The sequence below is a fragment of the Agelaius tricolor genome, unplaced genomic scaffold (genome assembly GCF_023055355.1).
Source record: "Agelaius tricolor isolate 1412-34295 unplaced genomic scaffold, bAgeTri1.0.p SCAF_13, whole genome shotgun sequence".
In the NCBI taxonomy this organism is placed as follows: domain Eukaryota; kingdom Metazoa; phylum Chordata; class Aves; order Passeriformes; family Icteridae; genus Agelaius; species Agelaius tricolor.
In genome coordinates this window covers 12,728,548-12,872,726 of record NW_027269273.1, presented here as the reverse complement: position 1 = coordinate 12,872,726, position 144,179 = coordinate 12,728,548, and the positions used below count along the sequence as shown (strand labels likewise).

Below are 144,179 nucleotides of genomic sequence, written 5' to 3'. Positions count from 1 at the left end.
TTACCTGAATGCTAAGTGTTTATTATGATAATTCATTTATCATTCTAAATATTTAATTGTAAGACAGTCCTTGAGGGTTTATACTTCCTGTTGCTATCAGGTCAAACCATTTCTGCCAGGTTCATTTAAAACAGGCAGTTTGACTTTTGTCTAAACATTTTTCATTGTCTTCTGTTTTACATGGGATTTTTTGTATCAGAGTATCTTCCACTATCTTGCATAGAATAATTGTAAACAATTATTGGTCTCAACTAAGTTTGAAACTGTAAACATGGCTTCCTACGAAGTCTCCAGGTCGACCATGAAAATGACAGATTATCCTCTGCCCATTGTCCCTGGCTGCGAAAAATAGTAGTCTAAAGACTTCATATTTGCTGCTTTAATTATATTTTATTTGTTCAAAATAGTTAAATACTCAAATATTGTTGAAACTGAGACTGTTGCAATATCTTTCTTTAGTTCATTCAGCTGAAACCCCTTTGAGGTGCTTTTCAGAACAGCAAACTAACCCACTCTATTTGGTCTAGTAAAAATAAATTGTATCTGCAAGTGCTCTGCAGTTGTGAGAACTGACTTTGGGGACACTGGCTGTAGTTATGGAAAAAGGACTGTATTATTCAGAAGGTTTGCTGCGAAATGTGGGTGTTTTGATGATGGTTAAAGGCTTTTCTCAGTATGCAGGTGTTTGCTAACCTCTATGTATTAGCTGGTAGGCAAGAAGCACAAGGTTCAAACTGTGTAACCAGCCAGCCTAGCACTCATTTCTGGGAAACCTTGGCACTTCAGGTGGAGAAGTCAGTGCTTGAATGAGCTGGTGAAACTAAATTACTTCTGCACTAGAGTTAAACTTTCTAGGTCAAGTTCAAAGAATGTTAGTATATCTAAATGACTTGCTTGTTTCTTGGAAAAAGAAAACACAGTTTGTCATAGTTGCCTAAATTTTACTATTTATTATTGGACAGTTCTAGTCACTCAGCTATTTTCTTTGTTTGGCATTTCAGGTAATGAATGCTGACTACAATGAAAGTAAATAAATTTTCATCTCAGGGTACAAAGTAATTAGAAGGTAAAATGTAGTGAAATTTTGCTTTCATAGAAATGGTTGTATTGACAAACACACAAGTTCTAGAGAAAGAGGTTATGAAAGTCAGTACTGGTAAAGACAGGAGTCAGAGCTTTTTCTCTCAACTATTTTCTTTTGACAATTTAGGACAGTATCAGTAGATTTCTTTCATTTTCTTTCTAGCTTTTTTTTGGCAGATGAAAGCTGGTACTTTTTCATGTTGTATGTAAAGGAAACATAAAGGAATACAAAAATCTAAAATGTAAGATTCAAAAGGCAATATTAATTTGCTCAAAGTATATATTTCTATGTATATGTAACAGTTATCTGCTATGGAAGAAGGATCAGAAGAATTCAGTAGAGACTGATGTTAGCTGTAATCAATTCATGTTTAGTTTTTTATTTTTAATTTTATCAGGTGCAATTTTGCTTTTGCTTATTTTCCTTAAAACATTCCTTATATTTAAAGTACCTTCTTTCATTTTACTCAACCGGTCCCAGTTTAAATGATGTCAGCTAAGCCAGAGAACCTGAATGTCTGTCCTTTATGATGTCCTGTATTTTGGCCTTGATTAGTGGTGTTGCTTATGCTGTCAATTATTAGTAGATACTGCTGGTGCTCTGCTCTTTGATCCTTTCAGCCTTTCATTCTGCCATGTCTGGTGAATAATGATGATGGGGAGAGCAAGGTCTGCTTTGTTCGAGGATTGCAGGCCACTTGACATGCATTACTTCTTCAGCAGTGCTTTCTGATATTTACAGAGGTAAAGCCTGATTCCAAAGTAGCATAATGTCCAAGGAATACAAATCCAGAAAGTACAATGGTGCTTGGAGCAGGCCTTTGTATTGTGCTCTCCAAAGCAAAAATAACAGTGTGTAACTTTCAACTGTGTACAATGATACTTTTAGTGCTGCAAGACTGGAAGCAAAGAATGGTCTTCCAGCTTTACTCACCGGCCTACTGACTTCTTTCAGTGAGCCATGAAGATGACTATTGGTCAATAGACTGTGTCAAAAGAAGGAAGAAACCCAGAGTTAGGTCTTAATTACTATTGGATTTAGGGTTAAGTGTTAGAATTATTTTTCTGGCCCCAGCTTTGCTCTTCAGATATTTGTCTGAGATAATTCTTGTGAGTATGTTCCTGTTTAAAATGGGGGGTGGTAGTCACTGGTACATTAATAACCAACAAGCAATGAGCTTACTTATCCTAAGAGGGAGAAATTTGGCCTGTGTCTGTCCTACAAGTTTGAGCTCTTGCTGACTGCCAGCTTGCCTTGCTTCTGAGGGTGCAGCTATAGGATGGCCAGCATTCAGCCTTGGGCTGAGCTCTCCCAGAGACAGGGCAAGAAATGGGGCTCTACAGATCTGTTGAACAAATATGGTAAACGTGGCCTTGGTGTTCCAGTGCTGATTTTCACTATTTCATCATGCACATGTAATTTGGTAAGCAAACAATCCTGTCCATTAAATGTAACAATAATGGCACATTTTCTCCCACATTCAGTTAAAGATTGAACTGAAAACTTTAAATATATTATATTACTGTATGAATTTTGCCACCACATATGTGGACATCGCTAGGTAATATGTGATCAGATTCTGAGGCATTTTCACCTATCATTAATACTGGTCTATTCTAAATTTGCCTAAGCCTGATCCAAATTGGCTCTAGCTACTGCTGTAATAATTTGTCCTTTGAATTGACATCATGGCTTTAAACCAGAGCTTATTAATTGTAAAAAGTTGATATATGTGTGTGAGAGAGTGCAGGAAGTGCAGAAGGTAAGTTGATATTTAAATGTGTGTTCATGAAGTACAGAAGGTAAAAGAACTGGAAACTGATCAGATGCTTGCATATGCTTACTGTATCCTCTCTAGAAGCATAAATGCTTCTAACTAGCAAGAAAGTTAATGTTAGCTAAATGTAAATTAGTGGGACACAAACACATTCTAAAGTACTGAAAGTAGTGAAATCTCTATGAGATGGAAGAGTGAAGAAAAAGGAAAGTATATATTGAGGCAATGGTGGTGTCAGAAAGAGACCTTAAATAATCTTCCATTTAATCCTCCTCATTTTAAGTCTGTATTTCATTTGTACAGGTGACCAAACTACGTATTTCATAACATCTTCTTTTGCCATTGTTTCAGATTTCAAATGCAAATTCTTTCTTGTTTTGACTTAATGCAAGCAATGTGCTTTTTTTTTCTTTCTCATTTTGAGAACTGACTAGAACTGCAGAGCCTTTTGACCCTGAAAGTGTTTTAGGTAGAGTCAAGTTGGTTTTCATTGCAGGTGAAGGAAACCATTGTGTTTCTCATTGTTGTGCCTATTCATAACCCTTTTGTAGGTAATCACAGTGATGCTTTTGCTTTCATTACTTCCATAGTCCTATATACAATATGAAATTGCTATGTAATACTGGAAGTCTACTGGGAAATAAGGGAAAGATTTGGAAAACAGCCATAGAAAGAGCCATACTGGAAAATACTGACGGTCAAGTATCCTGTTTGCAGCATTAAAACAAACAAACAAAAAAATCCCACAGCCAGCCTGTAATGGACCTGGCCTGTAAAGCAAAGATCCTCTCCCTTTCCAGCTGGGTTAAATTTATTCCAAATTTTTGTCTATTGGTCTTCTGTGTGGCTATTACTGAGGAACAATAAATGCATTCAGTTTTTGCTGTGTTTTTTTGCCCCTCGTACTTTGTCTTGACTCTCACCAGATATATGAGGAGAAAAATATAAAAAAGCAAGGTATCTATTGTTCTCTTTAGAAGATATTAATGAAACCGCTGAAGAAAAATTGCTCCTCAAATTAAACACATTTTTGTTTGCTGCTTCAAAATGATCTATCTCAGCCTGGGCCCAAATGATATCAGGAACTAGGCACTTAAATATTGTGATAGAATGTGATTTGAATGAATATTCGGGAAGAACATACCAAAATACAGAAATCTAATCCCATGAGAACTTGACTTGCAGTGGTGGATCAGTTCTAAAGGATTTTCCATTAAGCCCGTGTTTGTGTGCTGGATTTTTAGCCCCTGCCAAGACTTGCATATATGCTTAATACAGTGATAATAGTTGTTTTGAGTGCTTATAAAGTGTACACACATACAGCATGCTACAGGTATTTGTATTCCAGTTGTGTCAGCAACACCTGGAAAGCTCAGAAGGACTAAAGACTGAAATCCTAGCAGGCAATTGCGATCTATGTCATCCACTGGAAGGGCCGTTGTAATTTAATTATTGCTATAAAATGGGAGGAAGTTGAGTATTTGTTAGATTTAAAGCAGAATTGAGAAACCAGAATTCTGATAGAGCAGCTGTGGATTTTTTTCCTTTTTTTCTTGCCAAACATCAATTTTTGCTTGAGGAACAAATAATATTATTTGGGGTAAAAATAGCCTACAAGCCACCTGCTTACCTTCCCCCTTGTATGGGAATCTCAGCATTAAATAATGTAATGTAATTTCAGGGACAGCAGAGAAAAAAATCTAGCATTATATCAGATTTATGGGATCTGTATGTTTAAAGCTTGGCTGACTGACAGAGAGTTAAGAAAATGGCTAATAACTTTTTGTGAAGGATAAATATAAAAAATGAAGAATAATTTATCTTCTTGCAGAAGAAGGGCTTATAACATGGAATAGTGTATTGCTGTTGAGAAAAGAGGAATTTAGGCTGAACATCATGAAAAATTTCCTGACAGGAAGTTTTATTAGACAGTGGAACTGAATCTCAAGGGAAAACATAGGAACCCACTAGGTTCAGACATTTAAAACAGTGAGAGAAATGTCAGAAAAATGGTAAGTCTATGCAGGTATTGCACAGTTCATTATTAACCTGATATGCCTCTTTCATTTTCACCTTTCGTAATTCCACGGTTCATTAGCCAGCAATCTCTTCTGCCCTCTGGTACATCCAGGACAACTTCCAGGCAATTTGTAAAAACACACTTATTAAAAAACCACATTTCTTAAAAAACATGTATAGCTTTTGTTCTGTGGCAGAATACTCACCAGCAACCCTTCTTATGAGGTCACTTGTCTACGCAGACTTCTGCTGTTTCTGCTTTTTTTATTTTAAAAGGCTCTGGCAATGATGCAGTTACTTTCAGTCTGTGAACACTGTTTGGAAATATTTTTTTATTTATCAAAACAGGAAAATTCAACCCTAATTAAAATAATCCTAAAATGAGTTGGAGCTTTTTGAAGAAAAATATGTGCGTTCATTCTGCTTTCAGGCATTTTAAGTGCTAAGCTGTTTAGCAGATGACTTATTTCATGAGAATGGGAAACAAAAGACCTGTAACCTCTGCTGAAAAATTCAGAAAAAGGACACAAACTGTTAGAAAAGCTGTTTTACAAATGTTCTTGAGACCTTTACTTGAAGATGGGTTGCCAGCCAGCAGAAACTCATAAGCTCAAAGCCTATTCAACTTTACGAGACTCTTGTTCATTCATTTTATAAGGACAGTTAATTTTCAGCCTTGTCTGAGGTGTCAGGGCTGTCAGCTGTGAAGAGGAGGATTAGCAAGCAAGTCAGAAAAAACCTTCTCCCCAGTGTATCTCGTGTGTTGTCAGTGGCCTTTCAGCAGAGCTCCCTTCTGTACAGCTGCTGGGTGTGACATCATGGTGTGCTACAAATCCCTGCACGCCACTGCTGGGTCATTTGCTGGGAAAGTTTTCAGTCCAGCCTCGTTTCAGCACTGCACTTTTAACTATTTTGTAGCTTTAAAGACCAGCAAATTTTTAGAAATATGAAATATTGATTTCATATTTCTGTGATGAGGAAGAAACCTCTGATGAATGTAACATTTTTCCAAGCTGCTTTACCAGTGTGATAATCCCCAAGATACTCCAGGCCGTATTTCATGTCAACCTGAGTTACTGGTTAGTAGCAAACCACTGCTTCAATGAGAAGTTGAAGGAAACGTGGAACTGCAAGAACACAGTTCTTACTAGATGTGGCTTTTTTTGTTTTCTGCTGTTCTGGAAGGTGTATGTTTGATAATACAAGGCTTGCTACCTACAAAGAGGTCAGCTTAAGGATTATTCACCTCTTCTTTCAGTCAGCTATTTAATATGCTTACAGGTTACCCTGTAATTGTCTGAGGACTGAGGCTAACTTTGTGGCTTTTTCCCTGTGCCTGTAGAGGTTGCTTGGTTCATTATATCTAAGTATTCCTTTGTTGATCAGTATCTGTGACAACCAACAAATAGGAAGCCATAGTGTCTATGTTGTAGAAAATCAATTAAAAACCAACAAGTTCAACAAATTCCTTTATCCCCTAATCAATATTGAGATTAAAGTGTCTGATAAAATCCTTTGGGTAGTTTGTTGTACCTGAAAAAGAAAAACACATAAGAATATTTTTTACTTTAAGGGTTTTCTCACAGCTTTTTACTGCTACACAGTTAGGAGAAACAAGTCACTTACCAGAAATTAAACATCATTACTGGCAAACTAAATTACCTTCTATATAAACTGTACATGGTAGTGCTTTGACTTACAGAGCATCTCAGGAATTTGAATGCTCTGAGGACTGAGCATGTAAAAGGTTTCTACATTTTTAGTGAAAAAATAAGCTGTAATTCTTTTTTTTTTTGAGGCAAATTGATAATTCTGATTGTGTGCTATATCTAATCATTATCCATAGTAGAATGGTAAATAGTTACTTTGTAATATGAACATTGAAGTGGGAAAACTATCGTGTTGCTCGAATGAAAGGACAATTTTTTTTTTTCTCCCTGCACTTACTGTTAATTTGCACCACTGAAATAAGAGTCAATCTGACTGAGGTTTTGGAACCTGGAGGAGAGTTTTAAGGTCTCTTTTAGATTTTGATTGTAATGTTGAAGCTGCAAACTGCTGTAATGATGTGATGCAAACACCCTGCCTTTGTACTTTAACTCGAAGGGGGAGATGTGAAAGTTGTCCCTGCAGGTAGTGAGCATGCAGAGGGGACACATTTCTTGGGAAATACAAGAACAAAAAAGAGCAGCTCACAAAATCTGGTGACAGATGACTATTGAGAAAAAGATGCAGGTAGTGACTATATAGTTATTCAAAATGCTTCATGGAGCTTCAGAAAGTTCTGCTACTGGGGAGCTATCTTGGGATAACAAGGAGCATCTTCCTGCTCCTTGTTATCCCAAGAAACTCGGCACAGCTTTTAAAAGATTGTCAACTCCTAATTCCCGTAGATGTGTCTCCAAATAGTTTAGGTTGCTCCCTGATTTGTTGGTAAATTTGAGAGTGCAAAGCTTTCAAATTCTTGTGCCAGAGTGTATAAGTTAATTTAGTGATTGGTGAGAGGTAAATCTTTATATTTATTCATATTTAAACCAAAATACAGTCACTTTTGCTATAGTAGAAATTAATTAGTCTTTGACCAAAAATACAGCTCTCATCTTGGCTGTGAGACGTATTTTAACTATGGCATCCATCTGGAAACACAGGAGTCTGACTCTTCCCTGATGTCCTCCTCCCACATTTTTCATGATTCCTGTTTTATGAGAAAGATAAGACAATCCAGACCTTTGGCCCCATGCTTTACAATACACCTGAGACATTCATTAATGGTCCAGAAATTATTTGTGTGACAAGTCTTATTGGTTAAATATCACTTACTTATTTATGGCTTTATGCTACTTCCCAGTGCTTTAGACATTTACACTAACCAGCAAGGGAAAGCTTAGTTTAAGATTATTTGGACAAATCAACTTTAAAGCAAGGTTTTCCAGAGATTTCTCTAGTGGCAGTCCCTCTACTCCCTACAACTCTTTTTCTTCTTTGGTGTTATATCTTCAGCCAAGTGGATTAATTCTTTAGAACTTATTTTAAATAAATGTTTTCTCTCATTGATAAGTGTTGAAGGACCTGCCAGTGTTGTCAATATTTTTATGTTTTCCTCCTCCCTCTGTGGAAGAACATTTCTATTTTGTAAGCTGAGACTGGAGCACGATAGTTTAATGGGAAACAGTGTAGCAGAGGCTCAGTACTGCTCAGGCTGAGCTGTTATTGGGAGATGAACATGAAGCACCATTTGCCCTCTGCAGCTTACTGATAAGGGACCAGAGACAGACATTTAAAACTAACTTTACACCCTACTGCATTGTTCATAACCATTAGTAGTACAGCACTAATTTTAGTAGAGGACATAAGGAAGAATGCTCCTGTTTTGGAGTGGACATGATTGATTCATGTGTATCTGCTGCATTTGGAAAAAGAGAGTCTGATCAGAGTCCCTAAACTGCATACTATGGCAGCATTAGGACAGAGATATGCCATAATTTTTTTGAGAATTTTAAATTAATTTATTGAGAAATCTGTTTCTTCTAATGCTTTTATTAAACATTACACTCGTGCAGTAACACTTTTTGGGACAATGCAGTTGTAAGTTATGCAGAGGTGTTTGTCCACACTCTGAATAGTTCATACTTTGAATTCCAGTAGAAGGGTGGTTTTTACTTTGTTTTCAATGAAAACATTTCAGAACTTTCAGTATAGCTCTACCAAGGAGATGAATTGGCTCCAAAGTGCTGTCTCTTGTTTTGCCCATCTCTTTCATTGGAGAAAGCAAAATAACTTCTCCTAAAACCTGTGAATAGGAAAACTGTTTTCCTACCTTCAGAGTATAAAAGCCTGGAGTGTTGCAGTTTCACTTTTTAAAGAAATGTTTATTTCAGCTTTTTGTTCCTAATCATGTTTGTTTATTCAAGTAGCTTCCTCTTGGATTGTGTTACTTTTCATGGTAAATATTTAAATTATTCATGTATCTTTATCATTCTGAACTGTTTCTGCAACACTAGTTTTGATTTAACTTACTCCTTGCTAATGATTTGGCCAATTGGTTTAAAGTTTTAATTGCATAACACTGAATTTTAAATTAATTTAATTACATTTTACAAACTAATACTAATATGATTTCAAATTATTTTGTGGCTCTAGTTTTGAGAAAGGATTCCCTGTTCCAATATATTTTAATATTCCCTTGTTTAGTCACAGTTGATTAAAAAAAACCCAAATGTATTTGGTTATATATATGAGCACTATAGTGTTGAGTGAGATTTTACATTAGTTCAGTCACTGTTACTGATTTTGCTGTTCCAGTAGGAAGAACAGCTGATTGTCTACTCTCTTCACAGCATTTTTGTAACCCAATAGATGATTTGTTTTGAAATTTGTTATTGACATCAACATATGTGTAAAGCATTAGCCAAGAGGGGTAGTTAGAATTTCCACTTAAATTGAAGCAGCAGTTTATGCCTCTGCCTTGTTTCCCTTGGACAGTGCTCAGCCTCATGGTGAGTGACTAAATAATAAATCTATTAAGCTTTCTCCTAAAGTAATTTTACTGTGTACTTATTTTATTTCGGACTGGTTTTCAACTTGCTAGTCAGTGCGACTGGCTCTGGTTTCCATTCCATCTGCGCCAGATAGATTTACAAGGTCTCTTTTCAGAGTTTTAGGAAGGTATTGGGTCCTCTGTTAAAACCTCTGTCATCTGAAGCCTTTGAGTCATCATGAACTTTGAGTCTGTACATGTTACGTATTTGTTCACATTTTTTCTCACTGTGGTCTTTTTGTGTCTGATCGCTATTTTTGTGGAAACATTGCATGTTCTCTTTTTACTGGTGCAAGGAAGAAATATCAGTCATTTACACTGCAAGCACACAGTATTGGAAAAGATAAAATCGGAAAACCTACCCTGTGTTTGGGGCGCTGTGAAACAACCTCCCTGGAAAAGCACAAATCTTCTAAAGACTCAGAAGCAGGAGCCATGTCCCTGTCATTTAAGTTACTTCTCAGATTTCTGAGCTGAGCCTGCTCCTGCCCTGCTTGCTGAGTTTTAATCAGCTTCTGGCCACTAGTCCTTCACCTGTTCTGCAGTTTAGAGCAAGTCTTTACATCCTTCCAATTGATTCTCAACCAACATATTCACCTTGAAGATGGAGAACGGTCAATGCCCTCACTAGAAATTGAATGTTTTCCTTCAGTGTTACATGGAGGACACATAGAAACTGTAGAGCAATGGAAAAACAAACCTAGAGAGGATTAAACCGGTCTCCTCTTGCTGCCCATTGCTGTGGATTTGATTTTGTAGTGATTTTCCCTTTATAATATCAATGAGACAAAAATTATCATGAGCTGTAAATGGAAAATCTGTTACCTAATATCTGCAGAAAAGAGCCCGCAGGAGAAAGTTTTGTACTGTTTAAAACAAAGCTGTGTCTTGCTTTCATTTTCTTGGAAGGATCAGTTTTGGTATATACAGATTTTGCCCTCCTGAATCAAATTATCAGAATGTTTGTTGGCAGTGTGTGAGAATGTGTGCTTTAAAGGGGTCAGGAGAATTAATCTGTAATCAATCTCTCAAAGATATTGCAAAGCTTAGAATACATTCAAGAAAATTATCATTTGTGTTAAAAAACAACCTTTCTAAACACCTGGTCTTGTAGTTGTATGTGTGGGGATGTTACATAGCTGAATAAAAAGCCTTTGGTTATTATTGAAGGAGACTTTCAGGTGTTTGCCCAAATCTTGTGTTTTCATGCCCATATTCTGACTGTGACAGTGTAAACTCCTTAATACACAAATGCGATTTGCACACTTTTGATCTAATAATTCCACACACACCTTGATTTAGTAGTTGTTCAGAATTAGAGAAGGAAAGGGGAAATGTTGCTTTTCAGGTTGGCATTAATTTCGTGCCTTGGCATTTTTGTAGGCACTTTGCAGGTGAAAAACAGAGGCATCATTTTGAAGTCCCAGTTGAGCGTCAGTGGTGGAATATCAGCTACCATGTGCTGAACCTCACTGTTTTCCTCTTTTTCTTCTGGTGCCTTTTTCTAGGAGATGGGGAGAGGAGGTGAAAGCAGGCTGAAAACTGTCATTCAGCACACTTGTACTAAAAAGCCTATTAAACAGTGCCTAACAGCTGTATTGATTCCTGCTACAGTTTCACAGAGTGCCAAAAGACTCCTAGTGCCTGGTGATTTGGAGTTTGGCTTTCAGGGGAGCCCACTACAGAGTGACAAAGTGGTGCACGTGCTCCAAGTGTCAGAGTGACAAACTGGTGGGAGTGACAAGAGCCAGGGCACTGCATGCTGCACAGAGGTGAGTGATACTGTAGTTCTGCCTGGTTGGCTCTAATGTAAGTTTTTCCAGAAATTTACATCCTGTTATTAATGTTTTGCATTGCTAACAGATAAGAAGGAAAAAAAACCCTGAACTTTTCAAATTATGCATGTTATCTGTCAGTGTGGCACTGAATTATATTCTGCTTGAAGTCACAAACACTCAAGCTCCCATATATGTGTATAAAAAACCTTTCAACATAAACTTTAGCATACTGACATTCTCACCACATCTGAGACTATCCAAACAGCAATTCAGAAATGAAAGCCCTGGGCCAAAACTACATTAATACTGAATGACTACCATACAGGCAGTTGGCAGCTCAGATGAGTAAAAATTAGCTGAGTACCACAACATTTCATTCAGTAATGTTCCAAAAACAACCAAAGATTACTCTAATCATCTCTTCTATAAAGCCTGAGAGTACTGAAATGCTTTAAAGCTCTATATTGGTCCTTCTGTTTCCATCCTCTTCTGTTTACACTAAACACACTGGCTGGGTGACTCTTCTTCTGCTTAGAGTTTCCCCAGTTTATAGCAGGGCTGGTTTTGTGATTGGATTCCCAGATTCTTGGTAACTCAGATAGGCATCTATTAAAATGGTCATATTTTTTAACATTGAAATTAGATATTATATTCTGCATCAGTCATCCTCATTTCAATATGCTTCAATTTTGCAGGCCATTTTCTTTAAATTTCTATAGAATTTATGAGATTAATTCTCTTCTTGTTGAAGGTCCATAATAATTTCTATCTCAGTAAAAATTTCCTGATGGAATATCCTATTGCTGCATTTTTCATTTGGTAAGAATAGAATCTTCTCAAATGTGATATTCTGTCTTTTCTCTGAATAAAAATAACAACAGTTCTTTATTCTTTTGAATCAACATTGCAAAAAATCTGATGTAGTTGGAAGCATTTCAGAAAAGCTTAATTTTTGAGTTCATTAACAAGTGAAGTAGAACATTTCTGGTGTATTAAAATATCTTCCTAAGGAGACAGCTATAAATTTGTTTGTGAAATTCCCTCCACCTCTCCTCTGATCTTGTTGCCTAAAATGTCCTTTTTTGTCTGCAAGTTTGTGTTCTCGAGAATTTTAGACAATATGAGTAGAAATTAAGGAATATATTCATATAGGTTTTATTTTATTTTAAAACTTATATAAATTATTTACATTAATATTTGTACTTGGTGAATTTTCAGTAGTACTGGCAAATTTTAATGCTTTCTTTATTGATTAATATTCTGAGATAATAATATCTTAAGATAAATTTGAGTTCATTTTTTGCCAAACACTATTTTCTGTAATTTTTTGTTTTGCAGAAATCTTGACTAATTCCCATGTCCATATTGTCCAATGACAGCTTCAAGTTGAGCTCATTAAATCTCAGAAGTCTTCTTAAAAAATCAGTTGGTGACAGGGTGTTGATTAAATTTGTTAAATGTAGAAGTAAATTGACTCAGTTTTGGATTATGCAACGTGCAACTGAGCTTAGAGAGCTCACTTTCATTCCATTTCACTTTGTAGGAAATGATTTTCTCTCTGTTTCCTGCTTCACAGTAGATGTGGTTACCACATGTTCAGGATAGTGTCTCAAGTAGTCAAAAGGTGAATGTCTCTATTTATACATATACATGTGTAAGAATATATTTTTTCTTGTGCACAGCTGCACTTTTTTTTAAATATGGCTTTTTTTTTGGTCTATGTTTTCCCTGGCTTGTAAGTGGAAGAGGGAGAAGAAACACTATATGCCATGGGAAATGGATATCACCTGCTTGTATTAGCAAATAGAAGGCAATTTTTATCACTGCCTTCTAAATAGCTCTTTTATTGCTTCTCAGAATTCTGTTCTGTCTACTGTGCCTTCTTATGTACTGTCAGTCTTTGATAATACCAACTATTTCAGTACTGAGAGTGCTCTGACCAATAAATTTTTTGTTACATGGAAAATCCAAATAACCTGCAGAATTGGTTTATGCTGCAAAATGATAGGTGGTGTGTAACTGTCACAGGCAAATTGTAAAATCCTATAATTTGTGTAGATAAGCGGGCTTAATGCTGTAATTCCAACCAAAAAAAAGCACAAGTAAGAATGAGTTTAATACTTCAGTGTGCTTGTATTTTTCTTTATCACATTTAAAATGTAGTAAAGGCTTCTATTTTTATTCTTGTGGATGAAATTCTTCATGAATTGTACCAGAGGAAAGATTACCACCTACCAAGTGACTGAAATCACCTTGCTCTTAAGGTATAAAATTTTCAGTGTTCACATTAAAAGCCAAGGCTTGAACTTGACATATCTGGTGAAACTTAAGCAATGAAAAAGCCTGACAAATTGAGTAACTGAAGAAGCCATCACCAATTCCAGTGTAGCAGTTCATTTGAAACTCCACATCTTTTCTTACAAATGCACAGATCTCTCCAAAGCTTGAGGCATAGAATAGAAGTCTGGGGGAATTGTCCTCCATTCTGAACTCTGCTGTGATCATAAAATATGGGAGTTTTTCTTGGTTTCTCTCAGTGACTCTGGGACGATGCTCAGTAATGCTTATTTCAGTTGCAGTGTCCAAGAAAGCCACTGGTCACCAGACATCTGTGGTCCCTAATCTGTTTATGTCAATCTGTTTATATTTAGGGTGCATCTGAAAGAAGGAAGCTTCTATTAAATTCTTAGAATTTTGGAAAAAAACATGGAAAACCTGACAGTAGTGAGGTATTAAATTTTTATATTAACAGCATTTTTCTTGTTAGGAGCACAGTGCAAGCAGTACAGTGCAAATTAAGCTCTCAACTCTCTCTGTGTATCTGTAGAAAATATGTCTCTTGGTGCTCTTGTGTGCAGAACCTTTCAATCCAAAACTGCATAACATGACAAAAACATGTACTAGCAACCAGGACGAGGCTGCCAAAACTTGTGTTTTTCCAGGGCCCAAGCCTCCAAAAAGGATATATGTTTTTAATTAGTTGTGTGATGACAAGATTAAGAAGGCAGGCACTTCTTTTTACTTACCATAGTCCCACAGCTCTTTTGGGCAAAAGTATAAAGCTGGGGTTTTTGGGAGGGGAAAAAAGGAGGGTAATACTTAGAATTGAATTCCTTTAGTTACAGCTAAATGGTATATAAGGATACTCAAGGCACGTTATTTGTGGGAATAAATTGATATAGATCCATTAAGTTAATTGAAGTTTAGGTAATTTAAACCTGCTGAGAATGTAACTCCTATGGTGAAAAACACGAGGGAAGGCAAACAGGATTTTGTGTGATTCATTTCTCTGGGGAGGGAGCAATACCTTGGGGTCTTTGATAGGCAATGGGGCCGATCTGTGGCTATTTCCATGACTATAAAGTGCTCTAAGTTCCATTTAGGAGTGGACTAACATTATGGAATAGTCCTTTTACTTTCTTTGGAGAAATCATCTTCGTTTGCAACAGTTATACATAATATGTAAAGAACTTGGGGATCACTGAATGAAAAGTGATATGTAAAGGCAGATGATTTCACTTTCATATAAATATTGATATCACATCAATTGCTGTTCTTACATGTCAGACTTTAGAAACTGAATATCCTCTGCCTTTAAACTATGTAACAGGTCTAGCTCTATTTCCCCCAGATAACTTGGGGTGGGTCTTTGAAACACCCATTCAAATATCTCATTATTTGCTGACTACCCTGAAGTTCAGTTTCTACATCCTAGTGCTCTGCTCCTTTTTACTTTCTCTGTGCTGGGAAACTGTTGTAAATTATTTTCTTTGGCTGGGTCAGGAAGTATTTTTCCATTTGGCTACTCTTTATTCCTGCTTTTCATTTGCAGAGTAATTTCATAGTTAGACACTAGGCAGCTGGTCTTCTAATGTGTGGACTGGCTTAGCAAATAATTTTATTATGTCTACAGTGCACCAGGTTGCATTATAAAGTTTCAGACAAGGCTATCTCCTTCCTTTCTCATTCATAGCTTTTAGCCTATGCAATTAAATGAGGTAGCTGACTCTCTGCACATCTTGAGAGATTCAAAGAGGAATAGCCTCTTTGGGTTCTAAGGGTGTTGTTTCAAGATTAGTTTAAGCCAATCTAATTGCAGGCAGCTCCTGTTGACTCTCATTGTCCCTGCTTCTCTTCCTCCCCAGCAACATTTTCAGCTGAATCAGGTTCTTGGCATGGTGATGTGTGTGTGCCAGTGACAGCAAATGGGAAAAGTAGGAGGGAGGAGGAAATGACTGGCATAGTCAGGAGCCAGTCACACCAAGCCAGAGCCAGAATGGTGCCCCCAGCAGTGCAGACTCACCAGGGTGATCAGTGGAATTTTGCTGTCATTTGTGCAGGTCACCTTCAGCAGAGCTTTTATCTCCCATCCTCCAGTAGTGCACTGTACATTAATGGCAGTGTTTGGTCGACCTGTTCAGATTTGGAATCCTGTAAGATTCTGCAAGATTTGAAAGGAGTGCTAAGGCAAAGGACATGAGTAGAGGTTTTAATGATTTCCATGTTTATGCTGAAGACAGATTAAAGTGTTCAGTTTAAGATACAGAAGGTAATTTTTATCAAGTAGTATAGCAAGGACATTTGTGATACTATTTTTATTTTTGCAAATAGTATAGATTTTGGACACCAGGATACAAAGACAAGGCAAAGTAGTCATTATTATATTTCATGGCAAACTTTGCCTTGAGTTTAGAAAGGCCAGCTTCAGCATGTGCTTTTCTCAGTGGCAGTGCTATTTCAACAAGATAGTCATTTAGATTAAATAAATAAGCTTTAATTCTGTTAAACAGACCTCAATCTCCAAGGCATGCAGATACACCCATCAGATGTAAAGAAGCCAAATCCAATCTCCTCAGCATCAAAAGAAAACATTTTAGGCACATGTTCAGAGAAATCCTGCTCCTAGACTTAGAGCCAATAGGAAACACTTGTCAATGACATTTTGATTTGTTTTCCACTTTATTAATGCCTCCTGATGACCCACTTGAAAGGATCCTTGCTAAGTATTTTTTGGGCAATGCTGGAGGCTAAACTGAAATTTTGCTTTTCTATCTTTGTCTTCAGTATGACTCCCAAAGCTGCACATATTTCTGAGTTGTCTATTAGTATAGGATTTGGGCAATATCTATACAATTTTACAAGAATGACCATTTCTGGCATATGTATTCTCAGCAAATTAAAATTTCCACTAATAAGAGCAAGAAAACAATTATAATAGCAGTGTGTTTAAAAGCTGAGACTCTCCATATCAAAGAGACGAATTGTGACTTTGTGAGGCTGATAATAGTGGAAAAAGTTTGGCTATAGTGTAAGACAGGAGATTATGAGGAGCTGTTGCCATTTAGAAAACTATTTCCTTTCTGCTCTTTACGTGAAGAGCTGTAAGTTATCAGTATCTATAAAAATGGGCTTTCCTGTAGTTCTTTGCCAAGGTGGTTCACTTGCATTGCTGTTGTACCTGCTCATTGTAGGTCTGTGGATACCCTTTCTGTAGCACCATTAGCAAAACATGCTTAACCCAATTAATTTAATCTATTTCCATCTGGAAAGTAAGTAGATAGTGTGTGTTGGGTATGAACTTCTATCAAGGCATAATTGAGAAATGCCTAGCCATTTCCTCTCTCTATAATTCTATCACAAATTTGAAAAGACTGGTTTTGCCTTTTGTGCTAATAGAGACAGAAGTAGTTGTCCCTGTGGGTTTGAGAAGTGCTTTAGGATATACAGTTGATGCATGCATGTTGGAGCATGTTCTGTTTGCCAGGACCTGTTTCAGAGTGCTGTTTGTCTGGTTGCACCTCGGGGAAGACCAGGTGCCCAGGCTGAGCTTACACAGCCAGCTCCATCTGGTGTAGCCCCACACTCTGGGCACAGTCTCTGTCACTGCCAGCTGCTCATCCTGCTCCTCCTGTGCCCTGGGTAAGTGTCTGGGTCATCATGTCCTGACTGTAGAACAAGGGACCTCATCCAGCCTGAGAACTAATCCTTCTTACCTGGCCAGTTTGTGGTTGAATCAGGCTCCTGATCCAGCCATATAATGGTGGTGTGGCCATCAGTGACAGCCCAAGGTAGGAGCAAACTGGTAACAGGTGCTAAGGCCACATTCTGCCTGGCAGCTTACAATGGTGTTTGATTAAGATAACTTTATAATCCTAATGATTACTTTTACACTTTCCTTAAGTACTAACCAGAGTACTCTGTCATTTTACTTCCATCTCACAAAGCCTTTTATTATCTTTGTGTTAATGTGCATTTAATTAAAAATAATGATGCAGGTGATTGCTATGGAAGTCCCCAGTGAGAGTGGATATGATCTGTTTCACTGGAATCACGTTTCCTTCATGCTCTTTCTTGCACTAGTGAGATTTGATTTCTTCTGATTCTTAAATTCACATATTCAGATGGGTCTACTGCTTCCCCCCTGCTGTTTTTCTTTTTTTTTTTTTTTAATTCCACTGAGACTGTTTATGTGTTTATTCAGTGGTTATATCTGAAGTTAGTGAATTTTTCCTTTGTGAGTTCCAGTGCTCTGTTGTGAATCCCAGAAAGGAAGCAGGGATGGGCTGCCTCTATTCGGAACAAGCTGATTGTTTTTAATATATTTTTCCCAGAGTGCCTTCCCTGTGATTCTATATAGAACTCTCCAGCATTCAGCAGCAAAACATTTTCATATTTCCTTGCATTTCTCTGCCAGCACTACCCTGGACTCTGACTAATGCTAACCAGTGTAATTATCTGTGACTTTCCTCCGCAGCTTTCCATTTCCACTCAGGCCACAAAACGGTGTTCTTCAATCCACAGCAATTATGAGCATGATATATGAGACAGCTGGAAGAGGGTATTGAGGATAAAAAATGAGATGGTAAACAACAACCACTGCTAAGCCAAATGCATAGCAAGTCTCAACTTACACTCTCTTCAAAACTGCTACCAAAATCATTGAGGATTCTGCCTGCATGTCCAATGCTTTGATCTTTATTTTTTAGTTATTAATTCTGTGTTTGAACTTGGCCCACTCTGCTAAGATATTTGAAACACATAGTTCTGAGTTGTCTTTGCTCTTTTGCACGTGACAACCAGGGCCAGCCTGGGTTTTTCCCCAACAGATGGAAACGAGGTCCATGTTTATATAGAGATATGTGGAGAACCATGGGAAGGTTTTGTGTGAATATGTCCTGAAATAACATCCACATTTGATAATTAAGGATATAAGATACAAGGGGTGGTGGATTTCTGCCGAGGCCCCAGGAAAACATGGTTTTGCACTTCTTAAAGAAGGGGGTCAAGAGTCTGGGTAGTTGAATGTCTCATGATTCCGTGTTTGCTGGACGCCAAAGTCATTTGAGAGCATCTCCTGCAGGTCCCCTTCAGCTCAAACTGTTTCTAGCAAAGGATACACAGATCCCAGAGGATTAATTACCAATCTCACATAGTCTGTACTCCTTTTTGCTTCCATTTGTGCTGAATTTTGCAGTTTTGTTTATCCATTTTTCCATTTAATAGAAATATGTACGAGTTTTCTCAGTTTGTTTTGTTGGTCTCTGACCTTTGCTCTGGCTGTTACCTTTTCATGAGGAGTCCACAGGTGGAAGGCAACACAACTGAGGTAAACAGGCATATTTTCTGAAGAGACTGTGCATATAATGTATGTGCTAAACAGATGGGGTATAGAATTTGCTGATTTCATAGAAATACTGGAATTATAAGGTGTACATATGGAAAGATAGTAGCAAATTATGGCAAAACAAGTAATGCAAAGGCCACTGTATTGAAATAAACATGATTTGCATTATTATTTGGATATTTGTGTTGTTGTGGGAAATACAAGAAAAGAAATGGGGGAAAAGTTGGATATTGAACAGTAAAGTGTGAGGTGTTCTGTTTTTTCTTAATTTCTCATGCAAAGCTTTACATTTTGATCTTATTTTTGGTTTCTTTTACTTTTTTTATTGTATTGACATAGAGAGGGTTGCAGTCATTTAATTGTACTAATCCCTTAATTAAGCAACCTCATGCTCAATTTAGGTGCGTATCTTCTTGGTCCAGGAGTACAAATATGCCCCTGAAAAATAAGTTCTCTGTATTTTTTGGCATGATTTTCAGAATTGTTAGGTATGCTCTGCTATTATCATAAAAAAACCTTAGAAGGAAAAAATGCAATAAAAAGAGTAAACCTACAAACTCCTTCTTGTTAAGAAATAGAACTTTAAAAAAACCCAAATCCTAAAATATTTTTACCATAATTTGTGGAAAGAACTCAAGCTGGTTGAAATATTCTGAATAAATATGAGTGGTGTCCCAAAATTATTAAAAGCATGCCATCTGTTTTGCAGTACATTTTGGAGTTTTGGTTTTGCCATTTAAATTCCAAAAATAAATGGCATCTAGTATCAATGGCATTATTTTATATAATGTTCCAAAACATTAATATATATGTGAGAGAAATTATCTTTTTGTATTTCTATTCTTGATTCCATTTGAAACAAGTTAAAAAAAATTTAGACTTCTTAGATTTTTATGCAAAATACAGGTTCTGTTTTTTCCATGCTTTTAATTTAAATCTTATTATTCACCCTAAGTCTGCAAGTAATATCTGCTACAACAGTGCCTGCCAGTTTGGATTACCTTCTAAGCTCTGCTGCAACAGAATCAAGTTTTTGGGAAGCATTTAGGGAAATAATGAGTGGTTTCCATGGGCTTGAACTGTGACTCATTGTGATCATCAACTTAAATAGCTCCTTTTTTAGCGTCTTAGTGACATTGGTCACCTTTGTGATTCGAAGGAGATTTGAGGATGTTTGTAGCGAGGTCAAGAGATACAGGATACAAAAAATATTGATACTTTAAGCTCTTCAGCCCAGCCCCCTGTGTGCACACACAAGTGAGTATTTCACCTCTAATTCTGTACATGTGCCCCCAGTCTCAGTGGAGCAAGATGTGACTGGAGAGCTGGTGATGGAGTGAGCACAAATGAGCTGCTGAATGAGGCTCCTCTCGAGTTGCAGGCTACCTATTCCCAGTTTTCCAGGAGGCTACTGATTTTGTTTGCCTGCAGAAACAGGAAGACTGCACAATATTTAATCATGTTCTGAAAGTTGTTTTGCAAATGTTAAACCTAGGAACCAAAATTCTGCTGCCTGGTTTGTTGTGTAAGGAATTAAGTGTTAGTGAGCTGCAAAAACATCTACTGCTCAGAGACAGTATGAGAGTGTAACAGCAATAAAATTGAATTCTGTGTTTAATAGTTTTGGAGAGACAAAGGACCTACTGTGTTACAGTCCTAGTTTAGACCTATGCTTAAGTTCCACTTTTTAGCACCCTGTGAGTTAGAATAATGTTGTCAGTTCCACTGAAGCTGAAATTAGCTTTTGTGGGTTTTACATGGAATTAATAGGGCACACAGAAAGTCAGCATATGCAAGATTCTGCTCTTCATTTTATTCTATTATTAAATAAGAGTTTTTGCAAAGAAATAAGAAAATAAAATGAATCTTACAGCACTTTATTCAGTTACCTCAGGTTTTCTTGTGTGAAGAAAAAAAGCATACTTTTATGCCAATTATCAATTAGTTAACCCTTACTTTTTCTTGAATCATGTCTGTGAATGTCTGATTTAGACTTCTGATTTTATTTATTTATTTATTTCCAGGCTGAGAAGGTTATCCTGTTGCATTGTAAACAACCACTGAACCTTCAGAAGAGATTTCTCATCTGGGCTGTTTTGCTGGTGAGTTGCTTGAAGCCTGATGCTATAAAGATAATAGAATTAGGAGACCTAGCAGGCCTCATTATTTTTAATTACTATTGCTGCTGCTCACACACTAGATGTAATTCAGTAAAGCTGGAGTGGAGTGAGGGGGGAACACAACAACTCTGCATTTCAAAATGAGCCATCAGAAGCAGCAGTTGTCAAATCTTTCTGTGAATTACATGTTTTTCAGATGTATTATTCTAATAATATCTTGAAAAAATCTCAGAAATTCAGTAAAGAAAAGAAGAAAAGGGAATGTGGGCCTTAAATAGGTCAAAATCTAAGTACCTTCAGCTCGCTTTTTGGTTCATTTATCAAACCAAATCAATTGTTATTATTAGCCTATTATCATCCTCCTTTCAGTGAGCTGGTTTCATTTCAATCAATATTTCTAATTAAATTACATCAAATGTGGTTTTAAATTGTAGCAACTTAGCTTCATGTAGGCTAAATTTATATGCATATCTTTATCCATTATTTTCATTCTCTCTTTATTAATTTAAGGTATTTCTTTGCAAATAAGCAATAAGCAGCTGTGTTGAGGCAGCTATACATCAGAGTTGATAGTGGACCACCTGCTATGCTGAAATGCTATTTGTCTTTTATTGGTATGGACTATATGCTTTAAATAGCTCTGAAACTGCCATTGAATTTTCCAGTCACAACCCAGAGAGACTGAGGACCACTGCTCTGGGCCATGGTTTTCACAGGGTCCTTTTGGCTTGTAGACTCACCATTTATGGATACAAATGGCACAAATACAACTCCTTGGTAGTTTTTTTTCATCCTGCAAGTATCTGCTCTGCTCCTTCAGCTACCCAGCTGTGTGTGCCTCAGTGCTCTGATTCCCCTTGGTTTGGTACTGCTGCTTTGTGAATGCAGTGCTAAAAGCAAAAGTGGAGTTAGTCTTGCTGTTGTATCTTGCAGAGTCCAGAGCAGGAATCTTACAGCTTTTGAGAGAGCAACAAAAATGCACTTGCTTAATTTGTTGGGGCATTTTTTATTATGGCTTCCCATTAGAAGGATCTGTGGATTGTCCTTTTCTTCCTTCCCATTAATACAAATACAGTAAGTGTTGAGAATAATTGTTTTGCTTCCCTGCAGGGATTTAGGCACTAGTAAATCATGCAATAGCAGTTTCCATAAGATGTACTTTCCAGGATGATAATGTGGCTCTAGTTGAAGCATGCATGCCTTGGAAGTATTCAATATCTGTGTGTCTGTGCTAGTTTGAGGCAGCAAGGCAAGTCTTACCTTCATTATGTTTTTCATAAACACATGTGTGTGTGGATGGGTGTTTGCACACTTGTTTATGCATGTGAGTGTTTGTATATCAAAATCAGAAGTCTTTCTTTGGTGGCCAATGAAGAGATTACTGGGAGAATCTTAATCCTGTTGCCAGTGTATGGAAGTCAGTCTGAACAGTGAGGTCCACAAGAGCACACTCAGTACTACATTTACAACTATTTACTCACTGAGCAATTTTTTTTTTTTGTGAGTATTGTGGCTGTGCAAGATAAATACTTGATTTTTAAAAAACATAATTTTTGGTATAAAGATCTTAAAGCACATTCAGAAGAAGAGTTAATATAACTTTTCCTGACTGATGTACTTACAAAGAGGTCATGGCACTGGGCAGACGTGGCAATGAAGACAGCAATATAAGGACCTTTGAAGTATAGGTTTGGCATAGGACAGAGGACATATGGTGAATCAATCTTTGTCCAGTAAACCATGTGGTGAAACTGGTGGCCTGTTGATGTACTTGTCACAGTATTCAAGACTAGATATGTCATTTGCTGTCTTGCACTTCACAGTGCACAGACATGCTCCTGTGAGCACTGCTGAAATCCTGCATTTGTAAGGAAGGCTGGTGATATGGATTATGGACTGAAGTTCAGTTATGTGGTAAAGGGAGGTGTAGAGAGAGTCATTACAATTTTAGTATTTCATGTGATGCATTTTTCTGGGAAAATAGCCACACAGTGACTTGTGCAGCATTCCCATTCATATCACAGCTGAATAAAATCATGGCAAAGTGAAGTTTTATAAAATTTTATTCTGTATTGTAATCAGAATAAAATACTAGAAAATAGTAGAGACAAAAATGAATATTAATCAGAGAAAGGATGTTCAGTACATTATGATTTTCCCATTCCTTTGCTTCTGCATTTTTTCCTTCCAGGCTTTCAGATGCTGGGGTGATTTTAGGTGCATCTTTATTTCAGAAGCAATTTAAATACAGATTTGCATGTTTATTTGTGGCTCGGGTTAATTAAAGGTCAATATTTTGGGAGGGATTAAGGGGTACGTGCAGTTTCCATGGGATGAACCTCAAAAAGATACCAGTGATTTATCTATCCATATGTGTGTGTGTGTGTGCATATAAGGTATGGTACTTAAACATCTATTACAGAAAACAGCACCCTGGGGACTTGGGTAATAGATCATTTTAATGTATGAATAGGTTACATCCCTAACTACTAGTTGGGAAGGGTTACTTCTTATGGGAAGGGGGCTAAAGTAATTGGCCAAGAAAATTTATAGTGTTGCAATTCAACAAAAATATTGATTGGAAGATGAGGAACTCCATTTTTATAAACTTAATCAACACTGATTGTTTGATTTCAGTTAGTAGTCTGTCAGGGAGAAATAAGAGCTTGGAGCTTGGAGTGGTGCAGGGGGGGAAAGGAGCTGGCAATATTCTAGGGAAAAAAAAGTTCTAAAAAGCCTAAATCCAAAAGCACTAATGTAACTTTCCAGAAGATTCAAAGACTAAATATTTAAAAGGGAATAGAAACTGCCTAGGTTTTGTTTTGTTTGCACGGCCATATATTTCCCTGACTGGAAATTATATTTCAACAAGCAACTGCTGTATTTATTGGCTTATATTTTATTTTGCTAATATTCTGCTAGTGTCCTGTATTTCCATAGTAATCATGTAATAATCTGTTCCACAAAATAGTAGGTTGCCAAGAGCCATTTGGAGCCGTGAGTGCTGTGGCCAAAGGTCAGTGCTGGGGGAGCTCTGCTGCTCAGTGTGCAGGTGCCACTTGCATCACAGCCATTAAGCAGGAAACTAAAATCAATTTCACTGCATCTTTGCAAGCTGGCAAATGTAGGAGTCACCTCAGCAGAAAAAAACCCCGACCTAACTGGCATACATGCCTGGTGTGCCTTTATGAAGAGCTGGAGAGGACCTGAAAGATGTTTTGAAGAGCCTGTAACTCTGGTAGTGTTTCCAAAACCAGCTGTTGTATTGTCTCTGCTGCCACCATTCAGGTCTTCTCTGTTGCATTTTTATACTGTGTTTCAAGTGACTTGCCCACAACAGTTTGATTAATGCAGTGAGGTTTACAGTGGTACCAAAAATGTCTCAGAGTGGGGGCTTCTAATCCTGGATTTAAAATTACAACATGTGGCTCCTCCTCAGTAAGTGATCCACTATGACTGTATGCTTTCATGGCCATGCTAGAGGTTCTGCACTACCTCCTTGTTGAAAAATTGACTTTCCTTCACTGGTGTCAGAGAGAAGACAAACTTTTAAGAAGCTTTTCCTCCTGAACTTGAGATGATTTATTAGGAAGATGACAATGCCTTTCAGGTAATTTAGTGAAAGGGCACCCAATTAATCGATATCAATTTTGAAAAATCAGTTGAATACCAATCATTTCCCATTACAGTTGTGGTTACTTTAAAGTCAAAGTCTAATTCTTGGTGAATTTAACAATAGGGAATAAAACTCCTAAACCTGTTTGGCCCACGGGTACAGTTTAAGTTACTGTTTAAGATTGTGTTTGGTTCTTTATATGAATTAGTTTGGGGTTTTTTTTAAGAAAATGGTATTCTTATTGCTTCCATTCATCAGTGATTAATGAGCACAGTGTATAAGGTTATGAAGTACCTGTGAATGGCTCAACCTTCCAAGATTCTGTCATACATGCCATAAGTACTCATCTTTTACCTGAAAGCCTCATCTGCTTTGAGGGCCCCAGCCTGAAGGAGGCTTCCTGCCTTGGCACAGCAATGTGGAGCAAGAGGGAAGCTGGAATTTTGCCTGGAGGTCCTCTCTCTTTAAAATAGTCCTTGGCCTGGGGATTGATCCATGGCTCCAAAGAGCAGTGAGCAGCTGCTGCTGAGGAGCACCCTGTAGGACAGGGGCACTCTAGTATGGCTCTCACCCACCCTGGCTGCCAGGAAAGCTTCTCCTTGCTCTCATGGGCTTTCTTGGTTGTGGGGTCACTGCTAGATCACTTCAGTTTCTTTTTCCTTCAGACTTGTCTTGGGCAGGATGACCACTACCAAGTGCTTTTACTTTGACATTTTCTTTAGAAGCTATCGACATCCCTGGGAATAACATCTGTCAGGGAGGTGGCAAGCTGGGAATTGGGTGCCTGCCCAGCCATAGCATAACAAGGCCACAGGGCACAATTGACTGCAGTGAACAAGGAGATTTCTGAGCCATTGATCCACAAGCCCATATAATGTGTGAAATTGGAAATGTAGCCTGTCAGAAGAAGCTAGCCATATATTTTACATTATCTTTAAAAAACAGTACCCTTAACCATTGCTTGGTAGAAAAGAGTCTTTGTTACTTTTTTCTGAAGACTGTTTTGAGGGGAGTTTTGGTTGGTTTTTGTTTGGGGGGGAATGTTTGTTTTGGTGGGGTTTTTTTTGTTGGTTGTTTTGGTTTTTAAAATTATTTTCTTCTGGTAAGGATTGTAGGATTTTCTTTCAAAATCATTTTAGTAGACCAGCTTCTCTTTCATATCACATAGCTTTGTGTGAGCACATATACATGCATAATTGTTAACATAAGTGGTTTTCAGAGGCCAGCACTAAGAAGCATTTTGCATTATATTTCTGGATGGTAGAACTAAAGACCTGGCAGGACAAGAAGGAGTGCTGAGACCAAACGTGCAATGTCACCAAGACAAATGAATGTGTATCTGCATCCTTAGGAGAAGTCTAATCTCTTCCTACTTACTTTCTTACCTATGCTTGAAAGTATCTATTGGCTTCAGTGAAATTTTTTCTGATTAGCATCTATGTGAAACCATCCTAAAGGCTATCATATCTTCCTTGTTTGTCAGTTTCCCCTCTTTTTGAAGGGTTATTACTGTTCTGTAATTCCTAAAAGAGTTTTCCTAGTAGCTGAGAAAAGTTTGCTGGAATCTGCAGCGTGCCTGCTTGAAGTAGTTTCTCATTCTGTGAATGGATTTTTCTGTCTCATTTGCCAAAAGAATATATGAAATAAGGTGGCCAGGCTGGGACAGCACCTTTCAGCACAGCTACCCCCTTGATTAGTCCATTCACTCCTACTGAGCAGTAGCAATTACCTCTTTCATGAAACTTTTTGTCTTATGAGGTATGATGAGAACATTAGCTATTCAGAAAATGGAATACTGCCACCTCTACCTGTGGAGGAAGAGAAGTGAATGTTGTTTGGGCATTGACTGCATTTTAATGTTTGCAAACCTCTTCAAGTTTGGGAGATTATCTTCTGTGCTATGTGCCAGTCTTCTGCCAAAGCCCTTCAGCGTACAAAATTCAGCAATTTGATTTTTCTCAGCTTAAAATCAAGGTGATGAACACTACCTATAATTTTCTTTTTAAAGCTCTACACAATTTGACAAGTGTTTCTTTATGATGGGTATAAAACAAATGTGAAGCAATGTTTCAGAAATTACTCTTTAGTAGCATCTCTCTCTTAAGGAAAAAACTCCATCACCTTTACTACTTGTTTAGTGTCAGTAATGGCAATTGCACAGGAGTTTTAAAATGGAAGATTTTCCATGACTCTCACTAAAGAGTAAGCAGATCATTCCTGTAGGGCCCATTAACTTTTACACAGATTTGACAACAAAGTGCAGTTAAAGACCTTCCATTTGTCTCTGAGATGAGAAATAAATTAGAGTTCTAAGTCACCTAGTAGCTTAAAGAGTTGGCCAATGTAAAATGAAACTAATGAACTGTGCTGCTATTTTTGTAAGAATTAAAAAGTGAACCAGAACATAAGTGTATATAGATTTTTCTTACCATCTCTTATGAGTTTCCCTAATTTTGGTTGCTGAGGGAAAATGTTTTTTAACTGGTAGTCCTGTAAATATTCTGTATTCTTGACAGCAAACTAATTAACTAGAAAAGTATAGAAAGTTATCACCTAATGTCCCACTTTACTGCTTATCCAAAGCACATTAAAACCAGTTTCACAAGAATTAGACCAATCTAATTTGTGTCTAAAGTTTGCTCTGAAGAGCAAATATTACTGTTTAATTCGAGTTAGTAAATTTATTAAAAAAGGAGAAGAAAAATGTCAATGAGATAGCCTCTAAATGCACTTATTCATTCAAATAGGAAACTTCTAATATATATTAAATCTAGGATAAATAATAGGAGAAAGAACCTTTGGTGAGAAAAGTTTTGACACACTTTCCTTCATTTCCTTCATCCTTCATACACAATTTCCTTCATTGTGTACCAGCAGTACTCATACTCCTTAGCACAGGGACGGAGAAAAGCTGTACTTCCAAACATAAAGATATTTACTGCAATTATAATCTAGATAGAAAATCAACAAGACACCAATGGAGTTCCTTGTAATTTTATTTAAACTTTATCTTCTAACTTTTTAAATTTATGCAGCCAAGCTGAAGCTTATTTGTGCACATCTCTACCCCACAGCCTTTAGTACTGCTATAAATATTAATTTTAATACTATCTCAGTGTTTCCAGTATTGCTGGTTCGCGTAGCAAATTATGTTCTTCATAAATCACATCATTTTTGTTATTAGCCTCATATAAATAAGTAGATTTTCCTGGATTTTAAGATGTTCAGTTTTGCTTGAGAAATTAAGCAATAATACTAATTTCTATTATTTATCCCTTTTCCAATAACATATCAGGCATTTTGCAGATGCAGAGCAAAACTGCTCCTTTCCTCAAATACTTTATAATTTAGGCTCCATTATTTTCAATTTTAAGCTTCTCAGAAAATATTGAAGTAATTTTTCCAAAATAAAACATTTCCAACTTGTTTCACAAATTCAGCTAAAGACTTTCTTAGAGCTAGCTGATTTCTGATAGTAAGATTATTTCTAGCATGAGTTCAAACACAAATGGTGATGCATAGGGCCATATGCAGTTTTTGCTGGGTTTTCTTGTTATCATATTATCCTATCCATTGGCATAGCACTTTTATTCAGGTGGTCAACAGGGTGTGTTGAGCCTTTTTGATGCTTTTATCTATATATATTTATTGTTTCATCCTTACAATCCATAAGTTTCCTCTTTGAAGGACAGAGTGTCAAATTCCAACAGCCTTACAGGAAGACCATCTAATAATATATGTCAGATAGAAGAGAGAGGTATGTGGACCCTGGCTAAGATATTAATTTATTGTTGTTACAATGATTCATCATTCTGTCTGATCTTGGTCTCTTAGAGTCCATGTCATTAATGAACATTGGCATGACACAAAATCAAAACTAATTTCATTTTGTAAGGGACACCCACAGCTGTGACTCTTGCTGTAAATATGATCATGTTGTTTTTCTGTCACAATGATGAGTAGATGTATGTAATGTTAATAAGATAGCCTTTCTAGCAGTGGTAGGGGAGAAAGAGTTCAAACTAAATTGTGTCAAGCTTGGAGTTTATATGAATGGGCCAAGAGAGAGATTTCTTGCTATTCATCATATTAAGTTAGTTCACAAATCAGGTGGAGTGTTCTTTGCTTAATTTGAAACTGTTAGATTAGATATTTAAAAACCTAAAATCAATATTTTGAATCATGAAGGAAGCCTACTATAAGGCTTTTCTACACCAGAGTAGGAGGACAGCTCTGGAATCAGTTTGGGGCTGAAATGAACAGTTGGAAGCAATTGCTTGTGTTCTCTAATTACAGCAGTTCCATTCTTTCTTTCTGTTGTACCTCAACCTAAGGCTGGATTTCAAAACTTTTGTAACTACTATCAAAAATGAAAGGGCATCATTTTGACAGGTCAGAATTAACTATTTCAGTCCCAACCCCTTCTTGTTTTCAGGTTATTACTGCAAACAAAAACTAGCATTAGTCTCGACCCTCCATAGAAAAGAAAAAAATTCTAGGAAGGAAAATTTTCATTTACTTTGTTTTTTTCTGGAACTCAAAGTTCAGAATTCTCTGATAGAAGCAACCATCAAGACATTTTATCTAGGCCATGAAAAAGGTGTTCTTGTTAAGCAATTTCATTTTCTCTTCAATGTACAATGGTTTCGTCAAACAAGCTGTTGATTACCACAATTAAGACAAACAAAATAACTCTTTAGCTTCTAATATAAACAGTAATTACCTAGTAAGTCAGAGATCCCAAAATTGATACTAAAGAAAATGTTCTTTACCTGTGGTTTGTAGTTCTGGGGTTGTAATGAGAGTATTTAAAGTCATTCTTGATCTTTAAGTATTTAAGGACTGGTTTTCTAGGTTTAAGCTTTCAAATATGCTTAATAACTGAGTAGGAAGACAGAATGGTGATCCAAGTGGCATAATGGTCTGCAAAGCCCTGAAACTTTCAGTATAAACTTCAAGAGTATGATACAAGAGGAAATGTGAAGGTAGAGTAACACGATGTAACTTGTTCAGTTCTGTACTGGTCCTGTTCTATTAGACTGGCTTCTGGAAACCCTTAAATTTTCAGCCTGATTCTGATCATAGGAGTTCACCTCAGGACAGATGCATTACCTCCCTTTGCAGGCTTCTGTTTGTGTGAACACTGACTGCAGGCTGGGAAACTGGGAAGCACTCTGTAGTCCCTCTGCCCAGGCACCTCAGTGGGGAAAGAAGCACCCATCTACTTCTTCCCCTGCAGCTTAAGCTGTGCCCATGCCCATCAGCACCAGCAAGCAGTGCTCTCAGTTAAACAGGGAGTTTTCTCTGCCTTTAATAGTTACTGTTTGGGCAGATGCTCATGAGGATGTTTAATATATTAACCACTGTTAATCCTCATTTCTAAGGCCAGCTTTGAGTGAGAAGGGGAGATTAATCCCAATCTTCTAGTGGTAGTAGCCCAATCTTCTAGTAGCCTGTACTCCACAGGAATTGTTCCCATTTTTGGAGCATGGTACATAGGCATTTTTCAGATTCCCTTGTCTTCCTCTCCCATCTGATTCATGTTTTCAAGATTACCTTTGCTATTCATGAAAGTGTCATACAATTTTGAGAGAGAATAAAAAAAAAATGAAAAAGCAAACCAACAAAACAACATAAACTCAAATTCAGCAGTATGGAAAGATTTTTACTGTGTTTAGTATGCTTTTGGGTGAGACTCTAAGTCACTGCAAGGGAATCCTATTTGATTCTTCAGCCTTGCTGGCCCCTGCCAGGATAGGGAATGACACTCTTGCTTGTTTCCTTTGATGAGGAAAGTCCATCACTCTGCACTGTCTCTTTTTAACCTGAGAACCTGACAATGAAAATAAAGACCAAGAGCTGCATAGCACCCTCCTGTTTTCCCATGTCAATGTGTTATAACACAGAGAATAAAGGCCAAAGTCTGGCAGTTTGCAGCAAGCAGCTCCCCAGGCACTAAATCCACTTGCATGGGCCCATGGCTGAGGTGGTCAGCCTGCTCTGGGAGCTCCACCTTACACACAGCTATAAATTGTTCCTAAAGCAATTGCTAAGTCACGTTTGTTTTCATTTGGGACATATTGACTATTTGAAAATATTTTTATTTCATATTTTCCCTTCCTCCTTGATCCCTTTGAAAGGTGTAAAGGTGAATTAAGAATATAAAGCTCTACCCAGCCAAAAGCATGTTGTTTTCTGTTTGAGGCACTGCTTGTCATGAGAAAAATTCAGATTGCTTGTTAGTACTGAAGCTTGAACTTCAGAGGAAACAATTACCCTTGTTAAAAGAACTCTGTTTAATGTACAGTGCATAATGAGAGGACAACAGGGAGGATCATTTCACTACTTAATGGACTACAATTAAACTTAAAGCAAACTTTTGTCCTCATTTTCACCAGTGTAACAGGCCAGAATTCTCCTCCTATGACTGAACAAAATATGAAAGGTATAGTTCTGCAGCTGCTTTGTTTCTGTGGAAAGTTTCCTCACAGTGATGTACTGTGAAAGAAGCAGCTGCAGAATCAGGCCCTTTGTACACATGCACTTGTAGTAATCTTTAAAGAAATAGAATGGGACCAGCTATATGGCACTTGAGCTCAAAGAAAAATCCAACGTCTTCCATCTGCTCCCTGATCTTGCAGCTGCATTGAATTATGATGTGCTGTCACATTTATAGGGTGATTTCATCAACTGATTTATTTAATTAATTTAGATTTAACATTGTGCAAGGGGTATGTGATAAAGTGGTGTAACTCTTTCCTCAGCCACCACAGCAGCCAAGATTTATTTTGAATATCCTCTGCCTCACTGTGTCCTCCTTTGTGCTTTTCAAGCTGCAGCCAAGGGAGAGTTCAAAATAGCTGGTTGAACCTAAAGCTGCTTAACTAACAGTGCTCCATGGAGCAGAAATGGCAATTTGAATCTTGTGCTGTGATGTTAGAGTTAAAACATCCATATATAAATATCCATATATAAAACATCTCCACCAAAAAATATCACCCTGGTGTATCCCCAGTGACTCCTGAATGTGCACAGTGATTTCATGTAGAAGAAGAGAGGCACCTGGGGCCAGGTGGATCCTTGGGATCTTAAAAATTTCAGGATGTGCTTGTTTAATACCCTTCTTGGATATAATCTTGAAATGGTTTAGCCTGCACTCTTTTACTTTGTTTCTGTAGAATAATGAAATCTATAGGTGCTAATAGATAAAATCAGTAGCATTATAAATCCACAGTTGTGATTTGGTGCCATACTGGTTGCAAAAATAAGGGACTCTTTCTTGGGATGGTTTCAATAGTCCTAGTGCATTTATAGAATGCTCCTATATAATGCAGATATGGGGAAATCAGGGCACAGGTTTTGGCAACAGCTGTATGCAGACTCTGCAAGTCATGATCTCTGTGCTGAAAAACTTCGTAGCAAAACGGTGAGACAATAGAATAGAGGTATTCCTAATTGAATATACTCTGGTATACATTTATATCTGTGTGTGTGTGCAGGAGAGTGACAAACAGGTGTTTAATTACTCTTCTTGGCTGGGTGGACAAGTCTGAGAAACCAGAGGAAGTCACAGTTTCAAATTTTTTTGTCTTAATATTTCTCCAGTGCTCACTTTGAATGAGGGTAAGGGCTATGCTGAGTAAAACCCAGAAAAATAGCAAGAGTGGTTTAACTGAGTCAATGCAAAATATCTACATTTCTAGCACTTATTTTGTAGTATTGATCATGCTGCAGTTATGAGCCATAAAAATTCAATTATTCTCATATATAAGAAAAAAAAAATCAATTATTTTTGGTGGAAGATAGAGTGAAAACAATCAAAAAGGGACTGGATATTTATTACAATGTGTACAGAGAAGTGGTCTGGGCATCTTTTTTGTACCCCTGCTTTATGAAGCCAGAGACTATGGAATTATCTTCTGTGTTTCATTTTCATTTGTCTTGCTTTGTTTTTCATAGTCCTGAAAAATATTCAACCTTTTGCACTGTATTTTGCTGGTTTATTTTCCTATAAATGAAGATTTGCTAAGAACATAGATTATTTCTATGGAACGAAACCACAGAAATAAAATGGTTTTTCACTAGTAGCAAAACTGTAAAATAAAAGCTCAGTTTAAATGCATGTGCTTCATCTGAAAAGCTTTGAAGTTCTGTTGGCTGTTCTAATTTCACAATATTGGATAAAATCAGTACAAAGAGAAAAGGATTATTACAGAAACTAGGCTTTGTTTCCACAATGCTAGAATTAGGATCGTGACCCTAGAACTTTAAGCAGCATTCTGCAAATAAAATTGAGGGACACCCCAATAGTTTCTTGTGTTCGTTCATCATAAAAGGAGTCATCATGTGGTAGTTTGAAAAAAAATGAGTCAAAACAGTGTAGGAACTATATCTTAATTTCAGAAATGATCAGAGTAATTGGCAGTTGAGAATGTCATTGAGGTAACGACTCAGACTTTTTGCAAGTTTATTAATCAAAAGGTGGAGATGAGAGGGAGAAAACAGCATAGCATGTTCAGTAGTACAGAATCACGAGCTACAAATAAATGACACAGAAGATCTATTTTTGTAATAATACCCATTTCTAATTATTTTTTACCCTGTGTCTACAGCTAAAAGTGGATGTTTGTGTCACAATCAAATCAGATTTGCTTTCTCTGTCAGTATAGTTTATCTGAGTTAATAAAATTCTACTTCCCCCTTCCCCCACCAAGAGTTTGTGTAATTCTCATGTTGCAACAGACCCACGTGTAAAATCAGAGTTGGTTTTCTGTCGCTACTGCACAGATTAACTGCTGTTCTTATTGAGCAATTCACCTTTTGGTTCTCCAATCAATACAAACGGCTTGGCATGGATGCTGCTGCCTCCCTCCACTGCTCTTTCTTTTCTGTGATTTCTACAGTAGATATTGCTTGTCATGGACCCATGTCCTGGTTCCTCTCACTGAGGGGATTATTTAGGCTGCCCTGGCTGAATACATGTAAAATTAAGGATTCTTCCTTGTAGAAGACATCCCTGCTAAGTGCTTTCAAATCTGAAGCAGGGTCATGTGAGTTGGTAGTTATGGGGAAATATAGTAGAAAATACAATGTTCAGCCAGAAATTTTATCTATTATTTTTGAATGAGGTGTTGATTTTTATGAACGTATCATGTTTGGCAGATTCCTCCAGGGCTGTGTTTAAAATTTTTGTCAGTTTTACTTTTTCCTTTTCTTCTTCCTGTTAATGTTCAGCTTGAAAACTATCACCACTTGCACCACTTCCAGACCGAGCTGTGGTTTGTCTAGGAAGTGAAAATGAAATGCTTCTCAATCAGAAGTCTGATCTCCATATGGTTTCTCTCAACATTAATAAGAAGCTAACAAAAAATCATCCCCTTTTGTCAAATGCAGAATGTTTGACTTTCATATCCACTTTTTAATTAGAGAAACATGTCTGAACCTGGGAGATCAAGCAGTTCACAGACAGCAAGTTAATCCATCACAAGTCTAACAAATCTGCATTTAAAAATAGTCTCAATGCTATCCCTTGGTCAGTAACAAGCATTATGTTGTTATTACTTTATTATCAATGTTCTTCTCCCAGTAGTAGTCATCTGAGATGTCTTCATCAAACTGGACATGATCTGGTAAATGATGGGAAGTGTAATATTGGCCCTGGCCAGCAGAAAAGAGAAGTAGCCAAGAAAAGTTTTATTTATCTTTGCTTACATGAGACAAAATAATGTTGAGACGTTTTGTGAACAAATCAAAATGTTCTCTGTTACATTGAGTCACATTTAAGTCACATTTAAGTTTTTTTTACCCTAAACCACTAGAGAAACTTATAGAGAAAAAAACTTGTTCAAAGATTTCTTTATTGAGTTCGTTCCTTGCTGTTTGATTGGAAAGAAATAATAAATTGCTCCCTTGTCAAAAAAGAGTATTAGTCTGCTGGGATAGTCTTCTGCTATCCCAACAGAAGACTAGATCATAGCTAAGAAAAGTTTCTAGAATCAGTGCAATAAATATTAGTGAGAAAAATAATTAGTGAGAAGCAGAAAATATTTGAAATCACTGCTCATTGATGAGGGTTAGCATCTCATTAGGTAGCAGATTAAGACCTTGGTCACAGTAATAACTTCCAAGATGAAGTAAATGATAGAATGTGTGCTTACTGTGCATCTTCTTGCCAGACTCCTCTGAAGAGAAGCTCAGATCACTATTTGAGCTCTCTAGTGTGCCTTTTCTAGCAGCACTTTTCTCTTTCCAGACACCATTTTTGAGCATCCTCACCACCCAGGTAGACTCCTTTTTCCACTCCTTGAATTTTCCTCTCGTGCTCTTTATGGCTGTCTTCTGACTCCTCCTGCATTTTATGCCCTATATCCTTTTTCTTCAGTGTTTGCCTCTGCACTGTGTGATCACATTTTTGTTCTGCCTTCAAAAATCTCATCTCCTGTTGTCAGGCTTTTTAATTCCCTAGGTGGTTATGTATCAGTGGTGAAGGGGCCATCATCTTTCCTGAGAAAAGTACACCTTTCATGGTCTGTAGCCATGTGAAATGGTAAAATCCTTCTGTGTGCTTGCCTAGGCTGTAAGCATGCTGCACCTAAGCAAAAGGACTCCAGGCATCACATCAATAACAAGAAGAATGCAGTGAGTGTTTTGGTCATTTGAAACAGATGAACAGATTGTGAGCAAAAACACTCTCTAACCAAAATCAAGAGTAAATGTTGTGAAAATTGTGAACTACAGAATGTTGGCAACTCTTAAATATTACAGTTTTGTGAATCTTTCTCCTTGTTTGTCAAAAAGACCATCACTGTCTCCAGAGATTAATGTCATCTCTTGTCTCTTTTTACTCTTACTGGCTTTTCTTTGGCTTTCATATTTGAACCTTTGCAAGAGTACATAATAAAATTCATCCCAAATTGCTAAGATTTGCTTGGTTTCACATGAAATGATACAAAACCTCTGCGTTCAGCATAATTTCAACCTGAAATCGTAAATCTGCTCACAGTCACTCAGCCTAGGATCATGGAGAAAATTTTAAAGGGCCCAAATGGAGGTTTCATAATTAACCTGTCAGCAGGTTTGGGTTTCATTACAAACAATTTGAATAGTTCTTTTACAAAAGCATGCATGAGAAACTGGCCAAAAGACCAATCACAACTGAGTTGTGCAATCACCAGAAGGAGGATATGAATTTTGTATACTGATAATGGAACAAAATGCTACTAATATTCACCACTGGTCTTCTTTTTTGGGCAGAACAAGTCATTTAGTGGTACTCAAGATTAGGATTTTGGCAACTAGACGAAAAACTTGCAGAAAGTTAACCAAAGTTAACAGCACAGATCCTACACTGTATAAAGGCCCATGAGAAGTTAATAAATGCACCATAAGCTATCAAACCATGAGCATCTGTCTGTGAACCTAAAGAAGACAGCAGGTTAATGTCATGTGTTGAGATCTGCCTCCTACAGAATTAGCAGAAGCCATAAAGGCTGGAGCTTCTCTGTCCAAGCATTCATGGCTTTTTGATCTGTATTGAGAGGAGCATTAAGCAAAGAATAATTCTAAAGACTTCTCTCTGTTAAGAGCTAGGCTGCCATTTTTTAAAATTAACTTTTTAAGAAAATGACAGGACTGTGAAGACCAAAATAGCTGATATCGTTTAAAAATGGGGAGATTATTAAAGCCATGAATAGAATTTGAGAAATTGTCATGAAACTGCAGCATTCTTGCAGACATATTGTCCATGCTCAAGATATATGACAGGACTCTGGGCACCTATGTGTAATATATCTTAAATGACTTCCTAGAAAGGTCTTGCTAAAAATACTGCTGTCTATCTTCATAATTGAATGGCTCTAATATGTGCCTTTTAAAATGCTTATGCCCAGAAATTGTACTAAGGCTACTATAGTTCTAGAAGTTCCTTACATGTGAAAAAAAATCAACTATTTTAATGTGATATTGATTATAACATGATAGATTAATTCACAGTGTCCTTCTGAATTTTTATTTCTTTAATGAATAAAGGGAATTTAAGATATTTCTTACATACTTTACATGAAGCACAAGGAAATATGTTTCTTGATTGAGAATTAACTATTCTTAAGACTTGATGAGTTTCTTTGAAATATCCGTGTACTATTTTCCAGTCCTTTACACTAGGTATTTAAGTAAAATATTGGAAGAAGGCATGATGGTTTTAAAGGAGGAGGAAAAATCAATAGGCAGCTACTTAGAGTATTGCAGTATGCAGATAAGCAGCTTTGCTAAGTCTGAACTTTGCACAGCAACATCAATACAACTTGTAGAACAATGAACTTCAATACAAATGCTGTGGAGGGAGAGTGGGGAAATGCCTCTTATAAACAGAGCTGTAAATGGTGTTAATGCATGTTGACAAGAGCCTGCTTGAGTAATTTACTGTGTTCAAATACTTTGCAAACCAATTCTTAGCAATAACTGCTTCAGAAAAAAGGCATGCAACTGATGTGGCCTATTTGTGTGAAATGCAGCCTTCTACCACTACATAACTGACATGTGTAGAAGGGCTTCATTTCCACAAGGTGTATTAAGAGAATTGGGATTTTTTTTTAATTGTGTAGAATTTAAGTGTCTGTATTAAAAAAAAAAAATTCACACGTTGTAAATATTTCAGTATAAAAGATTTGAAGTATTTTGTGAATCATAGCTTCTTAAGTGTATGCTACAAGGATTATATTGGCATGTGTCCTGGATAACTGCATTACACTTATGAGTGGTGAAGGCATGACTAAGTTATTGGTTACACTAAGGAAAGGATGTGGTCAGTGTAAGCGTTTTAAGTTCCTACTCCTTATGCCTCAAAAAGTAATTCATTGCATACCTGTAGGGGGATAGAATATAAGAAAAAGATAGTGTAGAAAGTAATCTCACCCCTAAGGAGTTGCAGCTGGGCCAATTATCAAAGATCAGGAGCAGGCCTGACTTTAACAGGCCACAGCTGTAAGCAATGAGAAGAAGATGCTATAAAAGAGTGGGGTGGCTGGGTGAGAGGGGAGCTGGGGTCAGTTGGCTGCTTTGTGAAGAAGAGCGAGTCAGTGCTCTGAGGAGCTGCCCATGAGAAACACCAAGAAGGTATGGAACTTTTGTGATAAAGAGACAACAGTATGGAACTCTGCAATAAGATGGCAACACATACCTGGCTATTCATTCAGCTTTCTAAAATGCAGTAGTGACAATGATCTAGCCTTCAGACTTTCCAAGCACTGAGTGAGGCTGAAGTAGTAATTACAGATGTAAAAGACAAATACTTCTGTCAAATTTCTAGGTTTTTTGGGAAGGCTGGCTTCTAGGAAGTTCTTGGGCAACCCTTTGGAGAACTACAAGTGATCATTTGTCTTCACACCTGTGTCTGGAAGGTATAATTAATGCTTTTCAGATTCCTGGTTTCTTATTTCTGAGGAGCATCTCATAGCTGTCTTACTGAGTTTTCCCTGTCTTTTAGAATGTACATAGAGGATTAATACAATCCTGGTGATGGCTGGTTTGAGTTGGTCAAACAAATTGTTAAAGTAATCACTGGTCTCTGAACTAGTAGCTAGAAATTGACTTCAGAAAGCTCTTAGAGTCCTCATAGCTGCTGCCCCCTTCTCTGTAACTTGGAGTGCGTGTCTGTTGTTGGGTGGCAATTGGGTGTGCAATTGTTTTTCCCTGCCTTTTTTTGTTACTCCTCAAGTCCACTGGCAAAATCAGATGACAAATCGACCTCCGGTTAATAATATGAAAAATTAATTTTCTATGAAGGAAATCCTGGATGTTCTGGTAATGTAAATATTTAGATTTAAAATGCATAGCTAGAAAATCTATGGGAAAATATTATAATTAGGGTTAAAAACCAAACACTATGAGTATGGGAAACAGTGGTCTCAAGAGTATGCACCTTGTTTTGATTCCTAGAGAAGTACAGCCCAGCAGAACCTTCTGACTGTTAACTAGATGATTATAAGTGGAAAGAGTAAATATGTTCACTTCTATGAAAATGGAACTGGTAAATGTTTTTGCTCTTTTCCTGTTTCTACACTTTATAACCATGAATATCACAGTAGTGGGAAAAAGTGGAATTGAATGTCATTTTAATTAAAAACATAATGAAAATTGACACTTCATTGCAACATAAGTGATTTCAGCTACTCTCATTTAAATGTTCAGATCCGTTTTAGTATCTCATTTTTAGATTATTGTAACTTTTTAAAGATTGCATGATTTCATACATTGATCTTGACCCAGAAAAAAAAACCCAAAAATTTTAGCAAGCAGCCTTCAGTGTACAAAGGAAAAAAAAAAAGGCTATGGTGATGTAAGATGCCTGAGATCAGATCCAGGAACACACCTTGGTATCTTTTTCAATCCTTGCAGGTCATTTATTGCATCATCACCTTGGAGGCACTAAAGATTACAGTTTTTCTGGCCCAATGTCTCCCAAATGTCATTCAAAAGTTCTTCTGTGTCCAGAGCACTTTTATTATGCAAGCCCCAATTCAAAATGCTGGAGGTTTTAGGTTAGTTTTTGTTTATTTGTTGGGGTGGCTTGTTGTTTCTGTTTAGTTTTGGGTTTTTTTTAAATTTGCTGTTCAGAAAAATTTATCATAAGACCTTTCAGCTAAGATGATGGTATTACAAAATGGCCAGCTACAATTTCAGCTCTGTCTTTCCAATACCGAGATGCCTCTGAGTCAAACACATTAATCCTAGATGACAGGAAGAATCAAACTGTTCTTGTTTCCCTTCTGTCTTTCCTGGATACTTAAAAGTCTATCCAAAGTTTAATGCACTGAAATCTTTACTGTTATATTTCTTTTATTGTAAGTGTTTTTAAAATAATGGACTTAGCAAGAGCTGAAAGAGCTGGTATGGTTGAGATATGCACTAAAACAGGCAAGATGCTTTCTGCAATGTTTGGTGCCCTTTATATCACTTTCTTTTGGGGATCTGAATTACATAATTTAAGAGAATTTAAAAATATTTTAGTACTACTGCTTCTAGTAAAGTTATATGAATATTTTTACTCATGGTGTCTCTGTTAACCTGAAAAATATCTAACTTCTCTTGCCTCAACATAGTTTTTTCAGCTAGCTGCCTATGAGTTTCGGTTTTGCCTCACTGGTCTTTGTTACTGGCACAAGTTAAAGCTGACTGTATAATTTTTCCCTAAGGGTGAAGCCTTCAGCTCCAAGGAAAATTTCTAAGCCAGTGGGAAAGCCACACAACTCTATTTGCCCAACTGCAGCAATGCTGTGGTACATCTGCTCAAAAATCCACTCCCATGCATTTTGCAGGTCTTTTCAATGACAATGAACCAAGATATTGCTACTGTGCACTTTGATTGTTTCCTGCACTTTTCTCTCCTGTAGTGGGAGGTGTAAATCTAAATGCGACTTTCAACATTCTCCCCTCTGTCTGATGGGGATTTTTTATTTGTCACATCTCTGCCCTCTGTGACTACAGTGATTTGTTTCTTTTCTGTCCTTCTGAGAGTAATGCTATGTGATGTTGATTTGAAGAACTGGCAGAGAGGCCAGTTGTCCATTTATCTCAGGGAGGACATTGGAACTAAATCATTACTCAGCTGCTGAAGTAAAGGAATTGTGCAGGAGCTGCTCAGCAGGGAGAACTGCAAGCTTGTTCCCAAAACAGTCTGTCTTACTGAAAAGTAACTGCTGTGTCAATGAGGCCCTGTTCATCATCCAAATAAGTGAAAAGACTGTTCTCTGACGTATGTTAAGTGCTTACTAACATGAACCACTCAGAAAATAGGGTGTATGTTTCCAAGGGAAATCAGGGATCATTTCTGATCATCATTTTTGTTTAATTCACAATCTCTGGACACATTTGGAAAAGCTCTACCTCATGGATGTCGTTTTGCAGTTTATGAAGCTGTGATGCCAAATGTAGTGTTTCTGCAGTAGGTCATAATTCAACATTCTGAGTACACAGCAGTGTGCTGTTGATGCTCAGCCCCAAGAGGGGGGGTGGGCAAAATATCTGAATCTGATTTCCAGGACTGACTTTAGCAAAGTAAAATGTAAATAAACTGTGAGCTTTTATATCTTTCACAACAAGGGTTGCTTTCCTCTTTATTCCTCTTCTCCTGTATGGAAATAGGGTTTTTTCTGCATATTGCTGCATGCCATCCTTTAATGTTTCCACTTCTAAAGACTTTTTCTTCCAGATTTTTCATCTATTAGGTTTGCATATGCAGTATTATTTAATCCCAAGAAAGAGAACAGTGTTTGATTTTCATAGTTTTAAGATCTGAATGTTGTCATTTTGGGGCATCTACTTACCTTTTGAGTAGGAAATGAAGTTTGCAAAGTTTACATGTTCAGTTCTTCTTTCCAAACCTACTGGGTACATCTATCTCAGATGTAGTTATATTTTGAAAAACTACTTCTTCATATGGAGGAGAATAAACAGCAAATAGCCAATGATTTATTTTGCCTCTTGAGCTTCAGTGTTTGAAGATATTTGTTACCTGGGAACAATGGCTCAGGTAGTGTAACTGGAATTATTAATGAGTAATGGATGATTTTAAGCTTCTTTTATTCTGTATTAGTAAGAAAAAAAATGACCAATGAGACCTTTAACAAAGCCTAAGTTTAATTGCCTGAACTTCATGAGGAGCAGTCATTCACAATTAACATATGACAAATATTGAAATTGGGGGTTCCAATGTCAGAAGATTAAAAATAATGCTTCATAATATAGCATAATATCTCCTCAGCAATTTGGAAAATGGATGTGTAAATATGCTAAACATATTTAAAAGATGTGATGCCAAAGGGTTATGATGAAATGCAAACCCAATGCACAGGCTTGGTTCACCAGCATTGGCTTTTGTGTGCATCAGCAAGCTGAGTCAGAATTTGGAGATATTTAACTTTATGCTTATTGTCTTGAGGTTTTGAGGGTTGGTTTTGGGAAAAGAGTGACAATATTCTTTTTAAATGTGGTCCCAGTACTTAAATTTTGTAGGACATAGGACAAGTAATTTTAATTTTACCATCCACGTTGTTCTCAGTAGTGTTTTCCATACTGCATTTGCTAAGCAAATTCTACCTTTGATAAATGTAAGCGGTGAGGGATGGAAAAATACTCAGAATTTGAAACTTGTTCTGCAATGATTTCTCACCTAATCATCATTATGTTTTTTGAGAACTGTCCCTGAAATAGAACTCTCTATAGAGGCAGTCACTTATATGCGTTACTAACTCATGTTACTTGATTTTTGTGATTTTTCCCAAGATAAGAAATTGGGGAGGAACATTGCTGCTTAAATTTTATTCAAACTAATCAATCAGAACAGAAAATGAAGACATTATTAACATTCAAACTGCATTTTCACATCCCAGAGACATGTTTTTTATTAGTATGATTAACTGTGTCAGCAGTCAGACTAGACATAGACTCATTGCCAATTAATAGAAAAATTCCTTTCTTTGATTTACTAGGAGAAATTGAAGGGACAGAATGGTTTTATTTTAGTTCATGCATTTCCTTTCCCCAGGCTTCACCTGATTGAGGTATTTGCTCTCTGTGGGTCAGTGTATTTTAAAGTTATTAATTACTTCACTTCAATCTATGATAATTAATTAAAGCTTTAAACAAAAATAAATTGGTTATGTTTGGTGAAAACGTTGTCAGTCAGATGGGATTTTAGTACCACGATAGAGCCGATGTATTTGTTTTGTTTATAGCGATACTGAATGACCTTGAAGTGTTCATCTGGCCAATGTGGACTCTTTAAGATAAGAACCTAATTTCTTTTCTTCTCTTTACCTGGGTTAGGATTAACAGTCTGCATTATCAAAAGGATATTAGTACATGACAAGCCTACAGATATTTCTTCCTTTACTTTGGTTGCTGTCACTTAGAGCCAGCATGAAGGCACTGTCAGCAGAACTCATGTATCTGATTGCAGCTCTGGCTGAACAGAGAAGATGGTTGCTTTAATATTTACCCTCCAAGATCTGTTATTGCATTTCTTAGTTTCGTTGTGTGACTGACCAAACAATGCTGTTGTTCTGTTGCTCTGAGAGGTAGAATTCTGAAATGAAAAAGTTATTAGATTGAAACAGACATTTCCCTGCATCTTTAGAACAGAGAGCAACCAGATTAAGAGTTAGGTATTAAGCTCTTCCAACCCTCTCTCCTTTGCTGGAATGATTAAAGTCCAGAGGACTTTGTAGCTGGTATCATTTAAAACCAGCTGGGCAAGTAAAGCATTTTCAACATGCCACAAAATATTCTGCCCTTTTCTAGACATCAGTGATAGCTACTCTGCTATTTCTATGCTTTTCAGTTGCCAGCCAAGACTAGGAACACATGTTCTTTCTGTAATAAAAATAGAAACATTTCAGTAAATAACTCTATTATAAACTACATTTTTATCCCAAATTCCACATTTAGGCAACATACCATGATGTCCTAGTTTTCATCCAGCTGTTTCTCTAAGGTTAATTCCCTGTGAACAGAACTTACTTTTGATATCCTAGAGGGACTTTTATGCCTTTTGAATAACACAGATGCTCTGTTTTCTTTGGAATAACTACTATGGTCTTGTGAGGTGCTTCCTCCCATCTTCCTCCCTTCTGTAGTACAAATGCACTCCTTTAAAGGCAGCATATGAGCCAAAGTTTTCTCCTGCTTATATAAAACCAAATGTTAAAAATGAATTTTAAAAAGGTCATTGTTTGGGCTATGAGTGCCAATCTGATATAGATGTTACTCAAAACTGAACACAGGCAAATGCCCTTTTGGCCAAGATCAAATTTAGTTCTGGTTTAATATCTGATTTATCTTACATTTAGCATTTTCTAGGTTAAAGCTTTAAAAACATGGTATGTAATTTTCAGTAATTTTTTTTGTGCTGTGTACTCTTGAAGTTCTGGGCACCAGCTTTTGAGATGTATTCATGTGTATGTATTCACTGTAAGTTGAAAACTCTTACACCACCAAACAACCCCAACACTCACTAGTCTGTAAACAGTTGCGAGGTATCACAGCTTGCTATCCTGCTGATCCTGAAAGACAAACCTTCTCCTTATACCCTGATATTTTCTATGTGTGTATGATCTTCACACTCTGAGCACTCTGGAGGTTCAGATTGTCAATATGTACCTTGCTGTTGGAAAATGCTGTCTCTGGGCTCCCGGGACTGTTAATGCTCAGGAAGCAGGCAGAGCTGAAGCACTCACAGGCACAAAGGAAATACAAGGCAAGGAGCTGAAAGAGGAAATGGAGAGACAGAAAATGCATGAAAATATTACCCTCCAAGTCATAGATTTGTGTCAGGTAGAGCCTTTTCTGCACAGATTTGGCAGGCCCTTTAGTGGAACCTATAGCTCTCTGGCAAGAGGAGAGGCATAATATCAATTTGTCTGAGTCAAAGGGCCAGTTCAGTGAAGCATGAATTTGCAGTGTACCTGAAAGCGTAGGCATGGATATACAAGCAGAATTTCTTGTTTATATTCCCATTGTGTAAGAGAGATTTTCATAGAGATTTTATTGCATTCAGCAGAGATTCCTAACACAGGAAAGTCTTGCACAAGGTGTGCAAGTCCATGGCTTCATTGTATACCTGGCTGAGTTACTGAATATTAAATCTTGTGTGTACATGGAAGCACTGAGAAAAGATGCACAGAGACACGTAAACCTTGGTATGTTTTTTTTGCATTTGCAAATTTTATTTTGGTGTTGAGAATATAGTCTGCTTTATTTTTTCAGAAAATATAGGAAGTTGGAAAATAATAGAAGCACCATATACGAAGGAAAAGCAGACAGTGTGCAGCCAGTCCAGAAAAATTGAACTCCTGACTATGAGAACTTCTAAAAATTGTGAGATATTTGTAGTGGTTCAGCCTGTGCAAAACAGATCAATAAATTGAAAAGATGTGGCTCAGCAAAAGCTTGATCAGTTCAGGTTTGCAATTATCTTTGACTCAGTAATTACATCACTCTGGATCCTTTCTACCTTTCACGTCCCCTGACAATTACTTTATATCCCTTAGTGTCACAACATCGTATCTTAAATTATTTGATAATGACTTTGCTAGGGTCATATCTTGCATTTTATAACCTGTTTCCTATTTTGCTTCTCTAGGGCGGGCCTTATGATACTGTGTAATGTTAATAAATTCCCTTCAATTTTAGAATCTCTACCTGTTTGATTCATAACAGTGGCATTTGGGTGTTTATGAACGTCATGACCCAAGTGACATGTAACAGGGAAACATACTGAGGCTGTAAAAAATTTGGTTTCATTAAATATCTTCGGTATCACTGGGACTTTTTATTATTTGATGCAAGACCTTCAGATGGTCTCATTTAAAATTTACATAGGTTAATTTTCTTAGTCATATTCATTTTCCCCATGTCTATGCAGTCAGTGCTTTACTTTTCCATGACTCTCAAACCAGGGAAGCAGTGATCAGCTTGTGAAGAATAATATCCTCAGCATATCTGAGAGAGTCACAGGCAGAGGGCTTCAGTTATTTTAAGCCCATACTTTTTCCCTAGAAGTAGTGGACCTGCTGTGAGGAAGTTGATTATTATGGGAAGTGGATGCCAGTGGACAGTAATGTGGGTAAAGGTGTTAGCAGAGCAGCATGGCCAGGTATTTTCTCCATTCCCAGGGCGGAGGAGCAGCACTGCTGCTGGCCAAAGGCTCTGCTGGCCAAAGGCTCAGATGAGCACTCTGGTGTTAGCCATGTTCTGGTTGCTGGCTTTACAAATCCCACTGCGTTGACAGAGTGGTCAGTCCTCTGAAGGTGCTGACATATGATAGGGGATGCTGACATTACCAGGGCTCCCCTAACAGAAGGCAATATGTGGGTGTGAAGTGGGCTTAGAGAACATAAGCTCTGTACAAACACCGTGCTCTTTCTGCAGGTTAATCAGGTCTTTAATAAAAGACCATGAAAATGTCAGCAGTCTGAACAAATAAACCAGAATTGTAACTGAGTGTTCATTCAAACAAAGAAATAGAAACCCTTTTTTTATTAATGTTCTTCACACAGGGAGAAAATGGGTGAGAATTCTTCTTAGAAAATATATATTTTAGAAATATTAGCTATAAATTTTGTAACAAAACTGAATATACATTACACATTAATCTTAAAGAGATGATCACACTTTAGGCCTGCAGTACTCATTTTTAATGAAAAATTTTTCTTGGTAAACAGATTAAATAAATAGAAGAATTAACTAATTAAGCAACCCTCAGAATAGGATCAATTGAGAGATGATAATGACAGGCGAGAAAATATTATAATTTTTTGTATAAAGCGAAAGGCCAATCATTTATACTTCTGGTCAGAAATATAAAATGCTCTTTAGCCAACCTTTTCTTGCAGGTAGTGGTGAAATACAGTTATCCAAAATAAATTTTTCTGAATACTGGATGATGAGACTGAATGGTGAGTGGTCTTAAAAGATCCTACTATTGTATCCTGAATTCTCTATTAGATATAACTAATTATCTTTCCAGTTAGTATAATTCCCATGATACTGAGGGGCTGGGGGAGGTTTATGTGAGTTGGTTTTTTGTGAAGGTTATTTTTTAAATCGTATGAAAACCAGCTGACAAGCCAGTTTGTTTTCTTGCTCTTCTTATAACACTTCTCTCACTATTTTTTAAATACTGTAGTAAATTTTCTTTGGGCTTGCTTACCTGTAAAATAAGGTTACTATACTGACATATCTCCTAAGTACTGGAAAGTAGATTGAAAGACAGGAAAGCTATACACTTTGTACACTGCAGATACGTGGAAATACAGTTGGTAAAGTAAGATGGATTAAATTGCACTGAGGAAAATTTACATTTAGTATAAGGAAAAAGTACACTCTTTAATATGGAGGAGATGAAGCACTGGAACAGAAAGCCTAGCCAGACCTTGTAATTTTTATTTTTTTCAAGAACTGGTAAGACAAATATTAGGAATGACAGTCATGTCTGATCTTTCTCTGGAACTGGGGATCGACTGTGTAACCTTTGTAGAAGAATGAGTGTGGAAGGAATCATGCATCACCTATCTAAAAAGACTGATGAGAAAGTCAGTATGCACTTCATCTTTTTCACTGTGTGAAATGGTTTCTGCCTTGTTTTTTTTCTTTCTTTTCATTGTTTCCAGATGAAATGGAACAGGGTTTCCTAGATGCTATAGTTCTGTGGATGTTGTCAAAGTTGATCATACCTGCAGAACCGTGACCATATCTTCTGGATCCTCCCTGTGTTCTCAGATTTGCCTCTATTTGAATTGTCCAGCTGGAGATAAGGTTAAAAAGAAGATTTATACTTAGTAATGCAAGGTTAAGTCTAACTGACATCTTGTTTTGGCAAGGCTTCTCCTCTTTTCTATACTGAGCTCTAAGCTCTGGTTTTTCTGGTGTTTTTTGACACAGGTGTGGTGTAGTGCCATCGTGTGGATTCAGGATGGGTGGAGGCAGAAAATTGGCTTGAAAGACAAAAGCAGGTGAGGGGTGAGTGTGCAGGTAGTTTCAATTACCACAACCAAAGAAATGGCAGTGTTATTCTAGATTATCAGGTTCTGAATAGCCAGTCCTCCAAAATTTCTTGAATAGTGCGCATCATTCAATTTAGTAAACTGTAGAAGTAATAACAATATATAATTTTAATCCAGAATTTGTCACAAGCAAAACTATAGATTAAGAAGAATTCTTTGTAAGTGCTCTTCTCCTTTCCTAAATGCCTTCTTTTATTGCATATCTATCATGCTTATTGCAAGATCAGTGTAGGTTGGCATACTTGCAAAAAAGTTGTGTCCTTTGCATGATAGGCTCCTAACTAAGCTCAGTAGCTTTAATAGTATGGAATATGCCAGGACAGTGGAGTCCAGATTGGGACAGAAAAATGAGATACTCTGAACAGTTATAATGGAGACTATCAGCTGCTTTTTACATGGAAGCAACTAAGTCTGGAATGGGGCTTTGCAAGTAGTCCCCTAAACTGGACCATATTTTGCAGAATCTGTTAAAAGAAAAAGACATAGAAGAGATCACCAAGTGGAATGTGCATTAACATATAATGTGATACATTGTGTTGTAATTGCCCATGGAAGATAATTGCTTTTTTTTTTGCCATGTAGAAAATAGCAATGCATATTTTGAAACTTTGTAATGAGTTGAAATAACAGTCTGGAATTCATGCAACAGCAGCTTAAACCCTTTAATGCCTACATGCTTAGATGGGTAAACTGCTGTTGGGTAGCTGATTGAGCTTGCTGAGTTTGGACCAAAGCATAAGAAAGTTTTCATCATCATTAGCCTTTGCAGAAGGGTGTTTGAGTGTCTAACAGAGTTCCTGTTGGGTACTGTCGCTGTCATTGAACATATTATCCAGACATTAATGTTGATAGCTTTGCCAGTGTGTTTATGAGAAAGGCCAAAATCTGAAGAGGCACAGACTAAACTAAGTCCTTCCTTCCTTCCTTGTTATGGCCTTGACACTGTACGTGAATAGGAAACCTATTATTACCTCTGCAGTGCCTGTCTTATGGATTAATAGCAGAATTTAGCCTCCCTGCATGTTAACATGCACTACTCTCTCAGCAGCAATAAATTCACACAAGCGTACCAGCAGTTCACCAAAAACATTGAGTCCTGTGCTCTTTTGTTTCACCTCAGGTGCACTATGCCTGAGATTTCATATGAGTGAGTCTGCTTGATGACTACTGCAAGATGACTACCACATTACTGCTTTAATTACTTATAATGAAGGATCACGGGATGGTGATGTCATCATTTTAAGGCTGGCTATGTCTAAGTGCACTGCCAGGAAGAGGAAAGTTGAATGATGATTTATGTACCTTGGACAAAATTCAGGGAAAAACCACTTCAAAAATGTTAATTATTTGAGGTCATTTTCTATTATATAGGATCTGTTCTTTAGAATTTCTTCCAGGTTAATAGTGTTGAGCCTGGGCTGGTTTCACAAGAAAAAGCATCAACTGTGTGGGGGGAGGGAAGAGAAAGAGACAAAGGGTGTGATTTATTGATGTGCACTTTGCTATTTGTGACTAACAAAGAGATGGTTCACAAATGTCTGACTCAAAGCTGTGATCTGTCAGAACTGCTGAGCTGGGGAAATACTACCACTAAGTAAAAATAGATTGGTCAGCAGTTGCAGACTTATGTGTAAGCAGGTCATCCCATACTATCTGCATGTGCAGCAGGCAGACCATTTTGCTGGGTTAGGAGTAAGGTAACTTTGTTGCTGTGTTGTGCTTATCAATTAATGGTTTTAATTAGTTACATCATTGACTAATAAAAACTCTCCCTGATTAATTGATTTTTTTTCCTGATCTGGCCTACACTTGCTTTATTACAAGGTGATTTTTTATTTGAAGTAAATACTTTATTATCAAAGTGCAGAAGGTTTTTGTCACTTCTGAGGGAGTGGAGGAGTAAAAGTGTGCAGAGGTGAAGGAATACTGACATCTGTCTGGAAAAAAGATATTAAAGGTACTACTGATCAGTGCTAGTCTGATAAAAAATATTTGAAGGCTCTTTGAAATAGTTGTGAGGGTCCCCATGTTTTTTTGAAGTCTACTGCCACTTGCAGAAAAGCAACCTTTTTCAATGATGAAAGGGATTTGGTTTAATATTATGAATATTTTAACACTTCTCATATGCTTTATGATAATGTTGATTGCATAATTTGTAAATACTTTTATATTTACTAAACAATAAATCTAATGCTTATTTCATTTTCTTAACACTTTAACTCCAATACAGATTTTTATATATAGGTGTGTGTGTATATATATAAACATCATAGAATCAGACACTATTCTTAATTGGAAGGAACCCACTCTTAGCCCTACATGGGACCATCCCTAAGAGTCACACCATGTTCCTGAGAGCATCAACCAAATGCTACTTGAACTCTTGAAAAAGCAAACTGTTATCATGGGTAGTTATGTGCATATAAATTTGTTCATCATAAGCCTGAGGCAAGCTTTGCTGTGCTTAGCAGATCCCATCACAGTAAACAAGCAGTGGCATTGACTTGGCTCATGAGATCCTAATCCATACATGTATGTCATTATAGCTATAGTTATAGTATCTTTGGAGTGGTAAATACACTGTATGTGTCACAGCAATGAGCTTGTAGAATGTCTGGAAACACTGGAAGAGCATCTTGAGTAAGTTGACCAAGACTTGCAGGGAAAATGGACTGAGTTGTATAGTACATGCTGGGTTGTAGGACTTTGGAATGCTAGGCTGGAAAGTCTGAGCCTTGAATAAGAGTCTAAGCAAAGGAATTTCTCCTGGCATATGGACCAGGATCTAGATTTGTTTTTCTTCATCTCAGTGGCTTTATATTGTTCTAGCATTGAATAACTTTATGTTCCAGTGTCTATCATTGACCATGTTGGCCATTTCCCTTGATTGAGAAAATGTTCCTGCTTGCTTCTCTTGAGAAAAAAAAATTATTAGACTAGTGACCCAGAGCACCAACACAGTAAAGTGACTGCAGTTCTCCAGTGACTATTGTGGGTACATCTGCAGGCCTAGAAGTCTGACTAACACCTGCAGGATCAGAGTGAATTACACATTTATGGTTTTCAGAGAATAGAGATTTAATGAGAAAACATCAAACTGACTTAAGATGTAGCAGCCTGGTAATTGATGGTGAACCAGGTCATGCAGTGGGTGTTTAGTGGTGACTGTACATTGCAGGGCATGAGGAATGTACACAGCTAAGTACATTGCAGGGAATGAGGAATGTACACAGCTAAGCTTACCTGGGGCTCCCTGCCAACTTCCAGCAGACAGGTAAAACTTTGCTTTGTCTCCTCCTGCCTGTTAAATATGTGGTCCTGGTGTGTATGTACTGACTCTGAACTCTGCTCCCAGCTAGTGACTCTGGACAGCTCGCTTTGTATCACAGACCACCTTGGGGTCTCTAATTGCAAATGTGCTTTTCAATTACTCCCTTTTGAGATTAATAATGATGATGATAATGGAGAGCATGTGGTTAATGTTCATGCAACACTAAGAGAAACAGACATGAGTTATTTCCATGAACAACTCTGTATTTCTATTACAGAAATATAAATCACAAGCTTATTTTGCACTGGAGCAACAAAAGCAAACTATGTTCTTGTAATACTTGCAGTGAACTTTTTTCCTGGCATCTAGTTAAAAAGTAGTTGAAGTGCTTTTGCTGCAGTAACTCTGCAAATGAGAAATACTCCATGCCTGCTAAGATATCATAGCTCTGCTTTTTGGTACATGATGGTTTAAATGCCTATTGTTAGCCAAAGGTTCTTGAGCCAGTAGCTAATGAATTGCTTTCTGCAAAGGGAGAGCATTACAGTAATTCTAATACGTGTGCAATATTTCCAGCTTGGAGTCTTTGCTAAGCTTTAGATCACCCTTATGCAAAAGCAGTGAAGCAGGTGATGTGTGAAAGGGAAAACTGTCACTGCCAGACCCTGTGCTTCAGAGCATGTCCACTCACACACTGGAGACACTGAGCAGCTGCCTCAGCCAGGCTCTGAGTTAAACTGGCTGGTGACAAAATCACTGGGTTTATTCACTGGAGCCCTGTGGAGCTGATGAAACCCTCTCCTACTAGCTGTGGAGTCAGCACTTTTACACTATGCAAGAGGGGAAAAACGTTGAACTGGAGGCACATTCTATTTGGGGAAAAAAATTTACTCTGTTGCCTTTGCCTTTAAACTCAGTCAAGAGTCCTGTCCCAAATGTTGCAAGCTCTGACACCTGGGACTGGCTTTAGATGCTGACTAAGGAGATTGCAGGCTGAGCCATATGTGAGCTGCTTGCTGATTTGTACTGGGTCATGGATGGCAGCAAAGCAACTTTCCCAAGTTCATTGCCCAGCTTGGAGCAATAAGGTCACTCCTGTGGGCTCTATCAACAGCAGCTCTGGGCCACTCTGCTCTGTGACTTGTGGCCAGTCTGTAGCAATCAGTACCAAAGGCTAGAAATAATGTGGGCCTGGGACCCTAATTTCCTCAGGAAGCAGATCCTGGTGAGCCCTATGCAAGTAAGATATCTTAAGTCGATCCTGACATTTCACTCAACATTTGTGCTGGAAAGGTGGCTGTTGGACAGGGCACTGACAAGGACTGAGCTTGTCCTGCCCTGAGGGTGTCCTCCTGAGGAGCATTCACTGCTCCCATGCAGTGATGCATGTCCTTAGTCCAGGTCCCTTCTCTGTGCCTTTATGCAAGCTCTTGTGCTTTTATGTCTGTATTACACAGTCTGCAGGGAAGCACTTGAACACTTGGTTGCAAAAGGCTCACACGCAGACAGAGAAATTACACAGAGAAGTACAACAAGATGTAGACAAGAAGAACGTGAACCTCAGAGTTCAGGGAGGAAGTTGGAAGTACAAACAAAAAAAAGTTCAGAGGACAAATCTTTAGTGTGATCTCATAGTGGAGTTGTTTTGAATTCCAACTCATGTAGGATTGTGTAGTGACATTAAGTCACCCTGCTTAAGTTCTGAGTCATCTTTATGAAGTCACTGCAGGTTTCTTATGGCAATGATCAATAAAAACTTCTTTACAGTCTTATTTCAAACATTTTCTGGAGGGAAAAGTATTTTCAGGAGCTCTCTCTCATGGGTAATGACAGGAAGTTTGAAGAGGGATAGGTGTATTGCTGACACAGGTACAATGGCATTTCAGGATGTATTTAAAAAGACTGGATTAGATTCACAATGAGTGCACAGAGCAAATTAACTTTGTCTGAAAACATCCAACAAAAATAGTTTGATTAATATTGTAGAGCAAGACTCCTACGCTAACAGCCACAAATTTGGGATCTGTGGGACACTTAGGTAAGGTTAAATCTTTGACATCCAAAATGGAAGATGTTGAAGGCAGTAGGTGCTTTAGGATTACTTCTGGGTTGTGATTTGAGGTTTTTTGTTTAATAGCTTAGAAGAAGCTATTACTCTTAACTTCACGCTCTGATAATGTGGTTCCAGTTGGTTTGTGCTAGAGCCTCCTGTCATTTTCTGTCTATTTAAACTTCAAGTTCCCAGTGACTTGGAAATGAGTTCTGACAGAGCAGGCATTCTTGTTTCCAGTCTTCTACAGAACAAGATGTCAGCAGGTGACAACCAGTGTTTCCTTAATATGGTTAACAAGGTTCAAAGGACTTAATCCATGGCCCTTTCTTGTGAATGTCTTACTATTCTGACACTGTTGCCCACTAGCACCTTAGGCAGTGGGTATTGAGGACTGTCAGCTTAATGTCTGACGTTGTACTTCAATGGAGACTGCTTAATTTCATGTCCTCTAATCTGTGGATTCTTGTTAAGAATTATTGTGTTAGGCATGCAAAATGAAGTGCAACACTCGCTTAGCTCCTTGGAAGACTCTGTTGAGCCAGTCTCAAGTACTTTTAACCTGTGCTTTTCTCTTGTTTCCTGGCCAGTGGCATAGAAAGCTATGCATGCTTTGTTTCACACAGGCAATTTTTTGTTTAATTTGATTTGATATTAAGCATCTTTTCCATGTAGATATACAGCAGCCTCTGAAAAAAGAGCACACAACACCTCTACAATAGATCCCAACAGAGCTGGGATTGTGGTCAGTAAAGATAAATTCCCTACAAAATAATGTGTAAGTAGTTACTATTACATAAGGGGGGCAAACTGTATTATACATTATCCCTTATCACTTTAGGCTGTTTCTGTGATACTCCCACAAGTTGTGTGGGCACCTTCAGGAGACCCAGCCTGCCAGTGTGGCTGGGGACTGCACTGGCTGCACGTGGCAACACCTTGTATGTCCACACCCCTACAACTCTACTCTAGGACCTTACTTCTTACTGATTGTTAGTTAGAGGCATTGCTGCTCTTTAATGTACCAAACATCCCTTTCATTCAGAGATGCCTTATGCAAAGCATTTGCTGCGGAATCAGTAAAAAAAACTTAAGACAAAACCACCTTCCCCACGGGAGCACTTCCTCAGTACATGTTGATGAAATATGTCAAGACTCTCTAAATTGACTTCCTAGGTTCACTGAACGGTTTCTCTTTCAATCACAATCTTTTGTCCTGTCTGTGCTTTAGTTTTATATATTTTGTTACTCCTTCAATGGTTGATTTATTGGTGGAGAGACCAGCTGTGCCTGGTTTACATGAGCTGTGATATAGGAGGCCTGGAAAGGTCTGGTTTAACTTAGAAATATTGGAGCTGTAAAATTGGTGATTGGAGGTTGATAGAGCACTGATGTACCTGAGTTCTGTTTACCTGCCTCAGTCAAAACAGTTTGTCCCAGGTGTTGACTGACCAGTGTAGAAAGTGTAATGGTAAAAAGGCTATTTCAAGTTGCATCTCATGAATTTTGTTTATCAGAATCTAAGGGATAAAGGCAAATATTTCCAAGTTTTCTCTTCCAATTATTGAGTGGTAAGCCTGCTCCACAACTATTGTCCTGCATCAAACACCACTTTGTGTGGCCTTGCTTGTACTCATTGAGCTCTTAGTTTTGGTTAAATGCTGCTGTGTATGTGCTAACAAAACTGAAACAGCTGTGTTGAATTGCTCTGCGTTACCGTGGTTAGAAACAATAACTGTTTCCATCATATATGGAGAAACTCCAGAGAAACTCCAAGAAAGACAAGTATCTCTGAACTAAAATACAGGATGCTCCATAGCCCAAACAAACAGAAACAGACTCTGAGTAGCTGAACTGCCCATGATGACTTAAAAAAGAAACTGCCTAGCTGTTGATAATAGGAGACACACATGACTGCCAGTTCATCTCACAATACGCATAAATTAAAAATATGCTGGTAACCTACTTTTGCTTAGCTGCTTTAGGTACTTAAAGTTTCTCTTGTCTTTCTCCCCTGGGCTCTGATTCCTGCTCTTTAAGTTCATGGAAGTCAAGGCACAAAGGAATAGTAGAATGAGCTTCTAAGGGTTTATATTATTTCTATGTATGTGTGTAAAGGTAAGCATAATTTCACCAAAACAGAAATCTATCATTCCTTCTATCTGAAAATGAGAAAATTAAATATGAAATTGTCCTCGGTGATTTGATTGCAGCACTAAACCAAAAAAACCCTCATTACTTTTTTAACCTTTTAAACACATATTTTACACTGGATTACTGTTTCTGTGTACTGTTATCTCGTACTGTTGTTGCTGTTTTTGCTAGGGAAAGTGCAAGTCAGAGCCTTGTGCCATGTAATGGGTAACTGGGCAGAGACCCTGTCTCTTCTCCTTAAATAAACCTTATGTTAGATTTTGCACTTTCATATAGGTAAGTGTATCTTGTAGAAAAGAAATGGTGTCAGTGTATACTATGGAAAGCTGTCATGACCTGGCATTTTGAACAGGGCCCTTAGGGAAGAGAGGTTTGTTCCCATTTCCTTGAAAAATCAATCCACATCTGCCTGTGCATTAAGCCTCTAACTAAAAGAACTTGCACCCTCAGCACTTTCTGAAGACTTTCTGCCAAATCTCCAGAGTGGTCCGTTTGACCAACATGTTCTCCCCTGTACAGAGCCTTAGGGCCATGCAGGATGTTAGAGGGTCAGGGACCTGGTGCTACAGGGTGAATCCCTACTGGGCTGGCCAAGACTTAGCACCCGTCATTTTGCTTTTTAATTGCAAATGCCATGATGATTTTGAGAAATTTCTAGTTCTTTTAAAGTTTAAATAATGATCAAATTCCAAAGTTAAAGAACAGATATGAGTTATGGCATTTTTTTTGCTGTGTGTCATTCTTGTTTTGGGGCTTGTGTTCTCTTTTTTGCTTTTTTAGGAAAACCAGGTTGTACTAATGTGCTTGGCATTGTGGTCATAGTTACCTATTGTAATGAGTACAAAAGATTCTTTTCCTTTTAAATAGTTGCTTTCAGCCATTAAAAATCTTGTTGTAACTTATGCAGCACTCAGTGTGACTCCATGTGGTATAGTTCTGAAATTTTAATTTGAAAAAGTTTTAGGAAATTACATACTGGAAAAGCCTACATTAAAGAACAGTATCATAGTATTAGGCACTCAAAACATAAATAAGGTTTACCTTTTCAATCTGAATTCACCCCCTTTGTTCAGAGTGTTTGTACATGTAATTATATATTCTTGCATTTACTGGACTCTGGGCTTACTCAATGCACAGGAAAAACAAGAATTCTTCATGAGTCTCGGGTATGCTATTTTGAGGTTATGTCTTTGGGTTGAATCCTAGGAATTTACAAGTTCCAGCACTAGTTCTGACACATTTGTAGCTGCTCCTGAATGAGACTTGTAAGGCATATCAGTGAGCAAATAAAAAATGCATGGGGCAATCTCAGTCTGAACATTTCTTCACAGGCAAGCTCTTGATTTCATTTTTAATGTAATGCTCTTTAAATGTAGAGACCATGTGTATGTGTAATAGAAAAACACATCCTGTGAGATCAATGGAACACAGGGGCAAATGTGCCTCTATAAACCATGGTGCAAATGAAGATATGTGACCTGACTACCTGAGTGCTCTCTTTATGGCCATGATACCATATATTTAAAGTTACAGTACAGTGGGAATCCAGATCTCTGGAATTACCCTAGGATCATATTTCCTGGTTTCTAGTGATTACGATTTAGTAACATATGGTGCTGAAAGTAAATCAGATTATGTAGATCATTTAACCCAATACAGGTTAACTTCGAGGTGAAGTCCCTTGTAAGTCCTGATTCTGATATTTTTATACTAATTCCTATAATGACAAAATTAATTGTTATTCCATTGATTGTGATCTTCTCTTCATTAACTTTGGTGTGCCTTCATGCTTGTAACTGAATAATGGTCATGATTTTGTCGGTTCTTCCCTGACAGAAAAACCTTGATGATTTTGGAGACTGAAAACTCTCAGGTCACCATTTCCCCTGATGGCATTGGGGCTAACCCACCAGTAACATGAGTTGTAGTGCCTCTATTCTGAACCTATGAAAGTTGGAAAGAAGTGAGGCCCTCTCGTTGTCACTATGGCATGTACTGAACCTTGCTGTGGGTGACAGGAAGAGTAGCACTGCTGGGAAGTCTCTCTTGACTTCCTCATGCAAATCTGGCCGTGCCTCTTCTAAGGAGCACTGAGACAAAGTTGTACCTGAGAAGATTTTGGAGCTTAGTTGTTGAACTTCATGCATAGGAGATTTGATACTGCTCAAGAAAGACATACTTTCTTCAGTCCAATTTAACTGCTTTTCATACTGAAACCCAAATATTTATCTATTTTGAGTTAGTTTCTCTACCTAATTAGTTATTTATAGAATTATGATATTTGAAATGTCTTTTCTACATTTGCAAACTACATTTACTTTTCAGGTTTGAAACTTCTAGGGTATAGTGTGGTTATGTTTTCAAGTTCTCTGCAGCCAAGAGTAATAAGGAATGAGAAAATTAAGTGTAAGCTCAGCTTCACAAATATTTACTGGTCATTTAGGATGTCTCACAGCTTTATCTGGCTGTTACTATTTTTAATTAAGTTGGTAATGGAGTGTTTTTTAAGGTCACCTGCAAACTTCAGAAATAGTTGTAGTGGGTAAGTCTGACTGTACCTTGGACAGAATCACTCTCCAACACATTCACTTCCCCCAGGTCACTGTAGGGGTACTGCAGCTGGCAGGGAGCAGGAAGCTTGCCTTGGTCATAACCCAGGCTGGAACTTCATGAACTTTATGAACAAGTAGGGAATTGAGGTTACACATCTCTCATGTGGGCTGTTATATTTGACACCAAATTTTAAGAAACTAGGATGAAAATAATATTTTATTGTTATGATCACAGTAGTGTATTATCTGCTGGAAATGGACCTGGAGAAGAGTCAACAAAGGATGTTTTCTATTTTGTTAGCTGGTTTTAATTTATCAGCTGCCAGTTTCAATGTATTTCTCTAACTTTTGTTGGAAAAGTATCTACCCCCTACCATTCAGATTCTGATGGGGGATGTGTGAATATCCTTGTGCGTGATCATAACATTTCCAGGCAGATCCCAAATGTTTGTTTAAAAGCTAGAAAAATCCAGCCTTCAAAGTTCAGAAGAACTTGACTGCTCATACTGATGCAAAGAGATTTATTGTGCCAATATCTGTTCATATCTCGGGGAAATTAATGCCTCTTGAGTAATGGGATAAATGTTGAGCCTCAATGCCAAGGTGCCTGTGGGTTACAACTGTTGGGTTTATGTTATAGCATGGTTCCAGGCAAAAAGGACTGTCTTTGCAGATGAGATAAGCATGAGTCATGAGCCCTGCTGCTGTCCCTGATGCTAGCTGGGGACATTCCCGCGGCGCTGGAACGGCAGCTGCTGTCCCTGCTCTGCTGGATGCCCTGCTACAGGCACACCAGGGCTGCAGGCTCTCTCACACCAGGCAGTACTCATCACCACAGCAAGACGTTCACATCCTCATGCGCTCACACTCCTGGAATCCTGCTGCTCCATGAGAGTACAGAGATCAGAACTTTGGATTTCACTGAGTTTGCAACTTACACACTGTTGTACTTTCAGTAATGTATCACAGTGGCCTTCACTCCAGATGCCTTTTTCTGACATAATAGCTGCATCCATGGCACCTCCAGGACAATCCTTAGAACAATGACATGAAAACTGAGCTTTTATTTCCTGTCAGTTTTAGAAGGCTTCTGTAACAAGATAGATGCAAGATGACATGAGATTCTGAATAGAATTGACACAAAAGCACCTGTTGTTTGCAAATATTGGGAGAATTTGTTTCCTCTCTGCATGGAAATGCTCCAGCATAGTCATCCTGTCCTTCATGGAAACCTGCAGCAACAAAGGCAAGCATTTGAAAATTTCAGATAAACAGTTAGAGACCTATTTTGGTACTGACTTCTGATGGCACCAGACATTGTGATTTATGATTTTATGATGGTTTTGATAGTTAAGTTTAGGCTTTCAGTGAAACCATCTGATGGCCAGGAATCAGGCAATTTTTGTGGATGAATGTATTTTCAAAAAGGCTTTATATTACATTTACAGTGGCACAAACTACTGTTGTTGGAGGAACTTGGCATTCTGTCACCAAGAAGCAGCAGAGAGGTCAGATGAGGGCTTTCCTGATGCAGCCAGCTCCCAGGAGGGACAGCTTTGTCAGGTCACCAAGGGACATTGGTTCTTCCTGGTCATGGCCCTGGGCCAGGCTCATGGTCTGTTCTGCTTTCTCTCATACAGCATCTTGACTTATGCCAGTCCCTTGTCACTGTTTTCACAAGAATCCTGGTTTTGCCTTGAAATCTATTTATTGGACAATCCAAAGCTCTTGCTTAAATTTGTTGTTATCAGGACAGTCTGTAGCACTTTCTCCACAAGAATGACTTCTTTCCTCCTGACTTGAAAGAAACAGCTTCTTGGTTCCCTCCTCTAGGTGCCAAGAAGGAGACATCTCCTAGCACAGGTTTGCTGCTTCTCCATGGTAGTCAGTGTTTCTGACAAATTCATAGCACTTTTGGATGAGTATTTTGGGAAAACACACTGCTTTTAGCTCTTTCAATGCTCTTAAGAGAACAAAAGTTAAGTAGATAATGTGGATACTGTGCAGTTTGTATGTTAGCAACATCTAACAAATAGAAAAGGAAGAAATTTACAGAAGGATAGGAAAATAAAGCCCAGGGATTGTGGAAAAACATGTATATAAGAACTTGAATTAAGTATGACATGCAGATAAATTCTTTGTCATTGTCAGGATCAAAATTTGTTCTGTCCTTTTACTATGTACCTCAGGAAAAATATCTATTCAGTGCCACCTTAGTTGTAACTGTATGAAAGACTTGACAGTTTGATCAGAAAATAGCATTGCGTGTTAATAACCTCTTTTTGTAGTTTTAAAATATTTTTTTTTCTACACGATCAATAGCAGCCCCTCAGACTGAGTTTTTACAGTAGCCAACCTCATAGCATAGGGGGAAAAAGTATTTAAGAACTGAACTGATCAAGAATTGGATTTTAAATACAATATTCTAGGATGAGTTTTACCTGAAAATATTTCAGTGTTCATGCCTGAGTGTTTGGAAAACATGGAAAGGCAGAACAGTCCTCAAGTGTCCTGCCCTGATGCTAAATGAACATGATCTAAGACTTGTGATGAAACCAAGAAACAGTTATCAATCAGCATCAGTTTCAGGAAGCATTATTGTATCGAGACATCTCAGGGTGCCTTTATAAAAGAAAAACCTACAATAATTTAATAGCTCAGCCTGCTGTGCCAAATAAATGAGTCAAAGTTGGGGGGGGGGGTGGGGAAGAGAAGGAGTATGAGCCACAGTTTCACAATTGCACTAGCCTGCAGGAAAGTGTTGATTTACATCCAAAGTATTTCTGCTAGGAGAATGATGGGAGATGTCACTGCAAAGCTTGAGCTTTTCTGGGAAATTAAGGACACCTCGCTTTTTTATTCCCCATTTACAAGCCGTGTTTTTCATTCAGTTTTCAAGAGGCCTTCAGACAAAGAAACCAAGTGAATGACGTGAAAGTGTATTTTATGCATAGTGGAGCAGAAGTTAGCTGTTGGAAGGAGATGGTTGCTATAGGCTTGTATGGCTCATGTAAACTCAAGGGCAGATGGTTCACAGCCTGTGTTGGGACTCTTCAGGGTTGTGGAAACCAGGCTGGGCAGGAAGGGTTTAAGTTTTTTCTCCTGAAGTTTGAATTTCAAGTGGAAAATTTAAAATGCCTCCATTTTGATAGGCTTTTGCAGGGTTTGAGAGATGCTGCAGTTATGTTATTTTTGTCTTCTCTGTGGTAGGCTATGTTTCCTGGATGAACTATGTTTCCTCAATATACCACTGCTGACCATAAAGGACAACAGCTTCAGGAAGAATGGTGACTACATTAATATGAGAGACATGACCACAGTAGGTGGAACACAGAAGACACCTGTATTTGGTCCTGTTTTCATCCAAGTTGTCCAGTTTTTTCCAGCTGTGTTGTGTGTCAGTGTCCTGGGTTGACAGTTAGCTACAGTCCTCTAAAAACACATAAAACTGCTTAGCTTAAAAGCCTGGAAATCAAATGAAAAAATTATTCTGGTGACCTTAATTCTGTTCCTTGCATGACGAACATGATGGCATCTAAAACCAGTTTTAGTGTGCTGGAGCAGAGCCTGAAGCTGGCAGAAGAGTACAGCTTTGGCTTCAGTCGCTGAGATGCCAGAAGAGATTGTAAGTCCTTGAAATTCTTCCAAGAAGTCACTTTGTCCTGGATGAAAACTGGCATTTATCAGTGCAGATGATAGTGGTGTATTTTAGATGGCATCAATATTGATTTGTATACTGCACGAGCTTTTAAATATGATTTAAGATAAAGCTTAGCTTAACGTAAGACATTTCTCCACAAAGCATTGATTTAATGTTAATGTTTTATGTGTTGCTTTCTTTGCTATAGACTTTCCTTTGGTTCACAGAGACTTTCCAAGTAACCTTCTCAGTTCCCTCTTTCAGGCACTTGCAAAAGCCCCACAAACATTGGACACGTAAGTACTTGAAAGTTTAATTTATACTATCTGACAGGAAGCTTCAAAAGCAATTAATTAATGGTGGTCATTATTGTTCATCTCAAATTCATTATTACCCTTCTAGTTGCTTCAACTTGGCTTATTTTTTTCCCAAGCCTTATGAAGACCATGGAAGAAGATCTAACTTGATGAACATCTGACAGAAAAGTTAAAATAGGTTAGTTTTTTTACCATTCCTATAGGGTAATTTCTCATACTTTGCCTCCTGAAGTGCTAGGTATTGTAAACAAGAGTCCTTACTAATCTAGAGAGAGAATTTCCTATTTGACTGCTATTTAAATAATCTATAGCAAATCTTGCTGGGTACAACGGCTCTGAGTATCAATCTACTCTGCGTGTCTACTTGACCTTGCTTGGGCGTTTCAGAGTGTGAAGGCTGGGGAAGCCGAACGCTGTAGCTGCTGATCTGTGTCTGAATCCTGACGACCAGATCTGTGGAGCAGCGCGGCTGTGAGGAAGCAGCACCAGCTTTCGGGAGAGGAGTGGAAAACATCTCCTCGACAGGTTGGAGATGCCCTGACAGGAGAGGCGCTGGGAGAGGGGCAGGGTTTGTACCAGCTGGCAGTCGCTGTGGCCCCTCCAGAGCCTGCGCGGGCGCGGTGCCCGCGGGTGCCGGGGGGCTGTGCCCGCGCCATCCCGGGGCTGCCCGCGGGCCTGGTGCGGCTGCGGCAGCCGGGGCAGGGCGCGGGCGGGCCGGGTGCTGCGGCGGGGCCGCCGGGCGGAGGCAGCGCCGGCAGCGGCGCAGCGGGGGCTCTGGGCGGTGTTTGTGAGCGGCGGCTTTTTCGGAGCGCTTTTCTCGGCGAGCCCGACCTGTTAAAGCGTATTTCAGCTTTGGCTCGGTTAGAGCCACCCCCCTCCCGCTTGCGGTTTAAAAGTGGCGTTTCGCTGCTCAGCGGGACGCGTGCGTTCCGGGTTACTTTGGTTGCCTGCCAGGTAGCGCACATCTTCTACAGCATCCTCCTACCATCAAGCAAAAATTGTCTCCTCTCCTAAGGATTAATTATTCAACACGTTTAATGTGTTTCGGCTGACAGGGAAGACGGCCACTCGGGTACATCCTGGTGCCGCAGCGCCTGTCCCCGCTTTGTCTCGCACCTGGTGTGTTTGCGCGGCTCGCCTGCCTTCCTCCCCCCGAGCCGCCGCCTCCCGCTCCTCCCGCTCCTGCCCGCTCCTGCCCGCGGGGCCGGGGGACGCGGGCCGGTGCTCCGGGACACCGCGGTGCCGCCGCCCGGCCCCGCACCTTGCCCGCGGGGATGCGCGGGGCGGGGCCGGCGCTGCGCCCCTCGGCGGAGGCTCCGCGGGCGGGGCGGGGCGGGGGCTGCCCGCCGGGCGGGGCGGCCCGGGCAGAGCGGCCCGGCGGCCGCGGAGGAGGGGCCGGGGGCTGGCCGGAGCCGGGCGGTGCCGCCGCCCGGGCAGCGCGGGGGGCTCGGCGGCGGAGCGGGGGCTTCGCTCGTGACTTCGCTTTTCTCCGCAGAGCCCGAGAGGAGCGGCACCGCTGAGGGAACGAGGCGCTTTCTTCCCGGCCGGTGGCGGCGGGGGCGGCACCGGACCCAGGAGCACCCAGGGAAGGACCGGCGGAGAAGCATCCCGGCGCGGGCCGTCCCGTCCCTGCCCGGCTCTGCTCGGCTCCGTGCGTCCCATCGCGGCCCGCTGCCGCCGGCCCGGGCCATGGGCCGGCCCGACTGAGAGCCCGCGGAGCGTCCGGCAGCCCGGCCGGTGCTGCCCGGAGCGCCGAGGCGGGGCCGCAGCAGCGCGGGGAAGATGCGCTCGGCGGCGCGGACAGCCGGGTTCCTCCTGCTCTGCGGGGGTAAGTACCGCCGAGCCCGGCCCCCCGGGAACTTTGCGGAGCTCAGGTGCCACCAGCGGCTCGGGCCGGCTCCGAAAATCTTGCCACAAACCCAGACAAGATAGAAATGATCCTGATACGTTTTCTTCGTTTTTTAAAAGCTAAGTTAGAACAGATGTGAGTTTGTTTTTCTCTGAATTTATGATGTGAAAGGGAAAATATTAAACTATATTCCCATTTTAAGTTGTTAAAACACGATTTCTTCTCTGCTATCCCACTCCCAGAGCTTTTTGTATCATCAGATAAAATGCGTTTTGGATTGGTAAATGAAAATGACCAGAATATGAATAGTGATTGGATTGTAACTTAGATGATGCTATCCACAGATGTCAAGTTTCTAAAGCAAACAGAAAATCCATTATATCTCTTTTTCTTCCATATGGCTTTGTTTGCTGATGGATTTCTGACGTTTAAATGAATAAATCAAAGTTGTATGCTAGAGAATGCAGTACAACCTTGCACATTAAAAAATGCGTTTATGAAAAAAAGTAAAGCCCAAACTAGTTCACTAGTTGGTCTAACAGTGAGTAGAGTGCAATATCAATTCTGCCCTTGTGATTCTTCATATGCATACGATGTTTTCCTTCTTGTTATTAATTCAGGTTGACTGCATTAATTTGCACTATTTTAAACTACTTTCTGTACTTGCAGAGATTATACAGCTCCTATTTAATTTTTTTAAATTATTTTTCTTTGCTGTGCTAAAATACTTTCAGTTGTTCACATTTTTTCTTTTCTTAATATGTTGTTGTTAGGGCCTGATCTTTGTAAAATCTCACTAGTAGTGAAGTCTAGGATATAAGGAGATAAAATGTGTAGGATATACTGCATCTAAACACACATCTAGTAAAAAAAAATAAAGTGGGTTGTATCCCAAGACATTTCACTGTCAGGAAGAATTAGCCGTACTTGTGTTGCTAATGGATGATCTATCATGCCTACTTTGCTTTTATCTTTGGCAAATCCATTTTCTTTAATGTTTTTGGCAGAATTAGGAGAAATGTAATTTACCTAAGTTCTTCAGCTTGAGGGGTATGTTTTCATTAGCCAAAATGATTCACGTGCATTTGCTTGAAAATGACTTCCCGTGATTTCTGTTTAAGCTGGGCAGATGAGGTTTCTTTGATTCATGCTGTGATACCCCAGGTTATTGCGCATCTGAACTAGCTGGTGTTAGGAACTCCGGAGCTGCTCTCTCAAATGGTGCTCTTTTTTTTCCTGCCGTATTTCCCTTTCAGTTGGACCACCATTTGATTTTACTTTTAGTTGTACAACTTTACATGAATTTCATTCTGAAACTCTCAGATGGGAGAGGGTTTCTCTCTACTGAAGACAGATATCTAAACCTTTCTGAATATCAGATCTCAGCAGTTGGAAATAGTTTCAAAGACTTTTTTTATTAAATGTAGCCCTAAATTGTTAACTTTGAGATCTGCCAAAAATATATTTGGAGGAATATTACAGGAGCTAATTTATTTGGGTAGAGTAGGCTGCCAAGTAGGTTTTTTTTTTGTGTACTCCTTGCTTATATTTGAAGTTGCAAATATTTTGCTTATGCTGTCAGCTTTGACTACTGAGGCTTAATATTTGGTTCCTGTTAGTTTCTACTAAAACTGTGGTGAAGAAAAGTTGTGTACATTTATGCCCACATTTTAGGGTAATTGTTTTCCTAGTTATTTCATGAAGTCCAGTGTATTAGCAATAGTCTATGGGTGTCTGTTGATAGAGAAACACTGCTTCACATTGTTTAGGTGTGTGACACTAATTAGCTTTTATGCAATAAGAGCTGATTTTACAGCAGGGCTACAATGAAGTGTTATCTCTTGGAGGTAGTAGTAAAGCCCCTGCATGCACAGAGTTCCAGTTTAGAAACACAGCTCTCTTAGGAGTCATGGTGCATTCCCCTGGTGGGGGAGCTCAGTGAAACTTCAGTGGGCTCCATCCTGGGGGAAGAGCCAGGGATTCTTCATTGGTAACTGACATGCTCTTGCCAGGTGTTGTGCAGGAATCTCTTTCAGCTGGGCAAGACCTCATCATAGAGGGCTGCCACCCGAAGTTAACCTGCAGGGATACCCTTGCACTCAATTGCTGTGGGTACATCTTTGGTTTATCTAAAGGTTTTGGAAAGCTTAGAACTGCCGTAGTTCATAAAACACGTGCTCACAACAACCCCAAAGGCATTTGACTGAGTGAGCTGGCATAGTCAATCTGGTGAGCGTGCTGTTAGTGGAAAGGATTAGATTTGGTAATTTTGTACTGGCGGGCTGCAGGAAGCACACTGGACCATTTGTTCTGAAGCAGAAAGGCGCAGCCTTGGCGCTTTTGCACCACAGGCAACGTGTGGGTCTCCTGCAGGCACTGTCCTTACCGTGCAGTAGCCTAGAAATAGAAAAAATAAAAGGAATGTTTCTTCCCAAATTAAGGCTTCTGTGTCTTTTACCAATTAAAAGAAATTCAGGGTTTTATTATGGAGTATACACATGTCTTTTTCAAAAGTTTTACACCTTGTCAGTTGTAGGACTTCGGGGTGTTTACTTGCCTATCATGCTGCTGGGCTGTTTGATGCTGGAGTTTTGATTCTGAAAGCCCATTGAACTCAGAGCAGGACCTTGTTCAGTTAAACGTAGAAAAGAGTGCCCATGGGAAAGGCTTGGTAGGATTGTCTTGTCTGGAAAGTAATTTTTTGTTATTAAAGGGAATACTGTTGACGAGGATTTCTTTCCAGTGAATAAAACACAGTTTGTAAGCATTACACTATGCAAATTTTTTAAAATTGAAGGGAAACCTGCTCATGGAAATAATAGGGATCCTACTTCAAGGATGTGCTCTTGAATGCAGATTATTCAAACTTTTTTCCTATTTTATTGACTGTGATATAAAACTTCTGGTGAATGTACTAGTTCTGACGCTCATTTATGGACTGTTTGGGATCGATTCTTACAGTGCATTTCCCTGCTGCTAGGATTGCTGCTAATGTTTTGACTGGTTACAATTTAGAGCAAGCCCAGGCTCAACTCATGCATCCAGATCAAGGGCAGACCAACTGCAGATATTCTTCTGACATTCTTTTCCCCCAAGTGTGGATAATTTCACATAATATTTGTATTTCATGATAGAAAATGGGTGCTTTCTCTAGGAAAAGAATACCTATGTGATTCTGTCAAATTCAAGATTTCCTGTGTGCTCATGCTTTTAGATCAAACCAGTGCTGATCAGGTCAAATGGCAGAGCACAGACCATTCATTGACTTTTGCCAGGAACTGGCTAAGACAGACATAATTTGTATGCCTGTTTTCTTTAAACAGTTATCTGTCAGATAATATATGATCAGGATTTTGCATTGTAAAGTAAAAATTATTCTGTTTTATTATAACCCTGACTGTGGGCAAAGGGAATCTGTGGAGGACCATGAGAGGCACTTCATTAGATGTTATATGTCCTAATCAGGAAAGATCAGAGTTATGTGGGAGTTGCACACCTTGCTGGTCTTTTTGATAGGAAAAGGCGTATTAATCACAATGCTTTGGTTCCTTCCTACTTTGTTGTTTTTCTCTGCCCAGAGGTTCATCATCTCACCTTCTGGCTCTTCCCCAGGTGGCACTTGTCCTGTCTCTGGTCACCTGCAGCTGCCTGCATTGGACTGCGAAAGTGCTGCTTCACTCGCACAGCACTCACCAGGATTCATCCCAGTGCTCCCACCAAGGAAGGAGCCTGGGCTCTCTGTGGCCCTCTAGGCTTTGTGTCTCCCCTCATTTTATTTACTGCCATTGTCAGGTCCTTCACCTTCTAGTTTCTTCACAAAGGAAATGTTGCAGTGAAGTTCACCTCCTGCAGCGTTTTCCCTTTCACAGAAAGTAATTTACTGTGTTGGGTTTTTTTAAAATTCATGCTAATTGGATCCATATTTGTGTAATATTTAGTTCCCTTCTCACTGTTATGTGCTGCCTTCTCAAGGTGTCATTGGCTTCATTATTTCTGCCAGTCAGTTGCAGCCTTGGTCCTTGGCTTCATTCAAGGATTTTGCTACTATCATGGAAACAGTATAAAGGAAATGAATACGAAGATAACAAAAAGCCAGCATTTTAATGCTTAAAGCTCATTTGTTAGTCTTTGATTAACAGACAAGATTTCTCATAGCATTAACATCAGCAGTCAGTCTGAACAACAGTGTGGGTTCAGCACCTGAATGCAAGATGCATATTCAGTAGCATGCCCACCATCAGTTTTCCATCTCTGTGTCATGTCACAGTCTCTTACATTTTTGTTTTTTTAACTGAAATGACAGACTGGCTGGTACAAACACATTTGTTTTGTTAATTTTAATTTTTTCCCTTTTCCCCAGTTTGGCCCCTGGCAGGAGGGAGAGGATTTGTTCACTTGTTGCTGTACTTTCATGCTTGGCTTGGCACTGCTGGTACTGCTCCTCCGGGCTGCTTTCTCTCCCATAAAGCAACCTAGCAAACACAGATAGGCCATGGGTTGGAAGAAATCCACACTAAAGAAGCTTGGTGTTTTCTGGAGAGCCTTGTTGTGTAAAGGTCATTTAGAGCCTGTCTGCGGTGAGGAGAGCGTTTGCTTTGTTCAGACATTGGCATCCTTCAGCTTTCCGGCAGAGCTGTAAGTGGTGCCAGCTGGTGATGGACTGCAATTATCTCTTGGTTTTGAAATGTAAAAATTGCCTGACATTGCTTATTGAGCGTGGGTATTTGTTTCAGGAGCATTGCAAAACTTACATGAACACAGGTGGTGGTTCCCTGTGGGAGCAGGGTGGATGTTAAGAGCATCTTCTTCCAGGATTGAGGCACGTTCATGCTGCGATCTGTTCTTAGCTCTTGCTTTCTACTTTTGTTTGGTTTGGCAGAAGCAAAGCTTAAAATTTCACCAAAATGTTCTAAAGAAACTTTGGAATTGTTTATTTTCCAGATGATTTTTTTTTTTGTAATTGTCTTATATATTCGAAAGCAAGCAACTGAAGCATTGCAAGGATAAATACAGCAATTACTGCGAGAGAAGGACAGATTTGAGGTTTGCATATTAGTTTGGTTAGATCAGGGTTCAAATTCAATTGACAGCTGTGCTACACATTTGCTCATTGCCTCAGCCTCACACTCTCTCTCTTAGTTTTCTGTTAAGTACCACCACCAGTTACTTTATCCTTAGAATATCATGTGCCTTGTTGATTGACTAATGCAGTTCCAAACTGGGTGATACTGGAGCTGATGCAACGTAGGGAAACACAATGGGAAACCTTACAGAATCTCTAGAGTGATAAAGCATCAATGAAAAATAGCATTGGAGAAGCTGTAGAATGAAATCTATTGAAAGGCTTTATTTTTACAATGTGGTTTTTTCTTTTTTCTGTGAGATATACTGAGATAATCTGCAATGTTTTGGCAAAGTCATTATGAGCCCTTTAACAAGTTTTCATGTAGATATGTTGCTAATTAATAAAGTTATTAAGAAATTTTTTTTAACAAAATAGGAAGTCAGCTGAGGTGTGAAAAACCAGATGGATTTTGATCCTTTGGGAGCTTAGGATTTTTTTTAAATTTGTCTCTAGCCATCTCTTTTTTTCCCTGCATAAGGAGAACACAAAGCTGTTTTTTTTAAAGATTACTTCATAAAGATGGCTAAATAGTTTCAGATTTCTGGATCTTGAAATGAGACCATAAACATGCTAGGAACATTTTAACCTAAGAGATGCTCTGTAAATCTGCTGAAACGAAGATGATCATCAGCGCTTTAGAGCCTAAGGGAAAATTACAGTGATTGCAGTCAAAAAAGAGAATTGGAAACTTTGCTGGGGTAATTGTGCCAGAAATGTTGTTTGACTGAATTAGTTTAGAAATTTGGCTGATTGTAAATCAGGTGATTGTAAAAAGAAAATGGATGTATTACTCCTAATGGCTGTCTAATGGCTTTTCAGTGTATGCATTTAGAAAACTAATTAAACAATATATTTAACTGATATAACAAAGTTGCTTGTGTTGCTGTAATGGGTGGTTGTGTTTTGGTTGTGTTTTTTGTTTTTTTTTAATGTCCATTATGGCTTTTTTCTAAGTGAGACAAATTTCAATCTCAGATAATAAAATTAAATCTAGCTTTTTCTCCTAATTCAGAGGCACCAAGTTTTCTGATACGGACAATTCCATTATCTGTTCTTTTCACTTGTGAAATGGAAAGATTCATTTTGACGTGAGTAGACCAGAATTTCACATATCCCCAAAGCCCCTTAAAAGGCTAGTTTTGCCACTGAATTAGAGCAGGCATCCTGTGTTCCTGTGAATGCCATTCTCAGGGGGTCTTGGAGATGAGACTTAAATCTCCCAGTGGCTTAAAGACACAAGCAATACTTTCTCTGGATTTGGGAGGAGTAGAAGTTTGGGTAGTTCTCTACTGTTCCTGCATAAAGAGCTGATACTTTCAGTTTGGCCCCTAATAAAGATGATGTAGAGCAGCTTCCTTTGACTCCCTTGAGAGGAGTCAAAGGAAGTATTACCTTAAGAGGTGATACTTCTGCACTGGTTGGCTTCTGGAGATGTTTTGTCTTTGTTGATGAGGTGCCCTTCCATACCCTATCATCTTAAAGTAGACATTGAAAAGTAGACACCAAAAAGGATGTAAAAAATATCAGTTGTTCACAAGATGCTGAGAATGGATTTGGTTCTCTGGGTTCTCTTTCCACCCCTGCCACTGTACTGCTTAAAACTTGCCTCGTGTTAAAAGTAGCTCTGTGTGTTGCTGCTGTGCATTTGGAAGGAAGGTACTGACCACCAGTGTTCCGGCTGTTTGGTCAAGAAGGAGAGTAATAATTTGCATTAATGCAAATAAAATGTAACAAAGTTAAATAAAAGCTATTGTTTACTGAAATTTAGCCCATAACAATTTATGACTTTAAAAAGCTGATTTATAAAAATTAGATTAATTATGTCTATTTGAATGGGAATGGCCAGTGTAGCATGATTAATACATACATTTATGGCAGTCAGTCATCTCAGAAGATCAGAGGGTTTGAAATGTCTATGTACTCTAGCACAGCAATCAGGCTTTCTTTTACACAGGATAAAAGTAGACACTAGAAAATTACATGAATGCATTTATATTGCCAGACTGTGGTGTGCAAGACTGTAAGTGTTCATGAAATCTGAATAACAGCGAGGGGAAAGGAAAGAATCCAAAGAATTCTCATCAAGCAAAGGCCTCAAGTTTTTATTTTAGTGGGAAAAGAAGTTTGTTTTTCAGAGGGAAAAAACCCGCAAAAATTAAAATCGGGAGTAGTGGAAGAGAGTGGATTTGGGTAGAGGACATTGGCTGCCATGTGAAATTTGCACTGTGATGATTGGGGAGTTCTGATAGGACCTTTGGAGAAAGTATCCAGCGCTGATTTTTAACAAAACAGACTGCTGCTTTGGCCCCTGCAGTGAGGAGTCAAAATTTTGTAAAACACTTAAGTGGATCCTTCTGACATCTCTGAATTACTCAGACATATTCTTAGTTTATCCTGCATCAGCAAAGCATTTTAGAGTGAGACTGCTGTATCAAATAATTGCACAGTTCCCAAAGTTAGAACTCTCTGGCAGTACATTCAGGGGCCAGATTTCTCTTTGCTCCCATTGGATGTCAAGTTCCCCTTTTGTGGTGTGTGCTGTCTAACCATTGAGATGGCTCTGAGGTGCATCATCCAAGTTCTGTGTGTGTTTTAATGAGTAGCCTTAGTAGTCTAACTTTCCTCAGTTAGACCAGGGGAGATGCCCTGGAGCCTTTCTGTAGGACTCTTGTTTCTCTGGGCTGTAGATTTTTGGCAATGCTTTCTGGATGCTACCTTGGCTTGCTTCTGCTACCTTTCAACTGTGATTTATGTATTGGGTGCCCCATTTGTATTTTGATAGTCACAGTGTGTCTTTGGAGAGAAATACAGGAACAAATATTAAAAAAAAAAAGATGATTGTCTGTTACTGCTTTTCAGCAATTCTGGGTAGAGCTTTCTCTAGCTGAGCTCTTGGATGCCAGTGAAGTAAAAAGGACTGAGGATGATGATTGTGTAAAATGGCTCATCCCAATTGCTAATATGAGACCAAAAAAGCAATGGGAGTGTTTAAATTTTGGGTTTGAACATACACATACATAAATGTTTTAAAGTAATGAAGGGGAAACAATATGGCTGTAATATAAATTTTATTGCACATTTCAATTCAGCATTGCTGACACGCACTAGATGAGAAGGCATTTTAAACCATTTTATTGCTTTGGTAAACTTTTGCCTTTGTGAAGATTAGAAAAGTTGTCTTAAATTGCTTTGCTGGGGACTTTCTGGCTAGTGAGAGAGTTTATAATAATTATTTTGCAGATTTTTATTATTTAAAAAAGGAGACAAAGCCCAAACCTTCTAAACTTAGATTCTGTAGATTTAAAAACAAACAGGATCATCCTTAGAGACTGTGATAGATCACCCTTATTTTTTCTTACTGTGGCATTGAAGTGAGCCTGTTGTCTGAAAAAGGGTCTTTTTTAACTATTTATTTTCTTAGATTCTAGTCTAATAAAATTTGAAATTAAAGTTGGACCGCAGGTTTTAGGGCAGTAAATGTCTAAAGAAAATAAGCAATATTAGCCCAGGGTTTTACTTATCATTTTGATGCTGCCCCTCCACCTTTTTTTTTTTTTTTTCAATCTAGCTGCCGTAGGCTATTTTTAGTTGCGTTTTTATAATTTTTCCAATAATTTCTTAAATCCTTGTTTTCCTGGCATTGTGAAGTTGGGTGTGATTTTTTTAGTTTATTGGAAAAATTTTGTTCTCTGTCTTTGCACAGGCAATTTTGGCATCATGGCAGAGCCATCCTTAGTACCTGGCAGTTAGAAAGAAAAGAGGATGAATCTGTGCAAGTCTCTACTTTGGCCATTCAGAATATGTTTGTCCTAAATACAACTTCCAGGAGACAATAAAGGAAATGTACATTAATTAAATACTTAGATTGCTCATCAAAAACTCAGTTTAGATTGATTATAGTAGTAACATTTGTCAGTGTAATAAGACTGGTAGCAAAGACTTTTACTTATTTTATAAAATGTTCTGTTGCTAAAGAGTCCTTATGACGAAAGATTTTTTCTCCTTTCCCTGGTAAACCTTGGTAATGGTATGTAAGATAATGTAAGAGTTACTACATAGAGTTATACCTGACACAGTAGTTAATTTCCTGATGATCCCTGGCAGTATGCAGTTTTGAATGGTGCATTTTGGTTTTCATACTTCTTGAAATGCAAAGGATAACAACAAGAAATTTAGGAAACGCTGTTTTTGAAGAAAAATATAAGTGAGTGGCAATATTTATTTACAAAGACAATTGAGAAAGCACAGAGTTCAGGTTTTTCAGTTTAAGCTGAAATATTACAAAGGTGGAAGTACTGGTGGAAATTGAGTAATAGTGGAAACTAAAACTTGGGACATAGCAAGGGATATTAGGGAAACATTTTGGGAGCAGGGAGCTACAAGGATTTTTGTCTGCAGTCATTGTGGGGTTTCTTTTCATTTGGAATATCTTAAGAACAGGTGGGACAGCAGTGTGTTCATGTTGGTTATATATAATCAATCCTACCTTGGATGAGTTAGATGACATCTCTTGGAAACTTTTGATTTCATCTTCTTACAGTTTTGTGCTCAGGGTGTTAAAAACAGGACAAATGCAGCCTTTGTATGTCTGCTGAAGCTAATGTCTGGTGTTTGGTCAATCAGGGCTCCTTATGAGATCATGATGACTTAGTCTGCAGTTAATGTAACTTGAGAGTTAATATCAAAATACTTATATTGTTAATCATCAACAGCTGAATAGACAGGAGTTAGATGCCTTTGATGTCAGGATGAGCTTCTGGAGTTTCTGGTTTTCAGAATATCCCCAGGGATGTATTTGATATATGGTGGTCTTTGTCTTCTCAAAAATCAATTTCTAATTCCATGCTCAGCATTCTCAAATCCCAGGCTGTGAGCTGGGGACCTCACACTGCCACTGAGCGTTTCCAATTAAGGCCTTGAAAAAGTCTGTGTACATATGGCCTAACCTTGTCACTGAGAAGAGTAAAGAGTGCTGCTCTCTTCAGATAAAAAATGAAATGCATTGGAGTGATGGTGTTTGTTGAAGTAGAGACAGGATTTGAGGATCCATTTTCTCAGGAGCTAAACTGGATTTATGATTTGGTAGGCAGTTCTTGTTAAATGAGAATTTAATGATTGCAGAGAGACCATGAAAAAAATTAGTACTGGGATTATAACTCTACTTTCAGTATTTTCTACCCTGAATCCTAAATTGCAATTGCCAGGACCATTTATCTGTCTTTGACATGAGCTGCTGAGAACTCTTCCTTTTATCAATGCAATGCTTTGTTAGATTTTGAACTTTGAAGAAATGCAGCTTGTATTTTTCTACTGTTGGTTCTATTTCATAGTTAGCATCTTCCACTGCATTCATTTTAGTTTCCCATTTTCAATTTAAATGTTTGTTTCAATGTGCATAATTTAAAATGGGGTTTGGGACATGAGATACTTAGCTACTGTTGGTTGGCAGCACTGGTCTCCTCCACTGGAAGGAGCTGGTCATAAGGTGTTTCACAAAACTCCAGGGGCATATGGTGCAATCCTATAATGTTATCCTATTTCCCATTCTTAGAAGATTTTTGTTTACTCTCTCTATGCCAGCATGACATTATCCCGCTCTGAATGTGAGAAAGACAGAGGAAATCACTATGAAGAAGAAAAAGACTATTGTTCCTCCTTTCCAAGGACTAAACTCAATCCTAGATAGTCTTGATTTGAAGCAGAATTGTTGCCTTGTCACCTTTTCTGGCATTTGGACAGCAAGTTACAAATGTGTGGAACTGCCATTGCAGATGAAATTGCACTGGGTGCGTGATTACCTTTCCAAATGTCCTGATAGAGAGTGCAGACACTGTCACAGCATCTGTGATTGTTTAGGCATGTGATTTTGTCTGGGCGGAATGTTTTATTTGGATTTTTTTCCACGTGTAACTTTTGAATAGCTGTGAGTCCAATCTGTCTCGCAATAGAATGCAAACATTAAGCCTTCGCTCTTTCTGCATTCATTAAGAAGATAGGAAGGAGCATTATCATGGAAGAGGTGATTCAGAAAAAGTGCAGAACCTCATTTTTGCCTTTTCATACTAGACAACTCTTTCTAACAATTTTAATTATGACTGCCCTTAGATACTGCCAGGTAATGGGTGTAGATATACCCCTGGATCGGGGAGTATATTGCCAAAATGGTAACAACACTGAAGCCTTTTGTGCAAAGGCCTGCCTGTACTTTTTTTTGTCAAATGTCCACATGGATTTAGGATTGACTAGAGTTCCAAAATATAAACCTATTTAGAAAGAATGAGCTCTAAAAAATTGTCAGTTAGATAAGAAATTAAAATAATGAAAAACCACAACGAAATTAATTCAGCTGCTACATTCCAGCTTCTGTACCTGTTTTGTTTGCCTGGGGAAATTTCAGCAAAGTGAGTGTTAAAATGCTTGTTTCTTTTCTGTTCCTTATACGTTTTATTGGATGAATGGAAACAGACTGAAGCTTAGGAAAAACAGGAAACTGTTAATGTAAAAGTACTGTCAAAAGCAGAATGGGCAAGATTTTCAGATAATGGTTCGCTTCTGTGTTTAATGGGGTCATAGTTTTTTCTAGCATTACCTAATGAAGATGGATTTCTCACCTAGATTTCAGGTAACCTGGGGACTGTAAAATAATTAAAACAAGAATGCAATTGTCACTATTAATAATAGTAGAGTTTTGTTTTTTTTTTCATTTCAAGATACTATACTTACTTCTGGAGAGCACAATGGGACTTAGTTTCCATTCCTTTTGCCATGGTGACTTTTCCCAACATGAAGTCATGAAAAGCACATTTAGTGACAATTCCAGAGTTTGCAAATCGCTTTGGAAGAAAAACTGTAGGAGTGAGGGATTGTTCCCTTTATCTCAATGAGACATTACCACTGAAATCTTTAAGTTGTTTATGTGTGGTCATTGGCAGCTTTCTCACTGCTGATGTTTTTGTAGAGTTGTCTGGGTAAACGATTTTGGATTGTTGTGGGAACAAGTGGCCTGTGATGGGCATAGTGATCTCTGCCCAGAGTTAGGTCAGTATTTAACAAGGTCTTTAAGCCCTAGTCAAAAATCACTTAGCAGTCCTACCATCAGAGTAGCACACAGAAATTTTTCTTTTTACTGTTTTAAGTATCCATGGGTATTTTTTTATAACAAGATGTTGGTATGGTGATAGATGAAGTGTGAAGTTGCAGAGTGACATAAAATGAGTATCCTGGAAATTAAATAAGCCACATGGACTGTTTTGCTGATTTTTATCTCCCTAAATAATGTTCCTGTTATTTTGCAAATGCTGGTGGAGAATCAGGTACCTATAAGGCGCTTTGCATTTTCAGGAGTCTGTGTTTCTCATTATGAAATTAAGAGTCTACTTACCATCAAGTACACAGATAAATATACACAAGTTTATTTGGGTTTTCTCTTTCTGGGGTGGTACTTTTCAACTGTGGTTTCCTTCAGTACGTGGTTGACATATGGTGGTGGTCTGTGTCTCAATGTCAGTGTTTCTGTATTGTGCCTCTGGCAGCTGAATATCCATGGGAAAATGAGTTACCTTTTGATCACTGGTTTTTGAGCTGTAGGTTTCTGATGGACTGTAAGCCATGGTAAAGATCTAAGATGCCTTATTAAACAGCTGTTTCAGTAGTGCTTGCAATTAAAGCCTTGATGATAAACATGTATTTGGTCATAAGAAGGCGATGAGGATTGAGAGATATACAGCGATACAAAATGCTGGGAACTCCTCTTGTGACAATCTTCCATAAAAAATTTTGTTAAACAATTTTGAATTTTGAATACACAACTGCTACTTCCTTTCTTTGTTTTTTGAGAGGGTTTTCATTTTTTGGGGAAAAAACTCAATTATACGTATATATTTATATGTATATAAGCATGTGTAAAAATAACAAGTTGAAGAAAAAAGTAAAAGTAAAAAAAGCTTCTGACTGTCAGGTAGCTGGAGGGAATTTGCTGCTATTTAAGCACAGAAAAGGACTTGTAACTTTCTGAAACAATGGACATTTTCATTATAGGAGGCTTAAAAATAAGCTTAGAATCAAGCCTTTGTCAGAATATATCCTGTCTGCAGCTGTTAGGTTACTTGGTTTGTTTAAATATGGAAGTTGTGAAGTCAGGATTATTCTGCTGGATCTGTAAGGTAAGGATTTCCTCTTCATACACTTAGGCCTGTCAGATCTGGTCTGGGCACTGATGTCATACCTAATATATTATTTTTTAGCAGTGGTTGAAGAACACCAATTCCTGTCAGCAGAGCTGGATGCATTTGTCAGGGGAGAAAGTGAGAAACTGCCGTTTTGCATCACACTGTCACATCTCCCAGCACTTGTGGTATTAAGCCCTGCTTCCCTCACACTCAGTATGCAGAATGAATGAGGCTCTTTTACTATGACTTCTGTTTTTATAGTTAGCTGAACTTTGAAATTGTCTCCTAAATCATCCTTGCCAATAGCACTAACCACCCCTTTGCTGGTAGTCAGAGATTATTCTGCAGTAAGTTAAAGGGTAACTCATCTTCTTTTGTGATGACAGGAAACATGGAGGGATGTAAAAGATAATGGCTAATTCAAAGCAGAGCACTCCACTCTGCTTCTGGAAATCCATCAACTCCACTCAAACACGGATCTGAAATTTTGCAACAAACTTGGAAATCTCTTTCCTTTTTGCTGCTTCAGTAAATTGTTATCTGGGGGAGGATGATGCAGATGCCCATGAATTATGATGGCTTTCATTACAGGGGGGTGAATTGCACATTAGCCTGGCATTCAGAAGCCTGGAGGTTTCTGCCACTGTGCTTTTGCTGTTTCAAAAGAGGTAAAAGCGTGATGTAAAGTAGATAAATGAAGTGGTATTTAAGAAAGGTCTTTATCCTTCCTTCTCCTTTTGCAGCACCAGAGCCCTGAAAATAGATGATGTAGAAAGGTTCTTGTGCAGAGATGAGTCATCCCAGCTGTACGGCTGGGCCAGGTACTGAGCGACAGGGCCAGGTGGAGCAGAGGAACAGCAGGTGAATTGATCCTTGGGTAAACACCTGTGTTTGCTTTTTTAAAATTTTCTTGTTAAAGACAGCTGCAGCAAGGGAACAAGAAAAATCTAATGTAATAACAAGTCATGGAAGGATATTTCAGAGAGTTACTTATTTTTCAGAAACAAACTGTATCTATCTGGCTCTCTTCACATGGCAGTTCCATCCATGCTTCCTGTTCATTATCTGGGGTTGCTTCTGCTAAGTAAAATCTTGCTGTTGTGGTTGACAGACAGATTGTTGTTCCTGTTATTAGCTGCTTCAAAGAAATGACATTATATTCTGCAGATGGAGGAGTGGGATCAAGCAAAACATTACCTTTTCACTTACTGTGTTCTTCTGGAGCAAGGCATCTTGCAAGACCTTGAGCAAAACACATGAAAACTCTGGATCGGACTGTTTGCATGGGGAAATATGGACAGTAAAAAGACTGGCTGGAAACAGGAGCAACCCACTTTTTAAATGTTCTAAAAAACATTAGGAAACACTGTGTCCAAGACAGATTTAAAGACATCCCTGTGCTCTGGAGAGCTTTGGAGATGGAGGAGAAAGACCAGATTCCTCTGTTACAGCCACTCTTAATCCTTGAGTATAGAAATAATTTACTTAGACAGTATTTAGGTATGGCAGTCAAAAGCACTATAAAAAATTATGAAGTAGATTGGTTTTGTTAGACTGTGATTATACTTATTCACAGCTCTTGATAGGTGTCATGTACTGTGAAGCATTTTTAATTTCCTGAGAACAATGTAACTTAAGATATCTTTCTTCACCAGGCCATTTGATTTATTAGAAAGCTGCAAGATCCATGTAGGGCAGGCTCTGTTAATGATTGTTGTGTACCATTCCCACTGTGAAAAAGTGGAAGCATGGTAGCTTGCATGTGATAAATTGATGCATGTTTTAGCATGCTACATACAGTATACCTTATACATGCTACATACATTATTTATTTCTATATAAGGTCTGTCAGACATAAAGAAAACAAATATTCAATGCTATCCCTCCAGAGTCATTGTAAAGGAGAGTAGGAGTTGCCTTACTGAAGTGCTTTTTTCTTCCTATGCTGCCACATGCAAAAGAGATTTATGGAAAATAGAGAAAACAACACTGATGAGAGAAACAGATTTACAGTGAAATCCACTATCACAATATAGCTGCTCTGTTTAGCAAACACCTTATGGAAGACAATACAATGTGCCAGCAAGACTGCTTTTATTTTACAGTATTTCTTTACAAGCTAATAGTCAGTGTGCTTGATAAAATCATCTTGTTATGATAGATGTATTGCCATTACAAGTAAGTTTTACTAAATGAATTAATTAGCTTCGTTTACCCCTTGCAAAGTCAATGTCTTACTGGAGAATTAAGCAATTCCTTGCTGTCAGTGTATTAAATTATTAAGAGGGGGGAAGTAAATAAATAAATGACCTAGTGGGAGATAAGATAGGCAACTACCAAAAAGAGTTTAAATTTTGTCCAAACATTGACAAGCACTGCTGCCTTCAGAGGACTTGGATCAATCCTTATGACTCACACCCTTAAGAAAAAAATAATAAAATTAAAAATGTCTGAATGTTTGCATTCACAAGCTTATTATCCATGATAAATCAGGGAAGGATATTTTGCACAAAATCAGTTATTGTCTGCAAAGTTTATAGCTGTTTAATAAAACAAGTAATTGGTATTATTTTGTTGCAAGGATGCACTTTTTTTTACAGATAGTAGGCTTGCATGATTCTGTCTTGTACGGTTCAGGTGCTTTTATTGGCAGCTTTCATGATTTGTGGCTTGCTGAGTGACATTTTATTTCCTATTCAGGGTAGTAACAGCTTAGAGTCTTCAATTAATCACTTTTATAAGTAAAGCTGCACTGGGTGTTTCTAGAGCAATATTCAGGCCAGGTTCCTTGAGAGATCCAAATTGCCAAGAAAACCATGTGGATGATCACAGCCTAGTGCATGCAGATATGTATGAGCCAGAGAGGATTAAAGAAGGAGGCTGTGGCTGAAATGTCTAGACTAGCATTTGTGGCTGCTAATACACTGCTAATATGGGTCTGTTTTTTCAAACAGAGGTGTTCAGAGGGAGCTTAAGGTCCATTATGAGTTTTCCTCCTGTGACAGAAGTGAAATAACTTTGGGTAGGATCAAGCTTTGTGGATTTCAGCTGCAAAACTCTCATTAAGTTTCATTTCACCTTTTGTGTTGGTTTTGAGACCCTGTCAGAATTGCATTTGGCACAGAGAGAGCAGTGAATTCATTGAAGAACTCCAGAGTTTTAAAAAGCATGATTGCTTTTACAGTCTCGTGGTGTGTAGCCTGGCAGGACAAGTGTCTGTGCCCAGAGACTCTGTAGTTCATATCCCTGTATTGATAGTTAGATGTAATTTCTTAATAAAAACATTAACTGTGGTTTAGAGAAAATGTTGCAGTGAGATGATTAGTGGTGGAAGGAAAAGACATGCTCTTACTGGAATTCAAGTGCCTTCCTCTGATTTTAAGGCACACAGTGATGAATATGCTGCTGCTAATGTGTGTTTTTCACTCCTAGCCTTAGAAGCTGAGGAACACTGAAGAGGGGTGAATATAAAAGCCTGGGGAACTAAACTGGTGTAGATACCTGAAGGGAGGTTTGTTCATACTTGGGACAATAATGGCAATGAATGAACAGGTTATTGTCAGAGCTTCTGCATGTGAGGATTCTTTATGTGGAAAAGAATAACCTCCATGATCTCATGGGATTTTGGCTTCTGAGAGGGCAACATACTGGCTTGTCAAGAAGAGCTTGACAGGCTGCAGAGGACAAAATGTCAGATGAGGAGTTAGGAAAAACAGTTTCCTTTTCATTTCAGTTCTTGGCCACATTTCTTCCACTTTACCCGTTATTTCCTCCTCCGATTTATGGCGATGGAGATCCAATATTGTAAAAGCTCTTTGTGGTCTGTGAATGGAAAAGTACTCTTAGTTCTAGTAACTAAATATTATAGTCTTCTTGTTTGCTGTTCTCAAATATTGCTGAAATTTTTTAACTATCTCAGTATAAAGGTTAGTGAAAAATCCTATCTTTGTTTCTTTAAGCAGATATTTCTGATCAATTTCATCACGTGAGGCACTGTAGCATTGAGGGAATGGTGGAAAAGGATAACTGCTGTTAATCCAGTCTTTTGTTGGTTTAAGTAAGATTCTCTCGTGTGTATTGCCTCCATTTGGAAGAATCAGGCAGTACTTTTTCCTGTTGTAATATGGTGTTTGTTTAAAGGCAGGATTCCAAATATATTTGTTGGCTTTTCTCCTGAATCATGACTGTGTAACAGGGACATGGATACCTTAGAGAGCTAAATATCCTGCAGTCTGGTTTGCTACTGATGTGCATACATAATTTCTACTGACAGTAATGGGAGTTACATGTGTATAGAAAACAAAACAGACCCCTTAAAAAATGCTGGTCAAGTAATAAAAACTAGTCTAAAGAAAGGGTGGAAGTATAGAGTGGGAGGGAGATTTTTTCTCTTTTTTCAACTTGCTTTGTCTTTAACTTATTCTCACCCCGCCCATGTTAGCTTAATATTATTTTTATGGATTCCATCCTGATCTAATATGACATGAGGGGTAAGACAACATCCATGTGAAATAGGTAAGCAGAAGAAGATTTTAAAGTATATTTACTCCCTTTCCCAGCTCTCAGAGGAGTGAGCAGTTTCCCTGTGTAGTGGTGGTACCACAGAAGAGCCTATCCATGTGCCGCTGAAACTCTTTTATTATGCAGGAAATTGTAGCATTGCCCCTTGCATCAAGGGCAGGGCTGCAGACCCCCCCTGCCACTGAGTGAGCACATCCCAGCAGCATCCAGCATCCAAAGGGTGAAACTGGCTATCCCAGTGGGTTTATTGGGAGCTCTGCTGTCCTTTGCATGCTCTGTGTTATTTTGAACTCTGAAAACGAGAACCGTAACTTCTTTGGAGGCTGACAGGACTTGGAGTGTTTTCCTGGAGCTTCATTGAGAAGGTTGAAGCACATTCCTGGATAGTTAGACCCAGTGCTCTGCAGTCTTTCCCTTAATTAAATTCTGTGCAACCTGTGTGTTTTCATTGTTAATCAATGGACATTTGTCCTCAGAAGTAACTAACTCTGGGGAGCGTAAGAAAGAATAAAACTCTTCAAAACCCCAAATGTTACACAAAGGGCATAAAAATAAAATTGTCCTTTTCCAAAATAGCTGAGCATTATGGCATCTTGATAAAGGGAGTGCTAGAATATGTTCTCCTAATAAACCTCAGTAAAACCTCTAAAAATAACTACACGGATATATTCTAAGTTGATTACCAGTAATTGAACTGACTTAATGTAGTTGGATGATGTCATGTAAAATATTCCTCTAAAGTAATTTCTGTAGACAAGCCATTTGAAGTCCTCTTGCAGGCAGCATAAACATCTTCATGTTGCTAAACCGAGCACTCGGACTAAAGCACTCAGAGGGGGAGCTCTGACATCTCTGTGTTTTATCTTCTTCCTTTGAGCCACTCTGGCTTGCCTGTTAGAGGCAGCTTTGCAATGACAAATGTCTCGTCCTTGTTTTAGTCAAAACCTGGAAACTCTGTAACAGTTCAGACCTGTTAGTTGTAGAATAAGAGAGGCTAAAGGTGGAAAGGACTCTGGAAGTGTCTGGCTTCCAAGTTTCCCTGCAGTATGCATTTCCAGTGTTCTGTCCAACTTTAGCCTGCCCAAGCAATGGGGACTGTTCCATGGCCTAATTCATCTCATGAGAAGGAAGCTTGGAAAATGATTTTCCGAGGTTTCAGTCTTGTTTTTGCATTTGCTTATACATTTCCTTGTGTATTTTCTCTTGTATTTTTATAGCCTTTTAAAGCTTTGTAGCTGGTTACTGCAGATAATATCTTGTTCCAAAATTTATTTAGCTTGTATTGTTACTTTAAGGAAATGGTATAGTAGCATGGGGTTTTTTTGTGTGTTCATGTTTTTTTGTTTTATTATCTCTTTTATTGTCTGTTTCTTTGTTTCTTTTTTTGTTTGTATTTGGGTTTTGGGGGGGATTTTGGTGTAATTTTTTTGGTTGGCTGTTTGGGTTTTTTGTGTTTTGAGTTATCCTCTGAGGGCCAAGACATCCATGACTGATTCAAGTGTTCAGGGTGCAAATGTGGATTCTACAGAAATAAAGTGCTGTGTCCCTGCTCTGAGATTTTTCTATTTACTGATCTAGCTTGGGTCAGTATAGATGCACCTCAGAGTTTTTCTTCATCAGCTCTCTGTATCTGATAATTTCCTTCTTCATGCCCTGAGGTACTGGCATGTCAGTAACTCTTGGGCAGTTTTGTTTGCTGGGGCACCGGTCTATCACTTACTGAGTAATCATTCTGCTGATACAATGGAGAAATTCAGTCCAGGATTTGCAGATGCTGCTCTTCCCTTTACTACATCTGGAACAATACCCTGTGAAAAAAGTCATAATTTTGATGTTTTTTTCCCCTAAGGCCACAAGGTTGGTTTTTTTCCTTTTTTTTTTTTTTTTTTTTTTTTGTCCAGTAAGGTTGGTTGGTCAGTGGGTGATTCAGTAAAGCACTGACGTGCAAATCCTGTCAGAAATTTGCACTAACCTCCTGAACTTGTCAAAGTGCCAAAGGCACTGTTAGTTACAGTGCTGCCCTTAATCAAGAGGCCTGGTAAGGCCAGAGCTGTGGCTTCTGTTCTGATATTATTAAATATCAACAGCTAATAGCATGCTTAGTTAGTACTAGTTGATTCTTTGAATGATAGCTTATGGGGGAAGAGCACATCCTGTGTATGAGGGGAAGAGTCATTAACTTCCCCTTGAATAATGACATTTAGGAGCAGGCTTCAACATGCCCATTTTTGCCCCTTCCCCTGTTAGCCTTTGAAGAGGCGATTTCCTCTTTCTCTCCTACATTGTTTTGCCAACTGTCCTGGCTTGCCTGCCTGGAGCATTGAGTTGTTTTTCCCCAGAGGCCTTGTGACATGTTTTCCTGCTGGAGCATGAACCTAGCTGGCTGAATGAGTATCCTTTTTAAATCCTCTGTTCTCTGTGCACTTAAGGGACATGTCTGATGTAACCTTTTGCAGAATCAGATGCTTGCCTTGCAGGTTTGAGAGTTGCTGGTGAAAGCTATTGTCTTACTAGGCCTGGAATGCCAGCAGGACATGGACTGACAGATTTTGGAGTCTTTCTGTCCCTTAAGGACAAGTCTTAGTCATTCAGATCAGGACTGAACCTATAGTGTTTTGAGAGAGGCTGACAGTGCCATTTTTATGTGCAACAGTGCACTCTCTATTCATCAAGGAAATGACCGCAGAAATGTGTACCCAGCTGTCTCTGTATCAGTAGCATCTATGCATAGCAGCTGCTGATGTTTGTGATCATTTCCTATCAGGCCCTTCTTATTCTTTTGGATAAGCCTCAAAATAATTAGTTAAAATCTTGGAGCTCAAGGACACCGAAGAGCCAAAATCAAAGCCATTTCAGTAACACTACTGTTGCATTGCCTTAATCCCGTACATTTAAGCTGACGTTGAATGATGTTCTCTCAGGGAGTTTGTGGCAGTATTCCCTGCAGTCCTTGTCCTTGAGTGTCCCCTGCTGCAGCCCTGGTCTCATGGCACTCAGCCCAGAGGAGCCTCTGGAGTCCCACAGCACCCTCAGACCCGGGTTAGCTCCATGTGCTGCATGGGTGTTGGGTGCTCACATCTCCTCCAGCTGCTCAGGACATGCCTGCAGTGCTGGATGTGGAGCATGCCTTGGCCATCAGCAGATGCCATCTGAGCAAAGTTCTGCTCTAACACTTGGATTTTTTTGTTGTCATTTTAAAATCTTTGTCGCTTCCTTCATAAAGAGACCTTCTGGCTCATTTAAAGTTGTTTTTCAAAGTCCTTTTTGTACAATTTTACAAGAATCATAGCAAGAAAAGAGATTATATTGTGGCCACAGCTTTAATCTATTATTTATTAGACTTCAATTAAATGAGGTGCCTGTGACAAAGCAGGGTGCGTGGTTTTGGTTAAGTCCCCTGGATCCCTTGGTATGCAGTGTATCAGAACTGTCAGTGCAAAGCACTCTTAGAGAGGAACTTTCTGTTTGGACATAACCTCCTTACTACTTCCAGCTTCTTTTTGCAAAGGAAATTGTGTCTTTAAAAGCAGATTGTAGGTGGATTAGGTCTGTACTGAAGATACATTTGTGTTAGAGATTTTACCTGATGGACATAGTTTTGCCATTTAGATATATCCTTAACCTTTCTGCCCCAGTTCCCCAAGTGTAAAACAGGGATAAGATTCTTGACAACTCAAAGAAGTGGAAATATATTAAACATTGTGAGACCACTTAGTACTACAGTGATGGGGAAGAATTCTCTAATGAGGAGATCCAATTTCACATTTATGTTTTTAAGGGCTTGGCAGTACTTATCCACACAGAAACTTTACCGCAAATTTGTGTCCATTATTCTGAAAACCTGCTGCAAAGGGGGAATCTTTTGCAATTTAAAATAGCTAAGAGCTGTTGTAGACCTGCACACTCAGACTGTCTTGTGTTTTTCTCTTTGGGCTAGTAAATATATCTCACCTTAGTGTTGCAACTTCTTTACCTTGTCATAAGTCAGGAACTATGAAAAGAGCATAAGGTCTGTGAAAAGGATGAAAGAAATATGCTGGTGATTCAAAAATTTTGTTTCTACCAGCAAACAACCAGGAGTATGTAAACAAACATTATTTCTTTTTTTTTTTTTCTCCCTGTTTGTGTGATTTCAACCCAAGTAAGTACTTACCCAGTCAGTCCAAAAAGTATTCCATGATTTTGTGCTGTTGGGGGTTTGGGCAGGAGGAGATGTGGACTGGGAGACTTTGAACATTGAGATTCTTTGTGGATATTTTGCTCCTCAAAGCAGCAGTCCCCATCAGACACTTCTCAACAGTAGTTTTTCAGTAACCTTAATAATCTTTCAATGGATGTTACTTTGAGAGCAGAACTAACACACTGAGTACTTACAGGGGATGGAATGACATTTAAGATCAGGTTTGCCTTTTTTCCAACCCCTTGACAGTGTACACAGAACTGATGTAGCTGACAGTGGTACGATCCAGGAGGCCACTCTAAGTGGCTGCTTTTTCAGCCACTTGTTGGAGCTCCCAGTCTGGGCTTTTCTTCCTGAGCCATTGAAGCCTTCTCTGTCAGATCAGTGACTTGGAACAGTGATCAGTGCAGCAGGTTTCTCATTTTGCATGATTTCCTGACAGGAGGTAGACTTCTTTTATTTCCAAGAGTTGATAAAATCAGAACTCAGTTGCAAGGCTCCCAGTCTGCATCCGTGTCAGCTGTGCATTAGCAGGATAGCTTTGTTTTCTAAGGTGTGTAGATGGATCCCAGACATCCCCAGTGCACCTCACATATTGTACTGACAACAATTCTAATGAAATACTCATTTACTTTGACCCTCTTTTATTTTGCTCATGAGTAATACCAAGCCAATACCAACAAATTGTCTGAATACTTCAGTTTCATGGTTGGTTGGTTGCTCTTGTTTTGAAGTTTTTCCCTCTAGTTATTTGAACAGTTGCAATAGTTGTGTTTACATGGAGAACAGGCAAATTTGTAGTCATTACAAATAGTCAGAGAGCAAACCCTAATAAAAGGGAGGAGCTCAGCACTATGCTTCCCTATTTTTCAGAATGTATAGAAAAATACAGACAGAAGACTCAGGGAGAAGTTATACCCAAACAGTGTGTGCTGCTAAGACAGAGGCACTTTGCTGTGCAGGCATACTCATTGATGATTTGTGCATGTGGCCACCTAACTATAAATCAGTATCTTTTGGATGACACACTGTACTCTTTGCAATTACCCACAAGTTTTAAGAAAAATAGAACCCAGTTAAGTAGAATAGTGTGCAGAATATAGCATTTTCCTGCTCAGACTGGTGTTTTAGTATCAATGAAGATTGATTTAATGATATTTTCCTCATAAGAAGAGTTCAAAACACCAATTTCCCATTTTTTCCTAGTATGTTGTCCAGGAAAACAGTAGTGGAGTGAATTCTGTTCAAGTTACTGGAAAAGTCATGGAGGCTCTCCTCCTGGAAAGAATAATGGCAAATTTCATTGGGACATCTGTTTGGTTATTTGAAAAAAACCCAAAAAACTGGCATGATGTTAGCTTGACTTTGTTCAGAGTAGTTATTTCAAATATTATATGGTTGAAAATAAATATTTTGGGTTTTAGTTTTAGTATATCCAGTGATTTTCTGGGTGCACATGTTTATATACATGCAGAGAAATAAAAATCCTTGTCTTACTTAGCTGCTCCTTTCTGACACAGTTTTATTCCATTCATGGAAGAATAAGTAGAGAAAATGTAATAATGAACTTTATTGTGGTTAATGCCTTAAAGATTGGAAATCATCTGGAATCTGTGATCAAATTACCAACTATTATTATTTTAAGTACCCATTTTCTGTTTCCATCTAAATAATGATGACCAGTAGGGATCTGCTACATTACTTAGCATGTTCATTAGCAGGTTTTCCTTTTGATAGGGCTTACACAAAATATAAAAGAGGGAGAGGTAGGAGCTGAGTCTGAAGGTAATGCTGATTTGGATTACGTTCATAATGGTATTTCCATTTGGAATGTTCAGGGGAGCAAAGTACAAACCCAAATTAAACTGTATGTGAATTCAGCAGTTTTCAAGGCTGAAGCAAAACAGAAGTTAAGGGTTTTTTTTCATGTCTCTGTTGAATTGTGATAATTTCATGAAATTACTCTGCAGCTGATCTGGGCAGGAAACCAAACTTCTCAGTCCAAAGTCTGATCCAGATCTGTAACTCTGAGAGCAAATTTATGAAGATGAAACTCGGTATCACCTCTTTGCTCATTCAAAAAAAAAAATTAATTAAGGCATCTTTTTTGGCTCACTTGTAATTTCAGAAGCTTATTCCCACTAGTTTGCTCATCTGCCTCTGTATCTTGCTTTTACCAGATTTATGTAGCCAATTACACTCAATATAAAGATACAATAAATCATTAAATAATTGAACAATCTTCAAGCTCATGCTACCTTTGAGAAGGAAATCTCTGTATTTTCTGGAGTCAATGTTACCAAAATATAATGTGGATAAAGGGATGAAACTTGTAAGAGTGCAGTCAGCTACTGAAATGCTCTGTGTATTCATCCTTAGATATTTGCTGGAAACTGCTACCTTGAGGTAAGCAAGGTGTGAGGTAGCTGTGTAGACTGACATTTGAACAGCATGTAGATGCACTTTCCCTGATTCAGTCTCTGCCTCTCAAGGTCTGTTGTCATGGTAGAGTTCATTTTTGATGAGGAACTACTTTGATGAGGAACTTTCATTTTGATGAGGAACACAATGGAGAAGTCTTTATCCATTATATCCAGATGATGTTTTCTATTGTTTGTGCTAAAAATCTGTTTTACTAGTTGTGCCCACCCAATTGTTGAATGTGCTTAACCTTGGTTTACTAGCTTCCAGTATTTTGTTTTGGATGGTTTTCTTTATGTGTTTGACATAAAAGCATGTTCATAGATTTTTTCAGTCCAGCTGGCTGGTTAAATGTGTTTCCTCCATGTGTGATTTTGTAGGTATCCAAATGCACTGGAGAGGATTTGGGTGTTTTGTCTGTTGTTTGAAGTATAAGAGCTGTAGTTTGTTCATTAGGAGCATGAGGTTCAGAGTTGCAGATTAACCAGCTGCACTGCCTGCATTCATGTGGTCACAACCTTCCAAATTTACCCCATCATGAAAGGAAGAATTAATTATACTCCTAATTGACTGTTTCCTTGGATATAAGCAGGAAGGAACTGCTAGGAGGCAAAGTGATTAATCAGTTAAGCTAGTTACATCAATCAAATGTGTGAGAAAGTTCATCATCCCAAAGGCAGAGTAAAGTAATGCCAAAATACAAAAGCCATCAACTATTTCATTGGGGTTTTGCTGTGTTTCTTTTGTCAGTTTTCTGAGGAATTGCAAAAAAAAAAGAATAAATAAAAACACATGGTGATTGACCCAGTCTGCTTGACAATCTGTCTGGATTATGGTGGAAGAGGTAATGCAGCAATCTGTTCTCTTATCAGACATTGCATGTAGTCCTCATTAAAAGACCTTAGCATACGTTTTTCGTGCAGATGGACAAGTCACACGTGTCTTCCAAACAAATACTTGGTGCCACTATCTCACAAATCCTGTCAGTTGTTGTGCCAGTGAAATGGAATCTCTTGGTTGCAGTCTCGGTGAGGCGCTACCCACAGAGCTGGATCTAGTGAAAGCCTAAAGCTTTAACTCTCAGTTGACAGTGCTTCAGAGTGTTCTCCCTGTGTCCCCTGGCTGCCAGCCCGTCCTCCCCTGGGGAACATGTGGCACCTTGAGGGCAAGTGAAAAATTCTGGAAAATCCCTTTGAAGCATTATCATCCTCAAGTGAGGATATTTTAAATAATTGTAATTGACTGGATTGTAAACAGCAGATTTTAAAGAGCAGTTGAGTCTTCCTTGCTTTGGCTGACAAGCTCTGTCTCAAGGGACAAGGAATGGGAGCCACTCTTCTCCTTTGCTCTGGAGAGCCTTTGCAACAGACAAGGCCCCATGCACTGGGTTGTGTGTACATCCTTCCTTCTGGGCACAGTTGGTTTAAGCCCAGCTTGCTCCTTTAGTCGCACATAGTTCCACAGTGGGAGGGAGACACATCTGAGGTGATGGGGTTGGAGAGAGAGACAAAATGTGGGTGAGAACAGCTTCTGCTGGCCTTGCCAATAGCAGCGAAGGTTGTGGCACGGAAGTCCCAGAGCCTTCAGGCACAAGCTCAACACAGACTGCATGGGTACCTTTGCTTCACAGGAACCACTTGTGTGCTTATACAGCCACATGAACTGTATTTCCAGGACTGGAAACTTCATTGTCATGCATTATTTTAGGGGACAATCCAGTTTCACTCACTTTTCTCTCTCTGTACCTAGAAGCTGATAAATAGAAGGCTTTCGGTTTGCCTGAGCTCTGGAGGGCTCTGGGTGCCAATCGTGTGATGATTGAAGGAAAACTTGGGAAACAGAGCTGTGCAGGAGGTTAGGAGGGGTATGAAACTATAAGAACAAACAGGCTTCTGTAAGTTAACACTGGAAAAACTCACTGCATTTCTGTAAGGTCTACTGGAAGTAGTAATGTATTCAGATATAAAATTTGTCCACAATATCCTATCTAGAAGAAGAGCATTTATGCTGAACAATTCTTGATTGTCCAGAAGATTAGGGTTCAAGTGTGTGTGTCTATCTGTATTACTACTTTCATTAGGTTTTCACAGATGTGTATTTAGCTTATAAATGTACATATATTAGTACATAGTGTAGTTTGTGCATAACCAATATGAAACTCAAGTGTTGATATATAAATTGTTTAAATCAGAAGAGAAATATGAGCATTATTAATCTTGTTCTTGCTTTGTTTCTGTATTTGAAACATTGGACTTTGTAATGAAGATAAGCTGCATGTTAGCTAACAGCTTCATTTACGGATGAGCTTTCTAGGGTAAATTAATTGTTTTAGTAAACAGGGTGTTCTCCATACTTAAGAAGAGACATTTAATCCAAATTGCACCAGAAAAAAACATGATTACTGGTTAAAGAAGCTATTTGATTTTTTTTTTTGTGATTATAATTAAGGTCTAGGCAGTGCAGTTTTTATTAGCATATATATTTATTGTGTGGATTCTATGTATATTGATTTTGTTTGCTTTTATAAATATCAAATCCATAGCAACTTTTTAATGCAGCTGCTTTTAATCTTTTATCATTATGCTAAATCCTTGGCAGATGGCTCTTATTTTGTAAAAGGAAACATTTCTAGGAAAGTCATCTTCCGCTTGTGTACTGCTTAGTTTTCTTGAATCAAAGGTGACGTGTATGAAGTGCTATTGTGACTGTAAATGTCTTAGTGTGATCAAAATGTCTTTTGGATGGCATACTTCTGGGCTTGGCATAAAAAAGGTTATAGGATAAGTGGCTTTAGGTGGTGTTGCTTGAGTAGGAGAGTTGGACCAGATGATCGCCAGAGGTCCCTGCCAACCTCAAGCATTCTGTGATTCTGTGATATCTTGTTTTTAAGGAATCTATAGCACAACACCGCTGTTTCTAATCAAATACCATTTTTTGTGTCTTCTCAATTTTCCTTTAGAAGTGGAAGAGGTACTGGTAACTGTATAGTAGAAATGGCCAGGGTGTCTCAAAAATGAAGTAACCTCCCATGATTAGGGTAGTGCTGGGGAAATGGAAATGCTGTCTGCAGGTGACAGCAGATGGATGCAGGACATACAGCCATGAAGGCTGCCCAGTCTATTCTGGACTTCAGCCTTACAAGCCCAGAGGCCTGATGTATAACTGTACTCTCTGTCTCCTGCTCCAGAAGAGAGTTAGATTTTGCTCGTACAGCTGTATAAGTGGATTTGCTCTGCCTTTTTTCAGAGAAAAGTGGATTAAACCCATAATGAATAAATCTAATTTTAAAATTACATTGTTGATCTTCACTGCAGCAACATGTGAGATCCTTTCTGAGGTTTGCCAATCAAATGTGCAGAGACAAAACAAAATAATATATCTGCAGCTAGGCATTCCCATTTGCAGAGTCAGAGCAATGTGATCTTTGTAAAAAGTTGTATTTCAGCAAAAATTGGGTCAGCCAGAAAGCTTTGAGTAGGTCCACAAAGTCCTTATGGCATCCAATAAAAAATAGTGGGCTAATGATGTATAGACTGACTGACTCCACTGGGCTTTTTGGTAAAGTAGCATTCATTCAAATGGATGGGGATCATTGAAGAATTACCATTGATGTGCTGCATTAATTTTGGTTTGAAAGGGAATATTGCCTAACCTTAAAAACAAAATATTGCTGAATTAAAGCTACAGAAAACCACATTAAACTCTTAGAATAGTGCTAATTGTCCAAATACTATTTTGAACCGAAATTCTGGACAAAGAAGCTTAAAACAGCATTCATCATTACCCAGGGAATTGTAGCTGAGACTTTTAAATATGTTTTCCTTAGCATAAGTTCTTAAAATGTAGCATTTTCTCATTCTTTTTGACTAAACATTTTTATGCAATAGTCCCCAAGCATGCATCTTTCTCTCCTTAGGTGTAACCCATACTCACACATATTTATGTCACTGTGGGTATGATAAAATTTTTCTTTTTATCCTGTCAGCAAGTATTTGCAAAATGTTGCCTTGTAGTCTCAAAGCTGGTGAAGTCTTAGAGGGTTCTTGACCCCTCAGCAAGTTTGGGTGAGGCAGTGATTGTATTAAAAGTGGGTATTTTTGTGAGATGTGCCTGCAGCTGTCAGTTGTTCTGAGCCTGTAGCCTGGTGCAGGCTCAGCACTGCTTAGGCAGTAGCATGAGCTGCTGTTGAGGAACATGAGCCACATTTTAGCACATGGTTTGTGTGCTCTGAATGTGAGCTCTCTGGGGAGAGCTGGAGCGCTTCACATCCAGGTGCTCCTCTGTGAGTGCGGCTCAGTGGTGCCAGCTGTGCTATCACAGAGCTGGTAGGGCTGGAAGGGACCTCTGGCCATCATCCAGTCCCACCCTCCTGCCAAGGCAGGGTCACCTGGAGCAGGTGGCACAGGGACATGCCCAGGTGGGTTTGGGATGTCTCCAGAGAGGGAGGCTCCATGATAGCCCTGCGCTGCCTGTTCCAGTGCTCAGTGGAAAGGATCTCTTCCTCATGTTGAGGTGAAACTTCCAGCCATTTTACCTGTATCACCTGCCCAGCTCTTCCTGGCTTGTTTTCAATCTAAGAGACAAGATTGCTGATGAAAACTACCTGGCCCTTAAAACTTGGAGGCATTTAAGGAAACTTTAGAGCCCACTCTGCATTCTTAAGTGAGACATAGTTGTCAGTCTATGGTTTTTAAGATTCTTCTGTTTCAGAAGAACCAGTCAGTTGGTGAGCTTGAAAGCAGGTCAGAAGTGTTGCAAATACTAGGTCTGTTTCTAACTGATATGTTGATGTACTAGGAGGCAGATCTATGCAGAGAACTTCCCAGGGAATGTTCCAAGTGGCATGAGGGGGCCAGGCTTCAGTGGAAGTCCTTTTATACCAGAAACACAGTTGGTGTTTTGTTTTTGTTTCATTTGGGGTTTTTTGTTTGTTTTTTGTTTGTTTGTTTGTTGTTGTTTTTTGTTGTTTTGTTTTGTTTTTTAATTCTACATTGTGCTCCAAATGCACAAACACTTGGATTAGCTAGCTGAGCAAAGTCTTCTTCAGTGCATGGAAAAGTATGGGAGGTCAGTCCCTTCCTAATAATATACAAAAACTAGAGAATAGTCACTGGGAAACAGCATTGCCTTCAAAATGATTCATGTAAGCCCAAAGCAAGAAGCTTCTCTTTCCTGAAACCAGTGTTTATTAAATTGATAATTGCTTTAAATTAGAGAAATATGGAAAGCAGTGACATTTATTTTCCTTCAACTGCTTTCATCTCTGCCAGCCGGTGTGTGGGAACTCCCAAGGAGGGCCAGCAGAACTTGTCAATGTTCATTCCAGAGCAGAGCAATTGGAAAACCACAGAATATTTTTAAGCAAGTCTGTCCTCACTTTTCTCGCACTGAAGTCTGGTTAGCAAAGTGAACACTTGCCCAGTGGATTTTACTGTGCTCAGAAAAATATTAGCACATCAGCAAAAGAAACGTGTGCCAAAAATATGAAAACATACACCTGTGGTTGGGTAATGCTCTGGGAAGTGGCTTTAATGCTCATCAGGGGACTCTGTGACCTGAAGGTTGATTTATACCCTGAACCTTTTATTCTGTAGCCTGAAACAATTCCCAAAATTTCCTAGCTAACTGGCATGGTTGTGGTGTGCATTTTGCATCATACGTGTAGTGGTAGAGTCTAAAATCAATGTGGATCCATGTTCAAACAGAAACTGAGTTTCTGAATATAAAGATTTATACAGATAATGTTTTGTTATGGACATTTAATTATATTATAGGGATCATGGTACATTTCCTTCTTCTCTTTCTCAATTTTTCTAATTGCACCAGCAAGTTGGAACTTTGATCTGAAATTTCCTAAACCAGCTCTTTTTAATCCCATGCAGCATGAGAATCCCAGTTTAGCCCAGCAGGTTTGGTTTTTTTTCCATTTCTTTTCTTTTTGTTACACTGACTTCACAAATTCTAGGAACATTTAGCTTCAGCCTTGAGTCCTGAACCTGTTGGCAGAGGAGATTTATGAAAGGAAGAGACAACTTTTCTGTGAGGATATTCATGGTAGCTGTGGCATAGAAAGAAATCTTGAAGTTGTCAAGATTTGTGTATTGTCATCTTCTTTTGGCATGAAACACAACAGGTGTCATTAAGGATAAAATGGAAATTGATAAGTCTATGCTGTAAACTTAAGTTTTGTTAGGTTTTTATGATAAAAAGCATCAAGCCAGGCAGCTTTTTATTCCTCATGCAGGGAAACACTGTTGCATGAGAAGCATTCACAGAAAAGTCAATGCATTTGAGTCATGTACCATGACTTTAAAACCCAGCTTGGTTTGTTGATGAGTGTTTCTGCTGTGTAGGGGGGTGTTTAAGGCAGAGGTAAAGAAAGGCATTTCTTAATGGACTCACCCAAGTTTTAAATTTGCATTTCTGTGGTATTCTGAAATCTGAACTTGTGTTTTCATTATATGTTACAGTCTACTAGCCTGTGAATATTGCTGCCTTGATCAGGAAAGAGGGGAAGCAGAGGAAATGAGGTTTTTTACTGACACTTAAATTTAAAACATGAGCTCTTGATGAAGTAGTGCAACAAGCACCTTTGCAGAGGATTGTAAAATCAAAATGCCTTGATAAAGTGTTCATGGAGATACTGTGCTGAACCCAGCCCTGATTACTTCTTTGTGACAGGAAAAGCCACTGGAGGTGTTTTCAGCTCATGGACAGAGCAGAAAGCATCAGTTTCACCATCTGAGAAAAATGTAAATGTATAAACTTTGTGTTTCAATATTCTTTTTGGGTTGGGCTGCCCTGGAGCTAATCACTGAAGGATGGTAGCCCTTCCTTTGAGTCTGGGTCTGTCACTTACAGTTTGTTTGTACATCAAAAACGTGTAATCACAATGACTGCTATGGTAGTCTGAGTTCAGAATAAATGTCAGCATCAAGGACTATCTGTGTTCATGAGTGCAAGCCTGGACTTGGTGCAGATCTTGATGTAGAAGAAATTCCTAATAATTAAAGACAGTAAGAAGTTAGCTGACAGAGAAGCTGCAGCCTAGCAGCATTAGCAAAAACTTCATCAAAAGTGACTGTATGTATCAGAGATACAAAGAATTGGTTCTCTTCTGTTGGCAGTGGAGGGTGTAAACATGGGGCAAAGTTTTAGCTGTTACATTAAAAATGTTTGTAAAGTAAAAAAGGCATTGAAGTAGTTATGAAATATATTAAGCAAATTCAGTCTTTAATAATCAGATGAGGATTGTTTTGTGCATGCGCTCGCTTGGCAGTCTGTGGTGGTTTGGCATGCCCTCTAGCAAGGGACTGGGCTGGAACCCAGAAATTCACTTAAAGGGAAATAAAGCTCTTGTAAAGTCCTGTAAAGGCCTCTGGTATTCCAGATTTTACTGCTGCTGTTACTATTGTTTCTTTTAGACTTCTCTAGCTCATTCCTGTCCTTGTCAGTGCTGCGATGTAGTTCGTGACTGTCTCAGAGGCAGTACAGAAGAGCTGTCTGGAACAGGCAGCAGTGCCCAGCACATATCATTAGTGGTCTGTCGGCCCCTTTCCAAGCCTTGTCAATACAATCCTGCCCTTCTGATGACAACATTTATGCTTTAAGACAACAGCATAATGAGTAGCTACTCTGTGGTAATGACTGAAAGTCCCCAAAGGAGAAGTTCTGTTTTATTAAACAGGGATGTTCACAGTTGGGCTAGTGGGGGTTCTTATCTTCTTCTTCTTCTTTTTTTTTTTTTTTTAATTTTTTTTTTATTTAATGATTGCAGGTGTAATATAGATTGTTATGAAACTGTTTTAGAAGCAGTCTTCCTTGTAAGAGCACTTAAGAAAATCTATTTGCCAGAGGGCTGAAGGAATTAGAAATTCAAGTGAAGGTGTGTCTTAACAATATTTTAGTTCTTATATGTATATGCATTAGAATAAGATAATAAAGTATTAAAAATAATAACAGCATAAGAGCTTATGTTCTGCATTTGATTTCATATAAAAATAGTAATCTTAACCTAAAATATAGTGATTAAACCTAAATGTTCTGTTAATTCAAGACAAAACTAAATAAATCAATAAACAAATAAGCTTGCAGTTACAGTGAGATTTCACTTCCTGGACTGAAAATTTGAACTGTAGGCTCATAGCTCCCTTGAGTGTTCGGAAAGAGAATAGCAGCTCTTAATAACAGAGCACTTTGCTGTGAGGGGTGGATGTTCATGTCATTACCATTTTTCTGGCAACTTTTCAACCACCAGCAGCAAAAGTTTTCATTGATTGCCTCCTGCTGTAAGGCAGTAATTATACTGCTCTATCTCTTTTATGAGCTGCAGGAATTGGAGAAAATAAGGGAAGCTAGAGATATTAGCTATGGATAAAACGCAATTCAGGCTGAGCTATTTTCTATTTTACTGCATGGGGTCAAGCAGGCTAATTTTTACACATATGCACTAAACATAGAAAATAGGGTTTCCAGTGCAATTGTGGAGAATCCAAGGTAAAGATTTGATCCAGATGCTGTAAAGTCATCCACTCCCTAGAAAATGAGAAGGTATTGCATGAAATTCTTTTTCTGAAAATAAGACTCCTCTTGCCACAACCCAGGTGCAGGGTCACTGGTGTTGATCAAGAACAATTAAACATCGTGCAATTATCCCAAATTGGTCCTGTTATGTTTGGCCAAGGTTCTGTTCATTGTTGCAGTCCAGTGATGCTGAGGGGAAGGAAGCCATTTGTGAGAAATATTGGTACTTATTTCACCTGAGCATGTTCTCTCTCTGAAGGTGGCTTAGGCAGAGGAAATGGATGGAGGTGTTTGTGAACTGCACTGAGCTGTCAGAAAGTGATCCCTTATGTTTGACTTCATCTATTTATAATTGACAGGAAGACTTGTGTTCATTTTGGTGATGCAGAATCAAGTGCAGCTGGAGGAAGAGAAATGGGGAAATTTGAGCTTAAGTCGTAATGGAATGCAGGAGTTTGTGCATATACAAATCTTTGTCATAAATCAACAGGTTTTAAATCAATTGGTTTTCATTCATTTTCATGACTTGGGATTGTGAAAATATAGTGCTCTATTAAGGAATCAGCACAGTGATCTTGATCTGTATCTTAATGTAGGAAATGTTTTTTGAGGCTGATATCCTTTTAACTAAGATAATTAATTTAAACTTGTCTTTGCCTTTAAGGATCTTTTCATCTTATCAAGTATGCTGAACAATTTCTACAGATAAGTGTCCTGTGATTTATGTTTTTATGAAGCAAATCTATTTGGTTGTCAGTACTTTGTTCTCCAAATTGCTGCTATAATGTTTATCTTCTGTGTGAGCTCAGCACTGTTAAATACATGTGAAAGCTAATTAAAGTACAACAGGGATTTAGAGCACTTGTATGTCACTCCATTATTATTTGAGGATTTTATGGTTTTGATACAAGTAGTGTGTCAGTTTTAGCACAGAACAGTGAGAGACATGTCACCGATCTCTAGCTTCTCATTAGAGCAATGTTTACATACACATAATACATAAACACACTCTAGAAGGCACATGAGATCATACACAGAGTAAATTAATTCTATTAAGTATTCATTAATATAATTTGTGCTACAATACAGTTATTTCCTTGTCTTACATTTCAGCTCAGTACTCCTACAGAGCAAAATTACGTCCAGGTATTCTCCAACAATTAGGCCATATTTAAAGAAGTATTCAATCACACAAGTAAGGAGAAGTGGCAGAATCAGGATCTGAAGAGTTTTCAGAAACCCCTGTAATCTCTCACAAGAAGCTTTCCATGCATATTAATTTCTATAATGGATAGTTTAAGTTCTACTGACACTGGTATTTAGAACAATGAAGCATCAAAAATTTGTCTTTTGCTAAAGTAATAAAAAACCCCAAAACAAACAACAAATTGTAAGAATGCAAGAGGAAGGAAGCTTCTAGCCTTTGTGGCACTTAAAGAGCAATTTTCTCAAACTTACTTAGAGGTACAGGCTCTGGAAGGAAAGTGTAGGCACAGGTTTGACCTCAGTCTGAACTCACAAGTGAAGCTTCAGTAGAGGTGCTGTCCTGTTCTCTGGAGGATCCTGAGCTGCACAGATTTTGCAGTCTTGAATTGAGACACAAATGAAAATCTTGGCAATTGTCACAAATCAAGATTAATTTCTTTTTGATAAATTCAGGCTCTGTCTTTGATCTGGACGTTTTTTATATTTTTGTTCAGTATGCCCGACATGGGAAACAAACTCTGTTTTTGTCAGATCCATTTTTTTGCTTCATGATGTCTGTCTTATTTTCCTATACCAGAAAATCTTCCTCATTTTGCTGACTAGCGGAATATTTAATACTTTATCTAAATATATATTTTTATCTTACCTAATGTATGTTCTATAATACTATATTTAATATAATATCTGATATAATATTTCTAATTAATTTCTATATTTTCAGTCTAAAATTCAGGGTCATTTTCAGTATGACTGTGGGAATCTGGTGAGGAAAATCGCAGGAGAGGCAATTAAGTTAAAGCAGAGCAGTTGAACAGGTCTGGAGTATATTCCAGTTAAGGACTGTTTCTGCTTACCATCACTTCATATGGACCTGTTTTCCCTGGAGGTACTGTGTTCTGTAAAGCACGTGTATTTCACTGAGGCTGCTGGTACTGAAATTTATTCTGTTGTTCTCCAACACTTGTGCTGCATGTAAATGTACACAACAGGTGACACTAAGCAATTATCCAGCTCCATAAGTTTGACTACAACCACTGTAAGAAAATTCTGGTATGAATCCCTACAGTGATCTTTCCCCAATCCACTCTAACCTGGGCTCCAGAGGGGAAACTTTGTGAAAAAAAGACAAAAAAAATTGTTTTCACTTTAATACAGTTTCTTACGTTCTTGGGTTCATACCACATCTGTTACAATTTCTGTAGTGATCAGCTTAAAAATGACACATCTAAAAGTAAATAACATCTTGCTGCTGAGCTGTGCAAATGGCTTGCTAGTCAATTAGGAGAATGCCACTTGTTCTCTGTCACTGTTGCAGTGACTCTGAAACCCAGTTTCAGAGTTACAGCCAGGCAGGAACACTGCAGCCTCAACAGCTGGTGGCAGAATTTGGCTGAAGTTTTTGTATAAAACCAGGAGAAGTTCTGTGAGTCGTGCTTGTGTGTGACAGCGTGCCCTGCGTGGTGCCTGGCAGCCTGGCTCACCCTGCTGCCTGGCTGGGCGGGCACTGGAGGCACATCAGGGTCCCGGCACAGCTGACCATTGAATCCAAAGTGGTGTTTCTAGCTCTGCTCTTCCATACTACTTTTCTGTGAGGTGACAGTGTTTTTCCTAAATTACAGACTTTTTGGTTTATGAGGGCAAGTTTATTTCCTAATTGTGTAGAGACTAGAAGGGAATTAAGTGGGCAAGTCCTTTAATTTAAAATAGGAAAGTGTATTACTGGCCTTGTTCCCTGATGAATCGAACATTAGGTATATTAATATTAGTAATGGAAGATAATGGCTACTTGTCAAAAGTAAAGATAATTATTTCAGGAACACAAAACTAAGCTTGACAGATAATTGCCTGTTGAAATCTGATGCTGTGCAACAAATGGAGGATTATTAACAACAGACTCCCACGTTCATCTGTTACGTCATTAAATCCTGTATGTTACATTGGCACGGTTATCATTGCATTAAGAGCATCTCCCTCTTCTTGGAGATGCATGTCAATTCTGGATTAAAGATTTTGATTGCCTGGGGCTGTTCTGTTCTAAAGAAATTGTTTTGTTTTCCTCCAAAAGGTTGAGAAGCTCTGCATAAGTTTTGTCAGGTGTAGGTTATATAGGTATTTACTACTTGCTGAATGAAAAACAACCATCACTTCCATTTTGCTGATTTTTTTTTTCTTTTCTTTTTAAAAAACCAAACTGGTCCTATTGTTTTTAAATGCATATTCATCCAGCAGGCACCTTGAGATCTGTGAAGATTTTCATTTACTGGACAAAAGTGTACTAACAGGAACTAGTGAAAAGAAGTTTGCCGGTAACAGACCCTCAGGCTCGAGAGAAAGTTTTCATTACATCAGTAATGAAACCTAAAATAACTTCAGTGAGTAATGTTATATTTCAGCCATTTGATTTTTTAAAATCAGGAGTAAACTTGTTGTTCAAATGCCTAGTGTAACCCAAACCAAGCAGTGGTCATTCAAACTTTGAAGTTTGACTGTGAACTTCATTAGACATCTGCTAGTTCAAAACTATTTGTTTGAAGTTTGTAGTTGTGCCTTGAAAGATGGTTACAGGCATTGTTTGGGAGAATGCCTTACAGTCAAGTCTTCTTCTATATCTAATCAAAATTTCCTGCTCCTTCATTTTGTGACTCAAATGTTAAGCTGTGTTTTCTGTCATCAGGTTGATATTAAGAATATAATGTTGCTGTAGTCACTTTAACAGTTTTCATCAAGAGCCGTCCCCAAATGCTGCTCAAGACAATAGTGGCAAGCATAAAAAGCACTAAAAACATCTTAAGTTTTGTAGAGCAAATTGTGTTCAGAAAAAATTCAATTTGTATCAAAAAAGGCATTATTTACCTAATCATTCATGACTGGAAAAAAGCTGCATGAAAAATTGCCTTATTTCAAAAGGCAATCATGAAGGCTTCAAAGTACATATAATCTCATTTCTCTACTCTCATTTTACCTGCTTTCTCTCCCTGCACTGGAAAACTGCTGTCATAACTGTATCTATTTCCTGTAGGAGCTATTAGTTAGTAGCATTACATCCACTTAAACGTGATCACTTTTCTCTTCTGTGTGTTACTGATACGCTATTATTATCCCATAATATTGCTCATCCATCAGAGCTTGCCATGTTTCCTGTGCTGATTGTAGTATGGAGAGCTGAAGTGTCCTCTAAAAAAATGTTCAGAGATGCCAGAATATTTTAATGATTCTGTGATGCTACAGAGCTACAACCTTCTTGTGGTGCATTTCAAGATTGGAATGCAAAATTTTTCTCTGCTTTTAATTCCTAAGCAAAAGCACTTTAAGCATCAGTTTTGAATGTAACCATCTCAATTCCTCTTTATTTAAATGGCAGATTCATTAAAAACTCCATCTGGCTTCCATAGGAAGCTCACACAAGTCCTTGGAAATGGATTTTTTTTTTCAGGACACAAGGAGCTGTGGCCAGGATTAGAACCTCTTCATCCTGCAGCATACTTGCCAGATGGCAAGTTTATTGAATTTGGTTTTAACTCACTAGGGCTTAAAGGAATGAACACACCTCTGAGAAGTGGGTGCTACATTTCTACTTCAAAGGTCTCCTTTAAAATTAGCCTCCAAAGATTTATATGCAGAGAGTGGTTGTGACTTGGGCAGTCTGTTGCATATCTCTTATCTCTTTCAGTGCTGAGTCAGAATGACACAAACCACTTTACAAAATCCCAGTAATGTCACAAAACTGGGTGAATCTTGCTGTGTGGCTTAATTAATTTTTTATATAAATAAATATATTTATGTATATAATTATTTATTTTGCAGTATTGTAAAGACTCTTCACTTCAAATACTTGTTTTCTAAGTAAAATATGAAAATTTGACATATTCACTGGTGTCACTTAAAACTACCCTTGGATATTGTCCTCAATATGGAACTCTGCTTTGTACTAAAAACTAACACTTTCAATGGACAGAATTTAGTTTGATCAGTTTTAGGTTTGAATTGAGTAAAGAAAGAGCACGTGTCTATTTAAATCTCTTACAGCAGCTTTTTCAAATTTCTTGAAGTGGCTTTGCAACTTGTGAAATACATTTCCAGCTAATGATTGTGTAAATACTAAATTATTTTGTGGAGGGATCCTCTCTCTTCAAAATACAAAGCATTGTTTTGCATTTCTCTTATTTACAGAGAAATCAGAATTTTTATATTACAGGATTTTTTCCCTTTCTTTCTGACAATGGAAAAGACTCCTCCTGTGAACTGATGCCAAAGAACTTCAGAGTCTGCAGCATCAATGTTAGCCTTTTCTTTCAGATGCAGAGCAGTGGGGATGCTGACTCTGCTGAGATGTAGCTGTGTACCAGGTTTCAGGCATTCAAGTGGCCATGTCTGTCATAATTATTTATGTGCTTGGTTGAACATGACTGTACCTGCGTGCAGCGTGAGCCCTCATTTGTAGAGCAAAGCATATAAAGATTTAGCACACTTGTTTAAGATAAGGAAGCAAATAATTGCAAGTCAAAATACTCCCTTTTTCTCCCTTTCCACTTCCCATGATACACATTGATATTGTTTATGTATACTCTGTATAAGCTCCTTCTGCTTGAGGTGGTTTCATATCTCTGCAGCAATGCTGGTTCTTGTACTGTGCACAGGACTGCTACCCCAGTCTTGGAAATAAGGAAATAACAGCCACTGTTGTGTAAGCCTCATTTGTATGCATTTGTGAGTTGAAAGTAATTTTTTTAGTCTTGAGAAGTGAATTTTCAGTGTTAAATTTTTCGTGAAGAAATTTTCATTGTTTTAAAATCAAGTTTTTACACAAAATACCCCAAGGGGGGTCTATTTACTTGCACTGTGAGTGGGCTTTGTGTTAGAATATCACCTTACTCCTCTTGTTACTGAACCTATTTGTTAGGAGTTCTAGGAGCACATATTCCCCAAGTTTTCCTGTACTTCAAAAAAGATGGAGGGACTGAAAAAATATTTGTAATTTAATACAAATATTCAGAAATCTTACTTACAAAGAAGAGAGGGTGATAGCGCCAGAATCAAAAGTAATAATTTTTTTTTCTGGACAGAAAATGTCCAGAGTTAATGCTTTCCTAAAACTCTCAAAAATACTCTGGTTGGGTTCTCTTTGAATTAATTCTTTTGGAACGAATTCACCTACCAGATTACTTTAACACTTTATTCATATATTGCAAAATATATGTGAAAAAAAATAATGGGCCTCTGAAAACCTGCTGGATGTAATTGCATCCAGGGATACAGATGATGTCTGAATCATTGCAAGGTACAATGGTTTCTGTGGTATTTCTAAATGAAATTAGAGGTCTCTTGTTTACAGTTTGTTTGTGGTGCACTCGGTTCAGTAGAACAGTGTATGGATCCAATACTAATGCAGAATAAATATGTGCTACAGCCTGATGCTATTTTGAAGATGTTTTTATATCCCTAGTTTTATTTCTGCATTACCATCATTTCCAGTTGTATCTGGCTTGATTTAAGCTGAGAGAGCTTTGTATTAGTAACATATGGAAGTTATTATTGTTTACATTTGTTCAGCAGATGTGTGAGCTTTTTATATGCCTAACTCCTTATCAGTTGGATGAAGTGATGCATAACTCTGCAGTATTCAAGTATTCAGGCTGGATGAGAACAAGCACTGACTGTCAGTGCATGTAAAGTCCAGGAGTGACAGTTGCAGTATTTCAGTCTGTGTGAGCATCACTTTGTGCCCTCCTTGCAAATCAGTGATTTGTGATCACATTTGCAAGAAGTGAAATTGGAAGGGAAGCACTGCAAACAGGTAGAGAGGCCATTGCACAGTGACCTGGTGAGGTGAGATCAGCTGAAGAAACCAGCATCAAGGGGCAGTTGAGCCCTACTAACTAAATGTAAATGCCTTCAGTGCCAGGGTGGGAAATGATCAGGTCTGTCATAGTCATTGTACTGAAAAAAAAGTGTATGTTTCCCTTCTCCCTCACTTCTCAGCTTTCCCATCTGTCATATTTAAAATACTTAAAACACTTTCAGTATTTTTTTAAACTATCATTTTCTGTACCAAAAGTATCATGCTGGCCTGTTTAGAAAGGGGGAGCCAAAAAGGCTCTGCAAGAGGGGTTTTGTGTAACCTGAGGAAAAGTGTGCAAGCCATTGACAAATTTTTGTGTTTTCTCTCAACAAGAAAACATGTTTAAAGGCTTTTTAAGTGTGTGATTTCATCTAAAGGGTTTTTTTTCCTCCTTTGAATATCATCTGTGAGCTGATGGAATTACAACTGAGAGCACCAGATAGGAACTTAAATAAAATTTGGCAAGCAGAGCTTCCTTAAGTGTTCATCTTAAACTGGGCCTTGTCTACAGCAAACCTGTTTTACTTTCAAAAAGCAGTAAATTTTGTGATTGAATATAAACAATAGGCCATATTTTTGGTGGCTGTGTCCTTGGCTCCAGTGAAGTAAAACTGTATTTATTTACACCAGATGAGGATCTGCCTTTTTCCACATTTATTTTTAATGCTTCTTTACTTCTTAGAGAATGAAACCTTTGTTTCTTTGGAAGCACATCTATTAAGAAAACACCAGTGCCAAAATTATTTAACTGTGTCTGCGTCTTCTCTCATGTGCCTTCCTTTGCAGTGGCCTTGAGTCTCTACTTCCCCAGGAAGGAGTACCTGGAGAATGTCTACATTGACGAGCCGGCGGGAACGCCGCTCCTGCGCATCCATGCCTTGAGGGATTCACGTGAGGAAGTGGCCCACTTTCATCTGTGCCACAATCTCATAGTTCCTCGAGCAAGACCACAAGAAAATAATTGGTTCCAAATCAGAGAAGAAACGGGACTTCTCTACCTCAGCAAAAGCCTGGATAGAGAGGACTTTAACATGCTGTGTAAGTATGAGAAAACCAGCCTTTCTTCTTGAGGTGTCTGTTCTTAAAGAAAAATACATTCAGACAATGAGATCTCTCCATTGGAAGATGAGCATCAAATTTGAAAATCTGACCTTTTAAAATGAGGAACCAGACCCAGTGAAATCCACAGCAGTATGCCAAAGCAGATGCTGACCTGGGACAGATCCTGTTGCTCAAATAGGCAACTCCAGTAGGGTGGGACACTTGCATTACTGGAAATATTTTTTCTGCGTTTCACAGCTGTATAGGTCACAGCTTTACACTGAAATTTGCAGTTTGTTCATCTGCTGATGAAAGTTAGACCAGTTCCATTGTGTTAGGGATTCCAAGACAAATGCTCTGAGAGTGGTTCAGATTCTTAAGTAAATGGTCCTTGAATTCTGGTGACTTGGATTCACAAATTACGATTGCATGTAACACCAAAGAGCTCTTAGAAGAAATGGTTAATTGTACCTCTCTCCCTCACTTGAGATTTGGTTTTGTTAGGGAAGCTTACTGTTGAACTAAAACAATTCATTATCTCAGGGTTTTTTTTCTCTTCTTTTATGCTCTAGCACTAAATTGGTTTTGGTGATTGTGATCTATGAGGAAATTAGTTATCATTAGATGGTGGAGGAGGAAATGGATGAGGAGTTAATGGCATACCACTGTGATCAGTTGCAGAAATTTTACTGTTGAAGAGAGTCTGTAGTAACTGTCTTCAGTTTGTAAGATCCATATATCAACACTACCTTCAGAACTTAGGTGCCTTGATGTTGAAATTTTTAACTTCAGACACTTAATGCTTTATTTTTGAAGTGCTGAGCGTTTGATATTTCATCCATTTTTGGTACTTGGCATTCATGTATATCAAATATTTGTGCTGAACAAAGGAGGAACAGCTACTTAACACCCGAGAGCCTTGTTTTGTTCATACAGATCAAAGTGACCTAGAACTTCTTTTCAAGTGAGTTAGATCTATTACAGAGATATTACTGTGCTGTCTGTAGTCAAGGGAATCAAAACAAGGCTTGAGGATGTATTAGTGGATGCCACACGTTGGTTTTAACTTTGATTTTATCTTTTTTCCACCTCTTCATATTTGAAAACGATGAAGCAATCTGTTCTCTGAACCTGGACAATTTGGTCCATACTGTTGGAATGCTGTAACTGAAATGCTAGTCCTGATATGGATTTTTCCTGAGTATCTGTTGCCATCTCATGCATTATTTTTCCTGTTCTGCTCTAGTCTCTTCAAAAAGCAGTCCTATCAATGAGTTGATTACTGCCAGTGATGTGTTTTTATGTCAGTGTCTTACAGACAGAATGCTGATACTGGTTTTGAGATACTATAATGCAAAATTGATGCCAAGCCCTGTAGTTTTAGGCTTATTTGGATTATTAAGGTCTAAGGTCTTCCCACCAGCATCTGGCATATTGAAGAGTTGCTTTGCCATATAATAGGATTTATGGAATAATGGACTAGGGTAGAATATAAGGAAAAGAAATGTTGGCTTGTCTTCTGTAAAATATTTCTTATGATGATTTCTTCCTCCTGAAGCTGTAGGAAATTGGATGCCATTGTCCAAGGTGATGCTGTATGTCTTCCTTTCATCCCACCCTTTCCAAGAGAAGGAATGTGACTCTGCTGCACGCACCACAGTTTTCCTCTCTTTGATCAATGCTACTGCACCAGCTTGCAGTTCCCTGACAGCAAGGCAGCTTTGCTTCACAGAAATGGATCTCTCCTTTCACATCAAGGAGAATAAACCACCTGGTACATTTCATCAGCTCCGGTTACCCTCAGTTCATCATCTGTGTCAGAATCTCAGCATTTCCTACAAATTGCTTGCAGGTAAAACTGGATCTGAGCTGCTCAGATACTAGCAATAGATTCAAACAGCTGCACTGTTAAAAGAGCTCTTTTGTAGTAGGCCATTTAGATTTGATTCTATAAAGGAAGTTCCTTTACAAACCTAAACTGAGCCTGAAGATTTTGCCTTTGAGATACATAGAGGAAATGGGAAGGAGGACTATCCCCTTCCCTAAAGAAAAGATCAGTTTTAGAATTTTATATCTCTGCTAAAAATAGACTGAGAATAATCCTGAGCTTTAAATTGTGCTGCTTCTAAACTGTAGAATCTTCCCATATATTCTGTGCTTTCTCCCTACTCTAATATAACCACAAAACTTCCTTCTCTTTCACTTCTGAATCTTTTACTGTGTAGTTATGCTGTCCAAATGGATTTACTGAACTGCAGAAAAGCATTAAAGCCATCAGAGCCCTGCACAGTAAGTGATTGTGGCTGTGTGTGTTTGGCAGGGGAAGGAGTTCCCTTTCGGTACAACGAGAACACCACCAGCGTGCGGGTGACGCAGCGCCTGGATCGGGAGGAGAGGGAGAGATACGAGCTCATTGCCAAGTGCACAGTCAGAGAGGGGCTCAGGGAAATGCAGGTGGAGGTGCCTTTCCTGGTGAACGTGTTAGATGAAGATGACTCTCCTCCCTTCCTTCCCAATGGCACTGATACTGCAGATGCCGTCGTGGAGTTCAACAGGAAAGAGGTAATGTTGGTAATGTTCTCCTTTACCTAGTCCCTGAAGTATGAGCACAGCAGTGGGAGGCAGAACTCCTGGTAAGCATCATGTTCTGCCTGGATAATGGATCTTGGCAACAAGCCCATCACCATACCATGCTCTGCAGATCTGTGATTGTAAAATGCTGTTTGTAGGATTCCTTTGCCCCAAGTTATGTCTTACTCAGATCCCAAAGAAAGAGGAGTTTGGGTTAGTAATGAAAGAGATTTGAGCAGTTTCCAAGGTTGGGATGGACATTTGCTGAGTCTGTGGTCAAGATCACTGTGGGTCTCTCCATACAGCACTGCTCTATTTGTTACAGGGTTACTTCTCCCAGGGGATTAAAATTGTGTTGTTAGAGCAAGTGTTACATGCGTGCCTGTCCCATACATGCAAATGTGTGTAATGTATCAGGAGTATGTTCAGAAAATTTACCAGGATGCTGTAGAAGTAGTGGCTGACTTCTGCAGACAAACCACTGCACCTGTGAAGTTAATGGCGAGCTCCAGGATCTTGTTTTAATGGTTTTAATTTTTCCCTTGCTATGCCAAGCTGATCTTTCAAGAGATCTGAATCCCTGGGAGTCTTTGGTGCCCCTTGCTTCAGTAGAAAAGTACACATGTGAGCTCTTCGGAGGAGCAATGACCCTTTTTAAGTCAATGGTATAGAGAAGACTTTTTGTGGGGGGGCATAAATGATGTGTGTTTCATGAGAGAATTTCTGTTTCCTAACAACAAGATCTCTTGGTAGTCAATTTTTCCTTCAAAGTACATTTTTATTGTATTTGCATCTGGAAGGGATAAAGACTGATTTTAGGAGTTTGCTGCCATCTCCTGACTAGAACAAGTCTTGACAAGACACTTATGAATACATTTGCCTGGGTTTCAGTGAAAGTTGTGAGGTGTTACTTGACCAGTATTTCAGTCTCCAAACCAGTTATCAGAAGAAGAAACTTCAGTTCCTTCAGCAGTGCCATTTATTGTTTCCTACCAGGGCACTGTTCTTTCCACGCTGACTGTGTACGATGCAGACACCACACCTATTTATCCCATTGAAAGCAGCAGAAAGAAATACACAGGAACCATCATTACTGACGATCCCTGGATAAGTGAAACATTTCGTGTAGAGCACATCTTTGATGAAATCCACTTCAGCCCAAATGGCAGCCAAGTGAGGGGAACTCGGCATGAGTACAGTAAGGACTCTTTCTTCAAATAAAGGAGAAGTTGCTTTTTAGTAGATGACCAATAATTCTTGAATTTTTCTGAGCATTTTGTAAGTATTGAGCCAAAGAAAGCTGAGAAATTTCATGTAAATAAAACACTGAGTTTTAAATATGTACTGAAAAAATGGAGCTTGTGCATCTCTGCAGTAGGGAGTGTATGGGATGATGATGTATAAACTGATAAGCGAGAGGTTTTGATTGTAGGATTCTTGACTTGGTAGGTAGAAGGGAAGAAGGCCTCCTAAACATCTTGAATGACAGAGAGCTTAAGAACATATTTCATATTTAAGTTGCCTTCTGTTTCCTATTAGGAAAGTTGGATGTGTATAATTAAATTTGGTACATCTATTTTTGTTGGGCTTGCAATATTAAAAGATTCATTTGCAGATCATGTGGGTTGCTAATAGATGAATCTTTTCCTTCACAGAACTGGTACTGAATAAAAGCATTTCAGTCACAGAGCATCGTTCCTTCCAGCTGGATGTTTTGGTGAATGACACAGAATTCCATGGCCCAGAAAGATCGGTGATGCTCCATTTCAATGTCTCCATCCTCCCTGTCAGCATTCAGTTTTCAAACATAACTTACCAGTTCACAGTGAACAGAAATGCTGAACGTTTTGCACAAGTAAGAACCATATTAATTATACATCCCCTTTCTGATGGAGCTTATGAGCTGGATCACTGGGGCCAGATGTGTTACAGCCCTCGTTGGTTTTAACTGTTTTAAGCAGAGTCACTGAAAAATGTGATTATCATTGTGATTGTTGCTGGATGTAGGAGGTAGCAGGTAGGCTGGGCACTACCTCTCCCACCATGTAATAACAGAGGAGGAGCCACACATGGAAGTACTGATGGAGAGAAATAACATGTTGTGGACAGGAGGACTTGAAACCGTGAGTGGCTTAGGCATGAATAACTGCAACAATGTCAAGGGCAAAAAAACCAAATTAGTCTAGCTATTGGAGTCTCGGTATATTAATGGCTCTTCTTTAGGTAATGGCTAGTTAGTAATTAATGTGTTTCCTAATTTAACCCTTGTTTTAGCCTAATCACCACCATTGCCATTAATAATGCTTTCCAGAGACACTTTCTAGTAGGTTGACATTAGTCAGGTGAAAATTACAATGTAATTCCTATGAAACATGTACATTAATAAGGCACTAGTTCAATGCAATTAATATTATGAAAGTGAATATTAAAAACATCAGTGATGAACCCTTTTGTATCTGGAAGGGTTGGAAAGCATGCCTTGTAATATTGTAGCAGAGAGGAGGACTGAGATTAAAATACGGTCATCCCAATTGCAGAGAAAACCAATTCATTAGGAGAATTTTAAGGAAGAATTAAGTTTCATTAATCTTTAAGCCTCTGGCTGATTTTAAAAAGAAAGAAAAAGGTAAGTTAGATATATTGCATGTTATTATATCTAATCTGATGAAATGTGTTGCTGCTTGATAGCTCTTCAGAGTACAGAACAGGCTTTACTCTGACAAGGGACATTTTGTCCGTAGTCTGCACTGAATATCCTAAATAAGAAAAAGGTACCAAGTGTGCTCATGTGGGTGCCTCACTACAAAAGCTACTCCTTTAGGATATTTCATGATGCCTTGTGGCTGCAGTTTTTCAATTTGCAGTCAGTTAGAAACTTCAGAGGATAGTCTGTTCTTTTTGTGCGGATCAAATTATATCTGATGTTAGGTTTGAGGCTTTTGTAGCACCAGGCTGTGAAAGCTTTACCCTTGCCTGTTGCCTGGTGATGGGGTGAAACCTGGGTTTCCCCCTAAAAGAAATAATAGCACAGGTATGTAAGATACTCATAGTCTAGCTCTTGCATCTAAACCCTTGTGTCTGTGTCACGGCGTGACTGCAATTGAAACAAATGTGGACACTTATCTGTTAGGTGTGTATGAATTTAGATTAATGAATTGGTTGGGTTGTTTTCTGTGCATGTTTTTATATATAGGTTTATGCATACAATATTATTGTGAATGAATGAGTTCCAGATTAAATTTGGACAGCCATGGTTATCTCTGCATACCCTAGATGACTTGAACACTTCAGTTTTAAAATCTGAGAGTATGTGGATTTTTTTAGTTTTAGGGTGCAAAGCAAAAAAGCCAGTTGAATTTTAAAGCTACTGGTGTGGAATATTGTCATGAGAGTCAAACATCTGAAAAGGAATTTTAGGATCTTTGAAAACAGTGGCATTTCACACTAATTGTGCAGTTTCACTGGGTGGCAGTAGTAGCAGGGGAAACTGTTCCTGGCAAGAGCTCCAAGTTTCTGGGAGGAGATCTTTTTCTTTGTGCTGCCTAAACACAAATTCACAAAGAGATTTTGTTCTGATTCTTGAGCAGCGAAGTGCAAAACTCATCCTGGCTCTGGAGGTGGTGTTCTCAGTTAGTTAAAGTGTCATCCACTTACTTGTGAAACTGGATTTGAATTTACAGTGTGCTCAGCTTGGAGCACAAGTCAGTGTAAGCAGCTTAGTCCCCAGCACTTCACATTATTAAGGTTGGCTGCATAATTAGCCTTGATGTGCCAGAGTAGTCAGGGAAAGTACTGGGCCAAATCAATATGAAGGCTGAACTGTCTCCTGCCCTAAGGAAAACACAGGAGCGTGAAGAAATTATTAACTGCTGGGCTGATGCCATTTGTCTATTTGAGCAGCTAAATGAATTGAATAACAGAAGCACAGCCTGACAGTGCAGGCTTGCCCAGTGGCATTTAACTTATCAAAGGACTTAAAGCTCTATTGACATTTACTGAGACAAATGATGAATAACATTGGCTGAGATTTTTAGAGAGGTTATATTTGTCCAAATGTTCCTGGAATTCAGTGAAGAGGAACAGTATCATTATCCAGACTTTATTAAACATTGGAACTTGAAAGATGGATTTTTCTGTTCTTATTTCTAATAATGGTATTTCTATGTTAACTATTGAGAGTCCTGCAAATTTGTAGGTTCCTCCCCTGTAAGCTGATGTTAAACCTGACTACCCTTTACCCTGATTACTTGTTTTGTCACCTTTTTGAGAAGGGGGAAGTAGCTGCTTTTACTTTTTTCTTCTGGAGTTGTGCTCTGCTGCACCTGAGAGCTGAACTGGCTCCAGAACTTGTGGAGCAGAGCAAAGTTATGAGGTTGGGCTTTCCTCAGCGGAATCAGGAAAAAAGAGAGAGTCTATTTTTCTCATAGAAATTTCTTGAGGGAGGCCTTTATAGCTTCTTCTCTGATTATATGGAGAAAGCAAAACTGGCCAGTGTTCTATTCTAAGGAATAAACTGGCTGATCTGCTCTTCAGATTTTATGGGGTCATCTGAATTTACAGGGTCTTCTCCAACCCCACTGAAGGAAATTGTTGTGATGACAAAGGTGTCTGGAAAGAGCAGTTCTGACAGAGTAGGCAGAAAGGGCAGTTCAGTGTGGTCTGTGCAGAGGTTAATGCCAGGATCATCAGTGTGTTCTCCTCCTGCAAGGAGCACCATCTGAGCAGTAGCAGAGCACTGCCAGTTGCAGTGCGGCACCAAAGCTGTGCTGACGTGCTTCTGGAAGGGACATGTCTAGACCTTGTGTCTAGACAGAGTTTGTGAACAGTGGAAATCTTGTCTTCTTCCTGCCAGTCCCAGCATGTTGTGCAGAGGAGACGGCCAGAAAGAAATGTCCTTGCTTTTGATGGCTTTTATAGTCTTTCTGTGTTATCCTGCCACCTAAAATCCCAACAGGAATGGTGCCAAATGACCCATCAGTGATGTGAATGGGAATAAGTTAGATGAAGTGGGATTATCCTATAACAAAGTATGCTTCTAGAACTGCAAAGGCTTCTTCTCTGACCTTAAATAGTCCAGGTTCATGGGAAGAGGTCTTAGTACACAAAAACGTCTTTGTTTTATAACATTCTTTAATAAGAATGCTGGAACCAAGATCTACAGATATGCTTTTACCAGCAGTGGTGTTTCTTGAAAACATTTCTTAACTGCAGCATTTGAAAATAATCCATCACCAAGTTCCTTTCAATAACACCCCACCCTTCACATTGTGGTTTTCCCTGCAAAGAAAGCCAATGCCTCTGGGCCTGATGGAATTCCCACTCTTGTAAATGGAAAAACCAAAGTGAGCTTTGGATCAGTTCCTGTAGGAGCTGGACAGGAGATGGGGCTTTACATTCCTGTGCTTCTTAGATGATGTGTTTTAGACTGAGGAGTGTTCTAGCCTAGATACTCTGGCACACAGAAGTTCAAATATGGCAAACCAGCATATTTTCATTTTTAGATTAAAATGTTTTAAAATTGCAAATGGGAAACAATGCGGTTCTTGTTCCTTTTAAGGCCTTCAGAGAGCTCTTCTGGCCAGAAACTTTTTGACTGTAATATAAAATTATGTAATAGCAATTTCTGTGTTATTTGAAGAGTGTCTCAGCTTTGTTCATGCTGAGCTCTTTGATTTCTCAAGGATGACAGAAGTTTTTTCAATGGTCAACCTGGGACAGAACAGAGATTGAACTTAGAATTTCCCAAATCTTAGGGTCTTGTTCCCACTGAACACTGCTGCCCATCAGCCGTAGTCACCAAATACCACTGAGTCTGTGTCAAGGCTTTTTGCATTTTCACTGCTAGTCTGAAGACAACAGTTAATGCTTTAAGTCTTGTTTTTACTGAGAATAAATCACATTTCAAGCATTTACATATTGCATTTGTAGGAAAATAACTAATCTAGAAACCCCAAATAAACACTGAATTTGGCAAAGGTATAGTATGCTCCATTTTATTTCAGATATTTTTGAGAAGCACAAAGTATTTTTAGTGTAGAGTTTTGTTCCTGTCTGTGATTTCTTTGTTGGTGTTGGAGCCTAGGTGGGAAAGATCTGCATTGAAAACTGCATGAAATTCCGTGGTGTAAACATCACCTACAAGTTGCTGTCCCCCAACTCGAGCTGCTATCCTGTCGGCATTCTGCAAGGCCGAGAGGACAAATTTGGGAGCCTCTTTGTGAACGATTCCTCTGTGCTGCGCAGACCTGAGTGCAAGGAAATACAGTACACTGTGCAGGCTACTGACAAGCAGAGCAGGAAACACACCAAAACCCTCCTCACTGTTGTCCTGGAAGGGACTCGTAAGTACCCCTGTCAGAACTATTGATTTATTAGCAAGTGTTGCTGGGGTGAGGTGATGCATTAGCAGGGTGATCTGTAAAATGGTGGCATTAACGATGAAACCGAGTCTGAGCTACAAGATAATGGATCACAGAGTTTGGATTTTGAATTTTGAATTTTGATTTGTGCCTTCCTGTAGTAGCTATTTATTTGAGGAACTAATGCACAGAGAGGTGAGATATTATATGCAATTCATAATGTTCATGATGACCTTTGATTAAGAAGAATCTTTAGTTTGTGTGTGTCTGTGTGACCTTTATTTTGTATTTCACGTATTCCTGTGGAAGAAGAAAAAGGGTCTATAGAGGGGTGTGTGTATCTATCTATTTGAAGAAAGAACTATACGGCCTAAGTATGTTTGTTCACTGAGTTCATTAATTTTTTCTCCTTCCTTCTCTCTACAATTTTTAAAATAGTTTTCTTAGTATTCGTGTAGCAATCACACTGAATTCAAGTTCTTAAGGGCAGTGTGATGACCCACCCTTACGGGGAAGGAAGTTAAAAATATCCTGTAACACCCACAGAGGAGGATTTCACTGGAAACATACTCATTTCTCTGCAAACTATATTGCATTTTATGCAAAACCATACAAATGTACCTGATCAACACCTCTGTTACGTTTTATCAGTTCAGAACTCCTATGACAAGAGCAAATGGGTTGAAGAAAAAGAAACACAAACATGCAGTGGACTTTTCTTTTTGTACAAGCTTCGTATTGTCTGAAAACATACATTTCTAGCTGGTGCTCTTTGGGTTACTACTGTGTTAGCCCAAGAACTAAATATTTCCCCCTAATAAAACATTGTGTATGAAGCTGTAGGTATTTGTGCTCTCCATTCTTCTGTTATCAGTATGCTTGCGTATATCTATAGTTCTAGGCAGTGACAGTGTGCTGTCAAGCAGACATAACCACGCCTTCATGATCTTGCTGTTCATCTTTTATTTCATGGAGAAGGAGCACCTGGGCTTTTCTTTAATTGTTCTCTAAGTTAACTGATAATTGGGTCAGTCAGTTTTCAGTCTTTCACTGCTTTGTTCATCTGTCTTTCCTTCCTATCTATCCCTAAAACCAGATTTCCTCTTCTGAGCTGACCTGCTTATGTGCTCATTTCCCTTGTCCTGAATTTTTCCCAACAGTTTTAAAAAAAGAAGAGGACTGCCCTGACTCTTGTGCTATAAGTAAGCACCGTGCTGAATGTGAAGAGTGTGGTGGCCTGGGAGTGCTAACAGGAAGATGCCAGTGGAGACAAGGGAGTGGGAAAGGTACATTTATGTTGTGTGAAGTCAAACTTCTGTTTGGTTGTAATCGTGCCTTTGAGTTCCATAGATACAAACTGATTTATTCTGGCTGGAAAACATGGTATGGTGAACTACACAGAAGCTGGGGCTAAAAAAAAAAAAATAATCATAATACCCATATGAAGTATGCACTAAAAAGGAAAATGAGGTGAAGTTGGAAGGGCCATTCTTCATCTTGTCCCTGGTGATGCTGAACATGATACATAAACCAGCAGGAAGTGAACTGAGCTTGCAGCAGTGTGACTGGAGCAGGTGCTGAGCAGGTGCACCCAGCAGACAGTGAGCACAAAGCAGTGTCTCTTCCTGTGCTCTGGAGCACAGATCTGACTGGTGATAGCACTCGACTCTTCCAGAACAATGATTGTGTGCCGGTGCTTGATCCCTTCAAACTGCACAGGTGTCATACGTTCTCTGCAACCACTTGTAACCCTCTCATTCAAGTGGGTGAAATTGTGTAGAGAAATCCTCAGATGTGAAAGCTGCTCTTCAGTCTCAGAGTGGTCAGCCAGCTCTTTTTCAAGCAATATTCACAGTAACTGCAAGTGACATGACCAGAGGGCTCTCAAAAGTAGAAAAGATAACAAAAAATGGTTTCCTCATTTGCTTTTATTTGTTCTCTTGCCTGTTCCTTTAGCAGGTGTTTGTAGTCATAGATGTTCATTTTAAAAGGTACCATAACCTGTGGTTTGGAGTGCTGGTGTGCCCTGAGAAGATACAATGAATTTTCCTTCCTTGTGGTATTAGTGCAGCTGTTTCTCTGTTAACAGGGATCACCACAAACTACTCCACGTGCACCCCAAGCATCAAGACTTGTCCAGATGGAATCTGTGATGTGGTGGAGGGCAGAGACCCGGCTGTGTGTCCCCAAGACTGCACAAGTAGGGAATGTTTCAGGATGGGCTTTTCTGTTACACCTCTGATTGCTTCTCAAATGTCACTTTGCCGAGCACAGATACTTTTACAAGCTCAGCATCTCTGCATTGTCACACTTGTATTTGAATCATACAATCGAGTTAAGGTTATGGGGATTAATCTCAACCTTTTTTGAGCCAGGCAGGTGGCACCCATTGGCTGACTGATGGAAGGATAAGGTGTTCTCAGCAGTTCCCATTCTGCTGCCTGTTCATTCACAGGTGGTGATTTTCAGTGGAGGTACTTGCTGAAGAGGTTCAGGTTCTAGGCACATTAATGCCCCACTTCCTAGCTCAAGTACAGTATGACAGGAACCAGTCTATTTGAGCTCCTGGGTAAATGAGTGAGAAGAGACGAATTTCTGTTTAAAATAAATGTGTTTACAAAGGATCATCTGGGGAAATGTTGCTGCCCTTTTTTGACAGGTGGCCATCAGAATGATGCAATGCCTTACCTATTTGAAGATCCAGGCAGATACTCATATGAGCAGAATTTATGAAGGAAGAATTCGAATGCATTTGTGTTGGATCTTTTTACTTGACCATATATTTCTACACTCCACTCATATACCTGTGAATACTTGCAAGTTCACAACTCACTCTGAAGATATACAGGGTAGAAAAAACAGTGTAATTCTCTTGAGCAATTTCCATCTTCTGAGAGATGATAATTTTTAAGTGGGTCTTTTTATCTGACAGTCTAATTCAGGAATAAAGACACGTGTTTCTTGAATGCTGCTTCTGACTCTGACATCATATATTTCAAGTTGAGATTTTAAAATGGAGTCTTAGAGGAACTAGCATTTTCTTAAAGCCTGGAACTTAATGTTCTTCCATAAAATTGATTACTAAAGAGGCTTCTTAGTATTTCTTACATGCAAGAATGGATTGTGTATTGTAAATTAGTGTTATCCGAAAGATAATTATTTCATCAGAGTGTATAAAAACAATGCCTTAAGTGGGAGAAATGCGTGAAGGAAATGCAAGTAACTTCTGTAATCATCTGAGAAGAATTCTTTATTGGTAATAATTGCAGTAGCTTGTCATTTTGAAAGTGGAATTTGTGCCAGGGGCTGCGGTACTAAAATATGTACAACATATGCAGCATCAAATGTTTTGCTCAAAAGAAATATTGTCTTTCTGGATAATAAGCAGGCGAGTAAGACAAGTTTTCAGGATGTTATGCAAGCCCTTTTAACGCCTAAGCTGAATAATTGTGTACATGACTTGACACAATTGAGAACCTGGGCTGATGCCCAAAAGCAGTGTACTAGCAGACAAAAAAATGAGTGTGTTCCGGGGGCACAGAGCTGCTGGAGTACCATTTTATCAGCTTTTACTGGCAGGGGACATTCCTTTGGAAATGGCAAACAATAAATAGGCCAAGATGTGTTAAGATCAAGGATATTCTTTAGGTTGTGAAAATACTTATTTCTGTAATTCATTTGTCATTATGATGGCTATGTCCTTGAGTCCCAAAATTGCTTTCTCACAGTAACACTATGAATATTACATTCAAGGGCACTAGCTGAAGCAGCTGGTGCTGTGGCTGTGCCTATCACTTAGAGGCAACCTAACTGCATTCTTAGCAAGAGATTTTCATGTAGTAAGCAACTGCTCAAGAACAGGTTAGGTAGGACTGGCTCATTCCCTGCTTCCATCTACTTCCAGGTTTTCAAAGATAGGCATGTATAGATAAATGCATACAATTTTCTGTGGAAGATGGAAACTTTATTTCATCACCTCTTCATGACGGAGGAAGTTGACTGGGGAGAGGCAGGGAGGATAATGAGGAATTTTTGGGAACACCAGTGCTTTTAGGTGTCAGCTCAGAGGGCAGTGACTCAGCAGAGTCTCATCCAAAATTAACCACCTGAGCTGCCTGTAAAATGCTCTTTGTGATAAAGGCAGCTTAGAGATAAAAATGTCCCTGCTAATAGTAATTTTTATAACATATACAGAAAAAAATTATTTACTTGGAAATGCAGTTGCTGTTACTCTGCGTGAAGAACTACTTGAAATCAAGAGTACGAGTTTCTGCAATTCTTTTACTAATATTAAATAATGCATTTTTAGATAGTGCAATTCATTTTTTTATCACTTGCACTAGACATTTACTCTTAGTGCTTTGACTAGACTGTCCTGTGGCATTTTGCAGAGGTGGTTAAGTGTTGTTATCTCCGTGTGACAGTGGAACCAATGATACCTAGAACTGACTTTTCCAAGGTGTGGGGAAATTGGCATCAGAAGCAGGAACAGAACTCAGTAACAGCTAATGAGGACTAATGTTTAAACAGTGCAAGGTCCTCCCATTTCAGCATCTCAGAAATTTCAGAATTTAGAGTCTTCCATCTCCCTCAGGAGTTCGTGTCATTATCCCTGCACTGTGCTCCCTGGTTCAATTTCACATTCATACTGGGGTAAACCCATGGAAAACTGAGTCTTTTCTTTTCCCTTTACCTACATGTGAGAATCTTAGCCTGTTGTCTGTATTTGATTAGGTGGAAACATTATTGGTGGCCATGGGAAAGGTATTGGAAATCTTGGAATTAAGTCAGGACATGGGATTTGTTACTGCTTCCCAAGACAGAACTGTTACTGTGAGAAAGATGATATCAAAGGTAAGTCTAGCTGCTGTTCTGATAGTAATCTTTTTCTGTGTATACATCATCAGTTCTATATGTTCACACATCACTGTGTGTACATATAGAACTGTCTACACTTGCAGCCATGTTAATAGACCATATCTTTGGTCAGAGACTGCTAATACAAAACTAGTGAGGAACTGGCACCATGACATCCACTATGGAGCCTGAAAATTTCCAGAATGTGTTATTTATAGGCATGGCTAAGGATTCATTTTTATTCATTACTACTTGACAAACAAGTTGGTCATCCTTTGATTTCCAGCCACATTTCCATTTCAGTGAGGCTTACCTGATATTTGCAGAGGCAGCTAGGAGAATTAGAATGATTTCTATTACTTTCAAGTAATTCCAGCTTCCTGATAATTTCTGAAAAATCTCAGCTTCAAAATGTCAGAGATAACCATCACCCATGGTGTCAGGAGGAGTGCATTATTTTTTTCCTTGACCTTTCTGTGCAGTTGTTTGAAACAGATAACGGATATTTTAAATCATTTTTATTTTGGCTAATAATAAACATAGCATGAAATAGTTTGCGTCTTGAAAACTGAATTATTATGCAGAAGAAAGAGACCGCAAGGAAAGTTCTAAGAAGCTCTTCTTGGTCCACAGAGCAACTGTGTGATGACATGTGCAAGACTGTGATCACAGGGGCAGTGGTGCTGTGCTTTGTCATCTCCGTGCTGGTTTCTTTCTACTGCATCCACCGGTACCACAAGAACTCCCCGAAGGCGCCCATCGCCTCCGCCGAGATGACGTTCCGGCGCCCCGCGCAGTCCTACCCCATCAGCTACTCCTCCAGCAACGTCCGCCGCCCTTCCCTGGACTCCATGGAAAACCAGGTGGCTGTGGACACCTTCAAAATACCTGTAAGCCTGATGCCTTTTTGCATGCTCTGTTTTGGTGTCGGCCTTGTTTGTGCGTGCAGATGATGTTACAGGAATGCAGTCCATTCATGGAGGCACCCATTACCTTCAAACAGCACCATTGGAAATCACGTGCACTGAAGATACTTCATGAGTAATTGGATAAACATTTTAATTTGCTGTATAAGGCCAGTACGTTCTTCCTTTTTATTATGCTTTAATACATTATAACATTTTAGGTTAATTTAAGCCAGTGGTTTTTACTGATGTAACTGTATCTTACAGTACTGTAGTTTTACTTTTAACATTGTCCAGTTAAGCACTAACAATCAGCAGCAGGTTTGTACTGTCTGTGATGTGCCAAAGTACTACAAGGCTAAGTTTCAAACATTACAGAAAAAACCCTCCTGAGATCTCTTCCTGATCTCTGATATACACATTGTAGATATCAGTTGGTGTGGGAGTTTTGCCCACATTTAAGGACTTTTGCCCAGTCATGCTGTCATACCTTTACTCTACTTTTTCCTGCTTTCAATCACCCACTACCCAGGATTTCGGTGGGATGGGGTGTTTTCAGGAGCCAGCATGGTAGAGAAACACTGCTGCTTTATATGGCAGCATCAGATCTATTTGAGTGTTAGATAGTGAGGTTTTCACAGACCTTGTGCTCTGTTTGCTTTAATTTCTTGTCTGGTTTGTACATTTGTCATAATTTTTCAACATTAGAGGTTATTAGCACAAATTTTATAAGAGGATAATTGTTGTCTCTGATCAATTCTTAAGGGGAAACCTTATTCTGTGAGTAAAACTTCTCCATGAAAGTCACATGTTCAAAGTTATTCTGAAGGCAAGCATTTATCCTGTATCACTTCATTTTTCATTTGTACCCAATTTCCCAGACCTGTAAATATAATCCATTATCCATAGACTACCTGTACAGCCTGTTTTGAAGGTTTTCAGGTAAGGGAAAATGCATTTGCAAAATACCTTGATACCCAGAAGCTTTTATAAGAACTCACTGATAAAAAGAGCAGCCAAAGACTGCACACTGAAGTGCACCTATTCCTGGGAATAGCCTCTCCTTTCCTTGCTTCATCTCACAGGGTTTCTTTTCTCTCCTGCAGGAGGATCCAAAGTGGGAATTCCCTCGGAAGAACCTAGTTCTGGGCAAGACTCTTGGAGAGGGAGAATTCGGAAAGGTCGTCAAGGCGACAGCATTCCGACTTAAGGGAAGGGCTGGCTACACCACTGTGGCAGTGAAAATGCTGAAAGGTACCTTCCCACTGGGGCTTTTGAAATAATCTGCAAACTATTTGTGGTAACCTCTGCACAGATTTGAAGAGGGGCTTGTGTGAAAGCAAAAGGTCAGCTAAAAACCCAGCATTGCCACAGCTTCTCTTTCTTCCAGCATTCTGATGCATTCTGACAGTCACAATCTGCAGATTTGTGACTTTAGCAGTTAGCATCACATTGATCCAAGTAAGTAATTCTAAATCATGATCTGCAAGGAGCCTCTGTCTTAACATAGCAAATATATTCAATTCTGTTTGGCATTGATGGGAATATTGCAAGGGTTTGTTAAAGCTTTCCGATTCTTTTCCTCTATCCAGTTTCCTTGGACAAAGCTTTTTAAATAAATCATATGAAGAGACAGAACAGACCTGTTAACTTACTCTCCTGATTTAGAATTCTGTCTAGCTTTATGCTTTCTGATCTGCTTTTCAATCACTAGGAGCTCTATCAAAATGGCTTGACTAACCCAGTGCTGTCTCCTGCTGTCTTCAGTTTACCCTAAGACTTTAAACCTGTGGGGAACAAAGTATGCCTAGATAATGTTAAGATGATAATATGAGACCTTGCACTGAACCATTCACTGCTGCTTGGGAGTAAAAGCACGTCATTACAGGAAAATGTTATTCTTCTTATTGCCATTTCTGTTACATTCACAGCACATTTGCCACTCCTTGAGAGGAAAGATGGTGCATATCCTACCTCTTTACCTAAGAAGTAAATGCATTATGCAGTGAATGCCTTCATTGCAAGAGGTGCAAGTCACATGGAGGAAGTTTAGGAACTAGGATTTTTCAGAAGTGAAGATTATTTAACTATTACTTGTAATACTCAAGTAATGACCTGGATTGTATTACATTGTCAATACAATAGTCATTAGTTCATGTCATGTTTATTTGTGCACTTAGTGACACTGCTGTTTCTAGCACATTTCATCAACATGTGACTGAGTTCAGATTCTAAGACAAAGTGGTAAAAATGTTGCTTTTACTTGCAGATGGTTTGACATTCAGTTTTTCCCTGTCTATTATGAAGGACAGAATTGACTAAATTGACAATGTGAAGGAGTAAAGCTTTATTTTAAGCACCTTATTTTAATAAATTGATCTGACATATACAGTAATACTTCAAGCTCTAATGAATCCCTCTGTAATGTAAATTAAATTGCAGATAGTCACCTGAAATTCCATTTTCCAGCTTGACTGTGGAGAGCATTTGTCATTCTGCAAGTATTTGTGTACTGTTATTGGCTTAACTTTACTGTTCACACATGACAATTGAAGCATAAGGACCAGTGCATTAGCTTCAGTGGCCTTTGCAATGCTGCCAGGAAGGACAAAGGGCAGTTCTTTTGGATCAGGCCAGCACCACCCATTCTTGCCCTGTACCAGATGCAGAGCAGATCATTTGTCCAAGTGTTTGGGGCTGTTGTACACTGAGTGATCTTTAAAGAGCAGTGCTAGGCACACCAGAATGTTATTGCCTCTTATTGCATGAAAGAGATCTCCTGCCTGAGCTGGGTAGAGGGGCACAATCTGGGTAAGAACAGACCAGGGCAGGACTCTCCCTTCTGTGACAGCTTGGTGTTAGGTACTGTGGAGGGAATAGGGAGCAGTGGGCTGAGCCAAAATAGTCTTGGAGCTATGGAGGGAGGTTTAAAGGAACAGATGGGTAATTTTTTTTCAGCCCATTATTACCACTTTTCTCATATTAATTAAATTTGACCTCCTACCTGATATGAATGCCCTCATTACAATAAAATTAAAGGGGAAAACACCAACCAATACATAAATACAAATATTCACAGTTTGTTAAAATGAGTGGCCTAAAGCTTTAGAGCTAAATGTCTCCATCTTGAAGTTAGTTTTTTTTGGTAGACAAACAGGCATGGTACATGGTTAACTTTGCTCTGTTCTGTTTGTTCACATCACACAGCTCCACAGCTACAAAAATAGGACTTTTCTAACAGGCATTAAGTTGACATTCTTGATTTTTGTTTTACATAAATATGTTGTTTTTGTAGTCTTTACTAGTAGTGAGAGACCAGCTGATACTGTTCTCCTTGCAGTAGAAGATTCTCTACTCAGAGTGCAGATTCTGACTACAAGATAATATAAGGCAGATACAAACGTGTAGTTCTGATACAAACATAACAGTAGAGCAGACTAATTGGTTTTATAAGGAGGGCAAACTGGTCACACATGAATAGGCAAATAAATCCTTTGGTGCTCACAGCCTTTATGAAAAAAGCACACAGTTCAGTAGCAAAGAGCAGAAGCCAAACTTGTTTTTATTATCCTTAAATCAGGATGAACACATCCTTGTCAATGCCCAATAATGACACTTGAGGAACTGTCCAGGCTGGTTCTGTGTGTCAGAGAAATTAAGGATGAGGAAGAAGGTTTATCTCTGACCTATAGTGTCTATGTGACTAGGGATCTCCTTCAAGCCCCAGTGCACTCAAAGAGGAAGCTTTTCAGTCTGAAGAATCCTGCAAAAAGGCAAAGCACTTGAAAGGCAAAGAAAGCCTGTTGGGACCATATGTTGCCACATGATTCTCACTGACATCAGTGAAGTCTGCATACGTGTCCCACAGTAAAATCAGTTTGTACTGTACATTTAGCTTCTGAACTCTAAATCTGGATGCATGCTACAAGAGTAAGCCAGTAGATTAGTGGATTTTCACTCTATTGGAAAATTTATTTAGGAGAAGGAGTGAGTGAGTCTGTTTTTGTTTGATCAGCATGACAGCTTGGCTTTCATATGCTTCTGAAGCTTTTATTGCACTGATTCACCCTAAGAAGTTGCTTTAGAACACCAGCAAAGGTCTGTAATAATTTCATGGCATCTTTAAGACATTACAGACTCTGCTCCTGATTCCTGCCTGACCTCCTTGTTCTGCAGTCATTACTATCAGGGCACAGCAATGCCTAAGAGCAGGCTGCTACCAAGCCACAGCAGCAGCAGTCACATTCACTTGGTTCTGATGGGAATGGCTGCAGGACACCAGAGATGGGGAAGTTTCTCTCCTGTGGGGAAATGCAGAGTTTTCCAACCTCTTGCTAACTCTGGGAGAGATGGCAGATCTCATATTTCAGACTTTACATAGAGATCTCTTGAGTGATGCTTTCCTAACCAAAACTGTGTGTTTGGTCACTTTGTGCAGAAAATGCTTCCCAGAGTGAGCTGCGAGATCTCCTGTCAGAGTTCAACCTTCTGAAACAAGTCAACCATCCTCATGTCATCAAACTTTATGGAGCCTGCAGTCAAGATGGTAAATACTAAAAGCTTGTTACTAAGATGAAACCATTCAGAAAGGAAATAAAATGCAGTTTGTTGCTGGATTTCAACAACTACTTGATAATTGTTGAGCATCCTTTAAATTTGCTGTTGGCTGAAAAAAAAGAGGGATATATTAAAAAACAATACTTGAAAGAAAAGGGAAATACTAATTCAGTATAACTAAACATTCTTCCTGGGGTTTTCCTCAGTGCACATTTTGATTGTGAAGCTATTTTAAATTAACAAGTCTCCTACAAATTCTCTTCCCATCAATACATATTTTTATATTATGTTAATAATCAGTGTTTTCAAATATGAGTTATATTTCAAGTTTAATTGAGTTTTCATTACTGTTGTTATTATTTATCCTAAAAAATGTAAATAGACAACTACAGTCATATATAGATGAAGATAGCTGAATAGTTCGGTTGATTTTCAGTTTTCTTCCACTGTCTCAAAATGGTTCTCTCCCTCTGGTTATGAAATTTTTTCTAAAAGCCACAGTCATCAACAAGGGGTAAAATCTGCAGACACATGTATTATAAATTGTCAATGAAGCAAATTTAGTTGTGCATAGGAATTGCTCATTTTAAGTGAAGTGGCATGGCAACATTCTCTTCCTTTTGCATCTGCAGTTGTGCAGCCTAAAATCACAGCATGGGTTCTGCAACCTTCTTTGCCCACCCAGTTCTGTTGGAAATGTCACTTTTTAGTTGTAGACAGAGAAGGTAATTCAGGAGTGAGTCATCTCTGAGTCTTAGTAAGGTAATGAGCCAGTGGGGTGGGTTAGTTTTTTTTCATTTCAGTACAATGTATTTTTCATCCCAAAGGAAGTGAAATGTTACTGAGTCACAGGCTTTTAATAAATATCAAGTTAATTCATTAGTGTATGAGGTAGGAGGGCTTTGATACAGCACAGAAATGTATTTATCATTAGGTAGGTATTACTGAGTAAGTATTATTCATGTGGGTAATGGGGAGGAGAAATTAGTGGATTGTAATGGCAGAATGTTTCCAAGTGCTATCAAAAGGCACCTTAAACACAGTGCTGGAATTAGCAGATTATTTGAGCTCAGTATCACAAGCTCAAGAAGTTTATTTTAATTTTAAAGTTTTCTGAGTTAGGCTGTTTCAGAGATCTAATTTGTCTGAAGGTTGTCTGGTTTTTTGGTCTCAGATTATCTAGATGAGAGATTATAGGCAAGAGCCAGCATTCTGCTTTGATTCAGGCTGAAACTCTTTTTTTTTTTGCATTGTGGATCTAAGAAGAAACATTCTTATTTCATGGCTGACTCAGTGCTTTTTACATAAAGGGCAGAGGTGTCTGGAGCTCTGACTGTTCAAAACAATGTGCTGATTAGAAGAGACTTGTTTGAAAAAGACTCCTAAAGTGGTTATTTGTGAATTGTTTAGTGACCTGGGTGTTTGTTTATTTCAGGCCCACTGTATTTAATTGTGGAATACGCCAAATACGGCTCCTTGCGCAGTTTCCTCAGGGAAAGTCGAAAAGTGGGCCCGAGCTACGTGGGCAGTGATGGCAACAGGAATTCCAGTTATTTGGATAACCCTGACGAGAGAGCCTTGACCATGGGAGACCTGATCTCGTTTGCATGGCAGATATCCCGAGGGATGCAGTACCTCGCAGAAATGAAGGTAGGGCAGCCAGGGGTCATCTCAGCGTGTGATAGATGTGGAGCAAGCAGCTGGTTCCTCCACAAGAAGCATCAACTCTCCTGTTGTTTCCTTCCAAAAGCTTGTGCATCGGGATTTAGCAGCCAGGAACGTCTTGGTGGCAGAAGGGCGCAAAATGAAGATCTCTGATTTTGGCCTCTCACGTGATGTATATGAAGAAGATTCCTATGTAAAGAGGAGCAAGGTACAGTGTGTGTTAAAAGCAGTAATGGAAATTGTTGCCTGATCAAGGAAGTTAATTTATACTGTGGCACTTGAGAATGGATGAAAAGGAGAATGGCTATTTTTATTAACTTAAGATAATTATTTTAAGGAAATAAAAATGACAATGAAGTAAAAGCATGAGCTTAACCAGTGGGATACAAATACATGTATATATATAAATATGTAAAATATGTATCATCTTTAAGTAACTATTACCTCTTCACTCCTCATTTGTCCAGTCATCTCCTTCCACGCCTTATTTATCCAGTTCCTCATCAAACTACATGAAAACACAAACAAAAAACGCCATCTTCATATAAACTAAAAATACCAAAGAGCTGGAAAATACATAGACAATTTATATCAAGTTCCACACAACTTCCACAAGTCAGTCCTGGGCGAGACTGTGATATTCATGAGCACAGCTTCCCACTGACTGTGTCAAATGAGCAGTGGTGGTTCAGTTCCCTCTAGGGCTTAATATGAAGGAGCTGCCAACAGAATTTTTTTTGCGTGTGAAAATTTTAAAATTTTATGAGAAGATTTCCATAAATACTGTGAATTTTTAGTTTAGCTTTCTCTGTTTTTAAGGGCCAGTTTGTGTGAGTGTTGCATAAGTCAGAATGAGTTGTGAAGGAAAAAAAACTTCTAGAAGGCATGGTTTTATATAAAAGGGCATTGCCATGTTCATTTAGCTGTCTTCTGATGGGTGTGTTTTTACAATGATTTGTACCAGTTGCTCTGTGTTTTAAGAGTAATGCATTTACATAAAGGCAGTTTGCCAGTTTAGTTTTGTTTGGGGCATGAGGTAGTGAGTGGATACTTGCTCTTTACTTCTGAGACACTCATCAGTGTAGTATTATTCAGAGCCTAACAAGCATCTGTCTGCTTGGATGAGGAGACAGGAGAAAGAAGAATTTGAGAAGGAAGAGGAAGTTTCAAATCCTACTGAAATACTATATATATGGATTTCATGAGTATGAGAAGTAAGGCATATGAATGCTAATCATACTGTGATGGTTATGAAACATCTTGGAAATTTTGCATACCTAGACTTTCATGAATATTTGGGGTGGATTAGTGAGATTTTCTCAGTGAATTTCTGCCAGTGAAAAATGACAACCTGTAGATTCCATTTAGAAACTAGTAACCAAATATGACTGTCCAGGTTCAGTTCTGAAACCAAAGATATCTGTCACATCCAGGTGCTTCTATTTATGCATCATCCCTCGTGTAAATGAGATAGTTCTTCCTCTTTAATCATCATTCCTCATCATTTTTGCATCTGCACATTTTCAGAGCACTTTGTTAAGAGAAGACTTGAGTTTATCTGACTTAAACTGGTGACTACCTGCAAAAAGCCACACCAGTTTATTACACATAATTAGATTGCTGAAATGTGTAAAAAGACATGAACTAGTTTTTTTTAAAAGCACTTAAAATTATTATTCTCACTGTTTTTCTTATGAAATGTCAAATCATAACTGCATTGGCAAGTGCTGTAGGATGGACAGACTGTGTTTTACTATTTTGAAGATGAATACCTTGTTTTTTCACTTGGAAACTTATTTTTCTGACCATTACTGCTTTTTTGCCTCCTAGGGTCGCATCCCTGTGAAATGGATGGCCATAGAGTCACTGTTTGACCATATCTACACAACACAAAGTGATGTGTAAGTGTAAACTCTTGAATACTTTCTGGTTTGTGTGCTTATTTATGGAGCTAGGGGAGGGAGCACAACAAGGTGTGTAGGAGCCAAAGCCATTACTCTTGCAAAGAAACATGAAAAAGTCTGGACTGCACCATCAACTGGCAGTGATGCCCAAGATTTTTGCTGTTGAATGAAATTTGAATAAAATACTATTACTCCAGTCAGCTCAGTCCAGTTTCAGTGCCAAGATACAAGCTTATTTTCATGATGAGGGAAACAGAGACCCTGAAGATGGATATGCTGGAATCTCCACCTGATGAAGAGGAGGCAAAGCAACCACAGCTAAACTATCCCCATGTCTGATAAGCATGGGCCAGGCAGAAGAGTATTTGTAGACATTTTTAATTCAGGATCAGATACTTTTCATTTCTTTCTCTCTGGGGTGAACAATGCTTGTGCCTAGTCACCAGGCAGCCTCTAAAGCTAAAGATTATTTGTTTAGGAGAAAAAACTCTAAAGGACTGTAAAAGCAGAAGTACATAGCCCTGATTTTCTGCTAGGTAACATCTTGATACCTTCTAAGTTTGCCATTAGACTCAAATGGAGTAAAACGCTAATTTGGGTCGTGTTGCACTTGGAGGGGAAAAACGCTTTGATAATAGCAAATGTCAAAACATGCACCCTTAGATTTGTACTTCTAAAATTATTCCCATTCACTTTTTACTCTTCTCTCTGCAGATCAGACCAGTTTTAGTAAAGTAAAATATTTGCATGCCTTGGCAGTTCCTTACAAAATGAAACTCCAAAGTATTTTCATTTACTTTGTATCCATTGGAGTAAGAAAAGGAAAAAATAGGGATAATTCTTGGGAGAATGTCAGTTTTACTTAGGCTAGCATACAGGTTTTTCTGGGTCTCTTTATCCTCCTCAGAGCACCCATTGTGCTGACTTGCTTCTCTTAAAATTACCTTTCCCAAAGAATCGTTAGAATTCCTTTAAAAACTTCTAAGCATATTTTTAATTTCTTCAGTTTTGTCACTATGGTTTGGGGCCAGAACAGATTGTCTTGTCATGTAACTGCCTCTTCTTTGATTGCTGATTGATCATCTGGATCCAATAGCATTCCTCCCATTCCGTTTTCCTGATGGGTGCTATTAAGTAAGCCCAGGAGCGTGTTTGCTGTCAGTGGGATCCAGCACCATGCAGGGATTGCCCAGCTGGCACCAAGCAGGCCAGCTCAGAGCCCTGGGCAGCACAATATGCTGGTGCTGTGTCACTTCCCTGCTTCCCAGGGCTGCCTGGGGATCTCCATGCAGAGCTCTGCTGGTTGCCCAGCTTTCCTGGGGCTGCCTCAGGAGCACCTCTGCTCCCATGCAGTGCCAGAAGGGCTCCAGGTGTCTGCTGTGCTTACACTGTGCCTTTGTCTCACTGCTGGCTCACCTTTGCTGTGTCATTGTATATGAAATAATCCAGGAGTGCTGAACAGCAGCTCCTGATTTAGCCAGGTTCCTGCAGAGCAGAACTGAGACACACACACAGAGCTGCAGAGCAAATCCTCTCCAGCACCAGGTTCCACGGTGGCATTTCAGAGCAGCAGACTGATCAGTGAAGTACTCCTTTTGCTGTGTTGATTGATACTTTAGATAATTTCACTCACTGAAAGTATTATCTTTTGGATATTCTCTGTTGTTTGTGGTGATGCAGTTATATTTTAGGTGAACATGTTACTCTACAACCATTCCAATATTCCCTTTTTTCTGATATTCGGTTTCTGTTTTCCACCCTCTTCCCTCTCAGGCTGTTATAGTTAGTGGTTAGCAGAGTTTAATAACAGTACCACTTGCCAGCCTTTACAAAAACCCCATTTTTGCTTCAGAGGTCTATGACATCAATGGAAAGCTAACCAACTATCTTCCTCTTCACATACTTTTCTTTCCTGGCTTTTTGTGATCATGCTTTTATTCTGCAATAAAAGTAATACAGTGGGAAATTCTTCATCCCTCATTTCTCCTCCTGTAGTACTTAATCTGTATAACAGTCTGAAAGTACTGCAGCATTCTACAGCATTCTATTCTAATATGTTCACTTACTGAACAACTTCAGTTAAGAAATTGTTCATCTCATCCCTCCTTCCATAGTCTGTAAAATTCCTCCAAAGCAGAAGTGGATTTTAGAAATAAAACCTGCCATGCCCCAAAGTTTATTTGAATTAATCATGGACAGAATTTTAACCTGATGGCAGAGCGTAATTGGCTTCAAAAAGGGTATGAGGAGAAATATTAATAAAGTATATGAAAATGCTATAAATATTCATAAGCTTTCAAGAATGTGCAGAGTGATTAAAAATTAATTCAGCGAATGGCATTAGGCAGAAGAATGGCAGCATACCACTTGAGACCATGTGAGAGTCACTTTGACTTCTCTGACAATTTGGGAAGTTTTATTGCTGTACCTTTGGGGTTACTTTTCTTCTTTAAAGCGTGAGAAGTGCAGGTGGAAGGGAGTCAGACAGGAGGTGAGGTATTTGGCTAACATTTTGAGATGGAATTAGACATGGCTGTTTGGTTTGGCTGTAGGTGTCTAACACTTCCTAAAATTTTTTTTAAAATGGAGTTTACAGAGAAATTGCCCAAAGCTAGCATTTTCATAAATTGTATGCAATTTTGCTTCCAGATGCATCCCATTGAGCAGCCCCAGTGTTGACTGGTTTCCTTCCTTTCAAACATCCAGATTTTGTCAGTTGAGCAGATTCAGGGTGATTTGTAGCTTCTTTGTGTCTCAAAAAGCCTTTCAGTAAGAAAAGAAAAACATTTTTGCCTCTTTTCTCCTGGCTTGCTCTCCAGAAATGGACTAATTTATCTAAATATTTCTCACCCATTATGCAAGGTCTTTTTGTTTGAGCTCAGCAGTAAAGTAGGTTTAAAAATTCACTATTTCTTCCATTCATTTCAGAAAATTGTTTTTTCTGTTCTGTGTCAAAGTTCATTTTAGGCACTTGGTATTTCCAGAGGAAATTCTTTCCTCTTCTTTCATCAACTCTAAGAAGAAAATTAAGTCCTGAATCACTGAAATGGCCCAAGAGACCAGCTGAAATCAAAGGTGTTACTTGTGATTTAAATGAACACATTGTGTTGCCTCATAGTCAAGACAGCAAACCGGTCCTGTGGTAACTCTGTAAATTTAATTTAGAGTTATTTCTGAATATGAGAGCTAATTTGGGAGGTTAGACTGCTGCAGGAGCCCTGTGCAGCAGAGGAACAAGTCTTTGGTCTGGCCCACCAGAGGAAGGACTTCCTCTTTCTGCTGTCTAGAGAAGATGGATCTACCCAGGGTATAATTAGCTTTTGTCAGTGGATAAAAGAGGGGTGTCTGTTTTCTCTCCTCTCTTGGTTGCTAACCTTTTCAATGCACATGGGAACAAGATGCACTGCTTGCATCTGAACAACTGCTCTGGTGTGAGGTGTCTTGAATTTTGTTGGGTTCTGAGAATACTAAAAGGAGATTGGTTGTGTAAATGCACATTAAGCTCCTGAAACCTACCACTCTATATAAAAGCTCATTTTGTCTTTTTCAGATGGTCATTTGGAGTTTTGCTGTGGGAGATAGTTACTTTAGGAGGAAATCCTTACCCAGGTATTGCTCCTGAAAGACTCTTTAACCTCCTAAAAACAGGCTATAGAATGGAGAGACCAGAAAACTGCAGTGAAGAAATGTAAGTAACTCTTCATCTGATTAGATTCAGAAAACATTAATAAATATACTTGAAGAAAAAGGTTTAAATAAATACCTCATAAATGCTATTCTGTATTTCTTAAAGATAGTCAAAATATGTCGTGCTTTAAAGAATGTCATGAAATTAGTGAACAGTAAAGTGAGGGGGAAAAAATTGTGCACAGAATGCCTACAGCTATATCCAAACCATTTGTAGGCTATTGAATAACATGCTTGCCAAACAATTAAAAGAGTTTGTACATTTAAAACTTCTGAGGGTGGGAGAAGGAGGAAACTTCCATAAAACACAGTGGTAGCTGAAATATTCAAGAAAATGTCATAGTACTTTCTACAACTGAAACAGATATTCCATGCACAGTCATTGTCTGTAAGTTTCCAGAGGAAAAATGGTACCTTGGCCCAGAAATCTACTCCCTTGAAGATGAAAAATTTCTGTGATTTGATAAGCCAGTGGCTTTGGAGACAGTTCATAATCTGTTAGCTGATTTATTAAAACACAGTCAGTGTAAAGTATCTTTTGTCTGTGATCTTCCATGACATTTGGAGATGAGGTGTGATTTTATGTTCAGCCTGCAAATTTGATCATGGTTGTGGTATTTTGAAATACCACAGGCTTTAAACATTGTGACCACTCCTTTGACTGATTTTCAGTTGGAAGGATGCTTTGACCACATCTGGGATGAGAAAAAATGATTTAAATAAATAATAGGTTTTTTAACATACAGAGAAAAACATTAAGTATTTCCAAATTTAGGACAGGGTAGCAGTTTACAAGAACGATTGGCAAGTATCATCTAAGAAATGTATAATACTAACCTTTATTTGTTTCATCTCAGTGAGGAATACTCATTCCACAAACATTTATGTCATTGATAATTATTAGTTTAGGCAAGCTGACCACATTTGAGTTTCTGGGATTTTTTTATTGAAACTAAATCATGGTTTTCTGACTTTTTTCAGATTTTATTCTGTTTTACTCAGAAATTTTTGTTTTACTCAGAAATTTTTCTGACAGCTTGTGAAAGCCCACTTTAAGGACCATTTTTCTCAAATTGCATTCTCTCCTATACACAGTCAAGTACAAGAGGGGTCATGGATGAAGGCATAAAATGCAGTGCTTTTCAATAGTTTCCTGTAGTTCTCATAACCCACTGTTTCCACCATTAGAGCACTTATGTGGACAGATCCCTCAGTCCTGAGAACAGCTGAGCTAGAAAAATGACATGAATGGCACAGGTTGGAGAGTTGCACTCCAGAACTTGCCAGTGTCCATCTGGTAATCACTCAACTATAAAACTTCAGTTCTGTTCATTTTCCTTTCCACCCTCTATTCTGTAGAAGGTAGTCAAAGAGAGAATAAATATAGGTTAAATCAAAAGAACAATAATAGAAGTAATCAAAAGAACATTAGTTTCTGCAAATAGGCTAGGCTTCACTTTAAAGAAAAGTTTACAGAAACTTAAGAATTCTAGCAAATGAAAACTGAAATTCTGCTTTTTGGTATAACAGCAGAGTTTTAAAGTTTGATACACAAATTTCTTCAGTGTCATAGACAAAGTGAAGTTGCAATCTGGCATGCTGCCCTACATTTGAGGTGGTCCCTTGAGAAAGTGAAACCTGAGACTAAGTCCTTCAAGGACAGCCAAGTGCATCATCATTTAAACTCTTGGAGACTCTTGAAAATAAAAGCCCATTGTTGTGAGTGTCAGTTGTTAATTCCAGGGAACATTTAACAGTACTCACAGCAGAGATTGATCTACTTGTGGATGGACCTCCTGCCACAGTTAAGGTCAGTGCTGTAAATCATTAGAGGAGAAGCATGAGCCATTTCTAACAGTTTGGGGTTTTTTCCACCCTGTGACGGGTCCCAGGTACAGCCTCATGTTGCGCTGCTGGAAGCAAGAAGCTGATAAAAGACCAACATTTACTGAGATCAGCAAGGAACTAGAGAAGATGATGGTGAAGAGTAGGGTAAGTGTGGAAAGCATGGATTTTGAAAGTTCTTGTGCTCTTCTGAGTTTGAATGCACAGAAATAATTACTTTTTCATTTTATTTTCAAGTAAAGTAACTTATTTTCATCAAATCTTGAAGCATTTATATATCTAGTGTCTTCCACATGCATGCAGCTTTTTGGAAGCAGTACTACCTCTTCTAATAGCTTTGGTGACTTCAGCCCAAAATGTGGATGGATTATCCTTAACCTGTCTATTTTCTTCAAACAAGAGTAATTTAAAAACTCTTGTGAAAAGTTACTCCTAAATAAATAATGTGAGAGAGCCAGAACTAGAAGAATGTAGTATTTCATGCATTTTAAATTAGTTGAAAATGCTTCACATTCTTTTTTTTTTTTTATTGCTTCAAAGCAATTCAACAACACAAAAACCAATGAATTCTTATCGGTGACCTAAATATTTTAGTTTTAGAACAGCAACCAAAGCTTTATTTGGGAATATTTACATAGTTATTTTATGCATTGTTATGTAATAGCTTTTGTAAAATATGATTGTGAGATCTGAGTACCGTGTCCTTTAAGCATGCATATGTATCTCCATATATATATATTTCAGGCATACATATGGATCAGGCATACCAGCAGCTGAAGGTCAAACAAAGCAGTTAGGACAGATTTTCAGTTTGTTGGGTGTTTTGCTGATGTGCAGAATTAAGTAGGGGAAGTATCCATATGTCTGTAGCAGGGGCAGTGTTGAGGCAAATCAGATGCTTCCAGAGCTGCTGTGGCTGCTGGAAAGCAGAGCCTCCTCAGGTGCCAGAGGTTCTAGAGAAAGGTGGATGCAGTGGGTCTGTAGTTCCTTGCTGTAAAGAAAGAAGCTGCATATTTATGCTTTTTACCCAAACAGCAACACTGCCAGGTGCATTAATGCAGCTTTTTGTGTCCGTTTCTCAGGACTATTTGGACCTTGCAGCTTCCACGCCCTCCGACTCCTTACTGTACGATGACGGGCTCTCCGAAGAGGAGACACCTCTCGTGGACTGTAATAATGCTCCCCTCCCTCGAACCCTCCCTTCCACATGGATTGAAAACAAACTCTATGGTAGAATTTCACATGCATTTACTAGATTCTAGCAACACACAAAAAAAAGTTGATTTTTCTTCTGCACTGTTCTCAGACTCTGTAACCCCATTACAGTGTTTCTTGTCTGAATGAAGCCAATCAAAAATTGCTTGGAAGCTTTTTTTGGGTTGTTTTTTTGTTTGTTTGTTTTTTCTTTTGGTAAATGTCAAAGTTTGCATCAGGATCATCCTTTAGTCATTTTGCAGCTGTGTCTAAAACAAACATTTTAAAAGGATGTGAAAATAAGTAAAATTATTAGATATCTACAGTAAAAGCAAAAAAAAAAAAGATCAGGGAAGTATTCTCAGGGGAAATATAAAATGCTAATGAGTATCTAATTCAACTATCCTGTTGGGGGAGGCTACAACATTTAAAATATGTTAGATTCTGCACCTCTAATTTAAGCAATAGACTTTTTTTTATACTGTTTTTTGCCATAACTCAGTGATAAGACTCATCTGCAACATTTTTCATTTATTCAGAAGGATGTCTAAATTTCAGCTGCTATTAGTACATTTTGGATCTATAGGCTGAAATGTATTTAATGTATCATAGGATGAAAACAGATTATTATATACAGAAGGTAGAAATACTGTATATAAATATTATATACAGACTAAACTGACATGTAAAATCCTTTGAAAACTTAATTAACAGTGGGCATTTTGAAAATATCAGCTGTTTTCACGTCCTTTGATTTGTTATGAACATGTTAGTACTAAACCTCAACTCAATGATGTAGCAAGTGTTTTTAAAAAGAACATATGCTTTCATATTGTGATGGTGACATGGACAGTAAAAATGGTTCTTGCCAAAACTCCTATATTTTGTCTTCTGATTAAATATTCTACATGGTTTTAGGTACTTATTAACATCAGATACCTTTTTCATTCTTCAAGCAGTATGACTTTTGAAAAGTTGGATCTTTTAGTTTAAAAGTTGCCATTAATACATGGCTTTGGGTCTATTTTTGATCTATACCTTAGCTATTATTTTCTTTATTAGGTTTTCTCAACTCATGTTGATTTTGGGGCACTTAGTGAAGTAGCAGAAAAAAGTTGCCACAAGGTTGGTGGCAGATGCTGAATGCTTAATAAGCAACAGAATCAGATTTCTGTTTTTGAAAATCTCAACCCTGCTATGGTTCTGTGCTTGCACAGCTGAATCAACATGGTGCTAAGCACTCTGCATCCATTTTGATTATCACTTGTGCCCGAACACAGAAACAGTTACTGCACTCAATGCAAATAATTACAGACCTGAAATACAACTTGAAATGCTGAATCAAGACAGGAGTGCTCAGCACTTTGTTGGACTTTACTCAGTTGCACTCCTGGGATTTCCTCAAATTAAGCAGAGTATCCCTGGTGGGGGTGTGAAAATGTCCCCAGAACCTCACTGAAGCCAAAGGAAAAGCACCCATTTAAGTAAATGGAAATATTCTGTCATTGAAATGGACTTTGGATCCTGTCCCAAATAGGTTGATTAATTCTTGGAGCATTTCCTGTACAGCAGGAACTTTCTCTTGCAAAGCAATATATTGCTACATGATTGTTAAATTATAAAATTATGGAAAGTTGGAGACATATGAGAAGAACAATTCTTAGCTTTTTATTATGCACATGTGCATGCATGCACACAATTTTTTATTGAATAAGCACTTTAATTTATCCAGGTTATTTGCCTGCATCTGAATTTCTGCTTCAGGGATTTCAAAACACTATTTATATGAATTGATTTGGGACAAAATCCAGTGGACTGGCTTAAAGTATTGAAGGGAGTTTTGCCAAGGGCCTTACTGTCTGCACATGAAGTTATGGTTCTTCAGTGCAGAAAAAATTATCTGTTTTCATTTTTAGGCATGTCATACCCGAACTGGCCTGAGGAGAGCCCCGTTCCACTCACAAGATTCGATGGCACTAACTCTGTGTTTTCAAGATATGCAAATGATAGTGTATATGCTAACTGGATGGTTTCACACTCAGCGGCAAAATTTATGGACAAGTTTGATAGTTAAAATTTTCTTTGTGAAAAGTAATGGACTCCTGAGGAAAGCAAGGAGGCAAAGAGTGGGAAGTCCATTGACTTGTTCTTTGTACAATCAACAACTAACTTGAAAATTGGCAAATCCCTTTATTGGTAGTTTTTCAAGTGTGTTATTTATGCCGAAGACTATAATTGGTACTCTCCCCTTTCAGAAAACATATCAAGCTGGATAAGAGTTGTAGTTCTGGTACTTCTTTCTAAGTTGCCAGTTTGCACATGGTTCAATTTGGCAACTTCTTAGAGCAAATGGCCTTGCACTTCATCCTCAGTGGTTTTTAGACTAACCATCCTGTGTTACAGCATTCTGGGATGGTAAAATGTACTTGAACTGCTACTTTTATAGTGGCTGTTAGCATACCACCACTTGATCTAAGCAGGAAGCACAAACAATATATAGAAGGGAGGAGGGAAACAGGCTCCCAGATTACTGAACTTGCTATCAAATGACAAGTGTTAGAATGATGTTGGCATTAACAAAGCCAATATCTTGGTTTGGAAGCAAACATTTAGTAACTCAATAGAGGACTTGAGATTCAACATTTGAAGTCTTGTAAAATGTATTGTCTTGTCTTAATGAGAAGAGAATTTGTTTTATTAGTCTTAACTTCTCTTACCTTTAGCACAATGGAGATAAATTTGATACAAGATAAGCTGTATAGACTGATGGCAATCAGGAATGTTTGTCTGACACATTTACTTTCCATCACTTTTCATATTAGTAATGTTAAAACATACAATCTTGTACAATCATAGTTTCTTCTATGAGTTATAAATAGGCTACACAGGATTTTTAGACTGAATTCATAGAATAGAATAGTGACATCATAGAATGGTTTGTGTTGGAAGGGAACTTGGAGGTCATCTAGTTCCAACTCCCTGCCCTGCTGCCCACTCCTGTGTTGTAGGGAAGGACACCTTCCACTAAACCAGGTTGTTCAAATTCCCATCCAACCTGGACTTGAGCACTGCCAGGGATGTGGCATCCCACAGCTTCTCTGGGCAACCTGTTCCAGTACCTCACCATCTTCACAGTTAATAACTTCTTTTTCATATCTAACCTAAACCTGCCTTCTTTCAGTTTAAAGCCATTTCCCTCTCCGAATGTTACATGCCCCGATAAAAACTCCCTGTCCAGCTTTCCTGTAGCTCCTTTAGGTACTGAAAGACTGCTCTAAGGTCTCCCCAGAGCCTTCTCTTCTCCAGGCTGAACAGCCCAAACTCTCTCAGCCTGTCTTTATAGCAGAGGTGCTCAGCCCTCTGACAGTCTTTGTGACCCTTGTCTGGACCCACTCCAACAGGTCCATGAAGTCCATTTGCTGGGGATGCCAGAGCTGATGCAGCACTCTGGGTTGGGTCTCACAAGAATAGAGTAGAGGGAGAGAAACCCCTCCTTGACCTGCTGCCCACACTGGTTTTGATGTAGCCTGGGATACAGTGGGCTTGTTGGGCTGTAAAAATACATTCCCTGGACATACTGAGCATCTCATCAATCAACACCCCCAAGTCCTTTTCCCCAGGGCTGCTCTCAGTCCATTCTGCAGCCATCCTGTCTTTGTGCTGGGATTGCCCCGACCCAGGTGCAGGACCTTGTCTTGCCTTTTTGAACTTGATGAGGTTTGTGTGGGCCCACCTCTCAAGCCTTTCAAGTTCCCTGTGGATGGCATCCCTTCTCTCCACGGTGTCAGCTGCACCACACAGCCTGGTGTCACTGAAAAAATTGCTGAGGGTGCCCTCGATCTGGCTGTGGATGTCGCCAGCAGAGGTGTCCAACAGTGCCAGTCCCGATACCGACCCCTGAGGAACCCAGCACTGGTCTGCACTTGGACATTGAACTGTTGACAGCAACTCTGAGTGTGACCATCCAGACAATTCCTTATGCACCACATGGTCCATCCATCAAATCCATGCCTCTCCAGTGTCAAGACATGGATGTAATCTAAGACAGTGTTGAATGCTCTGCACAAGTGCAGGTAGATGGCATCAATCACTCTTCTCTTGCCAGCCAGCTCTGTAATCCTGTCACAGAAGGATGTTTGTAGGGTTTACCCTTAGTGATGCCATGTCACCTTATTTTCCATATTTTGTCATCAGGTTCCATGGACTTGTGGACCCTCAGGTTCCTTAGCTGGTTCAGAACCTGATCTTCCCCTGTGGTGGGAGTTTCTTTATTCTCACCTTGGCAAAGGGGCTCATGCAAACTTGGGCCTCAGTGGCAGAAGAACTGGCTGGTGAAGACCAAGGCAAAAATGTACTCAATGACATTGAGTACCACAGCCTTCTCCCTGTTCCAGGTAACCAAGTCTCTCATTTCTTTCCAGAGAGGGCTCACATTTTCACCAATGTACCCGTAGAAGCTTTTTTTGTTGCCCTTGATGTCCTTGGCCTGATAGAATTCAATCAGGCCTTTAGCTTCCCAACCTGATCCCTGGCTGCTTGGGCAGTTTCTCTGTATTCCTCTCAGGCTGTCTGTCCTTGCTTTCACCCTTTTTTTTGTGGGGGAAGCATAGGCTTCTTTTTGTGTTTGAGTTTGTCTGGGAACTCCTTGTTCATCCATGCAGGTCTCCTGACATTTCTGCCTGACTTCCTCTTGGTTGCATCGGTCCTGACCTTGCAAGAGGTGATCCTTGGATATTAACCACCTTTCTTGGGTCACTCTTCCTTTCAGGACTTTATCCCATGGTACTCTAGCCACAAGATCCCTGAAGAGGCCAAGGTGTGCCTTCCTCATGTCCAGGTTAGTGAGCTTGCTGTGTGCCTCCTCGCTGGCCTCAGGATATTGAAGTCCACCATTTCATGGTCATTGCAGCCAAGGCTGCCCTTAAGATTCACATTCCCCACCAGCCTCTCCTTGTTGGAAGGAACAAGGTCCAGCATAATACTTCTCCTCGTTTACTCCTTGGTCACTTGGAGAAGTAAGTCATCCATGAATCTCTTAAATTGCTCATGCCCTGCTGTGTTGTTCCTCCAATGGGTATTGGGGTAGTTGAAGTCCCCCATGAGGACCAGGACCTATGAATATGAGGTAGTGCCTCTCTGTCTGTAGAGGGTCTCATCTGCTTGGATCTCATCTCTGGCTGGGTGGCCTTAGAATCCCAATATAATGTCATTTGTCCTTGCCCTCCCTATAATCCTCGCCCATAAACTCCTCATCCAACCCCAGTACAGCTCCAAACACTCCATGTGGTCATGGACATAGAGAGCAACACTTCTTTCTCCTGTTCCCTGCCTGTCCTTCTAAAGGGCCTGTATCCTTGCACTCCAACACTCCAGTGATAGGAGCCATCCTACCACATACCTGATGCCAGTAAGCTCACAGCCCTCAGGTGTGCTCAGTCTCCTGCTGCTCTTGTTTATCTCCCCATGCTATGTGCATTTGCAAAAAGGCATTTAAGGTGGGCCTCTGATGGAGCAGATTTACTGGCAGGAATGGCTGGAATTCCTTTGCACAGCACTGCAGGTTCTCTCTCACTGATTTGGAATCCCTCTCCAAGCTCTGGGCATCCCTTGCTGGTGCTGCCATCAAATGAGTGGGAGTGGAATGGATTGAGGATTCCCCCTCTCAGCAACTTCAATGTAAGCCTTCTTCACCAGCTTGGCAAGCCTGTGACCAGAGATGCTTTGGCCATTCCTGGCAGGTGGGCCCCCATCAGACTCCACTGGCCCAGGCTTTTAGCACGAGTCCCCAGGAGCAGCCAGACCCCTGGCTGTGGCACTAGATCCCTAACCATTTGCTGATTTGCCAGATTGACCTGGCCCTTTCAAAGCCCTTCCCTTTGACAGGGAGGGCTGATGAAAAAGCTGACAGCACTTGCTTCCCAGCGCCACTCCCAGGGATCTGTAATGGCCTTGGATCCTCCTCAGAGCACTCCTGGCTGTATCCCTGGTGCACACAGGGAACAAGAGCAGCAGATAATGGTCAGGAGACTGTATGAGGCTCTGGGTGACATCCCTGCTGCAGCTCTCTGGTAATCAGTCAGGTTGATGAGTGGCTCCCTCCGTGCCTGTCAGAGGAGAGTCCCCTGCTACTGTCACCTGTGCTAGTTGTGCTGGTTGTTACACAGGGACAGATGGGGCTGCCTGACTCAGCTCTGGCCTCACCCCTGATGTGATGGGTCCTCCCTCTCCAGCCTGCAGAGTGCTGAAGTGGTTCTGCAGGGTCACCTCAGGCTTCAGGGAATTCTCTTCCTCCAGCAGGTCCTTGTCATTTCAAGTTTCCATTCTTTTGCCTTACTGACACCCCTCCTCCCTTGTGTGTGGGCATGGTGGGGGAGTTTTTGCCTCTTTGGCTGTGGGTTTACTGCAGGCTGCCCTTGGAACCAGCCATCCAACTCCTTCACAGCCTCAAGTTATGTAGCCTTCTCACCCCCTCCTGCAGCTCTGCCACAGGACGTCCTCTGCCTCAGCACACCTTTTGCAGATACTCAAGTACAGAGATTTTGTTTGCAGTCTTGTTAAGTGGGTTGGAGACCTCCTCTCAGCTCCAAATTGCATATACTGCCATGCACAGGACACTGCCATAACATAATTCCAAATAAACCTATTACCTTGAAAGTAACAAATAAAAAACAGTTGCACAGAAAACATTGGTCTAAAACTCTGCTGTTGAAACTACTCAAGGCAAATGTCACTGGAATTTGTTAAGGTGGAATATAAAAATGTTGTCCTTACAAAAGTTACTTGATATTTGGGAGAACAATCAGACTGTGAGTCATGTTCTATGTGGAAGAGTAAATGATCAGGACTACTTTTGTCTTTATTTGTAATCTGCCATGGTTAAGGGTAACCTTTCGTTTGCTACAAATGCTGGGATGTAAATCCCGAGTGACTCGTTGTTAGCGTTGTGATGGTTATTCTAAATAATCCAATTCTACCAAAGCTTGCTCCTGTCACAGTCCAATTTAGATGTTTCAGATCTGTTTTCAGATGTTGTTTTGTGTATCAACTTTATGTTTCCATTAAAGTCTGTGATTTCAGAAACATGGTCTTGAGTCAGACTGCCAAAACCTGAACACAGATTTTCATTCTGCAAAAAGCAGGATATGAAGTTATGTGTTGGAATTGAAAGAGCTTCCCTGTTGGCCTGCATACTTGATCCTGTCCTGGTTTCAGACAAGCAGTAGGCACAGCAGCTTTTCCTTTGCACAGACATTTGCCATGTTGAGTAATCTCATGCACAGCAAACACACAGCTCTGAATGCAGCAGGGGCTGTGCTGTGACACCACGGTGATCTTCATTGGCATGACACGACTGTTAGAGTGCACACTTGGAAAACAAAGGGCACTGAAAACTAACCTCTTTATATGGGCTGTCTTTTCTACTGAGAGATCTACAAAAAAGGAGACAAAAATGACACTTGTGGTAACTTGATGGTTTGTCTAGTTGTTTTCCTGTATCTTATGTCTGTAAATGGGAATTCCTCACTTGCCATGAGCAACCAAGGCATCAAGATTTTTGGTTTTGTTTGGGTTTTTTTTCTTCCTTAAATGAAGAATGTAACTTTATCCAGTATCTTCAGCAACAGTATGGAACTGAGAGATGTGAAACACCCAGTTTCTAATCCAACAGTCCTGTGACAACACTGCAGTACAGTAGGTGAGTGGGACAGTAAGTGATGCTGAAATAACCAGTGGAGGCAGGGAGTAGTGTGTACTTTAGACTTTCAGCATAAGTCAATGTTGTTCCAACCATTAATTTGTGTGAAAATTGTACTAATAGTTATTGCTACCTATCCTACTGGACATAGGTCCTGCATATAAAATACATACATGGCCCATAATTACAGTTTCCATGCACAATTACCTGCATTAAGCGCAGTTTAATGAAAAAATACGTATTTCCTAATCCAATTAATTTTGACTCCTTTCCTGTTCATGAATGTTGGCAAGAAATAGATTATTGCTTTTAAGTATTCATTCATAGTATAAAAGCTTCTTATGTCTTCTGTGCATGCTATTTTTGTAAATATTTCCCTTGAAGTGTTTCCTGTTTGTTCTGTGTTGCTACTAGTCAAAATGGTGACAATTTTGTTTCAGTTCCTCTTTGGAGAGTAAATGTACTTCCCACATGGGAAAAAAGTGATAGAGCAGATGATTATTTCCATTGGTGCCAGAAATACTTATGCACTTGGCTGCCCTGAGGAAAGTGAATTCAGAGGGAACAAATGACTCACCTAAATACACAGGTTGGAGGCAATAACTTTCTAAAAATTTCTGCCAACCTTTTCTAAGTATCTGCAGAAATGGCATGGTTTACCTGATCTGTGCTTTGAGTTGTGACAAACGGGGGAGAGCGTGAATCTTGCATGTCAGTACCGACCTTAGAGCAGCACAAGGAAATCATTGCAATATTGGTTTCCACAAACTTCCAGAGGTAGGATACTCAGAATATCTACTGTAAGGTTGCAAATTATAATTTTCAGAAATTTGCCTGTTTCATATAGTAGAAGTTCTTAAAAATATTGTCCCATGGATATGAGGTGCATATTCTTTAATTCACTGGGATTTTGTCTACAACTTGTCATGCAAAATATGCATGAATCTCTATGATGCCCTCAACTGGACCTTAGCAATTCTCAAAAACAGTAAAAGCGAGCTTATATTCCTTATTGATTTAGTACCAGTCTTATATGAACAATGCGAGTTTCAAAATACATATAAAAAGAATATTTCTACTCTATAACTTTTGAAAGTAAAAAAAAATTGCTTATAATTTTGAACTACTTTGTTTCAAAACTCAGCTTACCTGAAAGTCTTGTTTCTCACTGTAGCTGCAGTGGTAAATTTATAACAAAATACTGGAAATGATATTCAAAAGGAACAGGCAATAGTCCCCATGAAGAGAGTGCAGATGGGCCATAATGTGATGAATGATTTGATTTTTTCAGCCCAAGCAAACTTCCTGAAAAGAACCAAATCATTCACTAAAAATTTATGCAAGCATTTAAAATCTTAATAAGAAAACCTAAGTTCACGTCCTATCTAACTTCATAAAATTTAAGTAGTCCCTCTGAAGTTAGTGGGATCATTCATAAATACATTAATAATATACATTTGTTGGTCTAAAGTCCAATATCTCAAGATTCAGCTAGCAAAAGTAGAAAGGGTATTATCAAAATGTGGACAAAGTAGCAATAGCCTTGGTGTACCCATCCCTGGTACAATATTTTAACTTGCCTGTTGGGAAGCAGGCTGTAGAATGAAATATTAGACACTAGAGAACAGTTAAGCACAAATAAAATTTTAATTTATACCTAGAAGAGACAATGAATGAAATATTTTTTGGTGTTATCAATTCTCCAGTAAAGCTGAGTCATTAGTTTAAGCTCTGGTTTGTATCTTCTCATTTCTAAACTTTCAGTTCTAAACTTTGGGACAGCAACCTGTGTGTTCCAGTTAAAATAATTAAGTACTTCTAATGCATTCTGAGAAAATCAGAAGTTCCTCTCTTTTTGTAGTGTTTTTTAGCTTTACTTGGTCTTTTAAAGTGTTATATGTATCAAAAACCAACAAATTTCTTGCTGAAATAATTTTTGAGCCATTACCAAAGATAATGTTCTGAGGTTAAGTAAAAGCATTTTACCTGCCTGAGGATAGATGAGTACACCTTCCCTTAAGCTCATCAGAAATAATTAACTCCTTGTTTGGGTTAAAAAGGTACAATTCATAAAAATGCAACTTTATCTCACCTGAAAGCATTTTCATATGGATTACAGAATAATCTAAATAGTGAGAATAGTTTAAGAGTACTGCAGTTGTACTTACCATAGATTTGAAATGCTGAACAATTCTTGAACAGCCTCAATCTCTATATCAATCAATCACTGCAGTTCCTAGTCTGATTGTTCTTCTCTCAGCAGGTCACATAAATTATTGTTTAAGCCCTTATATAATTTTTCAGCTGTTCAGGGCATTCCTTCCTGCCATGATCACAACTGAAAGAGTTTGATGTGAACACTGATTTTTGTTTGGAACATGTGCCATTTTCATAGCTTCCTGCCAATGCAATTTCCTTTCTGAATTTACTGCGCTTAAGGATGGAAGTATTTTAAAATTTTTAATAAAACTAAATCAAATGAATATGTATTTTAAGCATTTGGTTTGCAAAGAATCTTGCTTGCCTGTATTTAGGTATATTTGAAAGTTATTTTGGGAAAAAAAAAACCAAACAAACAAAAACTCCACTTAGTTTTATTGCCCAGTGCAAATCAATAAACCAATAGGATACACTCATCCTACTTTTTTTGGCCAAACTGCTGCCAATAACAAGAATAGTATCCCTTTTTTGAAGAGTATTTCACAAAAAAAGGAAGAGATTCAGAATAAATTCTTGTCTGTTGGAAAAGCACGTTTCAGAAGGGTGGAATCCCAAGTAAGGGGTGACTGATGGGACAGATGAGGAGGCTGAGAGAAGGGGCTGATCTCATTCCTTGAGAAAGCTAGTAAGGATTCATCTTTAGGTGATTAAAAAGCTTGGAAGAGCATTGTAAAGACTGGAATGTGGGAGAAATGTATGAAAAGATCCAGGAGATCAATACCAGAGCCATAGTATATTTTTTAAAATG

The 144,179-nt window shown here is 38.8% G+C and overlaps 1 protein-coding gene across 7 annotated transcripts; it reads left to right on the top strand.

The window, feature by feature from the left end:
• Positions 1–60,375: 60,375 nt before the first annotated feature.
• RET (ret proto-oncogene) lies at positions 60,376–143,625 on the top strand. Of its 7 annotated transcripts, XM_071438764.1 has the most exons (23): positions 60,376–60,460; positions 60,990–61,077; positions 61,184–61,276; positions 62,594–62,926; positions 103,717–103,968; positions 105,530–105,823; positions 106,292–106,533; positions 107,539–107,740; positions 108,198–108,397; positions 112,625–112,883; positions 114,062–114,187; positions 114,991–115,101; positions 117,636–117,755; positions 118,392–118,648; positions 119,770–119,917; positions 123,102–123,209; positions 124,656–124,870; positions 124,971–125,093; positions 126,716–126,786; positions 130,340–130,477; positions 132,369–132,468; positions 133,404–133,551; positions 135,432–143,625. In XM_071438764.1, exons 4-23 carry the CDS (start codon positions 62,881–62,883, stop codon positions 135,587–135,589), a joined length of 3,318 nt encoding a protein of 1,105 aa, XP_071294865.1. In that variant the 5' UTR covers positions 60,376–60,460; positions 60,990–61,077; positions 61,184–61,276; positions 62,594–62,880; the 3' UTR covers positions 135,590–143,625. The 7 variants fall into 7 exon arrangements, with proteins under 7 accessions (XP_071294865.1, XP_071294867.1, XP_071294869.1 ...); XM_071438766.1 differs by lacking the exons at positions 60,376–60,460; positions 60,990–61,077; positions 61,184–61,276 and adding an exon at positions 61,510–61,623; XM_071438768.1 differs by lacking the exons at positions 60,376–60,460; positions 60,990–61,077; positions 61,184–61,276 and adding an exon at positions 61,643–61,666.
• Positions 143,626–144,179: the final 554 nt, after the last annotated feature.

Coding starts and splice junctions, on each gene's coding strand:
- RET (XM_071438764.1), top strand. CDS start 62,881: ATGCGCTCGGCGGCGCGGACAGCCGGGTTCCTCCTGCTCTGCGGGG. Junction 108,398..112,624: donor ATGCTGAACGTTTTGCACAA/GTAAGAACCATA, acceptor GTTGGAGCCTAG/GTGGGAAAGATCTGCATTGA. Junction 124,871..124,970: donor AGTACCTCGCAGAAATGAAG/GTAGGGCAGCCA, acceptor TCCTTCCAAAAG/CTTGTGCATCGGGATTTAGC.